The 144,179-nt window shown below is 39.5% G+C and overlaps 2 protein-coding genes across 4 annotated transcripts; one reads left to right on the top strand and one right to left on the bottom strand.

Moving 5' to 3' along the window:
• The first annotated feature begins 3,587 nt into the window (after positions 1-3,587).
• On the top strand, positions 3,588-6,224 carry LOC149267638 (F-box protein At4g35930-like). Its single transcript, XM_089433769.1, has 4 exons — positions 3,588-4,384; positions 4,550-4,624; positions 4,769-4,878; positions 5,518-6,224. Exons 1-4 carry the CDS (start codon positions 3,782-3,784, stop codon positions 5,780-5,782), a joined length of 1,053 nt encoding a protein of 350 aa, XP_089289895.1. The 5' UTR covers positions 3,588-3,781; the 3' UTR covers positions 5,783-6,224.
• Positions 6,225-34,597: 28,373 nt separating this feature from the next.
• On the bottom strand, positions 34,598-140,350 carry LOC149267637 (krueppel-like factor). 3 transcript variants are annotated; one of them, XM_089433767.1, is made up of 2 exons: positions 139,863-140,346; positions 34,598-35,001 (listed from the first exon to the last, which is right to left on the bottom strand). In XM_089433767.1, the coding sequence occupies exons 1-2, from the start codon at positions 140,109-140,111 to the stop codon at positions 34,930-34,932; spliced, it is 321 nt and encodes a 106-aa protein (XP_089289893.1). In that variant the 5' UTR covers positions 140,112-140,346; the 3' UTR covers positions 34,598-34,929. The 3 variants fall into 3 exon arrangements, with proteins under 3 accessions (XP_089289893.1, XP_089289894.1, XP_089289891.1); XM_089433768.1 differs by having other exon boundaries at positions 139,856-140,333; XM_089433765.1 differs by lacking the exon at positions 34,598-35,001 and adding an exon at positions 138,152-138,417 and having other exon boundaries at positions 139,856-140,350.
• Between the last annotated feature and the right edge of the window lie 3,829 nt (positions 140,351-144,179).

Raw genomic sequence — 144,179 nt, 5'->3', positions numbered from 1 at the left:
CTGCTTTCCACGACATTCTGTGGGGTATAGATCCGACTCCCCAAATGTTCAACGATGCCGACAATGAGATGCTGTATAAGCCTGTGACAGAAGAGGAACTTCATGGGATCCTGAAATCTTTCAAGAAAGACAAAAGTCCTGGGCCGGATGGCTGGACAATTGAATTTCTCACTCACTTCTATGAGCTCATCAAACACGACCTCTTAAGCATGGTGGAGGCCTCGAGGATGTCTGGTCATATTCACCATATCACTTCCTCAACGCTGATTGCCCTCATCCCTAAAAAATCTGATCCGGAATCGTTTAACGATTTCAGACCTATCTCTTTGTGTAATATATCTTTCAAGATTATTACAAAGATTATTGCTGAGAGATTAAAAGGGAATCTGGCCACCTTTTTATCAAAGGATCAATATGCGTTTCTGCATGGTCGAAACATCCTGGATGCTGTTGCCAACACACAGGAATGCCTCTCCTCCATGTATGCTCAAAGCTTACCGGCGGCTATCATGAAGATTGATCTGAGGAAAGCTTTCGATTGCTTAGACTGGGGGTTCATGGAGTGCCTCCTTGCAAAGATCGGCCTCAATACAAAAAACATTCGGTGGGTGATGGCATGTATCGAGAATGTTAATTATGCGGTTATTGTAAATGGGTTCCCCTCTCCCTTCTTCCAAGCCGAAAGGGGTCTGCGCCAGGGCTGCCCTCTCTCGCCCCTATTGTTCATACTGGCTATGAATTCGTTAAGTATCCATATTAACAAAGCGGTGGAAGATGGAAATGTTAAGCCCATTAAAATCTGCAGGCACATCTTCACATCCCACAACCTGTTCGTGGACGATGTCCTCTTATTCGCAATGCTTTACCGATCATCATGGAGTTGTCTAAAGGTCATATTGGACAGATTTCAATGTGCTTCTGGCCTCGTTGTTAACAAAGAAAAGTCTGTGCTATATCATAACGATGTAGATTTGGAGACTGTCAATTGGATCTCCCAGCTTTTCGGTATAGAACACTCTCCGCTCAAGCTCGGCCTGAAGTATCTAGGCTACCACCTAAAAGCAAAAGGCTATTCTAAACATGACTGGCTGTGGCTGACAGACAGATTTTTCAAGAAAATTTCATCATGGCAATTCAGAAGTCTCTCCATGGCGGGCAGGGTCACCCTCACTCAATCCGTTTTATTGCAGCTGGCAGTTTATTGGGCACACCTTTTCTTTATACCTGTAAGTATTATCAACAAGATGACCTCCATCTCAGCAAACTTCATTTGGGGCGGTTCTTCGGAACAGAAGAAGTTTCATCTTTCCAAGATGGATAGAATCTCATTGCCAAAAATCATGGGCGGATGGGGCTTAATGAATTTGAGGGATTTCGGCAACGCTCTCCTTTGCAAATCTCTCTGGTGTGGGATCTTCGGCGATGGTCCTTGGTGCAGGACGATCAGACAAAAATACATGAAGGGCATTTGCCTTGAATTCTGGTTTAGAAACGACACTATTGGCATTAAAACAGGATCGGCTATCTGGTTAAGTTTCAGGAAAGTTGAAAAGTTTTTCCTGTCAAGATTAAGATGGAGGATATTTACTGGTAACAGGATCTTTATTGGCCTCGATCCCATTGCTTGTAGACGCGATCTTTCCTTCCCGGATGTTCTTTTATCCGCCTTGCACAGATTGGATATATTCACGTGGGATATACTCATCTCAGACTGGAATGGCCTCTCCCCCACGTGGAAGGTTGCAAGTGACATCGGTCTGCCAATTGATCTCCACCCTTCATGGTTTCTGTTCACAGCCGCATTACAGGATAGTGGGATTATTTGTGCAAGCACTCCTGATCATCTATCCTGGTTCTCCTCAAACAACTCGGCGGTTCCAAGAGTAAAAGACATTTACTTTGTCTTCATTTACTCAAAGTCTTCGATATCTCCTCCTATCTTCCCAGTCGCTCTTTGGAAATCCGGCTGCCCTCCTAGAATGATCCTTTTTGCCTGGCTGGTTTTTAACAACCGTAATCTCTCTTGGGACAATCTTAGAAAGCGGCGCTGGCATGGCCCCAATAGATGCTCAATGTGCGAGTCTAAAGAAGAGACTAACTATCATATGTTCTTTCTGTGCAACTCTTCTCAGAAAATCTTGTATGAACCCGCCATTTATTTTGATTTCCCTCACCATGTTTTTGACTCTGTTCATGCAGCTTTCCTTTGGTGGTGCTCATAGTGTGAGGCAAGGCGTCCCCTTCTAGTTATCACGTTATGGCATGCCTGGAAATGGCGGAATCATAAATTTTTTAGAGATTCCAGGTCCCCTTTCTCTTCCATCCTGCATAGTATTTGCACTAGCTATGCTGCTATCACAGGTTATCAGGCATAATACTATCGTCATATCATGTCTTTTTTGCTCCCTCTATTTGACTTTCTGCTAAAGCATGCTCATCTCCAGCCATCTAACTTTATGTGCAATCATTGTATGTATCCATCTTTCTCAAAGTTTTGCTATATGACATCCTTCCAATATGATCCAGCTCTATCTGACTGTATATCCACTCAAGTCCTTCTCATATGTTTTACATTGTAGCTCTTTATATTGACTTAATATAATCTATATCGCTTTTTCTTCTGGAAAAAAATCAATAATTTTAAAATTACCAAATTCAAAAATAATGTGTAATATCACTTCTTTAAAATTAATTTAAAATACACCCACTCAAATTTTACAACTAAACAATTAATTTAACACCTACAAATTCAAACTTTTTAGGTTTTACATTTTTTCATACAAGCATTTTTTAAACCATATATTATATAAACATTATACAATAATTTTAATTTTTAAAATTAAATAGTATTTATACAATAATTTTAATTTTTAAAATTAAATAGTATTTATTTTCAGATTGGCTGCTTTTGTGATTATTGATATGATGCTTGAGATCTTTAGGTAAATCACTTGGTCGATGTGTTTCAAACTTGATGATGAACCTACATATTCTACTTTTTTCATTTTAACATTATATCAAACCATTTAATTAGCAAAACAAATAATTTTAACATTGCAAAGCTTAGGGAAAAAACAAAAAGAGAAGAGGAGCATAAAATAAGCACTTCAATCCCAACATACTCTCAAACCATTTAACCAGCAAAACAAATAATTTTAACATTGCAAAGGTTAGGGAAAAAACAAAAAGAGAAGAGGAGCATAAAATAAGCACTTCAATCTCCACATATAACTTGATTGAGCCTAATGGTTAAAAACATGTGTTTCCTATTAAGAAGTCATAGGTTTAAAACCAGAGAAATAAAATATATATGCCTTAATAAACTTCACTTCGAAGTCAAATCGCTACAGCTTTTAGAATTTGCTCCCTCAGATAATAAAATAATATATATTTTTATTATTTAAATTAAAATGGTTAATTGTATTTACAAGTGGCGGCAAATAAAGTAAACATAAATTAAAATCGACAGGTAGCCGTTCGATGCGATAGATATGCTCACGGTTTATAGACTTTCAATAAATAAATTAAAAAAACAAAGCGGGCTGCGTTAAGTTATTTGCAGTTTGGACTAGAACGGACGGTTGAGATCCCCTCCTCGAGAGCCGCACCATGCAAGTTTCGTCGTCCGATGTGTTCGAGCGGGAGAATTTTTAAGTTAAAAATGGTTGCGATGGGGTTTCCTTTTGCAAAAATGGCGCCCATTTTGTGGTAGGCACCATTATAATAAGCCGGTTGGTTTGCATTTCGAATTTGCATTTTGTGCTTCAAATTCTGCGTCGACATGCAGCGAGGGAAGAGCAAATGCAGCAGCAGCAAATCCCCGGATCGAAACCAAGCAATGCCATCGGCTTCATCTTGTTCTTTATTCAGGCCGTCGTCCAATGCTCAGAGCGGCGAGGTCGGGAGGTCGAATCCGTCTGCCTTCAGGAGCTTGAATGGTCTGCTGGTGGCCGAAAACAGAAAGCCCAAGAAGGGCTTTTATTCTTCGTGTTCCAAGAGAAGGGAAGGCTCCAGGACGCCTAATAAAAATAGCAACAGGTATCTGAAGCCCGGGGCCCTGGCGCAGCTTCGAGATGCCCGGATTAATACAAGGGCCTCTTCTTCTTGTACTGCTATAGGGCGAAAGAGGGTTCTGGTCATGGATTATGGTGATAAGGGCAACCCAGGGGGAGGAGCAGATGGGGCAGCAGCGGGGCCGCTTCTCGCTCTGTCAAAGGACTCTAAGAACCACGACTTGTCCCCTCAAAAGAAAATTCTTCTAACGCCCAAAACTCCTTCTACTCCTGTAACCCCCAAGACCAACTCCGCACCTCCTTTGTTCGAAGAAGGAGTTCAAGACCCTGAGGTCGAATCTCGGCTCGAATCATTGCCTTTTGACCTCCTGGTAACCTCGTCTGTAATCTTTTGCATTTTCTCTTTTAGGGTTTAGTCTAGTTGGTTTTTCTCTCGTTTTTTTGTTTCTGTATTTTTATTAGGGTTTTACGATAATGACATATACGCATCCATGTCAACGAGAATCTGCTGAGTTGGTTAAATTTATGACTTTCAGATTAGAATTCTTTGTCTTCTTCACCATGATCAACTTAAGACCGTTTTCCATGTCTCACAACGTTTAAGGAAAGTGGTAAGTGCCCTGTCTCGCTCCAATTATTTTAACTGTGTTATACCAAAATGAAAATGAGTATTTACTATTTATATCTGTTTGCTATCAGGACATAGAACGTTTTTCTTCATTCGGTTTTATTTGAATCCTGCAAATTTTATGCAGGCCCTTGTAGCTAGGCAGTGTTATTTCAATTACACAACTCCAGATAGATCTCGGCAAGAAATGCTGAAGATGATGACGCCCCGACCTGACGAGCATTGGCCCTTTGTGGAGTGAGTATACTGAAATGATATTTTTAAAAGTATTCCCAGGAGTTTTGATGACTGTTTTAGTAGCGTTTTTTCCACATAGAATTGAGTCTTTCTCATTCAAAATTCCATATAATTCTTTCTATTTTAGATAAAACATTTGTTTAGTGAATACTGTTACGGTAGCTCTAAATATTGTTATACCGTTGTTGGTGACCCTGCAAGCATCTTCACAACTATCTCTCTTTCTCACACACGTTATATGTTTTTTTATTTCATGTTCTGGAAATTTTGGTTTATAAACCTCTAAAACCCTTCCTGGCTCCTGCTGCGGGTCGCTTGGCTCTTCATGATCTTCAAAATTTTGGAATTAAGAATCAAAGGATTCTCGTCTAGAATTATTTCTGAGGTTGGGAAGTTACCAATATAACCAATAGTTAGACCATAATTAAGAAGTTCGTTTTAGCTGCTTTTAGATTTGCTACAGCTATAAGAAGTTCTGGTACATGGCCGTTTTAGAGAGATCAGTTTACCCATTGCTTTCAGGAAAGTAGTAAATTAATGAACCACGCTTAGACTGGAAAGGATATTGCTGCTTTATGAAGTCCATTAAAGATACAAGTAATCTGCTAATCAGTAACAAAGTGACACTTTTATGTGCAGGGGAGAGTTTAGCAGTGGTCCTTTAATGCGATGTCCAGTGACCCCAAAGGCTCCTAGACATGATCAGCATCGGCCTCCGGCTAGGCTTTCAGTTGCAGAAATGAAACAAATTTCAGCCTCTCTCTTCCAGGGTCCCGCTTCTCGATTATACCGCAATAGGCCACCCGGCTTGCCACGCCCAGGATCAAGGTCGCTGCCCTCTCACAGAGTCTTGTTTTATGAGGATGAGTTGTGCCAAGCCGTAGCTCAAAATACACTCCGCTGAATAGAAACTATTTTGTTTCAAGGGCCTTAGTGCTTCTCACTCCTTGTGAGAGTTTCTTTTGTATATTTACAAGCATAGACAACAAATTCTCTTTGTTAGCATTTTGATACATAGATTGTATTCTACGGTAGGCCGAGATTTTGCTATACTATAGTTTTTTGGCTGCTAAAGTAATAAGACTACTCTCTCTATAGTGGGTACACGTATCTGCAGAGCATGTGAGATGGATGGCTAAAGTGCTTATGTAAATAATGTTTTCACGGACAATAACACTTATGATACAACCCAGTTTTGCCTTATCAGTTGAGTATTCCTCAAATGACCTGGAATGCTAGATAGGTTCTGCCTTGTGCCAAATGTGATGAATTTGCAAGTTAATTTTACAGAAGTCCTGTCTGATTGTAAGGTGGAGGCTATATCTGAGTAATTTCTTCAAATTTTATTTCTGAATTCTTGGAAACGCTTGACACTTCATTATCTTTGTCATTCTATATCTGAGTAATTTCTTCAAATTTTATTTCTGAATTCTTGGAAACGCTTGACACTTCATTATCTTTGTCATTCTATGCGTGCTGCAATGTAATATATGCATTCCTCAGGAGGCTAATCCCATGGCTGATGTTCTCTGTATTGTTTTTGTAAGGTTCATGGATGATGACCTGCAGTTTATTTCACAGCCACTTTTTGATTGTATAAGCCTTTTATACGGATTTGTAGATGTTGGTTCCATGATTGCCTATGGCTATCACGTTCAATGCTGTTTCAGAATCTGGCTAGGTTCTCAACCGATTCCGCTACCTGTCATTTTCTATTTTCATGTTTTCTTAGCTTCTCAATATTTTTGATACAAAAGAAGTAATTTAAATTTAGAGATTGTAGATCAAGTATGCTTTTTTATGTACAATTTCATTTCATATCTTCGTGCTTTTAAATATAGAGATTGTAGATCGATTACTTGTTTAATCTGTTATTCTATGAGTTCAGTGATGCTATGGTATCTTTCGGAATTTATTTGTTATTTTATATGTTCACTGATCCTAGTTCAGTAGTTTTTTTGGGGTTATTAAAAATTAAAAATTTGTAATTTAAAATTGAAGCGAAAACCCAGGAAATAGCCCAGATATTTAAGAGTAAAGGAGTCAGACTTACTCTAATAGGTGCTATTTAGCCTTCTGTTGTGCTTACGTGTGAATGTTTCTCTCAACTCCATGTTGATATGTTTTGACCAACCTTTACTTTACTCCTGCATAAGCTTGTCTTTTTAGGAAGACTTATTTTGGTTTTAAATGGTTCAGAGAATATTTTGGAGTTCCCCACAAGTAATCATATTTACAATGTTTCAAGTAGCATCCTGTATTCCAATCTCACTTACAATGGCATGGAGTATAAGATTCTGGTTGTGTAATCTCAGAACTAAACCAACACAGCTATATGTTCATTGAAGTGCCATTCTATATGCCAAAGTCTTGCAACACCATGAAATTTTTGATACGATGTCTGGAAGCAAACGATAGCTCACAAGTGTAATGGTCATGTTAAATTTAAAATAAATAAATCTAGATCATGCAGTGGATATATACCTAGTTTTAAATTATCTAAAATCATGTAATAGGTTGGTTTGTTTGTTTGGGCTAGAATTTATTATTATTTTATTTTATTAATATTGTTTTTTTTTAAAGTATATTCCCTTAAAAATTTATATAGACTGTTCATTGTATTCACTAAAAAGTAGTGTCATATAGTTTCAGACTTGTTTATTTTATTTTTCCAAACAAAGTCTACCTACAACACTGAAAATAGTATCGTGTGCCAGTCATATAAGACGTGGGAATCAGCACCAGAAAAAAATATACATGTAAACTGCCCATTAGGCTAATTCAAAATAAGTGACATACGGTTTCAGACCTGTTCGTTTTACTTTTGCAAACAGAGCTTACCGACACACCATCCAAAATATTATTCTGTGCCTGTGCAGACTCGGGAATCAAAATATTCTATCAGACAGATACAACATTAACTTGCCTATTAAAAATGAAATACTAGAAAAGGGGGACTTAATGCTGACCATCATAGAACTTATAATATAGTCTATCATAGAACTCATAGTCCGCCCCCCTTCCCATAAATAGTCTCCCCTCCCAAAAAAAACGACATTTCAAAGGTTTTTTGGAGTGGTTAAAAAAATAATTTAATATAATTTAATGGATATTTGTAAAATCAAAAGAACATAGTCATTTGATTTTAAAATATTAATATTATATTATTTAATTGCTTTTTGGAAAATAGGTTTGAAATACTAATATTATATTATTTAATCTTTTGTTGAAAAATGTTAGATTTTACACAATCATATTATTTAATTTTTTTTTCGAAAAATGTTAGATTTTACAATTTTTTTAACATTTGGTTGGAAAATGTTAGATTTTACAAAATTATATTATTTAATTTTTTTGTCAAAAAAATGTTAGATTTTACAATTTTTTTTAGTATGGCCTTGTTAGATTTTACAAAATTATATTATTTAATTTTTTTGTCAAAAAAATGTTAGATTTTACAATTTTTTTAGTATGGCCTTATTTCACATCTGCCTCCATTTAAAGCTTGTGATTGATTCTCTCTTTTATCTTAAGTTTGTGATTGATTCTCTCTTTTATCTCAAGTTTTGGTTTTAAAAAAGAGATTAAATAGAGTAATTGGTAATAAATATATTTGTTTTTAATATTATTAGGTTAAGTTTGAAGTTTTGATTTAAATATTTGTTGTATTGTAATAGCTATATTTGATTTTGGGCTTTGAGTATGTTGTAAAATTGTTTTTATTTGGTTAGAAGCTTATCAAATCAGATATATGAAAATAGTTTAACGGCTCAAGATCTAGAGGCTTGCTTTTTTATGGACCAACAATAGTTAATTATAGGTGGTGGGACCAACAACGGTCGTTGGTTTGACTTATGAGATGATCATGTAACTTTATTGAGATAACATGTGATTTTCCTTATCCATGCTATAGAACATGGATGCTAGTTACCCATTGCAAATTTGTGTTGCAGATGTTCATACCCAAACTCTACTTTGTGTTCATCCTTTAAACTAGGGAAAAATAAAAAATCTTCATCTAGTTTTGGATATGGATGCTAGTTACCCAGTGCTACTTTGTGTTGCAGATGTTCATGCCCAAACCCTACTTTGTGTTTATCCTTTAAACTAGGGAAAAATAAAAAATATTCATCTAGTTTTGCACCATCTTGCATCAAAACATTTTTGTGCACCTTTGCAACACCTATGTCTTCTAACACCTCAATTAAACACTCTAATCACCAAGCACCTCTAAAGCCATATCTCTATAATTGAGCATATTGAATAGGAGCTTAATTGAGTGAACAACAATCTCTGCAACATACCTTGTTGCTCTTCAACACCCTTTGCCATTAATGAAAACTTTGCTAGTAGGAATGAAATGAAGTCTAAATTGGCCTTATTTATAGCAAGGAAATGAAGTTTGATTTGAAGCAAGAATGTTTAGTTGACTTGAAAACATAAAATAGATGAAAATAGATGGAACAAATTAGTGATCAACATTGTGTATTATGCTTAAGGTTAATTTTCTAATATTTATCTTGGGTAATGCATGAGTTTGTTTGTAGTTGTTCTTTTTAGTTTTTGTTTTTTCTTAAAATTTTGAAATATGGAGATCATCCTCTAACCAAGCTTGAGGCCAAGAGTGAAGGTATACAACAATATTTCTCATTATCATGTTATAATAAATTGAAATTGGGTGAAGGAGATTACAACTTGTTGTAGCAGCTATAACCCAAAATTTTACTTGTGCTTCATTTTAGAGCCTCCTTAAATTTTAGCAGCGCATCTCACACTTGCCCAGGTACTTGTGCATTGATTGAGCTTCATTTTTGATTTCATAACTTGTATTTGTTTAACTGTTTTATTGTCTAATCCACAAGCCGATCTCTTGACTTGGTTTACACCTTGTTCCAGGCTTGGCTTAGTGAATTGCACAATCTTTGAGAGCAACCAACTTTGCTCTCGAGAATTGTGCAGTCCAAGTTGACAGTGAACCCTTGGCTCCAAAATTGCGCATGGCCAACTAACAACCAACCTTTAGCTGGGAAATTGCACAGAGCTTGAGAGGCAACCTAGAGACACTTAACTCAAAAATTGCGTAGAGGCTTCTTGCTCAAAAGTTGTTTAGTGCATGCGCTGGTGTTAAAATTGACAACTAGGGCCAAACTCCATGTGGGTCATTTTATTTATGGCAGTTGATATTTTTCTTGGATCCCTCTCATTGAGATGTGTAAGATTGATCTAAAGGTTATCCGATTCGAATAAGTATTCATGGAGTTATGAATTTATTTGTGTTATAAGACAATTCGTCAAAGTCTACAAGCAACCAAATAAATCCCACATGTGCTCAATGTTTTAGTATAAAAGGAGATGACTTGAGAGTCATTTCATACACATTTTTCACTTGATTTTTTTTCACTTGTCTTGGGTTTTAGTGTGAGAGAAATCTAGGAGGAAGAAGCCCTAAACATTGGAGGAAAGGAGGCTGCCCTAGCCGCAACAAAGATGACATGTCAATGAAGCCTTAAGTCATACTTTGTCTAGTCTCTTCCTTCTACATTGAGTCATTATCCCTAGTCAATTATTCACCCCCACCCCCATGCAATGTTAGGGACATCATGCCACATTATATATACTCCCCAATGTCACTTCATGCTAAAGGTAACAAAATATCACTACCTTTATTTCTAGCAGGTTGCCTCTCATTGAATTTGACACCTTATCTAGGGGGTAGCCTAGAAGTTGAGCACCTTAGTGATCATTAGCCTCATTAGTGATCACTTTGCATCTAACAAGGTCAATCACCATTGGGCCTTAATCAAGAAGTCTTGTTAGTTGTTCAACTTCGATACATATTTAATAGCTAGGGAGTTTTGCTTGTACCCTAGGCCCATTAGCCTTATTGGCGGGTTGCTTTGTGCATGGCAGGTGTTTTCCTCATTGACATTTGACCAGGTGGCTATCTCCCATGTGTCAACTTCAACACATCATCAACTGGGAGCATCGTGCATGTTATGTGGTATGGATGAGGCCCCCTTTCAATCGATTAGTTAGTGCTCCATACTTGTTGACTCCATTGCCTAATGGATTGTTACATGGGATTAATGACCATTCTTTAGACGATACTCTTTAGTATACATGCACATATTCTATTCTATAACATTGATGGATACATGGTTACATTCATATAGGTATGCAAAGATAATTGGGTTCTCGATATCCCATAGGGGATTCCACCCCATCCACCCTTGAGTTGCCGTTGTTTACCCATGAATTTTCCCCTTAAAAATTTAGAGCATTAATGACCAACACATTTCATTCATATGGAGGTTCACAAATTGATATTGATATAGGTTGGGGAAGGTTCCTAGGATGATTAGTCACATGATTGATTCAGTGATGATTGAGACATATTTTTTGCACAATATTGATGGAGTTAATATTTACAATAAGTTCCCTACTTTATAGGTGAGGGAGTTCTAGGGATGGTACAACAATATGAATCACATATGCAGAGCCCTTTTGAACAGGATTCCAATGAGTCCTTTTCGAGCGACATGCATGGGATTTACTATTTTTAGCAATTTGTGACTAGAGGCTCACATGTAAGAGATAATGATATATTTAGAATCCTTACGAGATTTTGAGTCTAATGAGTTACTTTTGAGCGACATGCAAACACTTTCCATTTTTGGCAGTGCTTAGTTGATGATTCTAATCATGGATTTGAATTCTTATTAAAAGACGAATCCAATGAGTATACTCACATGTGACTTCAAGTACTTTCTATTTTTACCAATGGTTGCATGTAAGATCTAATTACACATCTAGGTTTCCTATTGTGTTTTGAATCCAATGTTGTTCTCATCCAAATTTAAGAGCTTTCTATTTTTAGTAGTTAGAGCTAGGAACTAGTGATTATATATTTAGACTTCCCACTAAGTTCTAAGTCTAATGGTGGTGGTTTCGTTTGATTATCAGAACTTTCTATTTTTTCGCAGTGTCGACGTGGTAGTGCTCACAACAAATTCAGGTTCCCCATCAAATTACGAGACTAATGAGTATAATATTGTAAACATGCATATTACTATTTTTAGTAGCATAAGGTGGTACTCTGCAGAGTGGACACATGAATACATTTGAAGATGCACATGTGGCTTAAAATTGGATGAGTTTTTAGTCACATGGCACTTGGACAAATTTATTTCCTCTCCTAATATTTTCTCTGTCCTTGTGTGTTTTCCCTTCCATAAAATATCTTGTACTTCCCCACCATTTGTTCCCCTAGTTTTTCTCCTACATATCTCACATTTTCCTAGAAATTCTCCCTATTTTCCCTGACAAGTTTGGCCCTTAACTCAAGCTACCATGCAAGAGAAAAACTAGGCCACTTAGATTTCTTAGTCAAAAGGGGAGGTTAGCTAAATTTTGAAGTTGGAATTAAAAAAAAAGGACAAATAAAATAAGGTGGCTCAAATTGCTATGGAGCACAAATTACCTAAAAAGGAAAAAACACTCAAGTGCCAAGTTTATCAAGAGCGAATGTTACATCGCTATTATGAGTTGGTGAGCACTACAAGCCTAGCAAGAGGCGGCCCTCGATGAAGAGCTACTTGCCTGGGATGCAACCAACACCAAGTCTATAGTCAGGAGGGATGAAGACTCGTTTAGCAAAAAGCTTCAAAAAGGCATGAATTACACTAAATTAAGAAAAAGCATGAGGCAACCTAGTTGGGTAAATATATTATTTCCAACCTTAGTAAATATGTAGCTAATTTTAGTAAATATATTATTTCTAATTTCAGTTATTTTATTCCATTGAGTTGACGAGAATATCTTTGAACATATTAGATAGTGGGTTGTTTATCACTGGCTAAAGCACCTTGAACCTATCTCAGCTTATCGGATTCAACTTAGGGACTCATGGTGATCTTTTACTTGAATCGAATAGCTCTTATTTTGAACACTCCTGCAAAAGTAGAAATATTCCCACTTGTTGAAAATGTAACTAGTTTCAGTCTTCATAATTGTTGTTGTACTCATTTCAATATGTATCCTATGTAACAAACAAAAGAAGAAAATAAAAAGTTATTTTTATAAAGCATGGGTTTCATGTTCATTATTAATAGTATTCTAGGTAAAAGCATGTTCATGCTTCTAGGGTTTTTAAGTATGGGGGTTTTACGCAGTGCATTATATTAGATATCATTTTCGGGATTCAACTACGTTAAGTAAGATCATTCACGTATGACCATTTCCATGAGAGGTAGTCGTAATTGACTAATTTCTCATGATTTTTGAATAGTTCACTTAGCACTCATTGCATCGGGTGATGCTCACAGGGGTGAAGAAGTGGGATTGAAACTAGTGAAATGTGCAGAACGAATCACATAGCATCAATCATCACTTCCGGGGCTTGCACCCGGTAACCAGGACTTCCCAGGAGGTCACCCATCCCATAACTCCTCTGGCTCAAGCGTGCTTAACTGTGGAGTTTTTCCCCACAATCAAGCCCACTTAGCTTGCTACCCCATTTGCAAAACCTTAGCAAGTATTGTGCCTCATGAACCATTCAAGTAGAGATCCCTTGACTCTTTTTGAATTTAAGTATGGGGGTTTTACGCAGTGCATTATATTAGATATCATTTTTGGGATTCAACTGCGTTAAGTAAGATCATTCACGTATGACCATTTCCATGAGAGGTAGTCGTAACTGACTAATTTCTCATGATTTCTGAATAGTTCACTTAGCACTCATTGCATCGGGTGATGCTCACAGGGGTGAAGAAGTGGGATTGAAACTAGTGAAATGTGGAGAACGAATCACATAGCATCAATCATCACTTCCGGGGCTTGCACCCGGTAACCAGGACTTCCCAGGAGGTCACCCATCCCAGAACTCCTCTGGCTCAAGCACGCTTAACTGTGGAGTTTTTCCCCACAATCAAGCCCACTTAGCTTGCTACCCCATTTGCAAAACCTTAGCAAGTATTGTGCCTCATGAACCATTCAAGTAGAGATCCCTTGACTCTTTTTGAATTTAAGTATGGGGGTTTTACGCAGTGCATTATATTAGATATCATTTTGGGATTCAACTGCGTTAAGTAAGATCATTCACGTATGACCATTTCCATGAGAGGTAGTCGTAACTGACTAATTTCTCATGATTTTTGAATAGTTCACTTAGCACTCATTGCATCGGGTGATGCTCACAGGGGCGAAGAAGTGGGATTGAAACTAGTGAAATGTGGAGAACGAATCACATAGCATCAATCATCACTTCCGGGGCTTGCACCCGGTAACCAGGACTTCCCAGGAGGTCACCCATCCCAGAACTCCTCTGGCTCAAGCTCGCTTAACTGTGGAGTTTTTCCCCACAATCAAGCCCACTTAGCTTGCTACCCCATTTGCAAAACCTTAGCAAGTATTGTGCCTCATGAACCATTCAAGTAGAGATCCCTTGACTCTTTTTGAATTTAAGTATGGGGGTTTTACGCAGTGCATTATATTAGATATCATTTTCGGGATTCAACTGCGTTAAGTAAGATCATTCACGTATGACCATTTCCATGATCATTCACGTAGGGTTTGTTAGGTCTTGGGATTTATGGTCATGAGTTAAAGGAGTTAACACCATGTTTATAAGACGCTTCTAGGAAAAACGTAATAAGAAAGAAGAATTATTTTTGAGTTTAGAAAGTCTTGGAAACTCCAAAAGTACAATTCAATCCTAGCACCGTCAAGTCGGCCTAAAGGAAGGAATTCGACCCCTTGGAAAGGCTATATAAAGGAGCAATTCAACATCGTTTGTGACTCACTCACCAAGAAGTCCATCTCAAGGAAAAAATTTGATATATAGTTGGGAATCAAAAGAAGAAGATAATGAAGGTCTAAGAAGAGGAAGAAGGACAAAAAATCTTGTTTTTGGGCTCCATCTCTCTCACAGGTGCAAAGGATTAGGGTTTTTGCATATTCCAAGAAGGCTAAAATTGTAGGTCTCAGTTGCTGTAGGAAAAGTACAATATCTTGTTGCTAGAAGGAAGAAAAATTTGTCTTGACCTCGTTGACCTTGGGATGAGCTATCTTGCTCAAGAAAGGTCTCAAGAAGAGGTTGAGTTAGGGTTTCTGCAACAGCATCAGGGGCGAAGTTGTAGGTCGAGTTGTAGTATTGTAGATGGCAGGTCAAAGTTGCAGTCTGAAGCTGGTTGGTGCAGAATTAAGGACTTGTTAAATTGATGACTTGGTCTAAGATTTAAGTCTTTGTTGTCTCATTTGAAGCTTATTCTATAAGAAGAGGAGAGTTTTTCGGGTTTTCCTCTTGGAGGCGTTTTGCCCTGCCTAAGAGCCTAATTTTTGTGTCCTTTATTGTTGGTTTTTTTCTTCATATTTGTTTAATGAAAATATCTACATTAAGGAACACAAGAAGACTAAGTCCATAAGTAAATATTAAGGTGAAGGAAAATTGGAATTAATAGCTGCCATATTGCATTTTCCAACATGGTATCAGAGCTAAGGTGAACAAGAGAAGGTAGCTGGAAGGACACACAGAAGGGCTTCGTTATTAAGGGGAAGGAACAAGTAGACTTATTAGTCTTGAAGGAGGGTTTCTACATTGAAGAAGAATCAAGACTACAAGAAAGGTTGTCTTTTGAGAGGAGATATATTGAAAGACATATTTGAAGGAAGCATCAAAGGATCTTAGTATCATTCATTACTCTTGAACGCTGTTCTTGAAGGAATCCTAAGAAACATCTTTCAAGAACATTATTGAAGTCTCTACAAAGAACTCAGAGGCATCAATGAAGTTGAAGACATCATCAAGGAAGAGAAGAATTTTGGTTATCAAGTATCATATTATTACTCTATGTCAAAATCTATAGGTCATATGGATTCTTTTTGCAAGGAGAGCAATAAGTTCATTGGAGCATCAAATTTCCTAGCTTGTAAGAATAAGGATTTGCTTGACATACAGAATATGAGGTAATGGAATATGTAACTGGTGAAGTCATTGAACGTAGCAAAGACAAGGCTCAAAATCTAACAAATTACAAGAAAGGAGAAGTAAGGGCACAAAGGATTATAGTTGAATCCATTAAGGATCCTCTTGTTCCATTTGTTTCAAATTTGAAAACTTCTAAGGCTATGTACGACAAGCTAGTGAACTTGTACTCTATGAGTACAACGGGACAAAAGATGTCTTTGAGGAATAAGCTATATAAAATGAAGAAAACAAAGGATGAGGATATGACATCCTTTCTAATGAAGATCTCTCAATTAAGAGATCACTTGCAGGGCCTTGTAGAGACAATTTTTGATTTGGAAATGACCATCTATGTGCTAAATGCATTGCCACCAGAATGGAGTTCTTATGAAACCAACTCACAAAAAGATAGAAAATATAGATCAACAACTTCAAAATTAGCCTCTTCGAGGGGGAAACCTCCTTTACATTACACAAATGAACAATTTTTGGATGATGCCAATGACAAAACCTCATTTCTATATATAGGAGTCTAAGGGGTCACAATGTAATCAAAGCCGACATAACAATAATAACATAAGGGCACAACAATAACAATAGTGTGTTTCTATGGGGCACACTAATAACAATGTGGGGAAAATAGGGGCACAACAATAATAATAAGGGGCTACAATGACAATAGTAATGGGGGAATCACTAGTATTATAGGGACCTAACATGTCCCTCTCCTTAAAAAAAGTGTTGTTCTCAACGCTTAAGTAGTTTTGGATGCTTTTGTATAAGATTTTCATCCTCACATGTGGAATCTTCAACGGGTAAGTTCTTCCACTTGATGAGATACTCTGAAACTGATCAATTTCGTAGTTGCTGAGTTTTTGTTTCTGTGACTGCTTCAGGTTCCAATATGATTTTTCCTTCCTCGTCAACTTCTGGAAATATTTTTTGAACTGGGAGCTTGTCACTTATATCCTTCTTTAAGCATGAAACATGGAAAACTGGGTGCACTCGGGAAGATGCAAGAAGCTCCAATTTGTATGCCATAGTACCAAACTTTTGCAACACTTTGTATGAACCATTATACTTTGGTGATAATTTATTATCCTTCTTAACTTGCTTGAGGGACATTTGTTTGTATGGTTGTAGCCGTAGAAATACCCAGTCACCTACATCAAAACTTATTTCACTGTGATGTCAATTTGCGTGTTGTTTCATTCTATTTTGCGCCAAAGTGAGGTTATCCTTTAAGAGTTGGAGAACCTGTTGTTGATGCTCAATGTGATTTTCCACTGCTTGAACCTCAGAATTTTCTCTTAAAGATGTTGTGATGGACGGTGGATGATATCCATAAAGTGCCATAAATGGGGTCATTTTTGCTGCAATATAGAAGGGAGTGTTAAACCACCATTCAGCCAGAGACAACCACTTGACCCATTGTGTTTGTTTATCAGATGCAAAGCAACGAAGATATCCTTCTAAACATTTGTTCACTATCTTAGTTTGCCCATCAGGTTGAGGATAATAAGATGAAATATGAGTTAACTGAGTACTCAGAAAAGAAAATAATTCAGTCCAAAAGTTTCCATGTAGCTTTTGAATTGTTTCCATAAATGCAGAGCAACTGTATGGGCTTTAAATGGATGAGATAATGCACAAAAGTGTGCATACTTGGTAAGTCTATCACTACCACCATGATGACACTCTTTCCTTCGGACTTGGTTAAACCCGTGATAAAATCCATTGAAACCTCCTCCCAACGTTGACTTGGAATGGATAAAGGTTGTAACAGACCCGGGGTCTTAATTGTCTCAACTTTATTTTGTTGGAAAACCAAACATTCCGCCACAAACCTTTCAATATCATATTTAAGGCCATCCCAAAAAAATTCCTTCTTAACCCTATGGTAAGTTTTTAAAAATCCCGAGTGCCCTTCTAAGGGAGAGGTGTGAAATTCCACAAGAATCTTTTGTTTGGGTTGGGAATTCTTACAGAGGTATAAGCTATCTTTGCACCACAACAAATCATATTTCCAATTCAATGTATCAGATGTACTGGGATCTTGCTGCAACTTTTGTATGAGTGCCCACACTTCTTCATCATTCTTCCATTCATTCCTGCTTTGTTTATCCAATCTGGTTGAATGATAGAGATGGCATAAAGTAATGCTTTCACATCCTCATCCTTTCTTGAGAGTGCACCTGCAACAACATTTTGCTTCCCTTTTTTGTAGATGACATCAAAGTCATAACCCAACATCTTTGTGATCCATTTTTGCTTCTTTTATGAAGATAATCTTTGTTCTAAAAAGTATTTAAGACTATCATGATCCGTTTTTACCTTGAAGTGTCTTCCCATTAAGTAAGGTCGTCATTTCTTAAGTGCATGTAGTATTGCCAACATTTCCTTCTCATAAATAGCTTTGTGTAAATACTTTCCTTTTGATTAGACGAATTTTAAAAGCAATGGGTCTTCCTTCTTGCATTAATACATTGCCAATTCCATTTCCCGAGGCATCACATTCCACAATAAAGGTTTTTGTGTAGTATGGCGTAGCTAAGACTAGTGCTTGGAACATTGGATCTTTAATATATTCAAAGGCTTTTGTTGCTTCTGGAGTCCAAAAAAATGCATCTTTCTTCAGTAATGTTGTTAGAGGTGCTGCTATTTCCCCATAATTATTAACAAACTTGCGATAATACCCTATCAACCCGAGAAATCCTCGCAGATGATTTATGGATGCAGGGATTTTCCATTCCTTAATGGATTTAATTTTTCTAGGGTCTACCTTAACACTTTCATGAGATATAATATGACCCATATACTCCACCTCCTGTACTCCAAAGAAACATTTGGAGGTTTTTGCATATAATTGTTTCTCTTCCAATAGTTTGAGCACCCTGTCAACATGTTGAACATGATCCTTCCAAGACTTGTTGTAGATTATTATATCATCAAAAAATACTAACACAAATTTTCTAAGGAATAGTTTGAAAATGGAATTCATCAAAGCTTGAAATGTAGAAGGTGCATTGGTAAGGCCAAAATGCATGACCAAAAATTCATAATGACCCTCGTGAGTTCTAAATGTTGTTTCGGAATGTCTTCAATCTTCATTATGATTTGATGATATCCTGACCGAAGATCCAACTTGGTGAAGTAAATTTCTCCATGTAATTCATCCAATAATTCATCAATGACATGAATGAGAAATTTATTTTTAATAGTGAGCTTGTTGAGCTCCCTATAATCTGGACACATGCGCCATGATCCATCCTCCTTGTGCACCAATACTACTGGAGCAGAGAAAGAACTTTGACTAGGTTGAATTATCCTAGCCTCTAGCATTTTTGTAACCATACGTTCAATTTCACTCTTTTGGGCATAGGGATATCTGTAAGACCTGATGTTTGGAGAAACACTTCTTGGAATCAAATGAATAGCATGATCATGATCACGAATAGGTGGGGGGCCTTTTGGAGTCTCAAATACCTTGGAATGATTGTCCAAGACTTTTTAGAGATCTAGAGAAATATATGATTTCAATATGGGAACTTCTAGTGAACATAATTGTGCAATTACGCCCTGTTGTTCTTTCTTCAGAAGATTTGTCATGTCGTTAGAGCTTATTATCTTTCCTGGTTTCCCCGCGATACCCCGTAATTCAACTTCCTTTCCTTCCCAAATTTTTTTATGAAAAGTTCTTGAAAATTAAAAGTTATCGTACCCAAAGATTGTATCCCTTGGACTCCTAGTACAACATCAACACAACCCATTGGAATAGAAAGCATAAGACTATTCAATACATATTCTCCCATTGATAGCTCGATATTATGGCACTTTCCAGAGCAATTTACGATTCCTCCATTTGTGACCATCACTTGACACTGTGGTGCTGGATATAGGAAGCAATTCAATTCCTTGGCTATCTTACAATGAATAAAATTATGGGTACTACCCGAATCAATCAACACTATTACCTTTTTCTTCTTGATATGTCATTCCATCTTGAGAGTTCGAGGAATAGTAATTCCTGCCAATGCATTACAAGATATGGTTGGATTCATTTCTTCTTTCTCTATGGTTGATTCTTGATGTATATCTTCTTCTTTTGACATTTCTTGTTTCTTTTCTTCCTCTTCATAATCTATGTAAAATAATTTCTTCTCAGCACACTTATGACCTTTAGTGTATTTTTTATCACAATTGTAACAAATCTCCTTTACTCTTTTTTCTTCCAATTGTTGTGGTGTCAACCTTGTAAGCTGTGGAAAGCCAGGGGTAGCAACACCTCCATCTTTATAATTGTGAGTGGTAGGCTTCCTTGTTGACATAATTTTGCTTTCAATTTTTCTTGCCAACTTGAATGCCTTCTCCAATGAATTAGGTTCCCAAAGACGAACCTCATGTTGGATGTTATCTTTTAAAGTCCCTATGAAAACATCAATCTTATGATCCTCTGGAATATCATTTTCTCTTATATTCAATTTTTGGAAGTCCTCAATGTGCTCCACCATTGAACTCTTTTGTTTGAGATTTATCAATTAGATAAAGAAGGTGTTTCTCTTTGTATCCTCATAATGTGTTGTCATTTCGTTCGTAAAAATTGACTAAGTGAGAATTTGTTTACGAGAACAAAGCCATTGATACCATACAAACTGATTGGGTTTCAAATATAAAGTTGCAATGCGTACATTTTCATCTGTCGTATCCATGTTACAAGATCCTTGTCATCAAACTTCTTCATATCGATCTTTGGAATGTGGTGGGTTTTTATTCCCACGTTAGAGTCTATGAAATCATGATTAACATTTATTTGTTCTCATCATGAGTTTCCTCTACTACCTTTTCGCCATTAGGAAGCCTTTCTTGTAGCAACTTTGTCAAACCTTCCACGTCTTTCTTCAAATCGTTAATGTTGCCATTTTTCAAATCATGATTAACATTTCTTTTGTTCTCATTATGAATTTGCTCTACTACCTTTTCGCCATTAGGAAGCCTTTCTTGTAGCAACTTTGTCAAACCTTTTTTCCACCCTTCCATGTATTTCTTCCAATATTAGATGTTGTCTTTCGTACCATTGATGCCATTATTCAAACCATCCATCTTAGCTTCTGTTAATTTTTGTGAGAGATTAATTTGTTGCACTTGGTTTCGTAATTTTGATATATCATGTTGCATTTCTTCATCTTCTTCATGTGTCATAGTACAACTTTTTGGATGCTTACTAGGTGTTGCCATTTTCTTTCTTCGGGGAATCAACTAATGATAATTATATTCACTATTCCCTTTTAATCACTTCAAACTATTTTTTCAAACAAAACTTATGCAATTTTTTTAGAAAGACTACACAACTTTTTTTATTATTTGTAGGATCTTGATATTGAATATGATGTATCTCTGAAATTTTGAACCTCCAAGGTCTGCACTTGCAAACTGTGGTAGCTCTCTGAGTCCTCTTTTCAACGCCAGATCGAAATTGGATTTTCCAAGAAAGTGTTATGTCAAATCTCCCAAGATGACCTAATTATACACTTTTTCAGTAGAACGAATTTGTATGAAGTGCCACGTGTCACTGTTTCAACCTTCAGACTTGAAAGCGATGCACAAAAAACTACAGTCCGCCCTCTTTCTGTAACTTCTTACGAAATTTCAATTTGATACTTAGAGAGAAAGTTATGAATATTTTCCCACGGTCACCTGTTTGGGATGTAATTTGGGATCCTGCAAAAAAACTAACTTCCTTCGCTCATATCTCCGAAAATATAGTGAGAAAATCTTTAAAATTCGGGCCCGAGGGTCATCAGGATTTCGGCTCAAATGGGTTTTTTTAGCTTCTGAAACGTCGTGTAAGAAAAATTATAGTGAAAATGCCATGATGACATGTTTGGAGCAATGAAACCCTAGAATCCAAAACTCTGATACCAAATGTTATGAAACCAGCTGATAAAAAGATAGGAAATATAGATCAACGACTTCAAAATCAACCTCTTCGAGGAGGCAACCTCCTTTACATTACACAAATGAACAATTCTTGGATGATACAAATGACAAAACCTACTTTCTAAATATAGGAGTCTAAGAGGTCACAATGTAATCAAAGCCAACATAACAATAATAACATAAGGGCACAACAATAACAATAGTGGGCTTCTATGGGGCACAATAATAACAATGTGGGGACAATAGGAGCACAACAATAATAATAAGGGGCTATAATGACAATAGTAATGGGGGAATCACTAGTATTATAGGGACCTAACAGGAGTAGCTTTGCCACAAGCATTTACTTAAAGAAGGAGTCATCTTCTTTTGATGAGTTGTGGGCTCAATGCATTTTGGAATAATCTAGGATCAAGGCAATAGATGACATTGGATTAGCTAAACAATCTCAAGCCCTTTTAATTGGAGTCAATAAGCTGAAGAAGGGAAAGTTCGAGAAGTCCAAGAAGAAAGATATGTCCAAGGTTCAATACTTTAAGTGCAATGAATATAGACACTATAAGAGGGAATGTTCAAGCCAAAAAAACAACAAGAGAAAGAAAAGAAGCGAGGCTCACATCGCTGAGGAAACAAGAGAACCTGAGAAGAAGCCAAAGAAAGAAGAAGTGAAAGATCTTTACTATTAAAAGAAGGCACTCTGGTTGTTAGGTTCTCTAGGAAGATTAATCTTTCCTTTAGGATAATATGCATTGTTTACTATAGAAGAATCTTGTATGGCATCATAAATAAAAGCATGTGATAGTAGCATATCTAGAGTATACTTGGTTAAGAACCATCATTTTGGAGGTTCTTGGGAAAAGCATTATGACAAGGTTAGTATACATTCCATGTAATATGGAAACTATACTTTTGAAGGGATGAAGGAATGAAATATGTCAAATCGCAGGGTCATCATTAGACATATAGCTAGATGATGGAACAAGAAGCATAGGAATGCATATTGAAAATAACCCTTGGATAAGATTCATGTGTGCAGAATCTTGTAACACGCTTAGTATGATTGTATGATGTTTAAAAGGAAAAGTTTGACTTACTTGAGGATAAAGAATTAAGACTTTCTCTAAAATGTGTAAAACAATGATTATCCAATATGATCTCTGGATGAAAATTCTAATTTGGTAATCAAGTTCGATCCTTGGGCACTCTGATGCCTGAAGGAAGATTTGATTGGAGATGGACCATGAGGATGTTGATGGATGAATGAGAATGTCATCATAATGAGGTAAGTCTAATTTTATTTTTATTGATAGTTATTGGTTAATTGTTTTGGTACCTAGAAGGATGTTGCAAGAACATAAGATAAGAGATGAGGCAAGCTCAATTGTACGGATGGAATATTGAGGAAAACTCAATATCCGATATTTGGCAACTCTAAAGTCAAGATGTACTCATCTTGGAATTGGAAGGTTCAATGTGAGAAGATAACCTGAAGGTCAAAGGAGATCACTTTCATGAGGAAGCTATGATCAACTTAAAGTTTGGGAAGGCATAATGTAGTTCCTTCATCTATGATGTCAAAGATGAAAGTGATGAAATGACCCGGATCCTGTCACAAAATTGAAGAGTAAAGATGGCTCCATGATATCTCGAAAGGAAGCAAGCTTGATACAAGAGATGCAAAGGAAAGAGGGAGCAATGTAGCTATGAAGAAAAAGTAGCTGACACTCTTTTAAAACAAGCTATAAGGCTTGTGGTGTTGATTTCCCAATTTGAAAGGAAGTAAAAGATCTCCTTTAGTTTTGAGAGGAAGCAAAAGAAGTATCCTTGAAAGGAGCAACTATATGTTCTCTAATCTAAAGGAGAATAGGATATCCTCTCTAGATTGAGAGGGAGTGATGTTGACATCACATGTGCATTTACTTCTTCAGGTGATGAAGGATGAATGGTGAAGGGTTGGATAAGCATCTGTGGTTTCCTTTAGGATATATAATTCAAAAAAGGAAAGGAACTGACACTCTTTGGAGATGGGATGTGAATCCAAGAGAAGAGTGGTCGAAGATCCAAGATAAAAATAGTCCTAAAAGGACATATCTTGTGAACATTCAGATGAGGTATGTGCCTCCTAACATAATGCTCTTGAATGAAGTAGAGTTTGTCTAGTTAGGCCTTAGGGACAATGTTGGTCATATTGAAGATGCTTACAATTGGTTTATCAATCTGACTCTTCTTATGAGAACTCTTTAGTTTGAGAATGATGTTGTACTGGTTGTACAATTATGAATACCTCCCTAGTTAAGAGGGAGATTTGAAAATGTAACTAGTTTCGGTCTTCATAATTGTTGTTGTACTCAATCCAATATGTATCCTATGTAACAAATACAAGAAGAAAATAAAAAGTTATTTTTATAAAGCATGGGTTTCATGCTCATTACTAATGATTTTTTAGGTAAAACCATGTTCTTCATGCTTCTAGGGTTTGTTAGGTCTTAGCGTTTATTGTCATGAGCCAAAAGAGTCATCATCATGTTTATAAGACCTTTATGGGCAAAATGTAATTGGAAAATTAATTATTTTTTAGTTTAGAAAGTCCTTGAAACTCCACAAGTACAAGTTGGCCTAAAGGAAGGAATTCGACCCCTTGGAAAGGTTATATAAAGGAGTATTTCAACCTCATTTATGATTCATGAAGAAGTTTGATTTCAAGGAAAAATTTAGATCTATGGTTGGGAAGCAGGAGAAGAAGATAGCAAAGGTCTAAGATGAGGAAAAATGACGAAAATTATTGTTTTGGGGTTCTATCTCTCTCATAGATGCAAAGGATTAGGGTTTTTGCAGCTTCCAAGAAGGCTGAAATTGCAGGTTTGAGTTGTCGTAGGACAAAGTGCAATATCTTGTTGTTGAAAGAAAGAAAAATCTGTCTCGACTTCGTTGATCTTGGAAGGCGCTGTCTTGCTCAAGAAAGGTCTCAAAAAAATGCTGAGTTAGGGTTTCCACAACAACATCAGAGCTGAAATTACAAGGTCGAAGTTGCAGGTCGAGTTGCAATATTGTAGTTGGCAGGTCAAAGTTATAGTCTAAAGCTGGTTAGTGTATAATTAAGGAAGGACTTGTTGAAGAACTGACTTGGTACCTGGAGCAGGGCTTGGTCTCGGGTTTGGGTCTTTGTTGTCTCATTTGAAGTTGATTCTATAAGAAGAGAAGAATTTTTCAGGTTTCCCATTGGAGGGTTTTTTTGTTAGTTTTTGTAGCATTGGATGTGTTCTAGCCACGAAAGTTGGTGGAAAGGCTAGAATGCATGTATTTTCCCAAACCCATAAATCATTTTTGAAAATTCCACCTAGAGACGACTTAATTAAAATAATTAATCAGTTTTTTTAATGTTTCCTAAATCTAAACATAGGAAATATGATTAATTAAAGGGTATTCACGGTGAGAATCTTCTAGAAAAAGACATGGGCCATCTTCTAGAAAAATACATGTATCGAGTTCTAGTTAATGTTAGCCATCGGTTAAGTTTTAATCATGGTCGTTGATGTCTCAACAAGAGATTTTAGGAAGAAGCTCGATGGGGCTTGGAGAAAACATACTAGTAGTTCGAATTCACTAGCAGATCGAATTCTAGAGTAGCAGCGTTGAGTTGCCGGGGAGAGAATTAGTGAACTCAAAGCAGTGAGAGAGCAACATAGATAGTAAGGACAGAGGAAGATTTTTCAGCTCTAGTGAGTGCGGTGCAGAGAGGCAGTGAGTGCCACAGAGAGGTAGCGCAAAGCCACTGTTTGGTAATTTAATTAGCCTTAAATTACTTGCATAGATTATCGTTCAACGCTAGTAAGTTGATGAAGTGTAAGTGCACTGTATGTGCTCGAAGTCCTTGGTTATTCACACCAATTCTAAATTAAGTTGAGTTATCGAAATAAATTCTAAATTAAGTTATTAAAATGCACAAGTATAGCAACTATTCTTAGAAAATAAAATGATCACACTCTTTTATTGAAGACTAATTATAGAAAATTTCACACTCTGCTTCAAAAGAAAATCTCACAATTTTAAATAGAATTAAAAAAATCCACACCTATTGTAAATGAAAATTAATTACACTCTTATAAAAATTATATCTAATTATAAATCCCACACAACCAATAGAAATCTCAGACTTATAAATCAATCTCACACTTGTAAAATGAAACTCAATTCATAAAACACACACACATTGCTATATATCTTAAATATGCTTTGTAAGAATCAACTCATTTATCAATATAACACATTCTTGCATAAATTGGATCTCTGCTTAAATATGTTCACACTTGCTCATTTATAAATTCACACTATTGTTAAACTTAATTCATGTGCATCTATAAACAAAAGAGAAGGTTAGTAAAGCCATCATAATTTGAGTATAAAAGAAATTAAAAACACTTCTACTCAATTGAACAAAACGTTCATGAAATTACATAGAAACTCTATCTACTGAAGACAAATAAAAATCCTTACTGCTCGAGGGGCCCCTCCACGAGAAGCAAGTAATCAAGCTATCGATCAAACAATCAACAACATATGGAGATGGAAAGGTTCTTTATAAACTGAATTAAAAACAAAGTTTTAAGTCTTCATTGTGCATACATAAAATCATTGTGTTTATGTTTGCTGCGAGGTCTTTTTATAAAGCCCGTATCATTAAATGTTTAGAGCTCTATGCCTAACCTTGCTAACAAAATGCTAAAATTAACTATGAAAAGATAACATAACAAAATTCGCTCATGATTTGCTATTAAGAAAGAAAATCGCGAGGCGTATATCTCGTTCCCCACTTCCCTATTATCGCTGACAGAGTTGACTTTATCCTTGACCACGTACCTGGAAACTTCGTTTATCAATCTGGTTCATGAAGGTAGGAGGGAATCATTGAGTGCATTGATTGCCATCTTTCCATATATTTCGCTCTCTAGCTGGCACCTTCGAACCTATCAAACCATGGACTTGGCTACAGAATTAGACATTCGCTGCAGAATCATCCTAATTCGGTAGCTAAAGCAAATATTAGACTAATAATAAAGAACATTATCAACTTATGAAATATAAGACAATTATATATTTGCCATGCCATAAATCATGTGATTTGATGTCCATTGAGTGATTATGATGGTCAAAGAAGAATAAGGAGAAAAAGGATGTAAAAAAGAAGCAATTATGAGGCTCAAAAGCCATGCAGAGGCAACACAGTGCTTCAGAGGGGATTCTGTATTTTGCTGGGGAGAAGCAGTGATTCAGTGCCAAAAGTTGGAGAGATTCCAGAAGGAGGATCCATCTTCCAAACAACAGCGAATCAGATAGCGAGATGAAAGCAATTCCGAGTTGTGGGACGCAGTCCTGCGTATACTGACGCAGTGATTGCATAGAGGTAGCATAGTGTAGCTCAACTTGAGCCAAGGTCAGTGTCAGATCACCTGTGGGAGTGAGATTTTTCTCACTAGATTTATTGTCAGTCATTTCTCTGTATGGATTGCTAGATTTGAGCATCCATAGTCTTGTACTCAAATTTACTTCTGCACAATATTAAAACTCTCTGCTGCTGCAATAGTTTTCCCGAGTTGGGTTTTTCCAGGGACTTTAGTCCAAAACAATTGTGTATTTGTGTGTGCATATATTCTTTCAACATTTTTAATTCTTCCACAATATTTATTTTGTGAAGGTTGCAGTGTATATGTTTCGATATTTGTCGTAGGAAACTGCAAATAATTTGTTTAATTAATTTAACAAATAGAAGAAATATTATCAGTTGTTGCAGTAGGATTCAGGGTTAGTCGAATTTTCACATGGTATCAGAGCATAGGTAGAAGTCAGAGATCTCATTTGCAGAAGGGAAGAGGAATTTCAAAGCTATGCGTAGGCATCAGCTCGAAACCCTCAGAGGCAACACAGTTCCTTTGGCCGACAGGGTCAATTTTTGAGGAAATTTTTATTTCTCTGAGAGAGACTACAAAGAATATTTTTTCTAGATCACAGATTACTAGAGGCAAAGAGAGAAGCAATATTTTCCTTGTAGAGCAGATCTTCAGCTAAGATGCAGTTATTTTGTAGCAGTTTAGTAGTGCATAATAGTGTCAGGAGGGAGGAAGAGCACACATTGAGGGAATTCTTTCCTCAAGGAAGACCTAGTCCAGAAGTTCGATTTTTCACTGCAGAGCAGTAGTAGTTGTGGGTTGATTTTCCCACTCTAGCAAGGAGTGCGTAGAGCTAGTCAGCAACTGCGCAGAGGAGAAGAGGAGTTCTTCGAATTTTTGTAGAGATAGCATTAGCAAGGCTGAGAGATCAGGATCGGTTGGAAGGAGCCTCCAACTACGTAACCTGGAAGGAAAGAATTTCTTGTCTTCTAGATGAATACGATCTCAAAAGCTACATCGATAGCGTGGTAGTTGTACTCGCAGATGCAAATCAACTGAAGACCTACAAGAAGGAGATGGTGAAAGCAAAGAGGTTGATTCTTGATGAAGTTCGAGATCACGTAGTGTCTCACATAACCGGCAAAGATACTGCTAGGCAGATGTGGGAAGCTCTTGCTACATTATACGAGGATCTTGCGAGCAGCAGAAAATGTATCTTGAGGAGAAGCTGAGATGTACAAGGATGCAGAAAGGGGAGTGTGAAAATTTGGAGGCCCAAATTTCTATTGCGACAATTGATTAAGTTCCTCATATTTGTTAAATTATTGAAACAAATTATTTACTACACCCTACATCAAATACCAAAACTAATACACTGTCATCTTCACCAATTAAATTAAATGCAGAAACAAGAAACTGAGCAAGAAAGAAATACACAACACATGACACTTATTTTTGGAAAAATGTTCCCGGAAAAACCCAATGTGGGAAAACCAGTGCAACAGCTGAGGGTTTGTATTATTAAATAATAGTTTATTGAATATAATCTTTGGATGCCTTGCTAGCTATCCAATACAAAGAATCTCACTAGTAGAAGATTAGTGAGAAATACCTCACATTATGACTGATGATCCAACATTGATCCAAGCCTTGGATTGCTGGCCCCACGCTGGTTTTGCGTAGCCACTGCGTCAGCCTACACAATTCCGCGTCAACCTCTCTAGGGATCTACGTCACCTCTTCTCGGATCTCCTGTTGTCTGGAGCTTCGTTCCTCTGGCTCTCCGGTCTCACACCCCGACTTCTGGCTTTGGAACTCGACTTCCCAGTTGAATTTCAGACTCCCTCTGAAGCTCTGCGTTGCCTCTGCATGACCTTACGATGCCCAAGGTAGCCTTTGCGCTGCCTCTTCTAGATCTCTATCTTCCTCTTCTGCAATGTATTCCTAGATCAAGAAATCTCCCTCCGGAACTATCCCTACCCCTCATTGCAAGAAATCTCCTTGATTGATTCTCTAACAACCGTTGCGTTGCCCTCTCTGAGAAATTTGATCTCTTGATATCTCTCTGATGTATTTTTCAAATGCCCATCAAAATCCTTCTTATAGTCCTCTAGTTGAGTAATCAACGACCCATATTAGATCCTAATCAATGGCTCAGATCATTTGGACTCTATATCCGTCTTCTTCTAGAAGTTTCACCCTTAGTTTAATTAATACCCTTTAATTATTGATATCAATCTTTCAGATTAATCACATCGCTAGGATTTGGTCTATGTTTTGAACTAACTAATGTGGTTCATCTTTAGGACAAGGTGAGAAATCAATAGATCCAAGGGAACAAATAGCAAGGATGCATCACTACCCAAAGTTCGTTGTTGGAAAATAGTCGTTGGGAAATAACCGTTAAGTAATTTGTTATGTAATAAATAAATATTTAGTTTCGATATTTTAAAATAACTGTTGTGTAATAAATAAATATCAAATTTCAATATTATAAATGGAATATTAGAATTAAATATTATATATATATATTAACTATTGTAATAATATTGTCTAATAATATAGTTGTTATGAAGTAATATTATTTAGAAATCCTAAGTTAAATAGTTAGTTTAAATAGTGTAATGTGTTAGGGTCTAACCCTATCTTATTGATTGGAAAAGTATTTAATTTAATTTATTAATAATTATTATAATGTTAGACTAAGCAACACAAAGCAGAGTTGGAAACAGTGTAGTTGGCACAGTGCAGAGTCAACAACAAGGCAGAGGCTTCAGTGACAACACAAAGTCTAGTAGTAGCTAGGACTCAGGTGACAGATGCATCACACTGAATACAATTGGTTAAATGTGTTGGATATTTCTGAGCTGCAGATGTTGCAGTTGCATCAACAATAGATGAGAAGGAGTTGCAATGCAGATGCAATAGTTGGCAGCAATTCAACAAGGTCAATAGCGACACAGATGCAACACATAAGAGTTGCGCAATAGTTGGTGGGCAGTAGCAGCTAGACATCAGTAGCATGACAGAAGGTGGTGCAGAGACAAGGTGTTGCTTCAATAGGTTGTAGTGCTAGAACACATTCCTCACTAAGAGGGAGTGTTAGTTTTTGTAGCATCGGATGTGTTCTAGTGACAAAAGTTGGTGGAGAGACGACTTAATTAAAATAATTAATCAATTTTTTAATGTTTCCTAGTCTAAACTTATGAAATATGATTAATTAAAGGGTATTAATTAAGTCATGATGAGAATCTTCTAGAAAAAGACATGGATCAAGTTCTATTTAAGCATTGATGTCTCAACGAGATATTATAAGAAGAAACTTGATGGGGCTTGGAGAAAACGCACAAGCAGTTTGAATTCTAGAGTAGTAGCGCCGAGTTGCCGGAGAGAGAGCTAGTGAGCTCGAATTAGTGAAAGAAGGGCAGGGATAGAAAGGTCAGGGGAAGTTTTTCCAGCTTCGGTGAGTGCAGTGTAGAGAGGCAGTAAGTGCCACAGAGAGGCAGAGCAGAGCCGCACAGAGGCAACGCAATGCTTCAGAGGGGATTTCGTATTTTGTTGGGGAGAAGCAGTGATTCAGTGACAGAAGTCGGAGAGAGTCCAAAGGCTAGGAGGATCCATCTTCCAAACAACAACTGATCAAATAGAGAGAGGAAAGTAGTGCCGAGTTGTGGGACGCAGTACTGCGTAGGTTGACATAGTGATTGCGCAGATGCAACAAAGAGCAACTCAACTCGAGCCAAGGTCAATGTCGGATCGCCTATGGGAGTGAGATTTTTCTCACTAGATTTATTGTTAGTCATTTCTCTATATGGATTGCTAGATTTGAGCATCCATAGTCTTGTAATCAGATTTACTACTGTATAGTATTAAAACCCTTAGTTACTACACCAATTTTCCCAAGTTAGGTTTTTCCAGGGACTTTAGTCCAAAAATAACTATGTATTTGTATGTGTGTGCATCTATTCTTTCAGCGTTTTTAATTTTTTCGTGGTATTTATTTTGTGAAGTTTGCAGTGTACATGTTTTGGTATTTGCTGTGAGAAATTGCAAATAATCTGTTTAATTAATTTAACAAATAGAAGAAATATTATCAATTGCTACAGTGGGATTTGGGGTTAGTCGAATTTTTACAGTTTTGCCTAGCTGAGAGCCTAAATTCTGTCTCCTCTATTATTGTTGCTTTTGTTCTTGATATTTGTTTGATGAAAATATCGACATTAAAGAACAGAAAAAGACTAAGTAAGTTCATAAGGAAATATTAAGGTTAAGGAAAATAAATATTAATTGCTGACATATTACATTTTCCAACACCACCCACATCGGAGATTGGGATTAGTATTTCACACTAACTTCCAGAAAGGGTTAGTTAACTCAATTTTCTCTCCACTTGTGAACTAAGACTCAATAATAGCCATTCAACCTCCTAATATTAGGTCGAATTAGTCAAGAAATTATTATTTAAGCAAGTGGAAGGCCATCCTTCCAAGGGGAATTGTCTTTAGCAAGAACAAGTGCCTCACTCTCTTCTCTCCATTATTTCTTCTCTCTCTCTCTTCTTTAGCTCTTGATACTTTCTGTCTCGGTATCATTGTCTCAAGTTCTATAACAATCATCTTGTGTACACCTTTTGGCAATTGCGGAATAAAACTCAGTTTTGATCCACTCACTTTGGTTTGTTTTGATTCAATGTTATCTTGCATAAATTATTAAGAGTTCTTAGCTATTTATTTGGGCAATTGCCACTTAGATACACTTTCTTTCTTACTTTATCTTTCCATATTAGAGGTTGATTTGTGGAGCTATTCCACGTATTTAATTTATGAATTTTCACATGATTGTTTGCCAATATTTTGCTGATCAAACAACCTTTATCTAGCTATTTTGTGAGTCTTCTATTGCATATTTACAGGTTAGAACATGTACAATCATTAGGGACACCTCCCAAGGTTGGCAAGCACCAACACATACAGAGGAGGATTTTCTATTGACACATAGGGTAGATTTTCCCATATGTTCACTGATTTTTGCAGATGATTTTAAAAGTTTATATCAGATTCAGGGGCATAAAATTTAGTGCTAACAAGACCAAAAGTCTCACTCCTTTGTACTTGCATCTATTTCCATTTTTAGAAAAAGAAAGAAAAACAATCTCACCTTACAACTGAGTTTTCTCCTGTAATGGTTTCTCAAATCATATCTTATGTTATCATGGTTGAGTGATCGCATTTTTGCCTACTCTCTATTTTCCACATTTTACATAGTACATGCAAGAAAACAATAACTTAATAAATCCAAAAGTCTAAGGAGAAAATAACCCCCATAATACATATTTCAGATTTTAAATATGATTTTATTAGATTTGTTGTGACAAACTGCCTAGTATAATATCCACGACAGTTTGCAAATCAAGGAAAGAGATAACTAGTCTTCAAAAGAAATCCATAATAGGAAAGCCAAGGTTTACTGGAAAAAAAGGCACAGGTTTATAAAAGTATGATGCAAAAAGGGCACAGGTTGATAAAAGTATGATGGAAAAAGAAAAAATGAATTTGGATAAAGGAGAATGATGAAAATGGGATTAACATAGTTATCGAAGCAAATATATCCACACCACGGGAACGTGTACTAGAGAACGTTAGGTCATATTGCATGCTACCTATTCGTTCCAATTTTTGGTGTCTCCCGTACTTGAGTACATCGATATCTACCTTGTCTATCGGGGGATAGCGAAAATAGATGAGTATTTTTCATGAAGGAAATTCTTCAAAAATAACCTAATCTTTTTCCACTCATATCTAGTGGATCCCACCAACCTTCATACAAACTTGATACCCTAGAAAAAACCATAGATATAAACAGGATGATCATTTTAAAAGCAATTGCTAATGCTCGGCAGTGGAACGGAGCTTGGTAGCTGAAAAACCATAACAGTAGAGAATCTGCATCACTTTTCCGTTTAATTAGATACTGAATGCATTGGAGAGGCATTCTATGTTTCATTTCTACCTTCCCTGTAACCAAACGTAGTGACAGCACTGGATTTTGTTACTTTAAGGTTTATAAAACTTTCATAATTACTACTAGTTTTTACAGTTTATAAATATTGTATTTTTCTTTATTTGGGCAGGATCCCCTATGTCCTGACCCCTGTCATACCCTACAGTCCACTGAAATTTGAGGGGATCTCTCCACAGGTACTGGATACACGTTCCCATGTACCGTAAACTTGAAACAATGGATGACCCCAAGGATTCCAGGGCTTTGAAAAATATTTATCCCAGTGCAAGAGAGTTAAAAAAGCAAGATGAAAACAACATTGGTTAGCTTAGGAGAGAGTAACCGAAGCGGAGAATTTGTAGGCCAAAGACCAAAAGGGCACTCCTTCAATATATGATGTGCCCTGTGGCTGATTTTAGAATTAATCTTGATTATCAAAAGACCATATTAGAGCAAAGGAATGAGAGCCCTTTTCGGAACAAGTGCTGGAAATAATATATCCAGCAGAATCCTAACGTCATCCCCACTGCACATTGTGGCAGGGAAGGATGAATCATGTTTGAAAGATTCTGATGACCAAATTAGCAGGAAGAAAGAGCAATAAGTCCACTTCTTATCTAGTGGCCAAGTCAGTTTTTGTACCCTGGAACGTATAGCATCTCGTATTTCCATGTTTATAATAAATTACGAGTTCTTTAAAGTTTTTGGACTCCAGTCAAAGAGCAGAACCTTGGTTCTGCATCTTTGAAATTTTTACCATTGTGTGTAAAATTTTATAGAATTTTCTTTTTATTAGGAAATAAATGATTATATTCTTTAGGATGAACATGGGAAGGCAAGCTCACTAAGTGATAGAAACCTTAATGCCCCGACCTTAAATACAGTCTGCTGTTGATGCTGAGCTGAAATGTGTGGCACAGCAGGGTCAATTTGTAACACTAGCAGATAAATGCCACCCATTAACGGCTTGAGTCCATGTGATCAACCATCTCTGCATACAGTATAAGTATCCTTGGTAATAAATTGACTTTAACAAAAATAACATGGTCACAAGTATGAAATACTATTTGGTTCCTCTATTTACACATCAATTTTTATTAGATTCAGTTGTCGAAAACTTGACATCTTAATTTCGATACAACTTACAAATACAAATCATCTTTCAAAGAAAATAAATATCAAAGCAAAAGATAACGGAATTGTGGATAAATGTGCTTAGGGCCGTGCTTGGCTATCTCTTCTAGGTTGTGTATGCTTGTAGCTCTCTGCTGTCGGTTTCTGGAAATGAAGTTTTAAATCTGTTTGCATTTCTCCTTGTAATGGAGTGTGATTTGTAATGATGCCAGAGGTGTGCCTCCATGCCACTGACTTTTATTGTAAAGTTATTTTAACTTTTCCTACTTTGTGAAGCAATTTTTCCATTTTAGAATGCGACTGAATACAAAAGTACAAGCATCTATTTATGCACTTATTCCATGCATCAATTAAAGACTAAAAGATGTGATTTTTGTAGCCTGCCCTAAATGTCTAGATCCTCTTTTACAAAAGCCAGTCTATATAGAATTTGTTCAGCTAAAGTCACCCAATAACCATGTTATAAGGTATGATCCTTTGTTTTCCAGGGACCACTTAACATCTTTATCAGTGAACACAGAAGGAAATTTTGATATCCACTAGGGAATAAAGGAGGATTTTATATGTGAAAAAATTTAAACAGATAAATTTACAATGGAAATCCCCTGCGCCGAACAAGTTTGCTGCAGAAATTTAAAATGGTCTTGCAAAATTATTTAACAGAACTTTTGTTACTGGACAAATCCCAAAGGGTCCCTCCATCCTCTGCCATACAAAAAAGCATTTATTAGTAGTGCATATAAGTCTGTAAACTAGTGAGAGCAATATGGACAAATTTTATTTTTAGCTCTGTAGTTCACTATGACATTAATATAGGCAATGGGAATTTACTATATAGAGAGTAATGACTTGAGAAAACATTCTTAAAATAGCCATAGTATTAATGATATAAGGCATCCAGACAAAACGTATTTATTCATTCTAGCAGACGGTACTTAAAGTACAATATGAATCCCAGGCAATGCATTCGTTCAGTGCTTTCTAGTCAGTTAGAGGCTTTGGAGTTCAAGATATTTTCCAATCTGGCATTGTTGCATTTCTTTCACTAGAAGCCAAAAAATTAGCGTCCACAGCAAAGAGTTCCCGGTCCAAGTGTGGATGATATCCTAGAAGGGCTTTGGTGTTTATATTTGATGAGGCATACAGGAGGAATCCTGGAACTTACCTGGGTAGGATCATGTTTCAATCATTCTGCAGGTATTGCGTTTGCAAATAGGCATTGAAGGAACTTGCATGCACTAATACAATTTTGCAGATGGAGCTACTTGAAATAAAATGAAATTTCATTGAATATCCACCAATGATCTGCTGAACAGACACAAAAGTAATAGGCAAATTTGGATAAATGTGTGATGCATATTATTCACAAGCTGTACATATGAATACATTTTTGATTGACCCTTGATTTTCATCTTCCAAGGGGTCTCTTGGACTTTTATGACGGTTGGCCTTCACTTGAGACTTTTTGCCTTCCATTCAAGTGAATGAGCCAAGTTTGCATAACCTAAGAGGATTATGCTTCCAACACCCCCCCCCCCTTAATCTGAAAGGGTGTATATGAGTCCAGGAAGAGAGCTGAAATACAAAAGTTCATGGCAGCAAATGACTGGATGTGCTCTCTGAAATGGTGGTTTAAGGAAGACCACAAACCAAATGAGGTAGCAGAACCCAAAGTTTATACCTGTGGTGGTTTAAGGCTAACTGCCAACTTTGGAACTTGGCTCAAAGTAGTTCCTGGAACAATTCTGAGTTTGGCTAGAAGCTAAAGTCATCTACGAAGTGAACTGCTCCTTGATGATGGTTTAAAGATGACCACAAACTGATGAAGTGAGTAGTACAAACCAAACCAAAGTCTTTTTTCAGTAGTGGTTTAAGGCTGGCCACCAACCAAATCATAATCATGGAGCATGAATCTATCATTGGCTACAACTCTGACTTTGGCATGGGCTGACTCTGGCTCCAGGCTCTGGTAGCTGGCTTTGGTTTACGCTGTTGCTCATGCTCACTTGATATATCTTTGAAGCTAGTAGCTGACCATCAATTCCCCCCCTATTACATACAAGGTGAGAAGATGAAGATATCTCTATTGCAAGACGCGTCAATACTCGAGAATGAATACTGATATATCTTTTTGGCCATTGAAGACCATTGCCAAGATGCGATCCGTCCAAGGTGAATCTTTGCTCGAGTAGGAGTCTTGTGTCTGGAACATCTGTTTAAATAATGAGTATGTTTTCCACAATGCTCACAAGGGTGAAGATCAAAATACTGATCTTTCACATGGCCAACCCGATCAGAATGTTGACATTTGAAACTGGATTGGTTTGGAGTAGTGTGGAGTGGGAAAGGTCACTCCCTTTTCATATCTGAGACCAGTTTTGTCCTTGTTGCTGATAACTTCTTCCCAAGGCCTCATGATGGACTTGAGTAATGGGAAGTGCAAGTAGAACCTCTGCACCTTCATGTGAATATGCTCCTGGAATGGCATCATTGATCTGATCCAGTGTTGGCTGCTGGTGGGAATCAATCTCAAACAACGAATTGTTTTGAAAAAACCAGTTCAGAATGCTGATTCCCTTGATTCAGTTCATCTCACTAGAGTTGAGATTCAAGCTTCAGAAACTCAATTTTGTCTTGTGCATGTTATAGACAGATTTGAGTATCAGTAAGAGAGGCCGTGCTGATTTTCACTGTGTCATCAACAGCAAAGAGTATTAGAGTGTTCAGTAACTCTAATAATCCATCAAGTCTGGCCATTTTCTCAAGCTCGGTAAATGAGGAAAATACAACTACCTCAGCACATCAAGAAGAAGAGAATTAGCTAGGTATATGCTATTGATTTTGCTGAGCAAAAACAATCTTCCAGCTATAATGAATGCTTCAAACAAGGTATATAATAGTCCCTATCTTACTTATGTTTTGAGATAGCAATAGTTAATCCACTCTTGATCATAGGCCCAACCAACTTTCCTTCTGTTGCTTTAACATCACTGGAAGTATTACACTGTACAAGACAACGCTGCACTATACTGTACTATCTGAGACTTGAGGAGGCAGTAGATTCAATGATTTGCTCCTCAATGTAAAATGGGTTATAGTTTGGATAAAGTCAACCCAATCATTTGATTGGATGTTGAAGGATGGGTCACTTTTTCGATATTGCACTATGGCTATAACTAGCTGCTTAAACTCTATTATAGAGGATTCACTCTCACAATAAAAGAAACACTGGCTTGCTGCATATTCTCCTTCTTCACACGGATATCATTAGGCGAAGTCCTTGGAGGTTTACTAGTGAGGAGTCTCAAGCGCACAGAGAAGGTTGTGAAAGAACAAAGTCCCAATTGATTCAATCATTGAATTGTCTTCAACGCAATATAGAGTTTGCTTATAAGAAGTTAATTATCTATGTTCCCAGGAAACATGGGTTTGGGAACAGGGACGGGGACGGGGACACTTATGTCACTTTTTGAAACAGGGCACATGGGTTCGTTGGGGATATATCTATATATATATATATGTATTATTTTATAAATTATAATATATATGGATTTGTATATTTTCCAACTTTAAACAAGAAAAATAAAATATTCATGATTTAAACTTTAAAGATTTAAACATGCACATCATTGAACATTCAACATTCACATTGAAATTTCAAAATTTCTAGTTTGATATCAAGTGCAAATTGGAGTTTACACATTAATAAGAATCATGATATATGTCCATTGTCATACTACATTCAAAATTTGCTGTAAGACATCTCCAAACATGAACTAGGAAATTTCAAAATAGTGAACAATGGCTTCCTCAATCCATCTCATCAACATCACTTAGATCTTCAGTTAGCATGCTCTCCAGCGACATAGCTACAATAGTAATGACCTTAACATAGCTACAATAATAATGACATTCGGCCTACACAATGAATCTACAGTGGCCATCTCTAGGTTGAAACTGCAGAAAGAGAAGTAAAAACGCTGTTAAATTATGGTATGTTCTATGCTTAGAGCAATTTACTTATTTTCCTTCTTATTAGCCACAGATTTACAATCACATATACATTAAGTAAAGTGCAGATAGAACATTTAATGATCAATCGAAAACAAACCAAGGCAAGGGACACAAGATGTGGCGGTTAGCCAGGGACAAACCCCAATTTGGGGAAACCCTTTGATCAAATCTTCTTTTATCTTCAATAGTTCAATAGAGAGAAATAGTACAAAATCTGAATTCTGTAATTTTATATTAGCAACAACAAACCCTAAATCAGCAAAGTCAAACTTGGTCAAACTAGCTGAAATTGACCTCTAAAATACTTGGTCAATTTCTGGTCAACTTGTCTTCAAACAGCCTGAAGAAACAGCCCTAGAACAGCCCCAAAAGTTCAGTCAATGTGCAGATGTCTTAAGTCAACTACAGCCCTAAACTAGGGCAGTCAATACTGGTCAAACCAGAGGTCAGATCACCTCGTTTTTCGTGCCAAAAATTGCGGCCTGCCTAGGAGAGACAACCACACCCAATCCGCACTTCTGGAAGGTCAATGCTGGTCAAAGATGACTTGCTGTCCTTTTTCTGCGTCTTCTTTGCCTTAGGACGTCTTCCTTTTAGCCACACGTGTGAGAGAGAGAGAGACTCTTTTCTGCGCAGGAGAGAGAGAGGTGTGTGAGTGAAGTGTCCAAATGAGGAGAATGCTCCTTGTATTTATATGCAAAACGTTGAGGTTGAATAGACATGACTGTTGGGCTTCTGAGCCTACATAAGTTTGCTGGCCGACCTTGACAATTTGTCCATAATCAAAATAAATTCATATCTTCATAAATACTTATCGGAATTGGATGATCTTTAGATCAATTCTACACCTCCCGACGAGAGGAATCTAGGAAAAATATCAGCAGCCATAAATAAGGTGACCCACATGGATTTTGGCCCTAGTTGCCAATTTTAACACTCCCTCTCAACTAGGGAGAACTTCATCTGCAATCTGTCGGACCGTCACTGCTATCCATCCATCAAATGCACTGTCCTGTACAGCTTGACCCCACTCTGTTCTGCTCTGCTTTGCTCTAAACTATGAAGAAGAAAAAATGATCGAGGATGTATCATACCATCCTCCATGGACCCGAATTCAGTCTCAGAGTGTGTACCACTCTCACTGATCCCAGATCAATGGAGGTCATCCTAACATAGGGAGTACGGTAGATACAATGATGCGTCTATCAATAGAACTACTATGGTCCCTATCCTCATTTCCCTTCTCATTGATCAAATGAGAGGTACTTCCCATGAGTCCCAGACTGCATGGGTAGGATGCCTCGACAGGAGAACTAATCATCCTGTCCACAGGAGAACGAATCATCCTGTCCAGTGAATGCCACGGAGAACTAATCATCCTGTTCCATAGTTGCCACGGAGAATGAATAATCCTGGCCCACAGGAGAACTAATAATCCTGTTCCACAATCGCCATGGGGTGTCACAGGGGAAGGTTGAACCTTTTACCCTGTGCATAGTGCACCACCAGGGGATGGTGAGTCGCCCTGTGGTCACATGTCACTCCAAGAAGTACCCCACGCCCCCTGGAGCTCCCAGAGCTCAATACATCACACTAGACCCTCATAAGAGGGTCTCTGAACGACACCAAGTCGTTCTCGGAAAGTAAGGAATTTGACCTTTCCTAGGAGCTTTGTCAGAATGTCGGCGACCTGTTCATCTGTACCGATATGTTGGAGCCTTATTGCTCCTCGCTGCACCATATCTCGAATATAGTGGTACCTGATATCGATATGCTTGGAGCGATCATGAAATACATGATTTTTTGATAAACGAATCCTGCTCTGGTTGTCACATAGAATCACAGTGGTATCCAATGTAAATCCAAACAGCTCACTGAAGAGCTTTCGCAACCAGACTGCCTCACAAGAGGCCATGCTAGCAGCAATGTACTCTGCCTCGACGGTGGTCAAAGCCACCGACTTTTGCTTCCTGCTCATCTAGGATATCGAGGCAGATCCCACAAAGAAACAACACCCGTAAGTGCTCTTTCGGTCCACCACACTGCCTGCCCAATCAACATCAGTATACCCAAGTAGTCTCACATCTCCGGCACTGTATCTCAACCCATGAGTGATTGTGCCACAAAGATATCTCAGCAGATTCTTGGCACCAATCCAATGTGAGTGGTGAGGCTCAACCATATGTTGACTCAAAGTGTTGACTGCAAAGCATATATCTAGACGGGAGTTCACCAAGAACATTAATGCTCCAACGAGTTGACAATACTCAGTAGCATTTCGTAAAACAGGTCCGGCAACACTACCGCTTAACTTCTTGAAGTCAAGCTCCATCGGGGTAGTTACGGGCTTGCAGTCCACCATGCTGAATCTTTCCAATATCTTCACCACATATTTTCCTTGAGATAGGAAAATCTCCCCTGGTTTCTGCCAGACTTCCAGTCCTAAGAAATAGTGCATGAGTCCTAGGTCTTTCATCTCGAACTCAAAAGCCAACTCCCTCTTACATTCGTGAATGAGAGGGTCTGCACCTGTTAGAAAGAGGTCGTCAACATAAAGCACCAGTATGAGAGGCTTGTCATCTATAACCTTAAAGTAAAGGTTAGGGTCGGCTTCACTTCTAGTGAATCCCAGCTTCATCAAGTAGCTATCGATTCTCTCATACCATGCTCGGGGTGCTTGCTTTAGCCCATAGAGGGCCTTATTCAACCTGCACACATGAGATTCTCGATCATAGATTTCAAATCCTTCGGGTTGCTCCACATAGACCTCCTCTTTGATCGAACCATGTAAGAACACAGTCTTGACATCCATTTGATGTAGGTTCCATCCTTGCGAAGTAGCAAGGGCTATGATTGAGCGGATGGTGGTATATCGGGCAACAAGTGCAAATATCTCGTCATAGTCTATACCCTCCTTTTGGGAGAAGCCACGAGCGACAAAACAAGCCTTATACTTTTACGCACTTCCATCAACTGCATGCTTTATCTTGTAAAGCCATTTTGAAGTGACAACGACTTTGTCCTGGTGTCTGGGAACCACATCCCAGACATCGTTTTTCATAATGGACTCATATTCCTCGGTTATAGCATCCTTCCATACTTGATGCTTGACGGCATCTGTGAATGAGGAAGGCTCATTTTGGATGATCGTGCTCATGATGGTCAGGTATCCCTGATACCTGTTCGGCTTCTTACTTTCACGGAAGGTTCCTCGGGGTGCAATGTGCCCTTCAACATCAAGTGTTCCCCTAAGCCATGAAGGCCTCTTCCTAGAAGAGGAAGGCTCTTGCGGAGGAGGATCAATAGGATCCATAGTTTCTTCCACATCAGGCATCACCTCATCTTCCTTTTCCTTCGGTTCCCTGGTGTTAGCTTCTTTAGATCCTCTTAGAGTAGGAAGATTGTCTACTTTTCTAAGAGCCATATCTTCGTCAAAAGTGACATCATGGCTAATCTCGACTTCTCTTTGACCAGCCACATAGATTCTATAGCCCTTAGTATTTTCGCTATAGCCCACGAAGATTCCTTTCTTTCCAGATGCACCCAATTTATTCCTTTTCTCCTTCGGCACATGAAAATATACAGGGCTTCCAAAAATTCTAAAATGAGATACGTCAGGTTTCTTACCGGTGAACATCTCTTCGGGAGTCTAGGAACGCAATGCTTGATGAGGGCATCGGTTTTGTACATATACGACGATGTTTGTAGCTTCGGCCCATAAAAACTTCGGAAGTCTTTCATCATGGAGCATAGCACGGACAACTTCCACAATCATACGGTTCTTCCTTTCCGCCACACCATTCTGCTCAGGAGTATATGTAGTAGTGTCCCTCTTGATGCCAGCCTCATTGCAAAAGTCATGAAACTCATTGGATTCATATTCAGTCCCATTATCAGTCCTTAAGGTCTTGATCTTCTTCTCGGTTTGATTCTCGATCAAGGCTTTGAAGTGTCGAAACCAGGAGAGCACTTCATCCTTCTTTTTCAAGAAGTATATCCAAGTCTTGCGAGAATAATCATCTATAAAAGTGAGGTAATATGAATATCCTCCCAAGGAGTTCACAGGCATCATACCAAATATGTCTGAGTGAACCAATTGCAATATATCGGAGGTCTTGCTTTGGCTTGAGGGGAATGGTCCCCTTTAGAGCTTTCCTTCAGCACATCCAGGTCATACACCTTGTTCTACTCGGAATTCGGGCATCCTTGTCACCATTTGTCTCACATCGGGTAAAGCTTTATAATGAAGGTGAGCAAACCTTTGATGCCATAGTTCGGATTGAAGAGATGTGTCACAAGACATGACACCTAGCGGACTTCCTCTAACCTGATATAATGAATCAACTTGAAGGCCAAGAGTGAAGGCATCTTTAATATTCTTTTTCCATACACGTACCTTGCCATCGCTGAAGGCCACCTTGGAGCCTTTGTCTTCCATAGCCGAAATGGACACCAAGTTCTTTTTTGAGATCAGGTACATATAATACATCTTGTAAGTGGATTGTATTACCCTGATTCAATTGAAGAGTGACATTTCCTACGCCTTTCACGGGATATTTTGAATTATCTCCAAGAACAATTTCCAGGTTGGTTTCCTTCTCTATCAGATTATAGACAGCTTCTTTGCAACCAGTGACGTGCCTTGAGGCCCCACTATCAATAAGCCAATTTCCCAGCGAGTCTGGGGAAGCAGAGGTAGATAGAGCTGCTGGTAGATAATATTCATCTTGCTTATTGTTAACGGTGTTAGATTCATACTTGGAATTTCTTGCCTTCTTGAATGATTGTCCTCTTCCCTTGATTTCCGACACTTCTTTTGCCTTTGCCATTTGACTTGCCATTCCTTTGATTGCCTTGAGAGGGATTTTGATCATCGTCCTAGTGAGAGTCCCTTTTATCAGGGCACTCCCTTGCATAGTGACCTGTGTTGTTGCAATTGTAACATCATCCTTTTCTTCCACCCTTTGGTCCAACCTTTCCTTTGAATTTAGCCCCGTAATTGTTTCTTCTTTTAGCATGAGAAGAAAAGGCAGTGGGATGACCTTTAAGTATGGGCATTTCTTGCTCTTCCATCCTTGTTTCTTCTTGAATGCATCTCGCCATTAATATCTCAAATCCAGGAATTACATTATTGTTGAGAAGAGTAGTCCTAAATATATACCATTCAGATGGTAGTCCTCCAAGAGTCCTTGCTTTGACTTCTCCCTTGGTCCATTTGTTCCTAGCAGCAGCGGATGCATTTGATGGAGGTTCAACAATTCCGCCTCTCACATGGTCCAATACTTCCTGCTCCTCTAATGTTAGATCGAGAGACATCTTCCATCTGTGGTAGTCAGACTTCTCACGGAGTTTGTCTTCAACAGGGAAGTGTGTTGAGGACCCCATGTTTTAAGACTGTTTGCCAATCTTTCTCTTCAATGATTGCTCTTACTCTTGCTTGGGCTTTGTCTTCACCTCAGCTCTGATACCATGTCAAATTATGGTATGTTCTATGCTTAGAGCAATTTACTTATTTTTCTTCTTATTAGCCACATATTGGAAATCACATATACATTTAAGTAAATTGCAAATAGAACATTAAATGATCAACCGAAAACAAGCCAAGACAAAAGACACAAGATGTGGCGGCTAGCCAGGGACAAACCCCAATTTGGGGAAACCCTTTGATCAAATCTTCTTTTATCTTCAATAGTTCAGCAGAGAGAAATAATACAAAATCTGAATTCTGTAATTTTATATCAGCAACAGCAAACCCCAAATCAGCAAAGTCAAACTTGGTCAAACTAGTTGAAATTGACCTCTAAAATACTTGGTCAGTTTCTGGTCAACTTGTCCTCAAACAGCGTGAAGAAACAACCCTAGAACAGCCCCAAAAGTTCAGTCAATGTGCAGATTTCTGAAGTCAACTGCAGCCCTAAACTAGGGCAGTCAATACCGGTCAAACCAGAGGTCAGATCACCTCAATTTTCGTGCCAAAAATTGAAGCCTGCCTAGGAGAGGCAACCACACCCAATCCACACTTCTGGAAGGTCATCGCTGGTCAACACTGGTCAAAGATGACCTGCTGTCCTTTTTCTGCATCTTCTTTGCTCTAGGACGTCTTCCTTTTAGCCACACGTGTGAGAGAGAGAGAGATGTGTGTGAGTGAAGTGTCCAAATGAGGAGAATGCTCCTTGTATTTATATGCAAAACGTTGAGGTTGAATAGACATGATTGTTGGGCTTCTGAGCCTACATAAGTTTGTCGCCCAACCTTGACAATTTGTCTATAATAAAAATAAATTCATATCTTCATAAATACTTATCGGAATCGGATGATCTTTAGATCAATCCTACACCTCTTGATGAGAGGAATCTAGGAAAACTATCAACAGCCATAAATAAGGTGACCCACATGGAGTTTGGCCCTAGTTGCCAATTTTAACAAAAGCTCTGAGCTTGAAAAAAATTACAACAAAATCAGTAAAAAAATTGACCATAACGTTACCAATTTTGGGGTTCCACGCACCCGTTTTAGGGGGTTGGCGCACCCAATTAGACAAAATAACCATAACACAAGTGAGAGCTTTGGTTATTCCTGAAGGTGCAACACCACACTAACTAGACAATGACATCGTTGAATGCTGCCACCTTGCACCAAACGTTCTACAAGATGGCCAAAAATCGCACTAGTAGCATAACAAATCCTCTTTCTTCACTGATAAAAAAGGCATCGTGCTCATTGAACATAGCCACATTCTAACATTAATATCACAGGAAAACAACAACATGGAAGGGTACCCGTACTACTACAACTATAGCTTTAGCAACGTTTTCTCGAGCAACAAATGCTTTGTCGTCATTGGCTACCACATGTGATCGCTTCTTCAAGCCTAATATAGTCTTTTCTCCGATTTCTATAGATAAGCCCTCACATTTCTCAGGCTAAGTACATGAATGTACCATTCACCACTGAATTTTGGAGGGTTTCTTTAATGACCGAGTGCAGTACACTATTGTGTTTGCAGACTGGCAAGGTTTCCTAGTGGGAGAGTCATTTGGCCTCTGGGCATGTTCTTCAAAGCGCAGAAAAAATGATGAATGATGGCATGATCGTGAAGAGTAGGAGCAGCAAGGTTTAACAACTTTATGACAACAATACCTTAGATCATACTGCGGAGAGTTTATTAAATAGCTTAGCTAGTTAAACATGATATTGCACTATCTCAATTTCACTCAAATGATGCCTTCATTAACACTCAAACATGAGGACAGTATACTCATAAAAATCACTGTTAAATGCTGATAGCCTTACTCAACAAGTTTGCTGACTGGTTATGCATGCTAATTGAAGGATGATGCAAAGAAAATGGTCCAAGGAAGGAGAAAAACACAACTGCATACAGAGAAACAAAACAGAACTGCTTGGAGGAATCTGTGAGCACTACATTCAAATTGTCATCCTTCATGTGCTTGTAGTTGAACTCTTGCACAAAATGATTCACCACCGCCAGAATTCAAACTGATGACTAGATTCGAGACTCAAGACTTTGCAAGTGCTGAACACTGAAAGAAAACATACGGGGATCTTGGCAGAGAGCAGGCCAGGTCTAAGAGTGGAAAACAAGTAGAGGAAATGCTTCTGTTAGACCAAATGATCAAAGGAAATTGTGGACCAAAGGTTGACATTTTAACACATGATGTTTCTTCCCAGCAATCCAACAACTAATGCCAAGCATGTGTGAGTTGATAAAAGTTGTTTTCTCTTCGTTTGGCCTGAATCAATATGCAACAACCAATCCTCTAAAGGTCTAGTAGCCAGCCAAGATGCCATGCTGAAACTTGTAATCACTACAGCTTTTATGGCTGCAAAAGCCACCTGGGATAAATAATTTGGAGGTATTCCTCTAACAAGAGCTCTTGATTGCTGAAGCTTTGTGGTTTATCCATCCATGACTTGTTATTAGGTTTTAAATGAGATCCCCTTGAGGATATCAAGATTAAAAATAGATCCACTTGAGAAACAATAGTGACAGAACTATAATCAAATCAACATGCAAACAGTGAAGAAAGTCGTATATTTGAGAAGTGCCCCTAGGTATGATATTTCATTTACAAAGATGTTTATGTAACTCAATGTTCTATGATGATAATATAAGTAGCACAAGGCTCATATATAATATAATACAAGAAAGCGTTGTAACCTACACATTTCCTTGAGGAACAACAACGACAAGACTTGAAACAAATCAACATGCAAGCAATGAAGCAGAAAGCCATGTCATCCCCTCATATGATATGAGGAAATTGTGATAGCATATCTGGACTTATAGTACGATCACTGCTCTTCCAATGATGTGATTTTCTGGTTCACTCTTGATGTGAGCTCTTCACATTGGTCCTTCAGAGCACATCGTTGATGACATCCTTCACAAAATTTACTACATGATCACCTCCTTCACATAGCTTGATGTCGTCCAAGCATTGGTGGACACGGGGGAAACATACAATTTTATGAAGACAGGTCTAGCGAAGGAAGTTGGGTTGCATATCACCCCTAGGCAAGTGGAGGTCAAGGCAGTGAACTCGAAGGCTAGAGTGTCGGGATTGGCAAGTGATGTGCTGTTTCGAATTGTAGATTGGCAGGGTTGTTTAGACTTCGCGGTGATGGAGATGAATGACTTTGACATCATATTGGGGTAGGACTTTTTTAAGGGAAACAAATCGATTGTGATGTCGTTTTGCGATGAGATTATGTTGATTGGTGGCTCACGGACTTGGGCTTTGCCTACCCATTAGCAGCGAAGGGAGGTAAAGGTGCAACTCTGATACCAACTATCACGGCCCCATGCTGTGGTGCCTTAAGATCATCGTGGTTGCTGCACCGGCGAGATTTCACTCTTTCTTGTTAAACTATTTTCACTCGGACTACGCCTAACACTTCAACGCTTAGCCAATTTATCATTCAAGTGTTCATGACGTTCAATTATGTAGCGCAAATAAACTTTATTCAATTACTTCTTTCAATTATACAATTCAACAATAGCATGATAGAAATGCGATATTGCAAAATAAACAATAAACACAATTATGCGATGGGAGTGGGCAACTCCCCAAAGTAGTTCCCTGCTTCTATTAATTGTTTCAAATAATATACAACAACAATTTACAAATACAATGGCATGGCGGCTAGCTGGCCCAAACCAGCAAACTCGTCCACCCAGTTTAGTAGATCGTGCAGTCTTGCCTTGCACTCTCGACCTGCCCAAAAACCCCAAAATATTCACCCAAAACATAGACCAACAATATCCCATTCGTGCAGGCTTGTTGGGCAAGCCTCACCTTGCCCTGCACTGCACCCTTCCTTGTTGCGTCCTTTTGATGTGCAACCTCTTTGGTTTTCTGCGATATCATAGACTTCGGCTTTGTGCGATCTGTTATGCGATCCGCCCTTGCTTGGTCGACTTGCTTCTACCTTGGTCAAATGCCTCCCCCCTTTATTTATACCCGTCGCACCTTCTTTATTTTCATGGGTAGACATCCCTTCACTTAACTAATCCAACCTTTCACTTGTGCGGGCGCGCCCTTGCTTAGGCGCTTGCCTGCCATAGGCTCCATGCTATACGCTTGTCGCAACGCCTTGTCGTGCACCCACGTCGCGTTGATAAGCTTGTAGACTCTTTGTTTGCTTGATATACTTGATCTCTGCACAACCATCCCACATTTCATCTTGTGGGTTGAAGTGAGCCAACAATGCTTCTTTCATTTCTTCCCAAGTCATAATTTCCTCAGCATCGCCATGGGAAACCTTATCCATCCTTCTTCTCCACCACTTCTTGTCATCCTTTGTTAGGAATTGTTGAACTACCTTCACCTTCGCTTCCTCAAAGGCAAGCTCCAATCTTTCAAGGTACTGCTCTATGTCCCATAGAAAGTTTCAAAAAGTCTTGGTGCTCCTTACTCCATCATACAAATTAGGCTCCTTTATTTTGATGTGGACAGCTCCGCTAATCGAACCTTTCCCAACCGCTTTCTTCAAAATCGCAACCTCGTTGAGAGCTTCGGAAAGGCTCTTTTGCAACTTTGTGATCTCTTCCATTCCTTGATCTCTGGCAGCTTCAAATTCCTTCACTTCGTTCACAGTTTGATCATACCTTGACTCAAGGTATTCATATCGCACCTTAAGTTCCTCGTGACTTGTCCTCCTCAGAGACCTTCTCCTTGAGTTTGGCGTTGTTAGGCCCCTATACTACTAGTGTAACCCCTTATTGTTATTAGTATAACCCACTTATTATATTGATGTACCCATGTAGTGCCCATATTGTTACTATTATACCACATAGAAGCCCACCATTGTTACTGTTGTGCCCTACAATATTATTGTTATGTAGGCTTTGATTGTATTGGGACCACTTAGACTCCTATATATAGAAATGAGGTATTTTCATTTGTATCATCCAAGAATTGTACATTTATGTAATGTAAAGGAGGTTGCCCCCTCGAAGAGGCTGAATTCTAAGGCGTGGATCTCTCTTTTCTATCTTTTTGTGAGCTGGTTTCATAACATTTGGTATCAGAGCTTTGGATTCTAGGGTTTCGCTGCTCCAAACAGGTCATCGTGGCATTTTCGCTATAACTTTTTTTTTCTGTGACGTTTCAGAAGTCGCAAAAAAAACCCATTTGAGAAGAATTGGCGCTGAACCTTGGGTCTAAATTTCAGATCTTTTCGCGCGATATTTTCGGAGATAAGATTTGCGGAATTTGGTCTTTTTGCAGACTCCTGAATTACACTCAAAATAGGTGACCTGGGGAAAATCGTCATAACTTTCTTTCTGAGCATCGGATTGAAATTTCGTAAGAAGGTACAGAAAGAGGACGGACTGTAGTTTCTGTTTATATATTTTTTAGAGTCAAAGGTTGAAACAGTGACACGTGGCACTTCATACAAGTTCGCTCTACTGAACTAGTCTATAATCAGGTCACTGCGGGAGATTGTGCATAACTTTTTCTTGGAGAATCCAATTTGGATCAGACTTGTGGCATTGGAAAGAGGACACAGAGGGCTACTACAGGTCACAAGTTCAGAACTTAAAGATCCGAAAGTACAGAGTTACAGTCGTTTCAAGGTAGAGCTCCTAAAATCAAGAAAAAGCAAGATGAGGAAGTTTGATGGCAAGGATCCGGTAAATTGGATACTTCAGATGGAGCAATATTTTGATATGCATGGTGTACAACTGTTACAAAAGGTATGTATTGCATCTTCATATTTAGAGCCAGATCAATTTTTATGGTACAAGGGGCTTTGTTCTCGTAAAAAACTTGTTACGTGGTCAATTTTCACGGAGGAAATGATAGCACATTATGAGGATATAAAGAGCAACACCTTCTTTAGAGCAACACCACAACAATTGGAAAGAGTAAAAGGGATTTGTGACATAATGGAAAGCAGAATTATGGAAACCAGGAAGCATACCCCTCACAACTATAAAGATGGAAGTGTTGTTTCTCCCAGCCTTCCACAACCTACAAGGGTTACACCACAACAATTGGAAGAAAAAAGAGAAAAAGGGCTTTGTTACAATTGTGATAGCAAATGCACTAAAGGTCATAGGTGTGCTGAGAAGAAATTATTTTACATAGAATATGAAGAGGAGGAAGAAAAGGATCAAGAAACATCAAAAGAAGAGGATATACGTCAGGACACCACCCCAGAGAAAGAAGAAATGAATCAGACCATATCTTGTAAAGCATTGACAAGAATTACCACTCCTCAAACTCTCAAGATAGAAAGACATATCAAGAAGAAAAAGGTGCAAGAAGTGAAAGATCACATCGAGAAAGAAGAAATGAATCCAACCATATCTTGTAATTCAATGGATGAAATTACCACTCCTCAAACTATCAAGATAGAAGGACACATCAAGAAGAAAAATGTTCAAGAAGTGAAAGATCACATCGAGCATCAAGAAATGAATCTGACCATATCTTGTAAAGGACTGGAAGAAATTACCACTCCTCAAAAGATAGAAGGACATATCAAGAAGAAAAAGGTTCAAGTAGAGAAAGATCATATCGAGCATCAACAGCAAGTTCTCCAGCTTTTAAAGGATAACGCCACTTCGGTGCAAAATCAAATGAAACAACAGGTAGATCAACATCGTAGTGAAAAATGTTTTGATGTGAATGATTGGGTATTTTTACTGCTACATCTCAAGCAAGCTATTTATGATAAGGAAATGTTGGCAATACTACATGCACTTAAAAAATGGCGACCTTACCGAATGGGAAGACGCTTCAAGGATGAGGATGTGAAAGCATTGTTTTGTGCTATTTATATTATCCAACCAAATTGGATAAACGAAGCAACGGATGAATGGAAGAAGAACGAAGAAGTATGGCCACTTATTCAAAAGTTGCAAAAGATCCCAATTCAAGCAATATTGCCAGAAATTGAAGAGGAAGGAAAAACCATATTGGAACCTGGAGCAGTCACAGAAACAAGAACCCGACAGCTACGAAATCGATCAATTTCAGAGTATCTCATCAAGTGGAAGAACTTACCCGCTGAATATTCCACATGGGAGGACAAGAATTTTATATAGAAGCATCAAGAACTACTCAAGCGTTGAGGACAACGCTTTTTGAAGGAGAGGGGCATGTTAGGCCCCTATACTACTAGTGTAACCCCTTATTGTTATTAGTATAACCCACTTATTATATTGATGTACCCATGTAGTGCCCATATTGTTACTATTATACCACATAGAAGCCCACCATTGTTACTGTTGTGCCCTACAATATTATTGTTATGTAGGCTTTGATTGTATTGGGACCACTTAGACTCCTATATATAGAAAGGAGGTATTTTCATTTGTATCATCCAAGAATTGTTCATTTATGTAATGTAAAGGAGGTTGCCCCCTCGAAGAGGCTGAATTCTAAGGCGTGGATCTCTCTTTTCTATCTTTTTCTGAGCTGGTTTCATAACAGGCGTTCTCTGCTAAGTTCAGTCACCATTGTTCCCATTTCATCCATTCGATCCAACACCTTGTTCAACAAAATCATCTCTGTGGTCATGTTGGACTCACCTATCACTTGAGGTTCTTCACCAGCGTCTGCCATGAGTCGACTTTGTGACAGAGTTATGACCATAAACAACCTTGTCGTACTGCGTTCAACTTGGCCCTGACTTGGTTTGTCTCTACGCCTAGTAAACCAGACTTCAACACAGTTTTGCTAATGCCCACTTTCGCAAAACGGGTTTTGATACCATTTGTCACAGCCCCACGTTGGTCGCATCGCCGTGCGCATGCGGCACCAGCAAGGTTCATCACAGTGTTAAGAACAACTTACGATTACTTGACTTTCAAACTACACCTACACTCACTATTATCTTATTTACAACTTCTTCATTATATTTGTTTAGTGTTATGTGCGGAAACCATAACATAACTATAACTATGTCATAGTGCGATGTCATCCACAAAGAAACCAAACAAGTGCCAACAAATTTCAAGAAACTTCTCTTTTATTATTTCTGAACTTTTACATCAATGAGAGGTTGGGCTAACACGATTGTGACACTTTGTTCATAATACAGAAACCAAGTTCTTTAAAACTGCAACATGGGTGCTCACCTGATGCCCATTGCAAAAATAACCAAACAAAAGTTACCCAACCTGCTCGCCCAAGGTGAACGCATCGCCCCTTGTCCGTTGCTTTCTGCTCGCCCAGGGTGAACGCATCGCCCCTTGTCCGCACTTGTCTTCTCGCCTGTCGCAGCACCCAGCCTTGGTGCGGGTGTGCCCGTGGGAACAAGTCCACTAAGTCATGCGCGCTCTTGCCAAGTTAAGTGGATGCCCTTCACTATAGAGTGCCCGCACCCCCACGTCGGTCGCCCTCATGCAACTTGGGCGCGTGTGGTCCTAACTCATTAAAAAGTGTCATGGGTGCCTGGTTGGGCACTCGACTCGCCTTGGGGTGACGATGCCAACTCGAGGTCTTCACAACCTCCCCCACCTTGAGTCATTATCGTCCTCGGCAATCCTATTGACCAAGCTAACTCTGCAATCTCCTTCTTCCATCTCCACAGCGAATCCTTCGTTTCCCAACCACTTTCCTCCGACGCATTCTTCCATCGCACGAAGTACTCCCTCTTCATGCCGCTCCTGACTCTAGTAGTTCTAAGGTCCAAGATCCTGTCCAAAACTAAGTCTGGTTGGTCTACGATCAAGGCTGGTCCTCTCGGTGGTGTTGCTCTCTCAGGATGATCTGCATCAAGTCTTCCCTTCTTCAATTGACTCACATGGAACACAGGATGTTTGGAACGCATATGGTTCGGTAGCTCAAGCTCATAAGCAACCTCTCCAATCCTTTGCTTCACTCTAAATGGTCCTTCGTACTTCCTTGTCAAAGACTTCGTTGTCCCCTTTGGTGGTGGAAACTAATCTCTCGACATCTTCAGAAAAACCATATCTCCAACTTCGAAGTGTGCGTCCCTCCTATCCTTATCTGCCCATTTCTTCATTATGTTTGTTGCATCTGTCAAGTGCACTCGTGCTAACTCCAAGGACTCCTCCGATGCTGTCAAGAACCCCTTCACATGTGGACTCTTCACATATCCCCTTGGTAACACGGTGTGTGGTCCAATCGACATCTTCCCATTGACCAATTCAAATGGATAATACCCTGTTGCTGAACTTTTCTGCACATTATAGCTAAACTGCGCTATGTCCAACAACTCAAGCTAGTTTTTCTGATCAACCCTCACATAATGTATCAAAAGAGTCCTCCAACAATGAGTTGATGTGTTCGGTTTGCCCATCTGTCTACGGATGGTAACTCGAACTATACAACAACTTCGTCCCGACTAACTTGAACAACGTGGTCCAAAACTTGCCTATGAACCTCATATCTTTGTCAGACACAATACTCAACGACACTCCCCAATACTTCACAACATTTTTGAAGAACAACTTAGTTGTCTTCTCTGCTCCACATGGCATCTTTGTCAGAATGAAGACAACATACTTGGAAAAATGATCAACAATGACCATGATCCCATTATACCCCTGTACCTGTGGCAACTAAGTAATGAAGTCCATCGAAACACTCATCCAAGGTCTCTCCGAAATTGGAAAAGGTTGCAACAACCCTCCCTATCTCTTGGTGTCTGATTTGTCCTGCTGACAAATGATGCAAGTCTGCACATACTCCTCTACATCCTCTCTCATCTTCTCCCAAAAGTACCCTCTCTCCAATAATGCCAAAGTGCGACGCTGCCTTGGGTGGCCAGACCAAGGAGAATCATGGCACTCCTTCAAGAGGTGCCTCTTAGGTCCAGAAGATTTCAAAATGTAAAGACGGTCACCATAGAACAAAGTCCATCTTGCATGAAAAACTTCCTCGTCTTTCCTTCCTTCACCTGCTTCACAATGCTTTTCACTTGAGTATCGGTCTCTAGACTTGCACGAAGTCTACTCTGCAACTCCTCACTCATACAAACTTGACTCTCACTTTGTTCAACACGGTCTTCTTCCTCCTCAATCGCAACCAACTTTGCCTTCTTGCTGAGGGAATCTGCTACAACATTGAGTTTATCTGACCATTACTCAATAGTCATGTCAAATTATGCCAAGAAGTCTTGCCAACGAGCCTGCTTCATTGAAAACTTCGGTTGTGATGCAAAGTAACTCGCTACAACGTTGTTAGTCTTGACAACAAATGGCTTCATAATCAAATAGTGTCGCTATACCTGCAAAAAATGGATGATCGCAATCATCTCCTTCTCATGAACCGGCTACTAACGCTCTCTATCCTACAACTTTTGACTCTCACATGCCACCGGATGTCCATCTTGAATGAGCACTCCCCCAATCACAAAATCAGAAGCATTTGTGTGCACCTCAAATGGTTCTCAAAGTCAAGCAGCTTAAGTATCGACGTTGTAAACATCCTTTTCTTTAAGTCTTCAAACGCTTCACAACATCTTTCGATCCAATTCCAATGCTTGCCCTTCAACACAAGTTTTTCAGCGGCATAGTTACCTTGGAATAACTCTCTACAAACATTCATTGGTAGTTCGCCATCCCCAAGAAAACTCTCATCTCATGGACACTCTTCGGTTCCTCCCAATCCTCTATCACACGAACCTTACCAGGGTCCATCTATATGTATCCTTAACCTATCAAGTGTCCAAGGAATGGAATCTTAGGTTGAGCAAACATGCACTTTGACTTCTTCAAGAACAACCAATTCTTCCCTAATGCCTCAAAAACCAACGCCAAGTGCCTCTTATGATCCTCCATGTTGTCGCTATAAACTACGATGTCGTCCAAGTATACTACTATGAACGAATCCAAGTATGGGCGCAAGACATTGTTCGTCAAAGTACAGAACGTCGCAGGAGTGTTACACAATCCAAACAACATGACAAGGAACTCAAAGCTTCCATACCTTGTCAATATCGTTATCTTCTTCCCATCACCCTATGTTATCTACACTTGATAACACTGATGCCTCAAATCGAGCTTCGAAAACACTTGTGCCTTCGCAAGCTTATCAAAGCAATTCGCTGCAAGTGGAAGTGAATATCTGTTCTTTATCATTTGCTTGTTCAACACACAATAATCACAACACATCCGCAACTCACTTGCTTCTTTCTTCTTTTGGAACTGTTGTTGCCACCTTTCACACACACCTAAGTTAGTGAGAAAAGCCCTTAACCCCACAAGGTGTGGTTGGTGGCAAAATCAAGAGATGAGGTTGTCACCTATTCCCAAATCTCTCTGTTTAAGCCCCCTCCAAGGTAAGCTAAGGGGGTTGGTCCCTAAATCAAAAGCTAAGTGAAAAATGATGTGAGGTTTCTAGGAGATGTTAAAGTCAATTGGATTACTTTGAGATTATGAGCAAGTTTCAACAAATATGATGAGCAATATGAAATGAAATATATTATCAATAACCATCAACACATAAATCAAAGTTGAACATATAAAACCAGTGCTTTCAATATTGCTTCAAAATAAATAACACTTGCTCTCAAAAAAATGAAATATTTCAAAATGAAACACCAAGTAACCCTGCAAATCAAATGAAAATTAGAAATGATGATACCAACTTGCAAGATATCAAATTGCTCTTAAAGAGATGCTTTTTCAAAGTCAAAATATAACCATTCATAATTCTAAAGCATGTAAAATAGCAATGTAAAATAACTTGCAAATATGAGATGAAAATAAACTAAAGCTTTACTTGCACAAAAGGATAGTACACTTGCTTAATGAGATACTTCAATAAAATGATTACTTCAATAAATGTTCATCATGACAAGCATATGAATAAATTGCAAGTAAAATACTTTGAAAGTGAACTGAGTTAAGATAAGATGCACTTAACTAAGGTTAGATGCAATTATCTTGATTAATTTTAGACTAAATGCCTATTCTAAGTGAGAGATTTTCTTTTTAAACTCTTGCGAAAGGGTAAAAATTGGGGTGACTGTAAAGAAGAGGGGCTAAGGGCACGTAGGTGTTGTTAACGATACCTTTCCCCTTAGCCTTACAAGCCAATGTGTGCCTTCGTCCCTACAAGGGGGCAAGCTATTGAGAAGTGCAACTAGGTTCGGTCTTCATAATGACATGTAAATATGATTTAATGTAATGAGATGTAAATAAGAAAAAAAAAATATTGACTTGCTTCATGGGTTTCATGAGCAACGGATTTTGTTTTTGAGTCAAGACTCCCATTGAGAGTCTTTAGGATTTATTTGTCATCTAGTCATAAAATGTTAGTCATTGTCATGTAATGAAGTCATGTTACACTTTGTAAAGAGTTAATTTTGTCTATGTAAAGTATCCTCCAAGAACTTGTCACCTGTCCTCTTGAGTCGGCCTACAATGATGAAGGAACATATTAGAAGAAGTCGGCCTAAACTCCAATAGTCATGTCGGCCTAAACGACATAGGAAGAAGTGTATATATAGCCCAACTCGAACTCGCTTGAAGATACACATTCGACAAGCAACTCGACTTGAATTCGGTGTAGGAAAAGTGCGAAATAAAGGAGAAGAGAAGTGCAAAGAAAGGGTAGTGAAAGGGTTTCTTCTAGGCCAACAAAAGACATTCTTCTAGGCAGCGAAGAAGGGTTCTTTTGGATCATTGAAGGAGACATTCCTCTGGGGCAGCGAAGAAGGGTTCTTTTGGATCATTGAAGGAGACATTCCTCTGGGGCAGCGAAGAAGGTATGCTTCTGGGCAAGTGAAGAAGAGGTTTCTTATGGGCAAGCGAAGCAAAGGTTTCTTTTGGGGCAGCGAAGGAAGGATTCTTCTGGGAGACCGAGATAGAAGATCTAGAGACTGAGATTCTCTAGAAGAAGCCAATGATAACATAGAGACCAAATTTTTCTAGAAGATGTCGAGAAGAAGCAGTGTGAAGTATAGAGATCGAGTTTCTCTACAAGGAGCTGAGGAGAGCAGCTTGAGATCAAGCGAAAGGAAGAGGCAGAGCATCAAGGTTAGTGACAAGGTTCTTGGGAAGATACTAGAGTCAAGGGTCTGTGTCATGGTACCCTACAAGAAATGAGAGATCATGGCAAAGTCTTCCTCCTCCAACCTTCTGGTGAGAGCATCTATCTCAGTAGAAGTGGCAACACCGACGACTTGCTTCCCTTTCTTCTTCTCGACATCTCCAGTCTTCTTCTTTATTGGACATCTCAATGAAAAATGACCCATATCGCCACAGTTGAAACACTTGATCTTACTCAAGTCCTTTTTATGCTTACCCTTCATTCGTCTTGCAAGTGCCACATCATCATCATAAGCCTTCTTCCTCAAATGAAGATCCTCGTCTCACAACTCTTCCTGAATGAAGTCATCCCACCGCCTATTCCAGCCTAGTAACTTCTCTCTAGCAACGATCCGCTTGATGAAGGGCTTCCATTCTTCGGTGAACCATTTCAAATCAATCCTCTCCATATCAGAATCTGAAATTGTTACACCAACGGCAACAAGCTCATCTTTGACTTGAGACAATCTCGTCAGCTACGAAGTTACTCCTTCACCATGTATCATCTTGGTGGACTTCAACTTATCATCCAATACCAGTACTCGGTTCTCGTTCTTATTCTGGAACAAATTCTGAAGAGCCACCCACATCTCATGTGCAGTGTTCTTCCCGGACAAATGAGGTATTAGGGAATCCTTCACACCATCAAGGATGATCAATCTCGCCCTTATATCCAATTCCTTGTACACTTCCAGCTTCGTAGGGTCAATTGGCTTCTTGATCTCTTTCTCGACAAACAACCAGATCCTGTTGACTTGCAATACCAACTTGAACCTTTCCTTCCAAGGACTATAGTTGGACATCCCTTTCAACCTGTCCTCATACCGGAGAACAACCTGCAACTTCGACAATGTAGTGAGTCGTACAATGTGACCAACACCCTCTTAATTTGTACTTCGTTGTGCAATCTTTCATTCACTGTCTTCCAAAGTAGCTCAGACACACTTTGATATCATGTTGAATTTCCACGACCCTGGTGTCTAGGATAGAATCTTAAATCTCCGAAACTACCAAAACAAAAATCTCAACAAAGCTACTTTGCACAGCGGAATATAAACGGCAGTAAATCACATATGCACAAATATAGACAACTTTTTACAATTTTTTCAACCCAACTTCATTATATTAATCAACATATAATACAATTGTCTAGGGTTCCCGTACCAGGGATTCTGGCCCTCAAATATCCAATGGTACAAGAATACAAGATACAATGACAATCTCACTGCTCTAGTGCACAATCATAGCCTCTATGTCATATCTCGTCCTGTCGGTCCTTCGCTCCCGATCTGCAGCAACACAACTCTGCCTCTATCAATGAAGCAAGTCCGTCTGCCCACTGAACACGGCTACACTTGCTCTCACGCTGATCGTAAGTCCATCTACACATCGAGACTTTGTTTGTGAACAACTCCCTTTGCCCATGGTTTCTCCTCAACTACTCAGGGTCTTCTTCCCAATATAGCCTTCCACTACTGCTATATGAAGGCTAACATAGGGTAGGAGGGTTGCCACCTATCACTGTTGGATGTCACTTTTGGTACAATGAACATGGATTGATTGTCATTTGCTCATCTAGGTTGGCTAATCCTTGAACTCTCAAACTACCTCCTTCTAGTAGCTTCTTTTGTCCATCAAAGAGCTACACATAGGTTCAACTCTTCACCCAACACATAGTTGTCCAAGTCTGTTGCTTCTAGGGCTACTCTTGGGTCACCTACACATTGCCCTGCACCAATCCAAAGGTATCCAATACTTCTGCCCACACTAGGATTCCATCCCTAGCATCAAAAACAAGCTCAAAATCATCAATACATACCTTTAATTTAGGTCTGAATCATTTTTGTAGGTTTTGGTCCTGGTTAGGGCTAATAGCAGTCTACTTCAACTCCTCCTCCTCCAAAACCCTTCGTAACAATTGCAGCATACCTCTGTCTTCTTCCTGCTCCTCAACACTGCCTGACTAGGGTGAAATCAACCCAGGCTTAGGCCTTCTAGCCCCCTCCAACTTAATTGGCCTATTTCTGAACCTCAGATCAAGTTTGCAACTCCTTGTTTTGCTGCTCAAGCAAGTGTTTCGGCCTCCTGAAATGAATAGACTTTTGCGGCTAAGCAAAACAGAGGCTACCCACACAAATTTCACCTCAAAAAAGACCTACGATCACTCTCCAGCAATGCGGTCTTCCCTGCAATCTATTCGGACTTGCAATGAAGGAAAAATATGCCCAAAACAGTCCTCCTTTGCCCGCAACCAATTTCAGAGATGTATTGATGTGTTTTTGATGCACTTGGATGGTGAGGAATGACCTCCAACGTCAATCCTATATATACAATATCATGTGGTGTTAAGACATGACTTGTGGCACTCCAAAATGTCAAGCCAACCTCCATTAACCCACATCTCCATTAAAAAATTCATAACTCATTGTAGACAACTCGAAATTTGACAATTTTTCGTTGTGTTGGATTCTCCTCAATGTCTTCTATCATTTCCATCCATCACATGTCTAAAATGCCTCACGGCTTTGGCCCAAATATCAATGGGTGCAAAACCCCAACCTTGGGTTCCAAGCCACAAATGAATTTTGTGGTTGCTCCAACCTCCAAACCCTGAACCCTAGGGCTTGGAGTACCTCCCAAGCTATCAAAAATCAATAAATTGCAAGACCAATTACAAGGTCAAATTTCAAAGATTATTGCAGGTTTGACCAACATTGACCAGGGGTGCTTTGACCTCCTTTGACTCAGTTTTTGTGCCTGAATTTCGTATTTTGTAGGCCGCATCTATTGGCACAGGAACCGAGGCATTTTGTTGACTTTGACTGCAGACATATCATAGGGTTGACCGAAGCCTTGCCGCAAAGTTGATTACAGAGTTTGACCAGGTTTGACCATTGGTTTAGAACTATTTTGGGTTGACTTTGACCACCTTATCAGGCCGAGTTTGATAGTGTATGACCGAGCTGCTTTTAGGACATTTTGTCACTGCTTTGACCAAAGTTGACTTTCTCGTTAGGGATGTTGAATCGCTGCATAAAGTTTTAGATTTGACAGGGTTGCTTTAATCATCATTTGGCAAGTCAATTTTGACTTTATTGTACTCTCTCTCTCTATTGAACATTTGATATAATAATAAGAAGAATTGATCAAAGGGTTTTCCCCATCTTGGGGTTTTTCCTTGGCATTCGCCAAATCTAGTGTCCTTTTGTCTTGGCTTGTCTTTTGCATTGTTCATGTTCTATCAAAAGTTACTGTCAATGTGATTTATGGTTAATGTGATTGTTATTGGAAACTAAATTGGAAATTGTCATTGGGTTGCTAAAAGGGCATTGAAGTAATCGTGCTAAGCATAGAACATACCATTGTTAACTAAAATTAACATGGTATTAGAGCCTAGGTGAAGATAAAGCCTAAGCAACTGAGAAAAAAGCAATCATTAAGAGAGATTTGTTGGACAAGACTATTAGACAAGTCTCCATGGCTTCTACATCCTACTTCAAGACCGAGAACAAGCTCAATGACGAATCTGACTATCATGAATGGAAAATAACTTTGGAGGAACATGATGCAATGGACTATGTGCATGGAAAAGTGGTGGACCCTCGTTCAAATGCATCGGTTGCTGCTAAGACAAAGTACAAGAAAGGTGAGGTCAAAGCTAAGAAAAATACCATTGACTCCATTCAAAAGCATTTGGTTGCCTATTTATGATTTGGGAACTGTTGACCCTGCCGCCTACACCTACCTACAAGTCAGTGAGAAAAGCCTTCAACCCCACAAGGTGTGGTTGGTGGCAGGGAACTCAGAGAAGGGGTTGTCACATTAATCCCGACTCTCTCCGTTTGAGCTATCTCCTAAGTTAGCTAGCGGGGTGGTCCCTAATGAAAAGTTAAGTTAAAAGATGTGAGTTTCTAGGAGAGTGTTATAGTGAAAATGGATTACTTTTAAGGATTTATGAGCAAATATGAAGTGAACAACTTGAAATAACAATGCCAATCATTAATATGATTAAAAACCATAAAACCAGTGCCTTATGAGGAATTTGTTCAACAATTTAAAGATATATTTGCTCAAAGTAAAATGCAATGCTCTCAAAAGAGAAAACAAAGTAACCCTGAAATGTAAATAAAAATTATTAGCACAAGATATGTAAGATACAAAATGCTTTTGAGATAATCAACTTTATAAATCAAAACATGTGAAACATATCTTGCCAAAACCCAAAAATTAGTAATTAACTTGGAAATGTAAAAGAAAGAAAGTGTTAAACCAAGACATCAATATGTAACTAGACTTGAAACATGAAAAGAAAAAACTTGTTTGAAATGATTACAATACTTGCTTTTGGAATAGACTTTGCATACAAAAACTCAAACCATCAAGAGACAAGTAAAGTAAATGTAATGAAAAGTGCTCTTAGTTAATTTTATTAATTAGCTTTACAACAAGATTACAATTTAACTCTTCAATCTTCAGACCTCACCCTCGCCCAATGATATGGATCTCACAATGAAAAGTCAATAGAGGAGTAAAGGATCCCTAAGATGTCTACTTCAACCAACTTATGTTGGAGGTAAAATTTTAACGAGGCTTGGGGTCTTCCTACACTAAAATGCCTAAGATGAAATGCAAATTGTGTTAATTCCCCAAATTAAAATAGTGACACATGCAAATGCCTCAAAGAGATTGATTTGCAATGCTTAGGAATGAAATAGTGTTCAACATAAGTTGCAATTATAATTTCAACTGGAGGAATAAAATTAGCTTACAAGTGTTGCATGTGTTTCATCAATGAATGAAAATGATACAAGTAATTTGCTTGAAAGTAAAATTTGTTTTAAATAGACAATGACAATAAATTGCTCCAATATTCAAGATAACAATGTAGCATAAAATTGAAGCATGTATTCAAGTGCTCATGAAACAATTTAGGAAGGTAAATGGAAACGAATCAAAGTTTGTTAAGAATATAAAATGCTTGCATGTAAAAAATGAATTGCCCAAAGTAAAGTGTAAGCTTGTAGCTTCAAGCAACAATGAGATAGATAATGCAAAGCTCAAATGAAATTGTAACAAACTTTAACTTAATGAAATGTCATAGTGAGGTTGTGTTAATTTCCAAGTAAACCATGCATGTAAATGAATGAAGTATGAAAGGTTAAACCATGCAAATGTCAATCCACCCAAGAGAAGCCTCCCTCTAAATGGGGAGATAGGATACCATGGGAGAAATCCCAAGCTCCCACAAGCAAGTTAGATCTTTTATTAATATTACAATGAGAAGAGGGCCCTTCAAAGTTCTCAACTATACTTCAAGGAGAGTCCTCACAATAATTGCTTGAAACTTGGACACTAGACCTCCTTTCTTGAGAAAGTAGTGACAAGATCTCACAAAACTTATGCAAGGGAAACAAGGTGTGAGTTTCCTCCAAATGCCCACAGCTTAAAGAGGAAAATGGGAAACCCTCTAGTGAACTCGACTTGGCCAAAATAAGCCTCAAAAGGGCTCAGAACATCCTTGGAAATCGAACCCCCAACACTTGACAAAGGTCTTGCAAACACTTGTTAGATGTTACGGGAAGTTGCTTTTCAAAATCTGCCACACAAGAGTTAGCAAACAATCCAAACAATGGCTGCAAAATAAGTTAAGTATTAATGGAAAAATCAGAAAGATAAAATGTCTATGTACAATTATAATTTACAAAAGGCTAAGCTAAAGAGTGAGAGTAAACTCTCGTCTTTGCTTAGCCATCTTCAAGCTCTTAGATAGCAAATAAAAGAAATGAAGTACAATGTTTTTTTTAAAAGACATTTAAATTTAGAATTTCTCAGCTTGTGTACAAGCAATGTGCCGAAATCCCTGCAAAACCACTTTGTAAGATAAGACTATGAAGGTTCAAAGAACAAATGAGAACTCCTTTAAGAATGTATCAAAAGTGGGTTGGTCTCACCAAAGACTTCCCCTCACGCTTGATTTTGTAATCCCAACAAAATGTTCCCTCTACAAAACTTCAATAAAAAATTAGTTCCATATAGATTTAGCAATAAACAATGATAAGAAACTCCAGAGATTTATTTAAAACCAACTAGAGCATTCTATACCTAAAGCATACTTCTAAATCAAATGTCAATGCAAGATAGCTCTACATTAGCAAATCTACAAGAGCATATGGAAGCAAATTTGATCAAAGCACGAGTAAAAGGAATTATACGAATGCTCAACAATTCATCACACTCGAAAAGGAGGAACACCTCATGAATGAAACCCAAAGTCTTTATTGATATTTCTGAAACTGCAAGCACAATAGCTAGTAACAATATTATTACAATATGAGAGCCCATGGCTCTATTATATAGATAGTTGGGAGAAAATCCCAATGAAGAATGACAATGACAAATGGCATTGGAGCCAATCCCAATGTAGAAGTGATTAAACAAGTGGCATGAGGTGACAATCCCAAAGAGAAATTCGAATTTGTTGAATGGAGCTCCAATGCTAAGTGTAAAAATTGAATTCTCGCAAGTGGACATCATTTTCTTCTTCCCTTATGTGCCAAATTCGAATTTTATGGTGGAATGACAAGTGTATATGGGTGGTAACCCATGTGGGGACAATTTCCCACAAAAATATCCACCAAATATTCTCCCAAATCCTCCCAAATGTGTATTAACTTCACAAATTCGAATTTCCAAGTAGTTTTTCATTTAATGCCAGAAATTCGATTTTATTTGAGCACATGTCATTCCTTGATTTTAGGAGTCCACATCACCTTGGGACTTCACTTTAACTCCCCCATAATTTTCCACAACATTTAGCACGTGTGGATATTTATTTCTCTCCATTTATTTAATTTTTGGCTTAATTAATTCCCAGATTTCCCACTAAACTTAGGAAAAGTGGGTTTGGAGGGTCCAAAACACATTATTAACCCCTCAAAATGTGTCATAGTAGAAAGCTGAGGGTGAAAGGTGTAAATTTGATTACTCATACCCCATACAACTTCTATAGACTACACTTATTACAATTTAAATACAATTTTATTCGCAATCTTTGACCTGTGGGAAATCTAAAAAATTAAAAAATGACTACCTAAACTTAACCAAATTCCACGAATTTTTTGTGTGATCTAGTATGGTAATATACATCGATTCTAGACACTAATATGTGTCAAGGGCTCAACCTTCAAACCATCACCCCGGCTTTGGGGTAAAACGTGAGTGAAAAAAACCTAGAAAATTATCCGCCTCTAAAAAAGAAGGGATAATTAACCAAATTAAAAAAAAACACTCCAAGGTGTACTCGTTTGCTGATCGAGTCCCAACATCTTAGGCCTATTACAGACTCAAAACTCATCATTGCTAGTATCGCTTATTACAATTCCGCGTAGGGGGTACAAGAAAGATGATGAGAAGATAGAAGTAGAGTTAAAAAACTCCGTTGACTGATGATATTTGATGTTACAAGTGTCCTCTGGATCATCCTTGGGCATGGAGTCTTCATATAATCATCAAGTGCCGCTCTAGTGGTCAACGAGAACATATAAGGAGATGTAATGATAAGTTTGTTCGGATGTTCAAAGTGAACAATGTAAATCAAATCGTCTTTCTCAAAGACAAGTTGAATGATATCAAGATGGATAAAAGGGAGTCTGTCCAATCCTACTTCATGAGAATAACTCAAATCAAGAATGACTTGCTATCTATTGGAGAAGTGTTTTATGACAGTGAGCTCTCTCTCATTGCTCTTAGAGGTCTTCAAAGGCCATGGGATGTATTTGTCACCACTATTCTCAACAATGACATGATACCTAGTTTTGATGAGTTATTGGCCAGATGCACTCAAGAGGAGACTAGGATGATGGAGAGAGACAAGCTTTCAAATAGAAATGAACCTACTGCTTTCTCCACTCATGCAAAAAGGAAGAATAATGTTGATTCGAGGAGACAGGGCCAAGGATCCAAGAAAGGAAGAAAAGAAGGAAGAAAAGGAAGGTGCTACAATTGCGACAAGTTCGGCCACTATGCTAAAGAGTGTCTTCAAAATAAGAATTCTCCAAGGGATGACGACAACAACAACCACAACAATTTTAAAGGCAATGGCAATCAAAGGAACAACAGGTTCAACAACAAAGGAAAGAGGAATGCTCCTACTGCTCGAAATGGATATGGTCAACCTTCCCAAAAGGTCAAAAAATGCCAGGTATGATGAAAGTATTGTTGTAGAAAAACAAGATGAATTCTATCTTATTTCTGCTCTATCTACTGCCTCTCCTCCGGATACTTTGGATCATTGGTTGATTGATAGTGGAGCCTCAAGGCACTTCATTGTGTACAAGGAGGCCCTCTCAAATTTGGTTGAAAAGAATATTAATTTGAAGATCATACTTAGAGATAATGCCACCTACCCCGTGAAAGGGAAAGGTATTGTCACTCTTCACTTGAATGAAGGTCAAACCATCCATCTACAAGAAGTATTGTATGTGCCCAATTTAAAGAAGAACCTAGTGTCTATTTCCACGAATGAAGATAAAGGCTTCAAGGTAGCATTCATTGATGAAAAGGTACGTATTTGGAAAAGAAACCCTAAGATGCATTTACTTTTGGATTTAGGGTTTATGGTCTCTATCAAGTTGGAGGAAGTCCATTGGGAGCTTTGGCAAGCGATACTTCTCTTCAATCTGAGCTATGGCACTGGAGGTTCACCCACTTACATTACAAAGCCTTACCTGGGGTAAGGAAGACGGTCACAAGTATGTCCGAGTTCAATATGAACCATGAAGGTGTTTGTCATGGTTGTGCAGCTGAGAAACTTACAAAGGGACCATTCCCTTCTAGTGAAAGCAAGACACCCGATATTCTCCAAGTGGTCCATTCTGACCTATCTGGTATGTTGCCTGTAACATCATTGTGAGGATACTTACATTATGCAATCTTTTTGGATGACTACTGTTAGGGTCGCACCCTAACCCCCTTATTTATGTAATGGGATCGAGTCATAGTCAAGAGTCAATAAAGCCCATATTAATAATTGTAAGTGGTTAACCCGCAATTAATGACGGGACCACAGTTCGTTGCAAATGGGTCGTAGTATTAGATAGATGGTATTAATAGAACCCATGGTATTGATCCTTGATATTGCATGTATGAGTCATATATAAAGGATAGAGACTCCCTGCGAGGAGCATCGTGTCTTATTTTTGTATCGAGCTCTGCTCTATTGAAAGTTGCCCCCTCGAAGAGGCCCGTGAACATTGCTTTCTGAATAATAAAATATTTGTTGTTGTCTCTCACTATTCTATGTGCGGGGTATCTTTCTTCGCATATTCTGTATTTGGGTATCTTTTTGCAAGTTAAGAGCATAACAAGTGGTATCAGAGCACTTTCCAGGGCCATTGGAATCTCCATTTCTTAGCAAAATTTTTTTTTGGCTAGAGACGTGTTCCGGCATCTTTAAACCACGGGATCTATCATTGAGCGCATAAACCTGCGTATTTGGGGAGGCATGCACGCAAGGAATACAAGAGGTGGTCACGCTTGTTGGACTCCCTTGTAACCCCTGTGGGTACCCCTTCGAGTAGTAGCACATTAGACAGAACCGCGTACGGACTGTCTTCCAAGTACCTTCTGGGTATATCGGAAGCCCCTTAGCTCCTCTGCAACCTCGCCATAGATAAACCGTCGGCCGTCTTGCTGCTACAGTACACCGAGAACAACACTCGGAGAGATTACTCGCCCGTACGATAAGGTAGTCGGGTTGTACAGCTAAAGGTACGGTTGATCCTCCTTAGTTAGAGCCCTGAAACATTGGGCCGAGTACTACTGTCAGACCCTTATGTATATTGCGATCTGTAGCACCTGACACTCCTCGAGACCATAGTTCCCTTTTCTATCTGGGGATCACACATCATCTCTGCCAGATCAACGCGCAAAGAGGTGCAGCAGCAGCAGACATCAGTCCCGCAGTTCCGAGTTAGCAGACCAGCCATTCCGATCTATTAGATCCATCAGATCCGCAGCAGCAGTCTGTTCCGCCGCCCAGAGCTATCCAATCCGCCATTCAGATCTCTCAGATCCACCAGATCTGAGTAGTTGTGTGGGGTTCCTATACCGGGGTATAATTTTCGCAGGACTTTTGGCAGCATTGACATTTTGAGGATTTGGCAACTGCAGTCTGAGATCTCCCGGGGCGCTTATTGGTGATCTAGCCCATCAGAATCAGGACGACGAGTTGAGCACTGTGGTACCATTCAATTCTTAGTGAAAAAAAAAAATTTAGGCGGTCCCAATTTTCAAGAACATCAAGTTGGTGCATGGTAGAAACTAGAGCTCAAGCTATGGCCAATGAAAGGATGGACAAACTTGAAGAATCCTTGCAATCCCTCCAAATTCAGCTTGACCGACTAAATAGCATAATCCCGAAGGGCAAGGAGGAAGCCCATGAGGAGGCGTATATTGGCAATGGACACAGTGAGGGTGAGTCTAGCCACTCTCTTCACCTCGGGGGCCCCCACCAACAATCCCGTCCGCGACCTCCCAAGTTGGATATGCATAAATTTGATGGTTCTCACCCGGCAGCATGGATAGCACAAATGGAGCAGTATTTCAATCTGAATAACATCTTAGATAATGAGACTGAGCTTATGGTGGGGAGCATGTACTTGGACAATGAAAGGTGGCAATGGTGGGAATGGCATCAACGTTGCAATGGACCTTTTAGGACTTGGAACTCCTTCAAAAAAGCTCTTACAGAACGCTTTGACCAGGAATCTTCTTTTTTGGGTCGTCTTACTAAGCTCCGACAGACTGGCACAGTGGATGAATATATTACAGCCTTTGAAGCCTTAGCCTTCCGCACTAGGGGTCTCTCAGATGTGTTCTACACGGAATGTTTTATCAGCGGTCTTAAAGAAGCCATAAAAGCCCACGTCTTACTGCACCACCCTCCCACATGGACGGAGGCTTGTAAGGTAGCTCGTAACGTGGAACGTGCATTAGCAGCCCAGTACAGTCGCCCAAATTTCACCGCTAAGGGTCACCCCCCACAGGCTCACAGCACGACTCAAACACTTAAGGTTCAAAAGGTGTCACCTGCAGAAATGGCCGAAAGAAGAAAGCAAGGATTATGTTACTACTGTGATGAAAAATACTCCCCAGGTCATAAATGCAAGGAGCCCAAATTTTTTCAAATTGATGCCACTGATTACAGCTCATCGGAGGAAGATCCACCACTGGAGGAACATGAGGCAGTAGAAGAGGACAACCAAAAAGACAATGTCCTTGACGAACCAGTTATTTCACTGCATGCTTTGGCAGGGATTTCTTCACCTCAAACTCTCAAAATCAGAGGTTTTATTAAACATCGCCCAATAGTAGTCTTGATTGACAGTGGAAGTACACATAATTTCATCCATCAAAAAGTCGCGGAAGCAGTGCATTGTTTAGTACGAGCAGTTTCTAACTTCCAAGTCCAAATTGCGGATGGGGGCATAATGAAATGTGAATGCCGCTGTGAAAATGTCAAACTTCAAATGGGGGATTATCAGTTGAAGACCCACATGTTTGCCATACACATCGGAGGGTGCGACATTGTCCTCGGTGCTGAATGGCTTCGCACTCTTGGGCCAATCACAATGGATTTCCAGGAGTTATATATGAGTTTTAAGCAGAATAACTCCACACATACCCTCCGTGGACTCCAGGCGGGAGCTCCCTCTATCATCAGCTCGCATAGGATGGAAAAATTGCTAAAAAGGGCCATCATGGAGTTATAGCTCAATTTAATGCCATCCAGGCAGTCGAAACCAAGTCTCTGTCGATTCATCCTGAGATGCAACAGATTTTAAATAATCGTCTGCCGGTCTTTGACAAGCCTCATGACCTTCCACCCTCGAGAGGGGAACATGATCATAGCATCACCTTGGTTCCAGGGGCCCAACCCCCAAATGTGCGCCCATACAGATATCCGTTCACTCAAAAGAATGAAATAGAAAAAATAATCAAGGAACTTTTGGAAGCGGGTGTCATTCGTCCTTATTCATCACCGGTGGTCATGGTGCTCAAGAAAGATGGGGAGTGGCAGATGTGTCCAGACTTCAGGGCCCTCAATAAGTTGACAGTCAAAGATAAATTTCCCATCCCGGTGGTTGACGATTTGCTGGATGAACTCAATGGGGCTCAATTCTTCACTAAGTTGGATCTTCGCTCGGGCTACCACCAAATTCGCATGAAGGAAGTCGACATTCCAAAGACTGCTTTCAGAACTCATGAAGGCCATTATGAGTTCCTGGTCATGCCATTCGGTCTTTGTAATGCCCCCTCTACTTTTCAGAGCCTTATGAACCACCTTCTCAAACCATATCTTAGGAAATTTGTCCTTGTCTTCTTCGATGACATCCTCATCTATAATTGCACTTGGGCCGCACATCTTCAGCATGTAGATCTACTCTTGCAACTGCTCCGCAAGCATAGATTATTTGTCAAGATGTCCAAGTGTTCGTTTGGCATGGAAGAAGTTGAGTATTTGGGCCACATTGTGGGGCGTGAAGGTGTCAAGGTGGACCCCAAAAAGATCCAGGCAATGCAGGATTGGCCTCAACCTAAGACCTTGAAGAGCTTGAGAGGATTTTTGGGTCTCACAGGCTATTATCGTAAATTTGTCCGCAACTATGTTCGCATAGCAAAGCCCCTCACTCAACTCTCGAAGAAAAATTCATTCTTCTGGAATGAGGACGCACAACAGGCATTTACAGCTCTCAAAAATGCCATGTGTTCCACTCCAGTCTTAGCACTACCTGACTTCACCAAATCTTTTGTCATTGAATGTGATGCTTCGGGTACGGGTATTAGGGCGGTCTTAATGCAGGAAGGGCGACCTTTGGCCTTCACAAGCCAACAACTAAGTGGGAAGAATCTGCGCCAATCTACCTACGAGAAGGAAATGATGGCCATCTTACATGCAGTAGAGACCTGGCGACCTTACTTATTGGGGCTACGTTTCCAAATCCGCACAGACCATCATAGTCTTAAATATTTTTTGGAGCAACGCCTATCCTCCCCACAACAAAATAAATGGCTCGCCAAAATGCTGGGATATGATTATGAGATCATTTACAAGAAAGGGAAAGACAATAGTATAGCAGATGCATTATCTCGCCAATTTGAGGAGGAAAGTACTCTGCTAGCAATTTCCCTCCCCATTCCAGAATGGATTGAAGAGGCTCGCCGGGAATGGTTTTCACATCGCGGGCTCTCCCAACTCATTTCTCAATTGCAGGTGGATCCAAATTCCACCAAGGGCTACTCATGGCAGGATGAGATTCTTCGCTAGAGGGACATAGTCGTAATATCACCAACATCCACCCTCAAAAGTCGCATTTTGGCAGAATTGCACTCATCCCCCATTCCAGGACATTCAGGCTTTCAGAAGACGTATGCTCGCACGAGAAGATCGTTTTTTTGGACAGGCATGAAAAAGGACATCCTTACTTTCGTAGCAGAATGCGATGTCTGTCAACGCCATAAAGGGGAGACCGTCAACACACCAGGCACATTACAACCGTTGCCCATCCCGGCATCAATATAGACGGAGGTTTCTATGGATTTCATTACAGGTCTTCCAAAGTCAGGAAACAAGTCAGTCATCATGGTGGTTGTGGACAGACTTTTGAAGTATGCTCATTTCTACGCCCTACCCCACCCGTTTACACCGACTTTGGTCGCTCAATCTTTCATGGATCAGATCTTCAAATTGCATGGCATGCCCACTTCTATTGTGTCCGATTGCGACCCGATCTTCACCAGTAATTTTTGGCAGGCACTCTTCAGGCTACAAGGCACTCAACCAAAACTGAGTACTTCCTATCATCCGCAAACGGATGGTCAAACTGAAGCCGTCAACAAATGTCTTGAAACCTACCTTAGGTGTTTCACTTCAGAAAAGCAACATATTTGGGTACAGTGGTTATCTCTGGCTGAATGGTGGTATAGCACCAACTATCATGCCACCACCAAAATGACTCCCTATGAAGCAGTATATGGTCAACTCCCTCCTTCCCCTACTTCTTATATCAAGGGGTGCTCAAAGGTACAAGCAGTGGATCAACTCCGGAATTTACAGGGTGAGTTCCTCAGAAAGAATACCAAAAGGACACCGCTCACAACCAGATCTCAAATCAATACACCAGTATTTTTGACGTGGTTAAAACCCTCAAAGTGCAAGGAGGGAAACAGTCCACGGCCTGTCCCAACGTGGGTACTACAGGCAATTTATTAATCAAAGAATGAAAATTTACATAAGCTTCTCTCATGCACGGATTACCCGAACAATGACCCTCCATGCGCTTTAAATAGAACTCATGGACCAATCGGGTGTCAAGCCACGGATCAAGTGTCGGTAATACCGAGGTGAGAGTGAACCGTCGGATCACTACATATCGTGACCGTCGGATTGTAAGTTACAAAATGTACAACGGTAAAGAAACACACTTTACCTAACTCTAACCTAACTCTATACTAGACCAAGTTGAACTTAACTATATCCTATGTGTCGGAATATCCTAACATCCCCCCTTAAGAACAACTTGGGATAAGATTGAAGGATTTACAAATATGACACAATAGGAGAAGGAAGGAGGCACTAGAGCCTATCCCCCCTTAGTGACAACTTCCTGAACTCCAAGCATATATCGAAGTTTAGTGAACTTCGCCTCTGTGAGAGCCTTTGTGAAGATGTCTGCAACCTGATCATCTGTTGGACAATATTGCACTTCAAGAACATGGTCATGAATGAGCTTTCTGATGAAGTGCATGTGTAGTTCAATGTGTTTGCTGCGCTGATGCTGGACTGGATCTTTGCATAGCTGAATGGCACTTTGATTATCACACCAAAGTGTGGTTGGATGCTGCTGCTCAAAGCCAAACTCTGATAGGATCTGACGAAGCCACAAGGCTTCCTTACTAGCTTCCACGGCACCACGATACTCTGCTTCTGCTGACGAAAGAGAAATGGCAGCATGTTTCTTACAAGCCCATGTAATAGGTCCTGAACCAAGAGTGAAGACATAACTGGCAGTAGACTTCCGATCATCAGGGTCACCAGCCCAATCAGAATCAGTGAAGCCAACTAACAGAGGAGCTGCTTTGGCACTGTAATGAATCCCAAACTGTACTGTACCTCGAACATAACGAAGTATTCTTTTAGCTGCTTTCCAATGACTTTCACGGGGGTTTTGCATAAAACGAGCAACAAGGCCAACAACAAAGGAAAGATCAGAATGAGTATGGGTTAAATACAAGAGTTTTCCGACAATTTGACGGTATAAGGTAGCATCAACTTCAGGAGAAGTACAAGAGACTGAAAGTTTGACTCCAGACTAAAAGGGAGAAGGGGCTGGCTTACAGTCTTCCATGTGAAAATGACGAAGAATATCACAAGCATACTTGGACTGGGAAAGGAAAATACCCTCTTGGGATTGCAAGACTTGAAGACCGAGAAAATAGTGTAAGTGTCCTAAGTCTGTCATTTCAAATTTCTTTTTAAGGCTGGACTTCACATGGTTTATAAGGTTGGGATCACTACCAGTAAGAATAAGATCATCAACATAAAGAACAAGGATGATAAGAGAGTTGTCCACTTTCTTGGTGTAGACAGTATTGTCAGAATGACACCTAGAAAAGCCAGATTCTAAAAGAAAGCTATCCATTTTGGCATACCAAGCCCGAGGAGCTTGCTTGAGGCCATAAAGGGATTTCTTAAGTCGACAAACAAGGCTGGAGTCTGTTTGTATGAAGCCAATGGGTTGTTCCATATAGATTTCTTCCTGCAAGTCCCCATGCAAGAAGGCAGATTTAACATCCATCTGATGGACTTCCCATTTTAAAGAGGCAGCAAGGGAAAGAACAAGGCAGATAGAGTTCATTTTGGCAACAGGGGAGAAGGTTTCAGTGTAGTCAATGCCTTCAACCTGTGAAAAGCCCTTAGCAACGAGACGAGCTTTATGTTTATCAACTTTCCCATCTGGTCCATACTTGGTTCTGTAAACCCATTTACATCTAACAAGTTTGCGTCCCTTTGGTAGAGGAACAAGATCCCATGTATCATTTGTCATCAATGAATGATATTCTTCATTCATAGCTGCTTCCCAATGTGGATGGCCTGAAGCTTCTGCAAAAGTGTCAGGATCATGATTTACTGGAGCTTGAGCCAGTAAAGAAGAGGCTCTTTCAAACTGAGAACGTGTACGTCGCTAATCTGTAGGATCACCGGCAAGATCACCTGCTGCATCCGGAGTAGCACGGACCCATCTTGGAAGTTGAGGATCCTAAGAAGGTGGGGGAGGATTATCATCCTCGCTTTCATCATCTGAAGAAGAAATGTTTTCAAAAGTAGAAGAGATAGGAAGAGGTGGCACATCCGCCGGGCTAAGCTCGCAGGCCGATTTATTTTCATCAAATTTTACATCTCTTCTAATGATAACATTTTTGGACTTAAATGGAATCAGTCTATAACCTTTTACATCTTCAGAATATCCAACAAAAGTACATTTCTCACTCTTAGGTTCTAAAGCTTTATGCTTTTCATCTGGAATATGGGCCCATGCTTCACTTCCAAACACACGAAAGTGACTTACATCTGGTTTAATGGAACTCCAAGCTTCTTCTAGAGTGATATTCTCTAGAACCTTAGTAGGAGTGCGATTGATTATATAATTTGCACAATTAATTGCTTCGGCCCAAAAACTAAGACTGAGTCCTTTAGATTGCAGCATACAATTAGCCATTTCCTTTAAGGTGTGATTTTTCCTTTCAGCTACACCATTTTGTTGTGGAGTGTATGGAACAGTATGTTGCACTTGAATTCCATTTTCGGTGCAAAAGTTGATGAATGTGTTTTTAACATATTCTCCACCATTATCAGTTCTTAGCTTAAGAATTTGATGTCCAGATTGTTTTTCAACAAAGGCTTTGAAGGCCAAAAAGGTGTTAAATACTTCGCTCTTGAGTTTTAAGAAGTATACCCAAGTGCGTCTGGAGAAATCATCAATGAAAGTTAAGAAGTACTTGCAGCCAGAGAATGAAGCAACAGGAAGAGGACCACATAAATCACTGTGCACAAGTGTAAAGGGGCTGAGGCGTGCCAAGAGGCACGTTTGTCAAAACTGTCCCGATGATGTTTTCCGAGTACACATCCGGAACAAACACCATCTCTGCAAGATACCATAGGAAGACCTGTCACCATATTTTCTTTACATAGATGCTGAAGGGAGCGATAGTTTAAGTGACCAAATCGCTCATGCCAAAGTTTGCTCACTTCATCATTATGAGCAACAAACACTGAGGGAAGATTTGATGACCCAAAGTTGTGAAACTTATACAACCTTTTGGAATCATCAGCAAGACCAGTAGCTAGAATCTGTTTAGGATCTTTTAGATCCTTGATTACAACATCATGAGGTGAAAATTCAACAATTTTACCTTCACCTGAATGAGTTATCTGATAGACAGATAGAAGGTTGCAGGATAAGGTTGGAACACATAATACATCATTAAACTGACCATTGTCTAGATGAACAGTTCTAGTCCCTACAACATTAAGAGATCTATCATCACCAATATATATATTTTTGGTGTTACAATCATTTAAAGAAGAAAACATGGCTTGGTTTTTGGCCATGTGACAAGAGGCTCCAGAATCAATGAGCCACTCATGAGAATGAGAAGAAGAAGAAGATACATTTAATGCATAACCACACTGAGATGATTGACAATGACAAGCAGAAAGTGTCATTCCGGAAGTTGAAGTTGAAGTAGGCTCCACATGGATGTTATGTTTCTTCATTGCGGCTTCCAAGGCTTCCATCTTCTTAAAGCATTTAGATTCTAAGTGGCCATCTCGATTACAAAAGTTACAATGTCTATCAGTCTTCTTCCATTTGTTTTTATTGGTCTTATCATTTTGCTGAAATGATCTTTCATTTTGAGGCTGAGATGGTTTAGGACCATTCTTTTGAGGATATGACTTCTTAGGATTCTTTGAATTTGGTTGCTGCTGGGCGGCTAACGCTTTCGTGGAAGAGTTTCCAAGATTAAGAAGACCAAGGTGTAAGAGTTTTTCTTGTTCTCTTATTAAGGAATCACAAAAGGAGTCAAAAGAAGGGGCCTTGTACTCTTGTCCTTGACAAATGAAAGCTTCCCTTGTAGAATGGAAAGTGGAAACAAATACAGAGTAGGCTGGTCCCAACTTAGTAAGGATGGAATAAATAAGGTTACCATCTTCTTTCTTAACTTTAACACCTTCCAAGAGATATCTAAGGGTCTTGAATTTGGACAAGAAATCTTCAATGCAAGAAAAATTATTAGGATCCAAAGTAAGCAACTCATTTTCAAGTTGATGGGCTTTAATTTCATTTTTAATCCCAAAAACTTTAGCGAGTTATTCTAATGTTTCATGAGGAGTTTCAAGGTCTGCAATGTGGAATCTAAGATCAGGAGAAATAGACATCTCTATCAAACCACGTGCTTGATCTTGTCTATTTTCCCATTTTGCAGCCTTGTCTTCATCTTTTGGTTTCTTCTCTTGGTCTGTGGCTATTTTGAAGAGACCTTTACTTCTAAGTAAATCTTCCATGTAGGCTACCCATTGGAAGTAGTTAGTGCTGTCAAGAATGACTTGGCATGGACTTTCCATTTTTAAAAAAAATTGAAGCTGAAGATGCTGAAAGTAAGTGTTCCAATGGATAGATCTCGAAAAAATAGGCGGTTTTAAAAAAAACGGCTCTGAAAAAGGCTTCCGGATGAAGAAGTTATGGCTTTTTGAAAAAAATTGTTGACGTTGCCGGCAAAGTGCGCGAATGTGCGGGAATGAAAAAAATCCGCCCCCACAAAATGGAGACTTGAACCCAAGACCTCTACTCTCTTAAAATAGCTTTGAACCAATTGATCTATACAAAAAATTTGAGAGAGAGAGAGAGAGAGAGAGGGGGGGGGGGCTTTGGTTTGCGTGCTTGCCTTGAGAAAGCTCTTTTTCCCTACAAAACACAAAACACAAAACCCAACACGAATATGCAAAGAAAAACGAACCTTGCGGCTCGAAGTTAGCTTTAGCCAAAAAACTAGAATTTTTAAAAAAAAAATCTCAAGGTTAGCTTTAGCCGAAAAACTAAATACTTTTCTCAATGTTTCTGATTTTCCGAGATCACACTAAGGTGCAGGGAAAAGAGCATACGCATGAGAAAAATCCTTCCTTTCTGTTTCTGATTTGCCCAGATTGCACAGAGTCGCAGGGCAAAGAGCATACGCAGAAATGAGAGGTATAGATCCGGTTAAAAAAAAGGCTAAATAAACTGAGACCGAAATAAGCAGAGAGAAAATAACAGTAAACTGCAAAAAAACACTGTATACCTCCCGATCTGAAAAATGACGCAGCTAGGGCTACCGGAAACCTTTTCGCGTGAAACGAAAAGGGTTCCTCATTGGAACAGATGCTCCGAACGCAACAGAGCAGTCCTCTCGGCTCGAAAGCAGTCAGAAACAGCAGATCTAGGAAACGACAGCCGCATGCAGTTTTACCGGCTTCAGATTTGGATCACCAACGGACGCGGCCCTCAAATAGCTCTGATACCATGTAGGAATTTACAGGGTAAGTTCCTCAGAAAGAATACCAAAAGGACACCGCTCACAACCAGATCTCAAATCAATACACCAGTATTTTTGACGTGGTTAAAACCCTCAAAGTGCAAGGAGGGAAACAGTCCACGGCCTGTCCCAACGTGGGTACTACAGGCAATTTATTAATCAAAGAATGAAAATTTACATAAGCTTCTCTCATGCACGGATTACCTGAACAATGACCCTCCATGCGCTTTAAATAGAACTCATGGACCAATCGGGTGTCAAGCCACGGATCAAGTGTCGGTAATACCGAGGTGAGAGTGAACCGTCGGATCACTACAAATCGTGACCGTCGGATTGTAAGTTACAAAATGTACAACGGTAAAGAAACACACTTTACCTAACTCTAACCTAACTCTATACTAGACCAAGTTGAACTTAACTATATCCTATGTGTCGGAATATCCTAACAATGCCCACTTCTATTGTGTCCGATCGCGACCCGATCTTCACCAGTAATTTTTGGCAGGCACTCTTCAGGCTACAAGGCACTCAACCAAAACTGAGTACTTCCTATCATCCGCAAACGGATGGTCAAACTGAAGCCGTCAACAAATGTCTTGAAACCTACCTTAGGTGTTTCACTTCAGAAAAGCAACATCTTTGGGTACAGTGGTTATCTCTGGCTGAATGGTGGTATAGCACCAACTATCATGCCACCACCAAAATGACTCCCTATGAAGCAGTATATGGTCAACTCCCTCCTTCCCCTACTTCTTATATCAAGGGGTGCTCAAAGGTACAAGCAGTGGATCAACTCCTACAACACCGCGCAACCATGCTCACCCATCTTAGAGAGAATCTTCATCAAGCTCAAAACCGCATGAAGCAACAGGTAAACCAGCATTGCTCAGAGCGCCAATTTCAAGAAGGGGATCAGGTCTTTTTGAGGTTGCAACCATATAAGCAAACATCACTCAAAGACAAGGGTTGTCAAAAACTATCTCTAAAATTCTACGGACCATATCAAGTACTTCAGCGCATTGGAGAAGTGGCTTACAAGTTGGCTTTGCCACCTACTGCAAAAATCCATCCAGTTTTCCATGTCTCATGCCTCAAGAAAGTGATTGGGAACAATTGCAGAATTCAAACCAGTCTACCTGAATTGGACGAAGAAGGGTCAATCTGGCTCCAACCTGAACAAGTCCTAGACACACGAGACAGGCACTTGCGGGGCCACATGATTAGGGAAGTCCTCGTCAAGTGGAAAGACACCTCTCCGGAAGATGCAACTTGGGAACCAGCCACTATTCTTCAGCAGTTTCCGCAGCTTCAGCCTTGAGGACAAGGCTAGTCTTAAGGGGGAGGGCATGTTAGGGTCCCACCCTAACCCCCTTATTTATGTAATGGGATCGAGTCATAGTCAAGAGTCAATAAAGCCCATATTAATAATTGTAAGTGGTTAACCCGCAATTAATGACGAGACCACAGTTAGTTGCAAATGGGCCGTAGTATTAGATAGATGGTATTAATAAAACCCATGGTATTGATCCTTGGTATTGCATGTATGAGTCATATATAAAGGATAGAGACTCCCTGCGAGGAGCATCGTGTCTTATTTTTGTATCGAGCTCTGCTCTATTGGAGGTTGCCCCCTCGAAGAGGCCCGTGAACATTGCTTTCTGAATAATAGAATATTTGCTATTGTCTCTCACTATTCTATGTTCTGAGTATCTTTCTTCGCCTATTCTGTATTTGGGTATCTTTTTGCAGGTTAAGAGCATAACAACTACTCTCGCAAAACATGGATCTATTTCTTGAAGAAGAAGGATGAAGTGTTCAAATAGTTTCGTTCTTTCAAAGCATTGGTGGAAAATTAAACAAGAAGATCAAGATATTAAGGACCGACAATGGAACCAAGTATGAATCAAATGAATTCAATGACTTTTGCAGAGAGGCTGGCATTAAGAGGTGTTGAAGAATCAATGGCTAGTATGTATATTAGGATTCTTCTTGACTTGATAACAATTTGTGAAGCACTTTTACAATTATCTTAGTTGGATCTTCTTCTTATTATTAGAGTGTGTGTTTCATCAAACTGTTACCAAAAACATAAAGACAATAAAACCCTTTGGTAAGTTTATGTTATTGAAGCTTCTTTGTTGATCAATGCCAAACCCTAGACCCTTAACTAGGATGTCCTCCAAGCACAAGTCAAGTCCTTCCTCCTTTCTGCACTTTGTTCTCCAACACTTAGTCTTCCTTCTTTCGAAACTTTGCTCCCCAACACTTTGACCTTCTTCTTTGTTCCTTGTCTAGAGATAGACCTTGCTTGTGTGAGTTTCTAGATGAGATGTTCCTTCTTCAATTCTTGATGATGTCCTTTGCTTATGGAGACGCCCTTTTCTTGCTCCAACAAAATACTTCTTGAGATATATATGCAAATTGATATGACTATACAACGGCCCTAAATTCTCGCACGTGTTGATAGGTTAGCCTGCAGTTTAGGCTCTTTTTACTTCGCTTGAGAGAGGGACTTCTTCGCTTGGGTGAGAGGCCTTATAGGCCTAAGATCTAGCCCAAACAAAGATGGATACTTGATTGTTATGTTACTGTTGTTATACCCACATACAATCCTCCTTTTTCTTCGCACGTGTGACTGTTTCTAGCCCTAGAAACAATCCAAAACTTTGCTCTTCTTCCCATCTTCGATGCACTTGGAGACCCTTAGACTTTCCTTTCTGGTACCCTTAACTCGTCCTCTATCTTGCTGATTTCAGAGATGATTATCTTCTTCGTTGAGGAGGTCTAATGGCTCCTTATATAGGAGTTTGTCTCCTTTTGAGCTGGCTTGAGGCTGAGTTGTCTATTTCTTCACCATTTTGCTGCTTGAAGGCTTTCGTTGCAAGGAGATGACTTTGAATTTGCTTGGAGGTATTCCTTTTGACTCTAATACAATTATATACATGGTGTAACATGCCCTTAAGGTCTTCAATCATTTTCTTTTGACTCCTTAACTCACCTATAGCACTTAACATGTGCTAGACCTATTTCAATGAGTAAGAAACTCATTGACATATATTAAAAAATAATATTTCTTTTCTTGAATAAGTACAAATATCAAAAGTACATTTCCTTCAACACTCCCTCTTAACTAGGGAGGTATTCATACAACATTACAAGCTGGTTGGCTATGTTTCAATCTTGAAGAATTCATATAAGAGAAACCAGATTTGCAATCCATCTGTTATAGCATCATAATAACCAACATTGTTTCCATAGCAAGGCCTTGACTGACAACTCTATCTCTCATTAGATCAGAGCACAATGTTGGCGAGACCAATGACTTATAGACACCTTAGTCATTGTCTCTCAAGGTACATACCCACCCAGGTGTTCACTAAGTATGACCTTCTAGGACTATTCTTATCTTGGGTTCCCAGCCCTCAAAGAATATCAGTCCTCTTGCATACTCTTGTCTTGGTTGCCCTACACATCCTCAAAGAGTATCGGATGCCAGATGATTACCCAATCCTCCCATTCTTTCTTCCCAAGTGAAGACAAGAATGTTGTGTCTATAACTTCCTCTCAATTGAGGAAGACATGCCCAAGTATCCTCTGACAAGGTACTTGTCCAAGTTCCTTTGTAATTGGGAACTTGTTATAACTCCCTCTTAGGTAGGGACTTGTCCATTCATTAGCAACTTCTTCTTCGTGGGTCCTCCAGCTACTTGATCTCCTTCCTTTTATGTCATGAAGTCTTTGTTTGAAGTTCTTCTTGGTAGGGCACCATCCATCGATCACTTTCCTTCTTTCTTTGTCATGTCATTGCTTCCTTCGTGGAAAGTGGCCTTCTTGTCATCTGGTTATTTCTTGTCATCTTGTCTATGCTTTGGACTACTCTTCAAATAGATGCTTTTTTGTACTTGTTTGTTTCCATGCTTTGATCTAGTAGCCCTTCATGACTTCATCCTAATATTTCTTCAACATTAAATGGTACTTTTGTTGGATGGCTTCTTCATCATGACATCTTCGTAGAGTAGAATTAATTATATGCCCCTTTCATATCTCCAAGGCCTTCACATGTGTCAAGGGTCTTTTGATCTTTTTCTTCCTTTGTCAAAGTTGTCATGCCTTCTTTTGGGAGATGTCTTCAAAGTATCTTGTTAGATAGTGATTCTTAGTGATCATGGTGTTCTTCACATGCTTGATCTCTTTCTTCAATTACTTCTTGGATAGATTGGTCAACCACCTTATGCTCCTTGTGAGAGCACTTCTTCATTGCTTGCTTCTAGGGCTAGTCAGCATTCTTTCTTCACTTGCTTCTTAGTCAACAATCTTATACTCCTTATGTGAGTATTTCTTTTGTTGACCTTCATCGCATTGTAGTACATGCCTTCGAGCATGTCATTGGTGAAAGAGATTCTTTCCTACTTTATCATGTCATAGAACTATTCCCATGACTCAAGAATATACAAATGATAACATGACTAAACTTTGATGCATACATACCTCATCTTGATTCTCCTTTGATCATCTTAGCTTCATTTGGTTGTCCTTGGTGTGACCCTTCTTGCGTCATCTTAGCTTGCATGCATATCATCCTTTTCTTGAATCCCATGAATGGGATTCCCAATGAGACATCTGCTTTTGTTTATGAATCTTCTTTTGAAGATTCCATCATAGGATCTTGAAGACCCTTACCCTGCAAATGTTTCTTTCCTTTGATGATGGAGGTCTTCTAAGATTCTTAATCATGATCAATTTTCTTTCATTGTGGATGAAGTCCTATTCTAGGTATGCTCCTTCTACATGAATATCTTGAGCTATATCTACCATGCTCCTATATTCTAGAAGATATTTCTAACCATGCATTTTGTTCTATTATAAATGCTCCTTCTACATGAGTATTTTGAACTCTATGTACATCATGCTTCTAGATTCTAGAAGATGTTTCTAGCCATGCAATTTTATTTTATTCCTACATGCTTCTATCCTACTCAAAACCTTGAAAGAAGACCTTAAGTAAAGAAGTAGACTTAGTCATAGTAGAGATCTGGAGGATCTTCCTTCTTTTGCTTCTTGTCTTCTTCTTTCATTTCTTGAGTCACATGAGCTTCTTCCCTTTTTCTTTTGTTGTTGTTGTCCTTCTTTAGTTTAGGACAATTCCTCTTGTAGTGTCCATATTCTTGGCATCCATAGCATTGGATTTTGGACATATCTTTGTTGTTTGTTCTTCGTGGACCAAATTTGCCAAATTTTCCCTTTTTCTTGGCCATGGTAGCAAATGCTTACTCTGATCCCACATTTTCCTTTGCTTTAAGTCTTGTTTCCTCTATCTTGCATAGAGACCACATTTCACTTAGTGGGGTGGCTTCCTTCTTGGCATATATGCTTGATGTGAAGTTGCCCCAATCCTCAGGTAGAGCATTGAGTACTTCTCCGGCTGTGGTTACTGAGAATAGCTCTATTAGTTTGTCATAGATTTCTTTGGATGTCTCCAACTTGGAGACATAAGGAATGAGAGAGTCTTTGATGGACTCTATTAGAATCCTTTGAGATCTTTTCTCATCCTTATTGTACTTGGCTAAGGCTTGAGTTTGTTCCTTAGCAGGGATAGTGATATTCCCTTTGATGTGTTCTAGAAGTTCATTCTCCTTGAGAAGTAAATCAGTCCTCTTCTTCCATGCAAGGAAGTTATTGGTACCTACCAATTTTTTGCTTTCCTTGCAAAAAGAAATTGATGTATATTCAGAAGGCGACATATACTTACTTGATAGATTTTGAGATGTAGTAGACTTGCTTTCTCCTTGAAGACTTGATGGCTTGCCTTCCTTAGATCTTGATTTTCTTCAAGTTGCTTTCTCCAAGTGGACTTGCTTGGCGATGAGATTTGCTTGATGACTTGTAGCTTGATGTAGATCCTTCTTTGATTTGCTCTTCTTGTAGGTGCCTTTATGTAAGGCTCTTCTTGCTTTGTAGTTTTCCTTGATGAAAGATAGATGGTAGATCTCCTTATCCTTGAAGTGATTGAGACTTCTTGGCTAGATGCTTCAACTTTTGTAGATGTCCTTCCTTGATGAGTGTTCTTGAGATGCCATTTCCTTGATGTGTCACCTTACCTCTGATACCATGTTGAAGAATCAAGGGCTAGTATGTATATTAGGATTCTTCTTGACTTGATAACAATTTGTGAAGCACTTTTACAATTATCTTAGCTGGATCTTCTTCTTATTATTAGAGTGTGTGTTTCATCAAACTGCTACAAAAAACATAAAGACAAGAACACAAATGTTGGCTCTCTGCCAGGGCCAAAACCTCTCTCTCTTAGAGAGGAAAACCCTTTGGTAAGTTTCTCTTATTGAAGCTTCTTTATTGATCAATGCCAAACCCTAGACCCTTGACTAGGATGTCCTCCAAGCACAAGTCAAGTCCTTCCTCCTTTCTGCACTTTGTTCTCCGGCACTTAGTCTTCCTTCTTCCAGCACTTTGCTCCCCAACACTTTGACCTTCTTCTTCGTTCCTTGTCTAGAGATAGACCTTGCTTATGTGAGCTTCTAGATGAGATGTTCCTTCTTCAATTCTTGGTGATGTCCTTTGCTTATGGAGACACCCTTTTCTTGCTCCAACAAAATACTTCTTGAGATATATATGCAAACTGATATGACTATACAACAACCCTAAATTCTTGCACGTGTGATAGGTTAGCTTGTAGTTTAGGCTCTTTTTATCTTCGCTTGAGAGAGGGACTTCTTCGCTTGAGTGAGAGGCCTTGTAGGCCTAAGATCTAGCCCAAACAAAGATGGATACTTGATTGTTATGTTACTGTTGTTATACCCGCATACAGTCCTTTTTCTTCGCACGTGTGACTGTTTCTAGCCCTAGAAACAGTCCAAAACTTCGCTCTTCTTCCCTTCTTCTTTGCTACACTTGGAGACCCTTAGACTTTCCTTTTTGGTACCCTTTACTCGTCCTCTATCTCGCTGATTTCAGAGATGATTATCTTCTTCGTTGAGCAGGTCTAATGGCTCTTTATATAGGAGTTTATCTCCTTTTGAGACGACTTGAGGACAACATGAAGACTTGAGGCCGACTTGTCTATTTCTTCACCATTTCACTGCTTCAAGGCTTTCGTTGCAAGGAGATGACTTTGACTTTGCTTGGAGGTATTCCTTTTGACTCTAATACAATTATATACATGGTGTAACATGCCCTTAAGGTCTTCAATCATTTTCTTTTGACTCCTTGACTCACCTATAGCACTTAACATGTGCTAGACCTATTTCAATGAGCAAGAAACTCATTGACATATATTATAAAAATAATATTTCTTTTCTTGAATAAGTACAAATATCAAAAGTACATTTATGAAGACTGAACCTAGTTCAATTTCCTTCAACAAGAGGGAGACAATTGTTCCATACACTTCTGAGCAAAATGGCGTTGCTGAAAGGAAGAATCAAACAATCATGGAAGCCACTCGTGCCATGCTCCATGATCAAGGCCTCCCTAAGTTCTTATGGGGAGAAGCTGCCAACACTATCGTATATGTTCAAAATAGGAGCTTGCAACAAGCCTTGGATTTCAAGACACCCGAGGAAGTCTTCACTAGTAAGAAACCTGATGTTTGACGTTTTCAAATATTTGGGTGTCCCGTGTATTTTCACGTGCCTAAAGAGAAATGGAATAAGTTGGAAGCTTCTGAGAAGAAAGGAATATTTGTCAGCTACAGTGAAAATTCAAAGGCATGTAGAATCTATGTGCCTGGTCAAAGAGAGGTGGAAGTAAGTCGTGATACCACCTTTGGTGAAGACACTACCCTTGGGAAAGCCAGAGATCTCCCTGTCACAAGGAAGGATGATGATGACGCTACTGAAAAACAGGATGAACCTCAGCGGATGAGCCTATGCCCGATGTTGAAGGCCTGATGGATTCTATCCATCCACCTCCTAGTGATACCTCTACCTCAAGGAAACATCCACTATGGCTCAAAGATACTCTCGAAGATGTTGAAAGACATATTGCTCCAAGAGGGACATTCTGTGAAAGTAAGAAGTCGAACAGTTATCAAGGTTATTTCGCTGCTATGAGTGTTGAGAATTAAATAGGTCAATGAATATGTTAATTCTCTTCAACTTGATAACTGTTTGTGTTACCTTTTTACTTATTAGCTTTGTTCCTTCTTATTATAATGTGAGAAACATCAAACAACTACCAAAACAAGAAAGAACAGTGACACAGTATATAGGCTACAAGCTAGGGCCAAAACCCGTCTAGGGGAAAACCCTTAAATCTCTTCTCTTCTTATGGATCTTTCAATTGACGAATACCAAGACCTTATGACTTAGACCAATACCCTCCAAGATCAAGATCAACCACTTGAGATGATGTGCAAACCTTGTACTAGCCAAACCCAGTTAAATCTCTTCCTATTGCACCAACTCAGCCTCCTGCTGCAAGAACTTCGACCTCCTACTGCATATCTGAAATTTCGACTTCCCTGCAACTGTTGCTGCCACACATGGGAACTTCGATCTTCTTCCTAGAGCCTTCTTTTGCCCTTCTCTTGCCTTTCGTTGTGACTTAGGGCTTGAGAGATACCCTTAGTAACCTTCGCTTGCCTTCTTTCTTTCCTTCCTTCCAAGATCGAACTAGATGAAACCTTTGCGCAAAAACCCTAGCTTTCTCTAGCACGTGAGAGAGAGAGAACTAGCCCAAAACACTTCATCCTTCTTCGACCTATTCTTCGTCTTTCTTTTCGTCCTCTTCTTCGCATTGAATGAGAGATGAGTGTCTCTTTGGAGGACGAGTTCCTCTCCTTATATAGGCTTCTTCAAGGGGTAGACTGTTGAAGAATCTAGGGCAATTAGTATTAGTAGGATTCTTCTAGGCTTGATAACAATTTGTGAAGTGCTTCTACAACTTATCTTAGTTTGATCTTCTTCTTATTATTAGTGTGTGTGTTTACTTTATCAAACTGCTACCAAAAACAAAGAGACAGAACACAAGATATTTGGCTTTCTGCCAAGGCCAAAACCTCTCCCTCTTGGAGAGGAAAACCCGCACAAAATTCTTCTTATAGAGATTCCAATTGACAAACACCAAGACCATAACCCTTGACCTACTAGGTCACTCCAAGACCAAGTCACCAAACCTTCTTCTTAATGTTGATATTATCATCAAAATTGTTGCTTAACCAAGTTCATCATTCATGCACCTTTACTGATATATTCATCACAATAAGGAGAACATAGTTGTTGCACCATATCTCCATCTTCTCTTAGATCATTACCATGGAGGCCCTAGAACTTGATAATATTTACTTGTCATGACTATGCCGAGAATACATCATTGTGGGATTACTGAGCTCCTTCTTAACCGAGACTGTGAGAGTATGTTGAGAGTGTGTACCCTTGTAATGCTTGTCCGAAACCACAGGGATCCTTCTCCTAACCGAAAACACTGTACTTCTTCATCCGAGATTTTTGTGCCTCTTAACTTGACCGAGATTTCAGAGAGATATATGCGAAGTTGCAAAGGCTTATGCAAAGTTCTTTGCACTCCTGTAATGCAGATTTCAGACCCTGTAACTGACCTCCGAAAATCTCAGACAAACCGAGTTCTTCACTGAGTTTTTGCGGATACCCCAGCTGGGTATAAATAGTGGTTATGTCTCCATTTTTTAGCCGACTTTAACAAGTGAACTGTTGTGTCTTTTATATGAGCCGACATGACATTTGTATATATATTTTGAGGCCGACATGATGTTCTCCTTATCGTTTTTCTTGCAGAATTCTTTGTGCTTGTTTTGGAGGATTGTACTTAGTCTTGGAGGGCTGCTCTAGGCTTGTATACATTTTACATAGGCTCATGAAGAGCTCCTTATTCATGACTTTGACTCTTTGACCTTAAATGTAAATCCTAAGGTTCTCAATGGGAACCATCTATAAAAATTCTTGCTCATGAAACCCATGCAGCAAGGAATAATAAATCTATTTTCTTGTTTTACAAAAAATCATTATTAAAATGTCATGAAAACCAAACCTAGTTGCATTTTCTTGATGTGGCTCTCCAATTAGGCTAAATTGACAGCTTCTAGATCAACTTGATCTTGGAGGGTATTCAGACACTTTAAAGACAGAAATAATTTTTCTTTACAAGTTACAATGTGCCCATTGGGGTCTTCAATATATGACAAAGACTCTATTGACTTCTAGACCTACAACAAACCCTAGAAGCACTCAATGGGTGTTTGACCTATAAAATAAAAGAACTTGAGCATGAAACCCATGCTCCAATAATAATAATTTCTTTTCATTTTATAATTTACAAAAAATACAATTCATACTTATGAAGACAGAACCTAGTTAAACATTTTTCAACACTCCCTCTTAACTAGGGAAGTATTCATAAGAGGTACATGGTCATTCTCAATCTAAAGAGATCTCATAAAAAATAGTTGGATTGGTAACCCATCTGTCTAGTATCATGTTAACCAGCATTGTCACATAGTAAGGCCTTGACTAACAGTGCTATCTCTCCACAAGATTAGAGCACAATGCTGGTGAGACCAATGATTTATAGACACCATCATCAGTGTCTCTCAAGGTACATACTCCACCCGGGTGTTCACCGACTATGACCTTGTTTGGACTATTCTTTTCTTCGATAACCATTCCTCAAAGAATATTAGTCCACGACTACTCTTGTCTTGGATGCGCTACCACATCCTCAAAGAGTATCGAATGCCAGATCGTTACCCAATCCTCCATTTGTTCTTCCCAAGTGAAGATAAGAATGCAGTATCTATCTCTCCCTCTCAATTAGGGAGGATACATCAACCAAGCCAAGTTTGTCTCTCAAGCACACAAGCTTCTTGTTCAGAAGAGATTTCGTCAATATGTCAACTACCTGCCCATCAGTGGAGATATATTGTCGCTGCAGCACACCATTTTGTACTAGCTCTCAAATATAGTGATACTTGTTGTTTATATGCTTTCTCTTTCCATGAAACACTGGGTCTTTAGACCAATGTATACAACTGGGTTTATCACAAAGTATCATTGTAGGGTTCATTGGTCCTTCAAACAGGTTGGATAGCAACTTCCTCAATCAGACCGCTTCTCTGCTTACTTCACAGGGCGCAACATATTCAGCGTCAGCACTACTTAATGCAATTGTCTTGTTTCCGGCTCATCCATGAGATCATGGAGGATCCTAAACTAAAACATCCTCCAGTAGTGCTTCTACCGTCTTGTTCACTACATCCCCACTCGGAATCTATATATCCTATCAAGTGGACATTATTTCTTTTGTCATACTTCAAGCAGTATGCAACGAGCAAAGTTCGTCCTTCAAGTTAAATACTCGAGAAGACTTGGAATATAAAGATCTCCATCGAGATACAATAATGTATGAATAAGAATGATGTTCCAATTGGAAATGAGAGTCCTGTATATATAGTCAGGTAAGTAACCTTTCACGAACAGGGATGTCTGTAGAAACATGCCTCTTTGTTTAACTAATTACTATTTAATAACATATTATTACGATTATTATTTATTATTTATTTTTATTATTTTTACATAAATTATATTCATAACATTGCCTCCCCCTTCAAAAAGCTTTGTCCTCAAAGCTTGTTGATGAAAGGGCTTGATCTCTTATTCTACTACGAATGTCTTCTCGTCTTGAAATAATCATCTTTGTCGATACAAGTTGATACGATCTTCTAAGTGACAAACAAAACTGTCACACTGGGAGGGGATCAGACCATCCTAAATTAATCTTTTGTCGAATCTTGCAGTGACGGGAAACTTGTGATGGACTATTATCACTAGACTGAGTTGTGCACACTTCAGTATTTTTCGGAACATAAGTTTGTTGTTTATGTTCCGAGTGATACAAATTCGTAAATTGATTGAAATTTATGTTCTTGTGATTCGGATGTAGATAATGAGTTATTTTGGTTTCCCTTATCATGTGTGTCGCAAGATTCTGATTTACTTCAGGTTCTGATGTCATCGAGTTGGTTACAAAATCTTCACTTGGAATTTCCTTCGTTTGAACTGCAACATTTGAATATGTTTTAACTTCTGTCGGTTTCTCATCTTATCGGATTGTGATATTGACTGAGTCGGTATTCGTTCCTCTTTCTTCCACTTGCACTGACGACTTCGACACTTCTTTCGTGATAAGTTCTTGTAATTTTTTTTTCAATAATTTCTTATCATCGTTAAGTTTCTTAATTTGAGTGAGTAAACTTTGTTTATGGCTTCTAAGAAGTAAAAGTTCCTCCTTTCCTGAGTCAACTTCATTTTGGCATTCAAGCTTCTCATCCTTTAAACAATTGATTTGTTCTAATAATGTTTGATTAAGGTTCTTTAAACGTAAATTTTCATCTTCTTGTTCGAACAAGTACTTCTTGAGTTCCTTCTTTATGGCCTTAACTTTCTTAACTTGTTCGAGTAATTTTTCATTGTGTTCTCTGAGGCGCGAAATTTCTGTCTTTACTGGAGATGACTTCTTCAAGCTCTTTTAGCTTCTTTGGTATAGTTTTTTTATTACCTTGAAACATTAATTCCAAAATATCCTTAACGCCTTCTGATGAAGGCCTTATCGGTTTCGACTTCATTGTCACATCTTCCTCTTGTAAGGAAACATTAAGAATTTGTTTTCTGTGTTTAGAATGAACGTACTTAATTCCTTGAACCAAGGTTGACCGAGAATTATGTCAACCTCTTTGTCAAGCATAGTTACGACACGAAATTGAGATATCTACTCGTAATGATCAATTGTCACTTGTAAATCACTAAATTTCATATTTTTTTTGCCAAAAATATTTGTTCTTTCTTCCAGTGTCTTAAAAGTTGGCCGGCGCGGAACCGACTTGACTGAGTTGGTCCGAGTCGGTAAAAAAATTTGCGACTCGGCAGAAGATCCAGTTCGGTCGACTGGGTCAGCCTTAACTCATTCGACTCGGCCGGATCTGTATCTATTCAGCTAGGTCACTTCATGCAGCCAGTAAACCCCAAAAACAATGTTTTTTAATTTTATTTTTTAATTTTTAAGATTTTGCTGAGTGTTGGGGACTCCAAGTTGTTTTAAAAATTGGTTAAGTGCTATTTGGGGTCCATTCCCCTCTCCCAAACCCTATTTAACCCACTCAAATGCTCTCACTCTCACAGCCATCTCATGCATTTGAGTGAGAACTTCAGTGAGAGTTTGTGAGCAGTTGTTGAGTTTGTTTTTGGAGCAGCAGTGAGAAGTCTTGGGCAAGCATTGTAGCTTGAGTGAGGAGCTTCTTGGGCAGCCATTTGGAGCAGCATTGAGGATTTGATTTATTGGATCAAGCTTGAGGAGGCAATTTGTGCCTGGAGGTATTTTTTTTCACTTGTACAAATCTGTTTTTGCTTATTAAATTTTAGGTGCATATCTAGAAATCCTAAAGAGTGTTTTTTGTGAAAGAAATGAACATTGAATCAATGTTTGTTTTTTTTTTTTTGGTCAGATTGTTTGCTTTCATTTCCTAGTCAAAAAATGGCACCTAGAGTGAAAGATGCTGCTTGGGCATATGTTGAAATGGTTGATAGTCAAATGCATTGCAAATTTTGCCAAAGGAAAATTAAGGAAGGTCCTGGGGGCATTAATACGTTGAAACAACACTTGGCAGGGATTAGAGGCCAAATTACTCCATGTACCTCACCAAAAATTGGGGAGATTAGGAAGGAATTGTTAGCCAGCTTTGAGAAGTTTAAAAAAGATAAGGCTAGGCAAAAAGAGTTAGAGGCTAAAATTGGGAGGAAGAGGGAGATACAAAAAATGATGGCTACCAACCCCCATTATGAATTTGAGGGTTCTTCCTCTATCCCTCATACTGATGCATCTAACCCTTTCCAATATGTTCCTCCCTCTTTTGGTTCTATTCAAGATAAGGGAAAGGGTAGAATGAAAAAGGGTGATATGACTATCAAAAGTTATTTCACTCCCTCCTCTTCGTCAGATGCACATGGTCCTCACGCTAGTAAAAGTCAAATGTAGCCCACTTTAGATGATCATTGGAAGAAAGAATTAAGGGAGACTGCTTGTGATTACATAGCTAGATGGTGGTATGATGCTAATATCCCCTTCAATGCTTCCTGTTCACCATATTATGAGCCTATGTTTGATGCCATACATGCTACTGGAAAAAGGCTTCAAAGGCCCTACTATGCATGAGCTAAGGGGGTATCGTTTGCAGAAAGAAATTGACTCCATTAATGAGTATTTGAAAGATTTCAAGGAGGCATGGGCAAGAACAGGGTGTACCATCATGTTAGATGGATGGACTGATCAAAGAAACCGTACCATCATAAACTTTCTTATCTTCTACCCACGGGGAACCATGTTTTTAAAATCAGTTGATGCATCTAATAAGGTAAAAGATGGGCAATTGTTGTTTCAGGTATTGGATCAGGTTGTTGAGGAGGTGGGGGTGGCTAATGTTGTTCAAGTCATCACAGATAATGCCTCTAACTATGTTCTTGTTGGTAAACTGTTAGAGGAAAAACACAAGACCATCTTTTGGACCCCATGTGTTGCACATTGCGTAGACCTCATGCTTGAAGATATTGGAAAATTAGATTGTGTCAAAAACATTGTAGATCATGCCAAAAGCATAACAAAATCTATCTACAATCATTCATGGATTTTGAGCCTCATGAGGAAACACACTGGGGGCAGGGATATTATTAGGCCTGCCATCACTAGATTCGCTACTCATTTTTTGACATTGCAATCTATGCTTTCCCAAAATAGAAACTTGCAAAAGATGTTTTCCAGTGATGAATGGAATCAAAGCAATTGGTCTCACAAACTGGAAGGCAAAGAATTGAAAAATTGGAGAAAGGGAACAGAAATTGTGAAGCTCACTGAGCCACTGGTTAAGGTATTGCAGTTGGTGGATGGGGAAAGATTGGCTATGGGCTTCATTTATGAGGCTATGGATCAAGCAAAGGAGCAAATAAAGAGGGCATACAGAGATAGAGTGGCTAAGTATGGGCCCATTTGGCAATCATTGATGAAAGATGGAACAATCAACTCCATCGCCATGTACATGCAGCTGGGTATTTTTTGAACCCACGGTATATCATTATAAAGCTAAGGAGTCAGGAGCTTTGAGGGGGGAGGTCGAAGATGGACTGATTGACTGCATTGATCGCATGATCCCATTGGAGTCTGATTAGCTGGAGACACACTGACAGGTCACGACCTTCAACAATGCCTCGAGTACCTTTGGGAAGAACCTAGCAAAGATTGCAAGAGAAGCAGATGAGCCAGGTAAACAAAAATTTCAATTTTCAAATTCTTAATAGTTTTAATTTTTTTAAATTTTGTTAAATCGTTTATATTTTGAAAGTTGGATATAATTTGTAATTTTGTTGAGCTAACTCATTACACTCCTATGTTTTTTGCAGCACAATGGTGAGAGGCTTTTAGTGGCCATTGTCCTGAATTGCAGAAGTTTGCAATTCATATTTTGAGTCAAACTTGCAGTGCTACTATGTGTGAACGCAATTGGTCTGTCTTTGAGAGGATTCACACAAAGAAGAGAAACCGTTTGGATCAAAAACTGTTAAATGATCTAGTTTATGTCCAATACAACCTCCGACTCAGACAAAACCAATTGCTGAACAAAAGACCTGATTCAGATCCCATTGTGTTGAAAGACATTGATCCAACATCAGATTGGGTAGTGGAGAGTCATCCAGCAGAGTTTGATCCTGATGAGGATCTTGATTTAGATTTAGATAGGGAGGCATCACTCGAACATGATGTTCAGTTGAATGCAAATCCCGATCCACCTGTACTACCAGCCTTAGTCTCACAGCCAGCAAGGACTCCAGTTGCAGGCGCTTCCTCTGATCAACCACGACAGAAGCGCAACCGCATATCTTCTCTATCTCAGCTTGCATCTACTGCACAGCCTGCTAGTGCTACCACTTTTATAGTTGCAATTGGAGATGATGATGAGGAGGAGGAGCCATGGGGCCCCCTGTCTGACTCTAATGATGATCCAAAGATTGATCTACATGATCTTGGCTCCTCTGGCAATAGCTACTAGCCAGTAGTACTGGTCACAGTTTACTTTTGTTGTAGAGGCCATTTCTAGCCTCCTTAGTTATGTGTTTTTTGTTTTGAATCTTTGATCATGTATGTATTTCCATTGGACAGTGCACTAGGTGCACCGTGCCATTTTGATATAATGGATATATTCATGAGCCTACTTTGATCATATGTTGTCTTCCATCTATATTATAATGTTGTGTGTTTGGAAACATGAATGAAAATCTTTAAAATTATGTTTTTTATAATAATAATAAAAATATTTAATGTATTTTTTATAATGACCGAGTCATTGAAATCGAGCCGGCCGAGTTGATACCGAGTCAAAGTCAGAGTCGGTGTCGACCCTCGGCCGAGTCGGAGTCCGAGTTTTAAAACATTGCTTTCTCCTATGTTTGACTCTGGAATTAATAGTTGATTTGTGAGATTAACATTGATGTAATTTTCCTCGCAACTTGTACTGATAATGATATTAATCTCCTATGTAATTTTCCTCGCAACTTGTATTGATAATGATATTAATCTCCTTACCTTGGGTATTCCCTTTTAATGTAATTAATCTACAATCTGCAATTGGATACTTTTGTAAGAAAATCGACCTTCCTTCATTTATGAATTAGACTCCTTTTTTTCTTCTTTTTCAATGGTTGTTCTATTACTGTAGAATTTGCCTCTAATATTTTATTATATAGGTATTATTTTTATAATAAACCTTTCTCCCTTTTATACTTTGGTCCTTCTTAAAATCAATCTTATATAAACCACTTTATGATCCACCATAAAAACACTTAAATAATTCTTCCTTTATATATAACTATCCAACACTTTCCTCATTTTTTTAATAAGTATTTTAATTTTAATATTTTAATGTTTTTCCTTTTTTTAAATTTTTTTAATGGCCAAAGGCTTAAATGGTGATATGGACAATCTCCAAATTTTGCAAGTAAAACGCTTCAACGACAATGATGTTGACGAATTTGAGCATCAAAGACCTGGATTAGAGAACGTAGCTCTGTGCAGTGGCTAAGAAATCAGAGGATCGAACAACTTTGATACCAATGCAATGAACAAAGTTCACCCTTCAAGTTAAATACTCCAGAAGACTTGGAATATAAAGATCTCCATCGAGATACTAGTGTATTCCCCCATTATTATTATCATTGCATCCCCTTATTGTTATTGTTGTGTCAATGTTGTCCCCATATTGTTATTATTGTGCCCCATAGAAGCCCACTATTGTTATTGTTGTGCCCTTTACATTATTATTATTATGTCAACTCTGACTATATTGTGACCCTTTAAACTCCTATATATAGAAATGAGGTTTTGTCATTTGTATCATCCAAGAATTATTCATTTGTGTAATGTAAAGGAGGTTGCCCCCTCGAGGAGACTTATTTTGAAGTCGTTGATCTATATCTTCTTCTATTTTGTGAGTTGGTTGCACAACATTCGGTATCAGAGGTTTGGATTCTAGGGTTTCGCTGCTTCAAACAGGTCATCATGGCATTTTCGCTATAATTTTTTTCTACGAAGCTTCAGAAGCTGGAAAAAACCCATTTGAGACGAAATCGTGATGAACATCGTCTCTGAATTTCAGACCGTTTCTCGCTATATTTTCATAAATATGAACCAAGGAAGTTGGGCTTTTTGCAAGCTACCGAATTCCATCTCAAACAGGTGACCTTGGGAAAATCGTCATAACTTTCTCTCTGAGCATCGGATTCAAATTTTGTAATAAGTGACAGAAAGAGGACGGACTATAGTTTTTTGGGTATCGTTTCCAAATCCAAAGGTCGAAACAGTGACACGTGGAACGTCGTAAAAGTTCGCTCTACTGAACCAATCTATAATCAGATCATTGTGGGAGATTGGAAATAACTCTTTTTTGAAAACTCCAATCTTGATTAGACTTGTGGGGTTGGAAAGAGGACTCAAAGGGCTACCACAAGATGAAATTTCAGACCTTGGAGATCCGAAATTACAGAGATACAACATATTCAATATCGAGCTCCTACAAAGCGAATAAAGGTGTGTAGTCTTTTTAAAAATTTGCACGAGTTTTGTTTGAAAAATTAGTTTGAAGTGATTAAAAAGCATAGTGAAGAAAATTATCATTAGTGGATGTGGAAGCATTGCTTTGTGCCATTTCTATTATCCAACCAGATTGGATAAACAAAGCAAGGGATGAATGGAAGAATGACGAAGAAGTGTGGGCACTCATTCAAAAGTTGCAGCAAGATCCCAATACATCTGATACATTTAACAGTTTAACTAGAAAAACGATTCGTTACGATTCGTTATTGTACAAATATCGATTATACCTTTGTAAGAATTCTCAACTCAAAAAAAATATTCTTTTGGAATTGCACACCTCTCCCTTAGGAGGGCACTTCGGATTTTTTAAAACTTACCACAGGGTTAAGAAGGATTTTTTTTGGATGGCCTTAAATCTGATATTCAAAAGTTTGTGGCAGAATGTTTGGTTTGACAACAAAATAAGGTTGAGACAATTAAGACCCCGGGCCTATTACAACCTTTATCCATTCCAAGTCAATGTTGGGAGGAAGTTTCAATGGATTTTATCACAGGTTTACCTAAAAGGAAAGAGTGTCATCATGGTGGTAGTGACAGACTTACCAAGTATGCACACTTTTGTGCATTATCTCATCCATTTAAGCCAGTACAATTGCTACTGCATTTATGGGAACAATTCAAAAGCTACATGGAAACCCAAAGATTATTTTAAGCGACAGAGATCCCATTTTCACTGGAAATTTTTTGACAGAATTATATTCTTGTCTGGGTACTTAGTTAGCTCATAGCTCACCTTATCATCCTCAATCTGATGGGCAAACTGAGATAGTGAACAAATGTTTGGAAGGATATCTTCATTGCTTTATATCTGATAAACAGACACAATGGGTCAAGTGGTTGCCTCTGGCTGAATGGTGGTATAACACTTCCATATTGCAGCAAAAATGACCCCATTTATGGCACTTTATGGATATCATCCATCGTCCATCGCATCATCTTTAAGAGAAAATTCTAAGGTTCAAGCAGTGGAAGATCACATTGAGCATCAACAACAAGTTCTCCGACTCTTAAAAGATAACCTCAATTTGGCACAGAATAGAATGAAACAACAGGCAGATGAACATCGTAGCGAAAGAAGTTTTGATGTAGGTGACTGGATATTTTTACTACAACCATACAAACAAATGTCCCTCAAGCAAGCTAAGAAGGATAATAAATTATCACCAAAGTATTATGGTTTGTACAAGGTGTTGCAAAAGATTGGTTCTATGGCATACAAATTGGAGCTTCCTGCATCTTCCCGAGTGCACCCAGTTTTCCATGTTTCATGCTTAAAAAAAGTTATAGATGTCCTTGCCAGACTTCTAGTCCCAAATAGTAATGCATTAGCCCTAGATCCTTCATGTCAAATTCTGTTGTTAGTTGCTTCTTACATTCTTCAATTTGACCTTCTACACCTGTCAAGAGAAGATCATCTATAGACAGAGGAATGATTACAAGTTCTCCATCTACAACCTTGATATAAAGGTTCGGATCAACAGAACTTTTTGTGAAGCCTATTCTTTGTAGGTATGCATCCATTCTGGCATACCATGCCCTTAGTGCTTGCTTGAGGCCATATAATTCTTTCTTCAATCTACAAACATATGCCTTCATGTCTTTAACTTCAAATCCCAAGGGTTGCTCTATATAGACTTCCTCATCTGATGTCCCATTCAGAAATACAGCCTTGACATCCATTTGATGGATGTTCCATCCCATCGATGCTGCTAGAGAGACTAATGAATGAATCGTCATATATCTTGTTGTTGGAGCAAATGTCTCTTCGTAGTCGATGCCTTCTTGTTGAGAGAAACCCTTAGCCACAAATAATGCCTTATACTTATCTATACTTCCATCTGTCGCATGTTTGATTTTATAGATCCACTTGGAAGTTACCACATATTTATCTTGGGTCCTAGGTACGACCTCCCATGCTCCATTCTTCATTATAGATTGGTACTCTTCATTCATGGCATCTTTCCATTCTTGATGATTGATAGCCTCTTCAAAACTGGATGGTTCTGCTTCTACGAGTTTTGTCATGTATGCAACATACCCATAATATCTTTTGGGTTTCTTGCTTTCTCTAAATGAGCCTTTCGCTGCCCCATGACCTTCTGCATCAAGTAGTGTAGATTTCAACCAATTAGGTATTTTCCTTGTTTCTGGGATGACCATGGGTTGAATAGGTTCACTAGGACCTTCTTCTTCATGGTGAGATTCTTCTTCTTCCCTGTCAACTTATTCCTCAAATACCAGAAGTTCTTCATCATCGGAGTCTATGGGAAGTTCCTTTGATTTCTTGAATGTTATACTTTCATCAAATATGACATCTCGACTGACTTCTATGTGATGTCCTTCTTTTATGTAGATCATATAGACCTTCGATGAGTTGTTGCACCCAACAAACGTTCCCTTCATGCCCGATGGATCTAGCTTCTTTATTTTGTCCTTCGATATATGGATATATACAAGACACCCAAAGATCCGGAGATGATCTACAAATGGATTCTTTCCAGTGAATACCTCCACTGGAGTTTTGTTGTCTAGGGACTTGTGGGGACTTCGATTTTGAATGTAAACAACTTTCTTCATGGCTTCTCCCCGCAGAAATTTTGGCAGGTCTTGATCGGGCAACATAGCTTTTACACTTTCTTCAATGGATCTATTCTTTCATTTTGCAACTCCATTTTGTTTGGGATTATATGGGACTATCAACTCCTTTTTAATCCCAGACTCCTTATATAATGCTATAATCTCCTTGGATGTATATTCTCCTCCATTATCAAATCTTAATATCTTGATTCTTCTTTCTGTAAGGTTCTCCACTTCAGCTTTGAATTCTTGAAATTTTGTAAATACTTCATCCTTGGTTTTCATTAAGTAAACCCAGGTCTTTCTTGAATGATCATCTATAAATGTGACATAATATAGATGACCTCCAAGTGATTTAGGAGTCATAGGGCCACATACATCAGAGTGAATGAGATCCAAGATTTCTTTTGATCGTGAAGCACTGCTTCCAAATGGTCTCTTGGTATTCTTACCCAATGCACATCCCTTACATACTCCATGATCTTATTTCAGTTCAGGTATTCCATCTACTATGGAACTTAGAGTTGAAAGGATTTTGAAATGTAGATGACCAAATCTTCTATGCCAGATTTCACATGGGCTAATTTCAACGTGAACTAGGGTTTGGGCTAAAGGAGATATCAATCTGTAAAGTCTTCCTTCTCGAATGCTAATGACTTTATCTTTTTCTATACTTGAGTCTTTACTCCATAGAACAACCTTTCCGTAAATGAAGGTTACTCTATCACCCTTATCTTCTAAGCTTGAAATGGAAAGTAAGTTCTTATGCAACCCTAAAACAAATATAATGTTGTTGAGGTGGATGTTGCTTCCATTCTCCAGCTTTATAGAGGTCGATCTAATACCCCTTACGGGATAGCTCTTGTTATCTCCAAGTTCCCTTGAATAAGTGGATTTACCTTTTGATGAGATCTTCAATTGTTTGGGATGGCCAGTCATGTGTCTTGATGCACCGCTATCAATTACCCAAATGTTTTCATCTTGGAATGTGCCAGAGAGATCCGAGAAGAGACCTTCTGTTGAAGAATCTAGGGCATTCATATTAAGGTGATTCTTCTTTAACATGATAACAATTTGTGAAGTATTTATACAATTTATCTTAGCTTGATGTTCCATTCATTATCAGTATGTGTGTTTACTTCATCAAACAGCTACCAGAAACAAAAGAGACAACAACACAAATATTTGGCTTTCTTCCAGGGCCAAAACCTCTCCCTCTTGGAGAGGAAAACCCACGGCAAATTATTCTTATAGAGATTCAATTGACAATTACCAAGACCGGGACCTTTGACACAATCTGCCTCTCCAAGACCAAGACATCAATCCTCTTCCTCGAACATTGTTGAGATCATCATTACAGATTGATATCTCCTTTAGCCCAAACCCTAGTTCACGCTAAAATTAGCCCGTGTGAAATCTGGCATAGAAGATTTGGTCATCTACATTTCAAAATCCTTTCAACTCTAAGTTCCATAGTAGATGGAATACCTGAACTGAAATAAGATCATGGAGTATGTAAGGGATGTGGATTGGGTAAGAATATCAAGAGACCATTTGGAAGCAGTGCTTCACGGTCAAAAGAAATCTTGGATCTCATTCACTCTGACGTATGTGGCCCTATGACTCCTAAATCACTTGGAGGTCATCTATATTATGTCACATTGAAGCTCTCACTGAGATCTTTATTACTGCTTCTAACATTTTCTCCATAATTGTTCCTTGAAGTTGCCACCGAGGTGATCTCTGCACCCTTCATCAAGAATATGATTTTCAATAACTAGATCATGATTTGTGATGACACCTTACTGTAGCTTGGGACAATGTGTGAGATCATGATCCTTGTCGAGACTGTTCACCCTTGTCATCATTGTCACAACTCCCTTCATTATCGTTGCTTACTGCTCCTTTTAGCATATCGAGACTGCAGCTCTAAAATTGATTATCACCGCTCTTTATTATGCTTAGACTGCAGTAGACACAGTCATCACCGAAATATTCTTCAACATAATTACATCGATGCTGAGACTAAGATAGCAACTTCAAGATTACTGTGATCTTCATTAGACCGAGACAGTGAGGACAGTAAGGGCACAAAAACACTTATATATATGCCGAGATTAATAGCACAGACTTCATGCCAATGCTTTGACCTTATCCGTTGTCCTTTCTCCTTCATCCATCCGAGATCTACTAAGTATGCGATCTGAGATCCATCTAGACTACAACAATAGGTATGCCAAGATTGACAGTTATGCTATGAAGTTGGGATTTACAAGATGCTATGCTGATCCAAACTTATACTTCAAGGTTGAAAAGGACATGCCTCTCATTTTAATCCTTTATGTTGATGATCTCTTTTTGACAGGTGCCAACCCTCTCATTTATCAAAGCAAGAGGAAGTTGACTTCCAAGTTCGAGATGAAGGACCTAGGATTGATGCACTACTTCCTAGGCCTGGAGGTCTGGCAAAAGCTAGGTGAGATTTTCCTTTCTCAAGGAAAATACATTGTGAAGTTGCTAGAGAGATGTGGGATGGTGGATTGCAAGTTTGTGTCTACTCCGATGGAACTCAACTTCAAGAAGCTATGTGGAAGTGTTGTTGGGCCCGAATTAGCAAACCCTTCTGAGTATCAACAACTTGTGGGGGCCTTGATGTTCTTGGTAAACTCCCGACCAGACATATGTTTCACTGTGAATACGTTGAGTCAATTTATGGTTGAGCCTCATCACATACATTGGATTGTTGCTAAGAATCTCTTAAGATATCTTTGTGGCACAATCAACTATGGGCTGAGATACACTGTCGGGAATTTGAGGCTACATGGATATATTGATGTTGATTGGGTTGGCAGTGTGGTGGATAGAAAGAGCACACCAAGGTGTTGCTGCTCATTGGGATCTGCTTTGATTTCTTGGATGAGCGGGAAGTAGAAATCAGTTGTTTTACGCACCGTCGAGGCTGAATATATTGCAGCTAGTATGGCATGTTGTGAAGCTATATGGTTGAGGAAGCTCTTCAGTGAGTTGTTTGAGCATGTGCTGGATACGACGGTGATCTATTGCGACAACCAAAGTGGCATTTGCCTTTCAGAGAATCCCGTGTTCCACAACCGCTCCAAGCACATAGATATCAGGTACCACTTTATTCGGGATATGTTACAACGAGGAGCAATAAGGCTCCAACATCAAGATTGATGAGCAGGTTGCAGACATTCTCACAAAGCCCTTGGGGAAGGTCAAATTCTTAGCCTTCCGAGAGAGACTTGGAATCGTGGAAGGACCCTCCCATGAGGGTCCCGCTTGAGTTGGACACTGAGCTCTGGGAGCTCCTAGGGGCTTGGGGTACTTCTTGGAGCTATGAGAAACCATAAGGTGAGTGGTTCACCTTCCCCTATAGGCGCGTTGTGTACAGGGTGAGTGGTTCACCTTCCCCTATGATACCCCATGATGGTTGACATGTGTGTAGAGTGAGTGGTTCACCTTCCCCTACGATTGATGACACGTGTATATGCATAGGATGAGTGGTTCACCTTCTCTTATGGCATATGAGCAAGATGAGTGGTTCACCTTCTCCTATGGATGCCCCAACATACATCCTACCCATGTAGTCTGAGACTCACGGGAAGTACCTCTCAACTGGCCAATAAGTTGGTAAAAGTGGATAGGGACCATAACACTTCAGATTGACACATCATGTATTGTCATACTCCCTATGTCTAGGATGCATGGTGTTCAAGAACTTGAACTGGGATCAAGTCCGATTAGGGAGCAAGATGAGTGGTTCACCTTCTCCTGCGGATGCCCCAGCATACATCCTACCCATGTAGTCTGAGACTCACGAAAAGTACCTATCAACTGGCCAATAAGTTGGGAAAAGTGGATAGGGACCATAGCACTACAGATTGACGCATCATGTACTGTCGTACTCCCTATGTCTAGGATGCATGGTGTTCAACAACTTGAATTGGGATCAAGTCTGATTAGGGTTCTACCCCTAGTTATGTGCACTGGCTTTGGTCAGTTGAGAATGACAAGGTCTTGTGACTCACTCTCGATCGATTCTTCTTCATTATCTATATCAATGTTCAGTAGAGTAGAGACGAGATGTAGAGATGGTACAGGATGGCATGATGATGGATTGGCGGGTGGAAATCTTTGTAGTTGAGAGGGAGTGTTATAATTGGCAACTAAGGCCAAATTCCACTTTGGACAACTCATTTGATGGAGATGATGATTATATTGAATTCCTCTTTTCACGAAGACCAAAATCAACCTAAAGATCATCAAATTTGGACAAGCAGAAATGTGTCTTTGATTTTATGCCCACATGTGTAAATTGTCAAGGTCGGCCACATCATCATGTAGGCTCATGAAGCCCAATGGATGTGTCTCTTGACCCTCAACGATTTGTGTAAATATAAAAGACCTCCATCCTCATTTGGCACCTCACACTCACACATTCTTCTCTCTCATCATTTGATTGGTTTGTACAACTTATTGGGCATCTCTTTTCCTCACACGTGTGCCAGCAGAAGGGTAAATTGCAGGGCAAATTACAGGGCTGAAATTTCAAAGACTGTTGCAAGTTTGACCAATGTTGACCAAGGGTGGTTTGACCTCCTTTGATGGTGGTTTTTGTACCTGAATTTCATTTTTGGAAGGCCGCATTTATTGGCACAAGAACCGAGGCATTTTGTTGAGTTTGATTACAGACATATCATAGGGTTGACCACAGAGTTTGACCAAGTTTGACCATTGATTTTAGGACTGTTTTGGGGTTACTTTGACCACCTTATCAGGCCGAGTTTGACTAGGTATGACCGAGCTGCTTTGAGGATATTTTACTGTTGCTTTGACCAACGTTGACTTTCTAGTTAGGCTTGTTTAATTGCTGCAGAAAGTTTCAAATTTAACAGGGCTGCTTTAATCATCCTTTGGCAAGTCAATTTTGACTTTATTGTACTCTTTCTCTCTGTTGAACATTTGATATAATAATAAGAAGAATTAATCAAAGGGTTTTCCCCGTCTTGGGGTTTTACCCTGGCATTCTCCAAATCTAGTGTCCTCTTGTCTTGGCTTGTCTTCTGCATTGTTCATGTTCTATCTACAGTTACTGTTAATGTGATTTATGGTTAATGTGATTGCTATTGGAAACTACATTGGAAATTGTCATTGGGCTGCTAAAAAAACATTGAAGTAATTTTGTTGAGCATAAAACATACCATTGTTAACTAAAATTAACATCCAAAGAGGTACTATGAGATTGCAGTACATAATAGAGGGGAGCATATTGCAAATATTCTCACAAGCCTCTAGTGAAGAGGAAGTTTGTGTTTTACAAAGGCAAGTTGGGGGTGATGGGGAATCCCTTCCTAGTTAAGAGGGAGTGTTTATTTATGTAGCTATGGAAGGTCTTCTTCTAGCTTTTTGTCTTAGCATCAAGAAGACATCAATTTCCCTCTTTGGGAGCTTGCATGAGGGAGTGTTTATTTATGTAGCTATGGAAGGTCTTCTTCTAGCTTTTTGTCTTAGCATCGAGAAGACATCGATTTCCCTCTTTGGGAGTTTGCATGCGAGGTGTAAGTAATTTTTTATTTATAGTTAATTATTGAGAGCTAATAGGCTTAAGTCAAATGATAAGTAAGTTAGTTAAAATGTTTACTTAGACAATATAATCTCAATTGTTGATCTCAAGTGATATTAGGATTTAATCCTAGCCATTGATCACTTAGGAAATTAGGTTCGGGATTTGCCTTAATGATGAGGTGAAAGACACATTTTATTGTTGAGTGCTTTAGAAAGAAAATTTTTCAAGAGAGAGGCTCGATTTGACTAAGGAGGAAGAGGAGAAATTTGTTGAGGATATTTTAGGAGAAATTCAAAGGAGCTGAGTTAGAGAGAGAGAGTCGAGTATAGCAAGAGAAGGCAAGCGGGTTTGTTGAGAGGAGGCCAAGTACATCAAGTCGATTACCCACATGCGACAATAGCATGTCGAGGACACGTGCAGCAGCAAGGGTGTCTATTATGAATAAAATATATTAAATATAAATATTGATGATAATTTTTATAACGATTAGTTAATTGGTAATTAGTGTTGAAAAGCCATGTCTAAATAGGACATGACTTTCCATGAAGAGGCACCTACCTAGTATATAAGCAGTCCCCTCACTCTCATTTGTAACATCATTCTCATTCATAAATTTTATATATATTATTGTATCTTCAATGGAGATCTTCATATTCTAAGTCTTCTGGATTATTTAACTTAAGTATGAACTTTATTCGCTACATTTGGTGTCAGATTCCAGAGCCACGTTGGTTGATCCTAGCCTTTGGCCATCAACTCATCGTCAACTTGATTGTCGTCGTAATCGAAGTGTTTTGCTACATAGTGGGAGATTCTGCATTTATCGCCAAACCTTTGGCCATTTAAAAATAATAATAATTATATATATGAAAGGTTAAAAAAAATTATGTCTATTTAAAAAATTAAAAATAAAAATAAAAAATATTTATCGAAAAGAAAAATAATAATATATATATATATAAAAAGGGAAAAAAAAGATTCAAAAAAAGTTGGGAAAAAATATAATAAATAAAATTATTAAAAAAAAAATCATTCAAAAAAAAACTAATAAAAAACTAGTAAAGATTAAAAAAAAAACAAAAAACAAAAAAATTAGTTATAAAAAAAACACAATTATACAAATTAAAAAAGGAAACAAACACAAATCCCATTAATCTCACAATTTAGACAAATCTAAACCCAACTGAAGTAAGGACGTACTTAGAAGTTGCAGTTCAAACGATGGAAAACCCAAGTGAAGATTTTGCAACCAACTCGATGACATCAAAACCTGAAGTAAGTATCAATCTTGCCACACACATGATAAGGGAAAGACAAACTCCTTATCTACATCTGAACCAAAACGCAGACATTCTAATCAGTCTGCATATCTGTATCTCTCAAAACAAAAACAAAAAGCTTATGTTCAAAAGGATACTGAAGTGCACACAATTCAATGCAGTGATAACGATTCATCACAAGTTTCTAGTAATCAAAAGATTCCACAAAAGATTAATTTATGATGGCCAGATCCTTTCTCCGTGCAACAATTTTATATATCACTCCAAGGATCATATCAACTTGTATCAACGAAAATGACAATTATGAGACGAGAAGATATTCGAAACATAAAAAAGAGATCAAGCCTTTTCATCAGCAAGCTTTGAGGACAAAGCTTTTTGAAGAGGAAGACAATGTTAAGAATAAAATATATTAAATATAAATAATGATGATAATTTTTATAATGATTAGTTAATTAGTAATTAGTGTTGAGGAGGCATGTCTAAATAGGACATGACTTCCCATGAAAAGGCACCTGCCTAGTATATAAGCAGGCCCCTCACTCTCATTTGTAACATCATTCTCATTCATACATTTTATATATATTATTGTATCCTCAATGGAGAACTTTATATTCCAAGTCTTTTGGAGTATTTAACTTAAGTACGTACTTTGTTTGCTACATATACAGCTTGCAGGTTGATTTCTTCTAGTTGACAATGAATTTCTAAGGTCGATTTCAGAAGGCCGAGTAACAGGTTTCCTTGCAGCAGTAAAATTTCTGTGTAAAATTTTCTCTGTGGATCTAAACAACATTTTCCAGATTTTAATAAAAGTGACGGAGAATTGTTTGGGTGAAGTTTTTGTTATTGCATCTCTGATTTCTTGCAATTATTTTCCACTGCAAATTATTTTCTAGTCAATATACCATCATATTTATATTATCAGAAATTTTGAAATTTATTTGAGATAAATATTTTCTGGGTTTTGTTTAAATTGTTGAAATAAAATAGATCAGAACTAGTATAAAAAAATTAACAAAAGTCTAATCGATTTGCTAGCAAAAGCTTTGATTCCATCATTAAAAGAGCGTTCGGTAAAATTAACTCAAATCTGGATTTCTAAAACCTAAGGATAAATTCATTGTTTCAAGAAAAGCACAGTTATTGAATTATTGTGCATAAGTCTAAATCAACTTCGATTTTGTGCCTTGCCTTATATCGATTTGCAACTTAAATCTGATTTAAGTCTGAAATCTAAACTATTAATCACAAACACTAAATTAGATAATGAAACAAAGCTGCATTCCCTCTCAAAATCTACATGATCTATGACTCTAATCTTAGTTAACCATATGGAAGCCCCGCTTGGCTAGGAGCATCCTTAGTCTAATAATGTGAGAAAGACAAAGTCACTAAGGTGATAGTGATGGCTTGCCTAAGTTTCCCTTGGGATCTCATCACTTATGCTTAGGGCACTTTTCCACCAAATGAGAACCTGGGAGATAATCCATATATTTAAGAAGTGCCCCTAAGCATATAAACCATTTATAAAGATGTTTATGTAACTCTATGTTCTGTGATGATAACACAATGGGCACAAGACTCATATATTATATAATACAAGAAAGGGTTCTGACCGAAAGGTCACATCCCAAGTGTTTTATCAACATTTTAAATAATAATAATAATAAATGTTAGTGATAATAGAAACCTAAATCATCAAGGATCTTAGCTTAAGTGGTTTGGTGAACAATTTGTTTCCCTAACTACATGGATTCAAGTCTCCAGAGACATGTTGTAACTGGCCTGTTGTGGCATTTATGAAATAGTTGTATCTAGTGTAATCTTGGCAGCTGATGTTTTAAAGTTACCGATTCTCCAGATAATTCTCATTCCTCAACACAATAAAATCTTAGTATTTCATCTGCTATGAGAGTAATAATGTTGTGTATACTTCCCCTGCAGTATCACACATTGAATTTAGCTCTGTCATGTCTTCCAATGGGGGATTATCTTTGGTTGTGTACATCCATAACACTGGACTCTTGAGGAACACCTCCAATAGGATTTTCCAAGAGCTGTGATATTACCAAGTAAAATGTTGACATCCCTCCTTTATCATGCACTTTAGCAAGATGGGGTACATAAGATTGGCCAAAATGACAATGATCCCCCCCTTGAAAGGTCGGTAGGGATTACAAATGGTAAATTTTTACAATAACCACTTGATCATGACAAGGTGCAAAATAAGGCACAAGGTCAAGTATCAAGAGGTTGCCAATGAACAATCCTCAAAAGTTAATATCAAAGACAGTAATGTTGAAGATGCAGGGATCTATGCAGAAGCACAAGATGGAAAAACACTAACAATGAATGTGATACAAGGTACTCCATGAAAAAGAAGCAAACACACATTGTGAAGATCAACGAATATCCTAAAGTTGGATAAGCGAATGCCCAAGTGCACAGGCTTAAGAATGTATTGATGCTTTTGACTTGCACAAAACTAAGAAGATGGTTGTCGTTAGCAATACATACAAGGGCAGCAGGGAGTTGATAAACAATATTTGATTCCAACGAACAGAGTAAATGAGCAATCACTGTGGATATGGAGCAACGATTAAACAAAGGAGAACCCAAATTGTAGCATATGGTGACATAGAACACAAACAAATAACTCTTGAACAGTGCAGTTTTTGAGCTATTGTTTGTGATTAACACAACACTCAAGCATCTATTGTCATCCAACGATCAATCAACTGAAAATTAGCACCATGACTACCAACCAATGATTCTAGCAAACATTTCAGGTAATCAACAAGCACAAGAATGTTGCTCATGTATATGGTTTCCACCAACCAGTTTGCTAAAGAAAAACGCTTTGATTAGAAGCATTAGGCAAAGCTAGGAACCAAATAATTCCAATTAATGATTCTAGAAATTTGGGAATAGTGTTATAAGTGTAAACCTGCTATTCCAACAATCAATTAAGATGTTGTGAAGGATTTGTTGTGTGATGGGAATCACGGTCGCATTAACTGATTGATTTAAGGTAGAATTCATGTAAATGGTAGTGTGTATGACCTCCCAGCAAGGGGACACATACAGGAACACACTAGATCAAAAATAGTTAACCAACTCAATACAATCACACTGTGAAAAACAACAATTACCCTAGAAACCAAATGGGAAAACTAACAGTTAATGGCTTTTATCTATGCTTAGGAATTACTACAAATTGTGGCTATACACTCTCCACCAGAGATTTTCACAAATTGATGTTTTGGCTTAGAGGCAATCTTTCTTCATTGTTAACAGGCTCAAAATCCTCTTTGTCCTTTGATCAATGAATATATTTCTTCATCTCAAGCCCTCAGTCATTTCTTTCACTAACCAATTCTTCAAAAGCTTCATTTTTTGCCATCTCTTGGGTTGTTTTTCCATCTAGCAAGCATCCTCTATTATACTGTCGCCTTGGAATGCCAATCAACAAGTGGTAAGTTTCATCTTCTTGTGACCAAAATGAAACCTTTGGCCTTCAGTCTTCAAATTAATTAACAACAGAACATTGATTTCAAACTTTGCTAAGAAGCATCTTTTTATGGAGCTTGGAGAAGTGGTTATTTTGGATTCATTTTGGAATACACCTCCTCTTATGCAAGGTTTTGACCCCCAAAAGCTTCAGCTCAAGGTCACCATGCTATTTTCTTCTCCAACAAACTCTTTATTCCTGGAATGTGAAAATTCCTTGAAATGCAGCAACTGGAAATTTATTCTTCTAATTGATTAATTATGCAGTTTATTTGTTATGACAAACAACAAATAAATCACACTACAATTCTTCACAAATAAAATACGATGCCGAAAAATAAAAACTGGAACTGAGAAAATGATAGCGCACACACAATAAAATTGACACAGTTATTTTTGGACAAATGTCCCCGAAAAACCCAATGTGGAAAAATCAGTTATTTTTGGATTTGTACTCAGAATTTTTGTTGTAGCCAGATTGGCATCTAGATCTTAAATATATGGATTACCTCCCAGGTCCTCATTTGGTGGAAAAGTGCCCTAAGCACAAGCGATGAGATCCCAAGGGCAACTTAGGCAAGCCATCACTATCACCGTAGTGACTTTGTCTTTCTCACATTATTAAACTAAGGATGCTCCTAGCCAAGCAGGGCTTCCATATGGTTAACTAAGATTAGATCATGTAGATTTTGAGAGGGAATGTAGCTTAGTTTCATTATCTAATTTAGTGTTTGTGATTAATAGTTTAGATTTCAAACTTAAATCATTATAATAAAAAACCTCACCTGCAGCAAAAATTCTGAGTACAAATCTAGATGCCAATCTGGCTATCCTCCAGCAAAATATATTGCCAAAATTATTTGGATGAAATTCCTCCCTTCTACAACCAAACTCGACCCCTCTGGCCCTGCTCACACTTCCTCCCGGCTATTGAGGAATCTAGGGCATTTAGGTTAGGATGAGATTCTTTTGACGATGATAACCATTTGTGAGGTACTTTTTACTTTTTCTTATTACCACAATCTTCTCTTATTATTATTAGTGTGTGTTCTCTTACTTCATCAAACAGTTACCAAAACAAAAGAAACAAGAACACAAGATATTGGCTCTCAACCATGGCAAAACCTCTCTCTTAGAGAGGAAAACCCTTCTACAAATTTCTCTTATTGAGGCTTCAATTGACAAATGCCAAAACCTAGACCCATGACAAGTAGATCCTCCAAGCACAAGACACAGTGTCTCTTCCTTTTGTCCTTCAATTGATGCCTCCTTCTGCGCTACACCTTGATTTCTTCCTTAGCTCTTCTTCTGGCAACTAATAGCACGACTGCAGAGACCCTAGGTCTTCTTAGAGATCTCTACTATAAAGTATTTCTTCTTTTCTCTTCCTCGCTTGGCAACCTTCCTTTTGCTTGATGCTTAGGTTAGAAGATGGAACTTTTTTTGAGGTATCTTTCTGTTGGGTCCCTATAATACTAGTGATTACCCCATTACTATTGTAGTTATACCCTTTATTTATATTGTTGTGCCCCTATTACCCCATGTTGTTATTTCTGTGCCCCATAGAATCCCTCTATTGTTATTTTTGTGGCTTTATATTATTATTGTTAGGTCGGCTGGATTATATTGTAACTCATTAGACTCCTATATATAGAAAGGAGGTTTTGTCATTTGTATCATCCAAGAATTGTTCATTTATGTAATGTAAAGGAGGTTGCCCCCTTGAAGAGGCCGAATTCTAAGGCGTTGATCTATCTTTTCTATCTTTTCTTGAGCTGGTTTCATAACATATGGTATCGGAGCTTTGGATTCTAGGGTTTCGCTGCTCCAAACAGATCATCGTGGCATTTTCGCTATAACTTTTTTCTGTGATGTTTCAGAAGTCGCAAAAAAACCCATTTGAGAATAAATCGTGCTGAACCTCGGGTTCGAATTTCAGAGCTTTTCGCACGATATTTGCAGAGATATGATCTGAGGAAGTTGGTCTTTTTGCAGACTCCTGAATTACATTCAAAACAGGTGACCTGGGGAAAATCGTCATAACTTTCTCTCTGGGGATTGGATTGAAATTTCGTAAGAAGGTACAAAAAGAGGACGGACTGTAGTTTCGTGTATGGGTGTTTCAGGTCCAAAGGTTGAAACAATGACTCGTGACACGTCGTACAAGTTCGCTCTACTGAACTAGTCTAAAAGCAAGTCATTGTGGGAGATTTCACATAACTCTTCCTTGGAGAATCCAATTTGGGTCAGACTTGTGGCATTGGAAAGAGGACGCAGAAGGCTACTACAGGTCGCAACTTCAGAACTGGATGATCCGAAATTACAGAGATACATCAGATTCAATATCAGGCTTCTATAAAGTGAAAAAAAGTGTGTAGTTTTTTTTAAATTTTTGTGTAAGCTTGGTTTAACGGAATTCAAAGGGCATTGTAAAGCATTATTATCGGTAACTAATGCCCCGAGGAAAGAAAATGCAAACACCTAGTAAGGAACCTGAAAGCTCTAGCATGACTCATGAAGAAGAGGAAGAAATGCTACATGATATATCAAAATTACAAGAACAAGTGCAACAAATGTCACGCTCACAAAAGCTAACAGAAGCTAAGATAAATGACGTGGAATCTAAGATAAATGGTGTGGAATCTAAGATAAAGGGCATGGAAGCTAAGATGGATGATTCGAAGATAGATTTGAAGAGAGACATGGCAGATTTGAAGACAGATTTGAAGACAGACATGGCAGATTTGAAGACAGATTTGACAAATCTTCTACAAGAAATACTTACTAATGGTGAAAAGGTTGTAAAGGAAACTCATGATGTGAACAAAAGTAATGTTAATCATGATTCCATAGACTCTAATGTTGGATCGAAGACCCACCGTATTCCAAAAATCGATATGAGGAAGTTTGATGGCAAGGATCCTGCCACATGGATATTACAGATGGAGCAGTTCTTCGATCTCAATAATGTGCAAAACACACAAAAGGTACGTATGGAAACTGTATATTTGGAACCAAATCAATTTGTATGGTATCAATGGCTTTGCTCTCGTAAACAATTTATCACTTGGGCAATTTTTACGAAAGAATTGATAGCACTGTTGGACACCTAATCCTAAATGGGTTAGTGTGGAAGTCGAATGGACAAAAGCAGTCCAAGAGACCTTGGGATCCGAAATCCAAGAGTCACATAATGTACTATAAATGTATATCTCTTGTTAATAAAAAAAAGGTACTCACATGATTTATCTTTCCTATTCTATGTTTCCCATGTGTGTTTAACATGGTATCAGAGCAGGCGTATTCCTGCCCTGCATAAGTAATTTGAGCCATTTGTTTATGGCCTTTCTGTGCAGTGTATTTCTGCCATATTCCTTTATACAGACCTGTGCATTGTCTGCCATATTCACTTGAACGTATGAAACGTTCCTCTCTCTGCCTCTGCCAGCGCTCTGTCCTCAAACGGCTATGTCAATCTGCCACACCTGCTCTAATACAGTCCGGCCTGCGCCTTGCTCTTCTGTTGCGCTGACCTGATTTGAAACTTTTTCCTTGTACCTGCGCTCTGGGCCTGACACTGTATCTCTGCGCTTGTCAGCTATGCGTTTTATATATTCTCCCATGCAAAAATGAAAAAACGCTTCTGCCATTATTAATGTAACAGCCACTTGCAATTTCAAACCCGCCAATTCGAGTTAGTTGAGGAATATGAACCAGTGACGGTATGACCGCTTGTATGTCTCTCTAAGAGGTGAGGAGTGAATCATGTAATTTTATGGTGGATTTGCCAATTAGTGATCCAACTTCCGCAGAATATGCTTCAATATATATGCTAGATCCATTTCTTGTCCGTCTTTTATCTCTTGGTAATGAGAAGAATGTTCCTTGGGAGCGATCCATGTCTCAAAGGGAAGTGAATCTACATAAGGAACAAATGCAATGAAATGTGTGGATTCTTCTATAAATCAGCACCTGGAATGTATCTCCCTGCTCAAACATTCATAGAGGTTGTATTTTCCTGTCTTGGTAAAGTACTCCCTTGCATTATTAAGCCTGCATTCTACATTAGTTGGGACAATGGGAAGACCAATGATCTTACTGTGAGAATGCCGCATTGATGATCCTGCTATGACTCCATGATTTTTCAAAACTTGGATGTATTTAATAATCTCTTCCCAGGTTTCTTTCATTTCCTACTACACTTCCTGCTCTTGGAAATATTCCTCTGCCACCTCTCGGCACCTATCCATCCTCTGGTTTCATAATGGTTCCGAAGTAAACTTGGTCGACCGTGTGGCTTGCCGACGGTGTTCAAGTATCAGTTCCATTTGCCGAGCGTTGGTGTTTCGAACCATATCTCCCATATGTCATTTCTAGCTTAATATGCAGAGATTCCTTCACGCCTGTTATCGTCGCAAGTTTCAGAAGACTCTCCTCCCTGGTGATGTGAGTGGCTTATGCCCTTGAGCCAGTGTAGCTCCATGTCTAGTCTTAGCGATAGAGCCGTGTATTTAACATCTCCTCAGAAGTATGTTTTCTGTCCCTAATGTAATTGTACTTCTTCTCGGTAGAACGCATTAAACGTTAATCTTGAGGCTCTGATGGATACAAGGCGGAGGTGCACCAAGTTCCCAGTTGTCATTTCCTTTTCAGAGGTGGGCGTATGTATATCAGCATCTTAGCGTGTGGAGGCGTATCAGTGTGTAGAGGCGTATCAATCTATGGAGTATGTTTCTGTTTCGTTGAATAAGATAAGGACCAGCGTACAACGCAAATACCGATATACGTGTGGAGTCTCGCCCTGAAGTCTTGCCCGATCGGAAGATGAGCGGTCAATCACTCGGCCGTCGTGGTTTCAGAAGGTGAAGCGATTGATCTTTTGCTGGAAGTTGATGGAGCGTTGGTTATTTGGCAAGAATACCGATTAGACTCAAGCCCGAATTGAGTCTTCCAAAGCCTCTCTCAACGTTCATAGATAGGAACGATCGCGGAGTCCTACAATCAGATATATAAGGCTGTTACGCTTTATAGCTTGGCTGAATAAACATTAGATTTGTGTGAAAGATTGATATCGGCGGAGTTTCTGTTATATCTTATAAGAAATTTCTGCATTTTCTCTAGGTTTTCAGGCATCTGAAAGTCTTGAATATTTGTCTGGTTCCCTGTTATATTCTATTTTGGTTTGTTGCAATTTCAATTTCGATGGCAGACGTGAACATGGTAGCTGGACGGGTGTCTTGAGAACCCACTCATTTTTTGTTGCTGCCTGAGTTATCTCCTACCCGAGTTGATTTTCTGCCACCTGAAGACAAGTTCACACCTGAGTCCTTGAATTCGAAGTACTGAGTTTGCTGAGAATGCATAAGACCGAGTGCATCAGTTGAACGTGGCCAGATTTATTTCCTATGACTGAATCTCCAGTTCTGAGCTAGCCACGAGTTCTAAAAGTGACAGCAAGGGAGTCGTACACCACTTGACAACTACTTCTGGACCGAGTTTGCTTTCTTGGGGCTGTGTGTTACATCAAAGATAAATTCTGGGCAGATTGCTAGTGTAAAGAAGCCGAGTTTGAAGAGATATAGGGGCTGCAAATTAAGCTAAGCAACCAGGTTCCAATATTTTATTCACCTTGTTTATTTGGCCACTATTAGGAAGCAAACGACCTCTGTACTTCTATTTGTTGACTGTGTATTCAGATTAAAAAGAAAAAAGTTTATTTATGGGTGCCACTGCTATATATATCAGTATTCTTATATAACCTCTGCACCGAATTGATTATCTGGCTTCTTCCTCTACATAATTTACACACAAGAAACCAAATGACAATGCAATGGTAACTGAATCTCCATCTCTAAAGGCTTCTCTGAACTCCCGTTTCCGATTCAAAACTACAGCTCGCCTCGCTGAGTTCATCTTCCTGATCTGATCCGAATTATAAAGTGTTTGTACTTGGAGGAGCTCAAACACAGTTATCTAGTTACTTAATATATTGCTGCTGGTTGTTGGTATTCTGGGTCAATTTCTACCATACCAGAATGAGTTTGTCACAATTTGGATGCCATTTAGAGACTATTTGTGTGGTTGTATATTCTTCTCATTAGCTCATACTGAAGTGTTGATATACGTTGAAGAGTGAAGGAGTATTTAAAGGATCCAAACAAGTTTGCAGTTGCTGCTGCCCCAATTGTGGCATTGTATTTAAAACTCATTATAGTGCATTGATTCCTTGATTCCACTGTTGCATAAAGATTTTGGTGAACTGATTGTAATCTTTTATATTGCACACTGATCATTTGCTGACATTTATAAAGGATATTGCTGTGTACTGTGAGTAGATATTACTTTTCTGCATTGAGTAGTAGTTGTGATCAGTTTTTTAAGGTGTAAATCAGACATTGAAGAAAAAATGGCCAGAATCAGTGAAGTATTACAGTTCCTTAAAACTCTAATATTATCTACTGTTGATGACACATTACAAATCAGCATAGGATCTCTCTCAGAAATTCAGACATGTCTACAAAATGCACAGGAAAAGATCGATTTTTTGCAGCTTGAATCACAGCTACAGCAAGAAGAGCTACATCAAAATAGACATCATTCTGAACCTGTTCAGAACATTAAGACAAGCACCCATCAGCAGCAAGTCAATAATGTTACAGTTCATTCAGATAAAGCAGCAAGGTTACATGCAAATGCAGAAGTTCAGTCTGCACTTCCCAAGCCCATAATCAGACCTTGGGAACAGCTTGTCCACAACAAGCACAAAACTGGTCTTCGATATGACAAGGACTTGTCCTTTCATATTCCAGACTATGCCAAGCCCATTCAGTTTCAGAGTGCTAGATTCATTCATAACAGTTCACTTGCTCCTCATGACAGTTCACCTCCAGCTGTTCCAGATTCTGCCCCTCTTCCACAGCAACAACAGATTGAAAAATGCCAACACTGTGATCGAGTTGGCCATCTGAAAGATCACTGTTTTGATCTTCATCCATGTAAGCACTGTCATAAAACCAGCCATTCTTCACACAGATGCTTCAGAAATAAACATCCTACAAGAACAAAGATTCATCTTGGATGGATCGCTTCTTGGCAATGGGCATCAACAGCCAAGAAGATATTCCAAACATGTCAGAACTTGTTCCAGAATATTGAACAGTCTTGCAGTTGAGTTTTCTCCATCTTCTCACCTTGTATCTGACAGGGGGGGAACTGATGGTCATCTACAAGCTTCAAAGTCACATCAAGCGAGCCTGAGCCACAACCTGCCACACCAGTTTCAGAGTTGTAGCCAGAGACAAAGATGCCCGTGAACATGCCTTCAGTTGGCAATTTGGGACACTTCCTCTAGCAGAAGACTTCAGCTTCTTGCCAGTTTTGGAAGAATTCCAGGAACACAATTGAGAACACTTCCTCTAGCAGAAGACTCCAGCTTCTTGCCAGTTTTGGAAGAGTTCCAGGAATTGCATTAAGCATTCCAAAGTTGTTGGTTATCCTTAAACCATCACAGGTTGAGACTTCCCTTTTCAGGTTGAAGTTTTACCATTTATGTGGGGTGAGACCTCCCTTTTATGGTTGAAAGTTTCCCTCTTTAAAACAATAGGATCACTTCCTCTAGCAGAAAACTTCAGTTTCTTGCCAGTTTTGGAAGAGTTCCGGGAACTGCACTAAGCGTTCCAGTGTTGGTGGTCATCCTTAAACCACCGCCCTTTTTACCAACATTTCATAGAGCACATTCAGCCTAGTGCTGCCATGCATTTTTTGCACATTTTGTATTACTGCTCTTTTCTTGGACTCATACATAACCCTTCGGATTAAGGGGGGGAATGTTGGACACCTAATCCTAAATAGGTTAGTGTGGAAGTCGAATGGACAAAAGCAGTCCAAGAGACCTTGGGATCCGAAACCCAAGAGTCACATAATGTACTATAAATGTATATCTCCTGTTAATAAAAAAAAGGTACTCACATGATTTATCTTTCCTATTCTATGTTTCCCATGTGTGTTTAACAAGCACATTATGAAGATAAAAAAAGCAACACTTTTTTTAGCCAATTGATAAGTCTCAAACAAAAGGGTTCAGTAATGGAGCACATTGAGGAGTTCCAAAAATTGAACATAAGGGTAAAAGATATTCCAGAGGAGCATAGGATTGATGTGTTCATAGGGTCTTTAAAGGATAATATCCAACATGATGTTCGCCTTTGGGAACCTGATTCATTAGAGAAGGCATTCAGGTTAGCAAGAAAAATGGAAAGCAAAATTATGGCAACCAGGAAGCATACCACTCACAACTATAAAGACGGAAGTGTTGTTGTCCATAGTCTTCCACAACCTATAAGGTTGACACCACAACAATTGGAAGAAAAAAGAGCAAAAGGGCTTTGTTACAGTTGTGATAGCAAATACACTAAAGGTCATAAGTGTGCTGAGAAGAAATTATTCTACATAGATTGTGAAGAGGAAGAAGAAAAGGAGCAAGAAAGGTCAAAAGAAGAAGATATACTCCAGGAACAAAGCCTAGATGAAGAACAAATAAATCCGACCATATCTTGTAATGCATTGGCGGGAATTACCACTCCTCAAACCATCAAGATAGAAGGACAAATCAAGAAGAAAAAGGTAATAGTGTTGATTGATTCAAGAAGCACCCACAATTTTATTCGTTGTAGGGTAGCAAAAGAATTGAATTGCTTCCTATATCCAGCACCAGAGTGTCAAGTGACGATTGCAAATGGAGGAACAATAAATTGCTCTGGAAGGTGCCATAATATCAAGCTATCCATGGGAGAATATGTATTGACTAGCCCAATGCTTTCCATTCCAATGGGAGGTGTTGATGTTGTACTAGGAGTCCAATGGCTACAATCCTTGGGTACAATAGCTTTTAATTTTCAAAAAAAATTCATCAAATTTTCTACGGAAGGAAAGGAAGTTGAATTAAGGGGTATTGCAGGGAAACCAGGAAAGATAATCAGCTCTAATGGTATGACAAAGCTTCTAAAAAAGGAGCAAAGAGGTGTAATTGCACAATTATGTTTGCTAGATGTTTCCACATCGGAATCATCTATTTCCCAAGATCTCCAAAAAGTCTTGGACAATCATTCCAAGGTATTTGAGACTCCCAAAGGTCTCCCACCTATGCGTGATCATGATCATGCTATTCATCTGATTCCAGGAAGTGTTCCTCCAAACATCAGGCCGTACAGATATCCCTATGTCCAAAAAAGTGAAATTGAACGTATGGTTGCAGAAATGCTAGAGGCTGGTATAATTCAACCAAGTCAAAGTTCTTTCTCTGCTCCAATAGTATTGGTGCACAAGAAGGATGGATCATGGCGCATGTGTCTGGATTATAGGGAGCTCAACAAGCTCACTATTAAAGATAAGTTCCCCATTCCTGTCATTGATGAATTACTGGATGAATTGCATGGATCAATTTACTTCACCAAGTTGGATCTTCGTTCAGGATATCATCAAATCAGAATGAAGATTGAAGACATTCCGAAAATAGCATTTAGAACTCACAAGGGTCATTATGAATTTTTAGTCATGCCTTTTGGCCTTACTAATGCACCTTCAACATTTCAAGGTTTGATGAATTCAATTTTCAAACCATTCCTTAGAAAATTTGTGTTAGTATTTTTTGATGATATACTAATCTACAATAAGTCTTGGAAGGATCATGTTGAACATGTTGACAGGGTGCTACAACTATTGGAGGAGAAACAATTATATGCAAAAAGATCCAAATGTTTCTTTGGAGTCCAGGAGGTGGAATATTTGGGTCATATTGTATCTCATGAAGGAGTTAAGGTAGACCCTAGCAAAATTAAAGCCATTAAGGAATGGAAAATCCCCACATCCATAAAGCATCTGCGAGGATTTCTTGGGTTGACAGGGTATTATCGTAAGTTTGTTAAGGATTATGGGAGAATAGCAGCACCTCTAACAACATTATTGAAGAAAGATGCATTTTCATGGACTCCAGAAGCAACAAAGGCCTTTGAACATCTTAAAGAGGCAATGTGCCAAGCACCGGTCTTAGCTACACCGGACTTCACAAAAACCTTTATTGTGGAATGTGATGCTTCAAGAAATGGAATTGGTGTTGTTCTAATGCAAGATGAAAGACCCATTGCTTTTGAAAGTCGTCCAATCAAGGGAAAGTTTTTAAGCAAAGCTATTTATGAGAAGGAAATGTTGGCAATACTCCATGCACTTAAGAAATGGTGACCCTACCTAATGTGGAAGACACTTCAAGGTAAAAACGGATCATGATAGCCTTAAATACTTTTTAGAACAAAGATTATCCTCTGAAGAGCAACAAAAGTGGGTCACAAAGATGTTGGGTTATGACTTTGAAATCATCTACAAAAAAGGGAAGCAAAATGTGGCGGCAGATGCACTCTCAAGAAAGGATGAGGATGTGGAAGCATTGTTGTGCGCCATTTCTATTATCCAACCAGATTGGATAAACGAAGCAAGGGAGGAATGGAAGAATGATGAAGAAGTGTGGGCACTTATTCGAAAGCTACAACAAGATTCCAGTACGTCTGATACATTTAGCTGGCAAAATGATTCGTTATGGTACAAAGATCGCTTATACCTCTGTAAGAATTCCCAGCTAAAACAAAAGATTCTTATGGAATTGCACACTTCTCCCTTAGGAGGGCACTCAGGATTTTTAAAAACTTACCACAGGGTTAAGAAGGAATTTTTTTGGGATGGCCTTAAATCAGATATCAAAAGTTTGTGGCGGAATGTTTGGTTTGCCAACAAAATAAAGTTGAAACAATTAAGACACCAGGTCTATTACAACCTTTATCCATTCCAAGCCAATGTTGGGAGGAGGTTTCAATGGATTTTATCACAGGTTTACCCAAGTCTGAGGGAAAGAGTGTCATCATGGTGGTAGTTGAGAAACTTACCAAGTATGCACACTTTTGTGCATTATCACATCCATTTAAAGCCAGTACAGTTTCTACTGCATTTATGGAAACAATTCAAAAGCTACATGGAAACCCAAAGATTATTGTAAGTGACAGAGATCCCATTTTCACTGGAAATTTTTGGATAGAATTATTTTCTTGTCTGGGTACTCAGTTAGCTCATAGCTCATCTTATCATCCTCAATCTGATGGGCAAACTGAGATAGTAAACAAATGTTTGGAAGGATATCTTCGTTGCTTTGTATCTGATAAACAGACACAATGGGTCAAATGGTTGCCTCTGGCTGAATGGTGCTATAACACTTCCTTCCATACAGCAACAAAAATGACCCCATTTATGGCACTTTATGGGTATCAACCACCATCCATCACATCATATTTAAGAGAAAATTCTAAGGTTCAGGCAGTGGAACATCACATCGAACATCAACAACAAGTCCTCCAACTCTTAAAGGATAACCTCGTGTTGGCACAAAATAGAATGAAACAACAGGCAGATCAACATCGCAGTGAAAGAAGTTTTGATGTAGGTGATTGGGTATTCCTACGGCTACAACCATATAAGCAAATGTCCCTAAAGCAAGCTAAGAAGGATAATAAATTATCACCAAAGTATTATGGTCCGTACAAGGTGTTGCAAAAGATTGGTACTATGGCATACAAATTGGAGCTTCCTGCAGCTTCTCGATTGCACCAAGGTTTCCATGTTTCATGTTTAAAGAAGGTTATAGGCGACAAGCTCCCAGTTCAAACAATATTGCCAGAACTTGACGAGGAAGGAAAAATTATATTGGAACCGGAAGCGGTCACAGAAACAAGAACTCGACAGCTACGAAATCGATCAATTTCAGAGTATCTTATCAAGTGGAAGAACTTATCCGCTGAAGATTCCACATGGGAGGATGAGAATTTTATGCAGAAGTATCCAGAACTACTCAAGCGTTGAGGACAACACTTTTTTGAAGGAGAGGGGCATGTTGGGTCCCTATAATACTAGTGATTACCCCATTACTATTGTAGTTATACCCCTTATTTATATTGTTGTGCCCCTATTACCCCCATGTTGTTATTTCTGTGCCCCATAGAATCCCTCTATTGTTACTTTTGTGGCTTTATATTATTATTGTTAGGTCGGCTGGATTATATTGTGACTCCTTAGACTCCTATATATAGAAAGGAGGTTTTGTCATTTGTATCATCCAAGAATTGTTCATTTATGTAATGTAAAGGAGGTTGCCCCCTCGAAGAGGCTGAATTCTAAGGCGTTGATCTATCTTTTCTATCTTTTCTTGAGCTGGTTTCATAACACTTTCTGAGTTGACAGGTTGATCCTCCTAACCCTACTACGGGTCTGATTTCTTGCACGTGTGGTTTATATGCTTAGGGGCACACTTCTTAAATATATGGATTACCTCCCAGGTTCTCATTCAGTGGAAAAGTGCCCTAAGCACAGGTGATGAGATCCCAAGGGCAACGTAGGCAAGCCATCATTATCACCTTAGTGACTTTGTCTTTCTCACATTATTAGACTAAGGATGCTCCTAGCCAAGCGGGCCTTCCATATGGTTAACTAAGATTAGATCATGTAGATTTTGAGAGGGAATGTAGCTTAGTTTCATTATCTAATTTAGTGTTTCTGATTAATAGTTTAGATTTCAAACTTAAATCATTATAATAAAAAACTTCACCTACAACAAAAATTCTGAGTACAAATCTAAATGCCAATCTGGCTATCCTCCAGCAAAATATATTGCCAAAATTATTTGGAGGAAATTCCTCCCTTCTACAACCAAACTCAACCCCTTTGGCCCTGCTCGCACTTCCTCCCGGCTGTTCAAGAATCTAGGGCATTTAGGTTAGAATGAGATTCTTCTGACGATGATAACTATTTGTGAGGTACTTTTTACTTTTTCTTATTACCACAATCTTCTCTTATTATTATTAGTGTGTGTTCTCTTACTTCATCAAACAATTACCAAAACAAAAGAGACAAGAACACAAGATATTGGCTCTCAGCCAGGGAAAAACCTCTCTCTTAGAGAGGAAAACCCTTCTGCAAATTTCTCTTATTGAAGCTTCAATTGACAAATGCCAAAACCTAGACCCTTGACAAGTAGATCCTCCAAGCACAAGACACAGTCTCTCTTCCTTTTGTCCTTCAATTGATGCCTCCTTCTGCACTGCACCTTGATTTCTTCCTTAGCTCTTCTTCTAGCAACTGATAGCACGACTGTAGAAACCCTAGGTCTCCTTAGAGACCTCTACTATAGAGTATTTCTTCTTTTCTCTTCCTCGCTTGGCAACCTTCCTTTTGCTTGATGCTTAGGCTAGAAGATGGGACTTTTCTTGAGGTATATTTCTGAGTTGAGAGGTTGATCCTCCTAACCCTACTGCAAGTCTGATTTCTTGCACGTGTGGCTGATCTAGGCTTAAAATTGACCCTTTTGCTTGCTCCCTTCCTTCGCTTTAGGTGTCTCTTTCTTCGCTTGATGAGGAGGCTTAATTAGTGATCTTTTCTAGCCCAACCGAGCTTCTTCTTATCACTGTAATAGCTGATCCGATATGGCAACAGAATGAGCCCTTTCACCTTCGCATGTGTGACTATAATTAGCCCCAAAACAGTCCTCCCAAACTCGATTTCCTTTTCCTTCTTCTTTGATGGCCTAGAAGCACTTTTCTGCTCTTTTTCGCACCTCCTTTTGACTCTCTTCTTTGCTGATTTCAGAGATTACTTGATGCTTCTTTTGTGAGGTCGAATTGCCCTATATATAGGAGTTTGTCCCTCCTATTTGAGCTGACTTGAGCTATTGAGGCTGACTTGTCCTTAAGTGCATAAAAATTCATTTTTGAGCCGACATGAAGAGGAGACTTGTCTTTGCTTTGGAGGATCATCTTTGACATATTTACATAGTGTAACTTGCCCTTAAATAGGTCTTTAACAATTACATTAACTCTTTGACTTTCCTAGAAGCACTTAAACATGTGCTTGACCTATCAAATGGGCAAGAAACCCATTCTTGATAATGACAAAAATAATAATTCTTTTCTTTTACAAGTACAGAGATCAAAATTACATTTATCAAGACCGAACCTAGTTGCACTTTCTTCAAAACTGGCAACTAGCACTGGCAAGAAATGCACACTACTTGGCCCAAATAATTCGCACTACCTGTGAGCTAGCTCTAGATGAGTCGTCCTGCCTCCCTAGAAGTGACTTGCTCTACCTTCTGAGTGATCTCCCGACCCCCAACAATTGAAACAGTCACTTTTCGACACTTCGAACTGGAGTTTCTGGTTGCTTGCACTAGCTGCTCAGCCTCTCTACAAAAATTATTTGACCTCCCAACTACTATTGCTTTGCTGTTGAGAAACCCTATTGAATATGACTTTGTTGCTCCCTCAGTCAGTGCCACTCGATCACTGGCTCGAATTTTTCTCTAGTTGGACTCTAATCTCTGAGAAACTTGATCTGCCTTGATCATTGGTGTGTTCTCCATCCTACCCATTGAGTTGATCCTATAATCTCTCATTGGAAAACCAACGGCCATGATTAGATCCTCATCAACGATTAAGATCATCTCCAACTCGATCCATGTGAGTGTCTAGAGAATTCTCACATTTCTCAATTAATTACTATTAATTGATCACTTTTCCTAAGTTAGACTTAGGAAATATTTAATTATTGCTCAACTAGCTTAATTGAGCAATCTCTAGGTGTTTTCTCTAGAAACTTTTTTTGGTTTTGGAGTTCTAGTGTTTCTTAGCCTCTTTGACCAAAGTCGAGACTAGAACACCTATCCGATGCTACAAAACTAACACTCCCTCTAGCGAGGAAGGTGTTCTCTCTATCTCATAACATCTCCTCCCATACACGTTGTTGATGTCTAACAACTGTGACAATTTGCCACTTCCCACCAACTACTGCGCAACTCTGATTCATAGCACAACTGTAGCTGAGCCACCTGCATTTGCGCTACTGCTGACACTACACTGTGCATCCTGCACTGCTCCTAACTCACTTTGCACTGCAAATGATCTCATGTTGTTGTTGTTGCTGCAATTATTGCAACTGAGAACTTTGAATCAATTGTGTCTCCTTGATGACTCTGGAACCACCTACTGAGTCTGCCTTTGCATTGTCCATTGAGTAACTGTCTGCGTTGCAACTACATTGCACCCATCAAGCTCTGACTACAACTAGTACTACAATTGTCCCTTGAGAACTAACTGCTACTATCTAACACGGATCCATCTGTTATTGAATACTGTAGGCCCCTATAGCAAGGGTAAGGATCCTTGAGGAAACACCTCTCTGATGCTATCCTCCTTGGACCCCGCCCAAACCTCCGCAACTCTAGTGACTAAAGTTCAATGTCAACCCACCTCTCTCTTGGAGGTATAGCTGCATATAGTGTGAATTCATCCTCCAATCTGGAAGACACATTGTTGATCTCTGTAGAAGTTATTACCTACTCATGCTTCTCCATCTTGTCGTTCTTCCTCTAAGGACACTGATTGTTGTAGTGACCGAACTCACCACACCTGAAACATTTGATAGTCGACAAATCCTTTTTCTTCTTCTCTCCTCCCTGTGAGCCTTGTCCCTGATTGGGACGTTTCTTTGCCTTTCCCTTTGACGCAAGAGCTACATTCTCATCATCCTTAACACTTTTCAGTCCTTTGCTACTGTTGCCACTGAGATTACTCTTTCCTAGAGCAAGTCTCATCTTCTCCTACGTGAAATCTGCCCATAATTGATTCCACCCTGGTAGATAATCTCGTCTAGTGATGCCTTGGACGAAAGTAGCCCACTCCTCGGTGAAACCGTTAATAGCTACACACCAATTCATTGGCTAGAGGTGATGGTCCAACCGCGGCAAGCTCATTTCAGACGTCCTGAATCCTGGTAAGGTAAGGAGTAACCCCTTCACCCTTTTGCATCCTAGTGGTCCTCAGCTTCTCCTTCAGGAACATCTTTCGCTTCTCGAAAGAATTCTGATAGAGTGATGCGAGAGCATCCCACATTTCTTTGGCCATATTCTTGACCACTATGTGTGAGACTACATGATCCCAAACTCCACCAAGGATCAACTGCTTCCCCTTCGCCATCTCCTTACTATAGTTCGTTAGCGGATCTGCATCTGTAGGTACTGCAACAACTCTCTCCACGTACGTCTTCAGACCACATTCTCTAGCAAGAAGGACATTTTGGTCTTCCAGACTGGGTTGCGAGGGAGCGCCTCCCCACTTACGATCCCGCTCCCAATCCGCGCTCCGGTCGGGAGCGACTAAGGGAATGCCCACCCCCTATGATCCCGCTCCCAATCCGCGCTCTGTTCGGGAGCAACTAGCACTCCCTATCAAAAAAAATCCCTCCATGGTTTTTTTTGGGAGCGTCGCTCCGGGAACGAATTTTCCAACCGAGGAGCGATCCTCCCAACTGATGAAAAGTGACGCCCGCGCGACCAAGAGGGAGGCAACAACGGCTTAGGAGAGGGGGAAAGGGAGGAAAAAAGGGAGAGAAGGAAGGGGAGGGCGGGAATAAATAGACCCTCTCCCCTCCCATTATTCACTTCATCCCATTGAGAGAGCAAGAGAGTTTGGAGAGAGTTTAAAGCAAGGAAAGTAGATTGGAGGAGTTTGAAGAGTTTGCAAGGCGAGATTGAAGCTTGGGATTGGAGGCCAAAGAGGTAAGATCTACACTCTAATCTAGCATTTTTTTTATGTTCATTGCTAAATAAATAAATAACTAAAATTCTCTATTTCCCATTCCAGTTTTTGCAGATTCAAAACTTCAAATTTCAAACATCATGGTTATATGGCTTGGCATTTTCTTCTTCTTGGTTCCCTTTTTGGTTATTATGGTGTTGGAGAGTACAAGGAGGGTTGAACATGAAGAAGAGGATGAAGAAGTGGGTTATAGTGGAATTGATGAAAACCTCGGAGAGGAGTACCTTGGTGAGGAGGAGAGTGAACATGATTCAGCGCAAAAAAAATAAACAAGACCAAACCCCATTGTGGAAATATGTTACTAGGCCTGAAGCAGGGAAACAGGGTGGAACCACTATTCACTGCCCCCATTGTAACAATAATTACACAGGTTCATACACCCATGCCAGAAGGCACCTTTGTGGGAAAAGGCCATGGGATGGAGATAAACAAATAGGAATCAAAACTTGTGCAAGTGTGTCAGCAGCAGAAAGAGCCAAATACATAAGGCAAGAGGGGAAAGCCCAATACAAATCTAAAAAATCAAAGGGTTTCTTTGAAACAATCTCACAATCACATGCACAAAGAACTCCTTCAGCATCCTCCCATGGTAGTGGATATGGAGGCATAGGGTCACCAAACATCTCTTTAAGGCGTAGAACCATATCAGATTTCCTTGATGAAGGGTGTAGGAATGATGTGGATTCAAAAGTTTACCAGTTTCTCCATGCATGTAGGATACCATTCAATGTTCTCCGCTCACCTTATTAGCATGAAATGGTTTCTGCCATTAATGATGCCCCTAAAGGATACAAGAGCCCTGGGTATAACATTCTTTGAATAGAATGACAAATTCTTGGACTAAGCATGGGGTGTCCATTGTATCTAATGGATGGACAAATGTAAAAGGCAAGCCATTGATAAGTGTTCTTGTTGTGTCTGTTAGTGGTGCCATCTTTCTTTCAGCATATGATTACACAGACAAGTTCAAGACCGACATCGACATTGCAGAACCATTACTTGAAACAATTGAACGTATTGGGCCATACAATGTCATCCAAGTCATCATTGATAATGTTGCTAATTGTAAGGCAGCGGGAGCAATTATTGAGGATAAATACTCCAACATATATTGGTCTGGGCGTTTGGTTCACACAATGAACCTTTTGATGCATGATATTATTAAGAACAAAAACCAACAACACAAATGGATTGGTGATTTGTACAAGAGAGGCAAACAAATGATCAAATTTATTACGAATCATAGCAATACCCATGGGCTTTTCCACAGTCACTCAAGATTGGAGTTGCTGAAGATTGCCAAGACTAGAATTGCTAGCTATTACCTCACCTTTAGGCGCCTTTTGAAGGTAAGAGAGTCATTGGCTAACATGGTATCAAGTCCACACTGGCAGGTAGCTATTAAAAGAAAGGGCTACAAATGCAGCTGACAAGCAAGGTTTCGAACAAGTGGAGGAGACCGCTTTTGATGGTCAGTTTTGGGCATATGTGAGGCAAGTATTGGAATGCACCAAGCCCATTTATCACATGATTCATTTTGCAGAAACAGATAAACCAGTGATTGGGGAGGTGTATGAGCAAATGGATACCATGTTGGGGCAAATAAAAGATATTGTTCAAAAAGAAGATCCCAACTTGTATAGACTGATTCATAATTGTGTGTGTACACAGTGGAATAAACTTAATGTTCCACTACATACCTTGGCATATATCCTTGTGCCAAAATACTACTCTCCAACTTGGTTGGGCCAACCTACACCTAGGGGTGGGGTTAGGGTCAAACCCCATACAGATCCAGAGGTATCTACAGGATATATGGAAGCATTAGACAAGTTGGTACCTGACAGGGAGGAGTGTGCTAATCTGCATCTTGAATTAGGCAGATGCTTCAGTTGCACTGGTTTGTTTGGTTCTTTGCATGCAATGGAAGATAGAGACGGAGTTGATGCTCTCACATGGTGGGAAGCACATGGCGGCATGGGACTTTTGCCAAAATTGGCAAAAAAAGTTCTCTCACAAGTTGTAAATACTTCTTCTGCAGAGAGGTGTTGGAGCACCTACAGCTTCATACATAATGTGAGAAAAAACAAACTCAATGAAAACCAGGCAGAAAGATTGGTCTATGTGCACTACAACTTGAGGTTGTTGAGTCATTACTGTGATCGGGCTTATGAGGATCCAACATATAAAATTTGGGACAACCACCTAGAGGTCGATAATTTGGAGGATGGCACTATACATCTTGAAGAACTGGAAGTAGAACTTATGAGAAAGGAAGATGAAGCAACAACCATGCCACCCCCACCATCCAGTAGCAGTGCTCGAGTTCCAAGTCTTGTTCCTTTGTTGTCGCCGCCTCCATGTACATCCACACGTGGAGGGCATTTGCCTTCTGGTTCTGGTCATGGAACTGTGCGGGAGGAGACTCCTAGAAGACCACCTCGACCTACTCAGAAATTAGACATTATTCGTGGTTGCAAGAGGAAGATGTAGATGATAGATTTACTTATCTTTTCTAGTTTCTAGTAGTTTTTATAATTGTTGACTCTTTCATATTTATTATGATATTTTTTGTAAACAATATATGACAATTTAAGTTTGAAGTTTGAAGTTGGCAATTATAACTCATTGGTAATGAATTATGAATATGATGCTTCGTGAAAGTTGAAAGTTGTTTCATTTCATTTCATTTTATAACATTTCATGTTAGCTATTATTTGTTGTAATGGTTACACTTAGCTTACAAGTACAGCTTTGGTGATCAATGATGATAAATGTTATATATTGAATTTTGAAAGCTTGAAACTTTAAGATTGATAAATCATGATTCATGAGACTCAATATGTTGTATGTTACTAACTTGTGGACGTGGTTGATGAAGATTATAACTTCTAGATGATTGTTGTTATATGGTTCAATCTATGTTTTTTTTTATGTTTTTTTATATCTAATTCATCATTCTACATGTTTTTGTCGACATATATGCATCAAATATAAAAAAAATATAAAAAAGTATATATATTATATAAAAAAACGCTCATGGATTCGCTCCCAAACCGAGAGCTTCTAAAAATGTCGCTCCCGCTCCTGCTGCCAAGTAACCTTGCTTCCAGATACAATAGTTGGATGCCCCATCTAACCTGTCTTGATCTTTGAATCCTGTTGAAGCCATTTTTTGCAAAACTCACAACTGGGAAATAAACATGAATTTCCTCCTTCTCTTGCTCAACTACATTCACTTCCTTCTGGAAATGCGTAGATTTGCTCTGCTGTTGACCTCTGCTACTGGAAATTTCGGATTTCCTTCAAGAATGAAACTGGAAACCCTCTAAGAAAGAATCCCTCAGATGTGCTTTTCTCTTCCACCCGAAACAGATTTGCTATTGCAGAAACTGTTGCAAACCAACGGTGCCCAAATTTGCCCTGCGAATTCACTGATCTGCTTACCGCAACTGCTTCCCGGCTTCACCACTACTTGCTAGAACTGCTACTGAGTTATTCGAACTTTTCCTGCCCTTGCAACTAGAAATCAAACCATGCCCAGCAATTCGCACTACCTGGACGGATCTCTACGCAGACCTGGAAATTTTGCTCAGAGACTCCCTTTGAAGCTGCAAAATTTCTCCTCTCTTCTGAGCTTCTGATTTGTCATCAAAATTGCTCTGATACCATGTGAAAATTCTTTGAAATGCAGCAACTGGAAATTTATTCTTCTAATTCACTAATTATGCAGTTTATTTGTTACGGCAAACAACGAATAAATCACACTGCAATTCTTCACAAATAAAATACACTGTGAAAAAATAAAAACTGGAACTGAGAAAATGATAGCACGCACACAATAAAATTAACACAGTTATTTTTGGACAAATGTCCCCGGAAAAACCCAACGTGGAAAACCAGTGCAACAGATGAGGGTTTTTATTATAATGCAACAACAAAAATTTTGAGTACAAATCTAGATGCCAATCTGGCTATCCTCCAGCAAAATATACTGCCAAAATTATTTGGAGGCAATTCCTCCCTTCTGCAACCAAACTCAGCCCTCTAGCCCTGCTCGCACTTCCTCCTGGCAACTCGCACTAGCCAAAAATACGCATTGTTTGGCTCAAATAGTTCTCACTACCTGTGAGCCGTCTTGCCTCCCTAGAAGTGACTCACTCTGCCTTTCGGGTGATCTCCCCCAGCCTCCAACAACTGAAACAATCACTTTCTGGCACTTCAAACTGGGGTTTTTGGCTACTCGCACTAGTTACTCGACCTCTATGCAGAAATAATTCGACCTCCCAACTACTACTACTCCATTGCTGAGAAACTATGCTAAATATGACTTTGCTTCTCCCTCAGTCACTGCCACTCGATCACTGGAGTCTGGCTCAAATTCTTTTCTAGCTAAACTCTGCTCTCTAAGAAATTCGACCTGCCTTGATCACAATGTATTTTCCATCTACCCATCGAGTTGCTCTTATAATCTATCGTTGGAAAACCAACGGCCATGATTAGATCCTCATCAACGGCTAAGATCATCTCCAACTTGATCCGTGTGAGTTTCTAGAGAATTCTCACCTCTCTCAATTTATTACTGTTAATTAATCACTTTTCCTAAGTTAGACTTTAGGAAATATTTAATTATTGATCAATTAAGTTAATTGAGCCATTTCTAGGTGTTTTCTCCTAAAACTTTTTTTGGGTTCTAGAGTTCTAGTGTTTCTTAACCTCTCTGACCAAAGTCGAGACTAGAACACCTATCTGATGCTACAAACTAACATGGAAGCCTTATAGAAATTCCATCCAAGATTGAAGATATGTCTTCCATAGCAAATTTCCTCGAGGCTTGAACAATTGCTTCTCCTTGGATGTGTGGTTCCTAGGATGAAGTTTTGGATGAAGCCTCCAACAATTGGCTTCTAGATGTCCAGCTAATTTTCAGTGTTGGTAAAAATCCCTGGGCCTGGATGGGTTACATAGCATTCTCTTTTTGTTCATGTTCTTGTTGAGGAAGCTAGTTGTATAACTCTCTCCCAATTACAAGTGTTGAACTTTGCTCTTGTCCCAATTTGGCATAACAGTGGTGAGAGAGTCCTAGTATTTAGTTAGCAGTTCCTTCAACGAAATTAACAATTTTCTAGTAGCCTCAACGTGCCCTTCCAATTCAGCTATCCTCTTGCCAAACCTCTGTATTTTCTCCTTCTCTTCTTGGATCTTCACATTGACAGCCCTTAGGTTTTCCAACCTTTCCATTCTCAATGATTTATCCATACTAGGCCTATTTCCTCCCAAAAGTGTTGGTAGCTTCTTCAAGGTCGTGATTCAACTGCTCTGACACCAATATGATCCATAAACAATAGGCATACAACCCATTTGTCTCATCAACACAGATCTTCTACAGATTTAAAGAATTTGATGTTTTAGCAATTCCATATTAAGCTGAGTTAAGGCTTCTCTGCTTGCTATTCACCAATGGGCATGAATTTGTCTCATCAACGCAGATCATCTGCAAATTTAAAGAATTTGATATTTTAGCAATTCTCTATTAAGCTGAGTTAAAGCTTCTCTGCTTGCTATTCACCAATGGGCATGAATGGGCTCTATTACGAACCTAGTTCCAAGCTTCGTTTACTTGGTTATAGTGCCAAGGCCAATGCCTGACAACAGAGTCAGGTACACTGCAATTTTGTTATGCCAGCAGAAAAACACACACTGTTATTTAAATGTCAAATCCAACAGTATATCAACGACAACAACACATCCAATTAAAAAATTCATATACAAGAAATATACATTTATATGTTTACAAATATGGATAACTATAGGTTAGCACTACACCATCATTACATATTGCAGCACTGTCGCCTTTGGATCTGTTTTGGACAGATCAAAGAGCTATAGCTCATAAGTAGACACACTATACTTGCAAAGAATATTTTTATATTGATGTGTTGACAGTTGTTGATGAATGCCCAAGTACACGGGCTTGAGGATGTATCGATGCCTTTGACTTGCCCAACACTGGGAGGATGGCCGTAGCTAATGATCCACGGAAGGACTATAGGAAGTTGCTAAACAATATTTCATTTTATGTAATATTTCTAATTAGCCATGGGTAATTGGAATATTCGATTTTGCTCAATTTTGCCTTCTATAGCTATTTATAAATAAAAAGATGAGGAGAGGGGGACATACTCACTTCATGAATAAAGACACTCCCTATTAGCACAACGTTGTAACTTAAAAGGTGAGCAAAGGGGGGCCAAAGAACCACGTAGATGAGGGGCCCACGTAGACACTAGGAGTGACTGCGCAGATGGTGAGAAACACGTGCCAAGAGGAAAGCTGCGTTGGAGGAGGTTAGCCTTGGGATTGAGAGAGGCCAACGCTACAAAGGAAAGAGGAGCCTCCTCATTTTGGCATTCGATTATGTGCATTGGAGCTAGTCACTTCGACTTAGAGCACGCTAGCTATTTAGCTAGTCTGCAGCACTGTTTAGTGCATTGAGTGTCTCCGTTCGAAGATCTCACCCTTAGCCTCGAGGGACTTTGAGTGCCTGCTCGGGCAAGGTATTTCCATCAGTATTTTTGCAGTAGTTTCATCAACATTTTGGCAAGAGGATTGAGCATCTTGGATCACTGCGCAGTCTTGAGAGGGATGACGCAGTTCTTTCTGGCAGGAGTTCTGGATTGAGGTTTTGCAGGGGGGTTTGTGCTGGGAGGTTAAGCAGGGGATTAGCCCTTGCATATTGAAGGATTTTGGCTGAGTTTTCAGGCAGAGTTGTGGTGGGTTTATTTCAGTGGCAGCGCAGAGCCTTGAGGGATTGCGTGGGTCCTCAAGGGGGCGATTTTTGGGGGTCGGCCATTTCAGAAAAGCTTTCTGGGTTTTTCTGGGTTTCTTGAGTAGAATCTGATTCCATAGTTTCAGCATTTTCTGAGGAGGGGAACAGCCCCAAATCCTCATTTGATTTCCACCAGCAACAGTAGCACGGCAGTTCTCCAGCAGCTTGGACGCAGTTCAGAGAGAGGCCATTCCTTTGCTATTCTGAGTGTATTTCTTCACTTGCCTTGTGCAAGTCGAGGTGCCATCTTTCTGATCACCTCCTGTACTCATTCTATTACTCAATATAATAAAATGGCTTAGCATTTTTCTCTGCATTTCTTGAGTATCTGCTTATATCTCATGGTTATATTGTTATATGTTGCACCATTGTTATTTTCATCACTTTGAGCTTCCCGGTTATTATATCATTTATACGTATTTGGTTGGAGTTTACTGGGGTTTGGGGAATATCTCGAAAACGGGATATTACAGTGGTATCAAAGCATAGATCTGGCTCAGCCTGTGGAGCTAGCAATCTATGACACCGGGGGAAAAACTCTACATTTGTTACAGAGGTAGGAGATATAGAGACACTGGGCGTAGGTTGGAGAACACTTACGGAGAGGGAGACTGTGTTCCGGTGGTGGACGCAAAACAGGAGAAGCCTGTGGTGGACGCAAAACAGAAGGAGCCTGTGGTGGACGCAGAGCAGGAAGATCCGATGGCAGATGAGGACGGGAAGAGATTTGCGGACATGCTCCTCAAATCAGTACAGGATCTGTCGAGGCAGATTGAGGTGATGGGGCAGAGATTCACGGCAATAGAGGCTAGACAGCGTGAGAGCCCACGGGTTTTCCAGGTTGGTGAGGGATCGGGTGCATCCCACCATTTGCCAGAGCAGCGTGATACTACTCAGCAGGTGGCCTCACATGCCCCTACACGCTCTACCATGCCCACTTTCTTAGGAGCAGACACGGGGGCCGGAGCCCAGCAGGAGGCAGAGCCCGGTCATATGGGCGATTATTTTGCAGAATACCAGGCCTATGGGCAGGAGTTCAGGGAGGCTCTCTCATTCAGAGACTTTGTTCAGCTCCAACGGGATAGTAGACCCCGCGACCATCATAGAGGGTACCGGCATTATCATGATGGTGACACCCACCGTGCAGCTAGTAGATTCCACTTGCCTACGTTTGATGGTTCATCAAACAGTTCGGCAAAGTCTTGGGTGGAGAAGCTAGACATTTACTTCCAGCTTAACCAGATGTCAGAGACGGAGGCCATCAAGGTGGCGACATTACATTTGGATGGTGAGGCCCAGGATTGGTGGTTCCATGGGATGGTTACACTCGGACACTCCACAGTGACGACATATGCCGAGTTCACCAGGAGATTGATGGAGAGGTTTGACCGGAGGGATCCAGAATAGCACTTTGTGGAGCTAACGAGGCTCAAACAGACTGGGAGCCCAGAGACCTACATTTCAGATTTCTTGAGAGTTTCAGTGATGGTGCCAGATCTATCCGTAGCACGGAGGATCTACATGTATGTTGAGGGGTTAGCAGAGCCACTTCGGGGTCTAGTCAAATCCGCTAGACCAACCACCCTTCAGGATGCTATTAGCAGGACCCAGGACTTACAGGATGTCTTACCCAGGACCTGGACACCTTACCCCCAGCGACAGGCTTTTCAGCCTAAGGGGAAGGATGTGAGGATTCTGCCTCCGAAGGGGAATCCAGGACGAGTGCAGATTGATGATGATGCCAGGAGGGAGTTGAAGAAGAAGCGGTTGTGCTTCACCTGTCAAGAGCCGTGGGCACCGGGACATAGATGTGCTGCTGGCAAAACATATTTTATTGAGGTCTTCTCCAAGAGCAGCGGGGAAGAGGATGAGGAGGATGATGTGGAGGCAGAAGGTAGTCATGCCGCACAAGATCGTTTGCCACCTCCACCACCACCAGCGGGTGGTGCAGCTTTTCCACCTACCGGAGGGGCCCTTGCAGCATTGCGAGGAGTTCCCAATTATTTGACGTTGCGCGTACGGGGGGCAGTACGTGGCCAGCGGGTATCAGTTTTGGTTGACAGTGGGGCAACCCACAACTTCATCGATGCATAGATGGTTGAGCGAAGAGGTATACAGACAGAGAGCTTCGATGGCTTTTCAGTTTTGGTCCGAGGAGATCAGACCATGGTGTGCGCTCGTTATGTTCCATAGTTATCAGTGACGATGGGCTGACGATGGGCACCTACACACTGACTGACCACTTTTTCGTGGTCGATATTCCGGACACCAACATGATATTGGGTATTCAGTGGCTTATCACTCTAGGGAAGGTCACGACAGATTGGAAGACCCTAGAGATGGAGTGGGATGATGAGAAGACAGGGAGGCATGAGAAGATACGGGGACAGCACACATATCCGCCTCAGACTGTTTCGGCTCATCGGATGGAGGCAGTCTTCCGAAAGGGAGACGTAGAGTGGGCAGTGGAGCTACGTGCATCAGAGGCAGGGACTTCAGGGCAGGCAGTGCACCCAGAGATACAGTCCATCCTTGACCGATATGCCATAGTATTTGGGGAGATTCCGCCAGGACAGCCACCGAACCAGGGGTTTGAGCACACCATTGAGCTTGAGCAGGGCATACAGGCAGTGATTACTACCCCCTATAGGCATCCCAAGGCCTATCGGGATGAGATTGAGCGGGCCATTCAGGAGTTGCTGGCTCTTGGGCACATTCAGCCGAGCACGAGTCCTTTTGCTTCTTCCGTGGTGTTGGTGAAGAAGAAGGACGGCACATTGAGGATGTGCATTGACTATAGGGCCTTGAACAAGAAGACCCTGAAGAACAGGTACCCCATACCCATGATCGATGAGTTGATGGATGAGTTGAGAGGAGCCTAGTTCTTCTCAAAGATTGATTTGAGATCTGGGTACCATCAAATTCGCGTGAGGGAACAGGACATTCCCAGGACTGCCTTTAGGTGTCACTATGGGTACTTTGAGTTTTTGGTGATGCCTTTCTGGCTAACCCGCCCCAGCTACATTCCAGTCTTGCATGAATCACATCTTCCACAGTCACTTGAGGAAGTTTGTGTTGGTGTTCTTTGATGATATACTCATTTACAGCAAGACTTGGGAGGAGCATCTCCAGCACATTGAGACAGTGTTGCGCATCTTGGAGGAGCAGCAGTTCTATGCCAAGCTCTCCAAGTGTGAGTTTGGATTGACGGAGATGTTGTACTTGGGACACATCATAGGGGTGGACGGAGTGAGAGTCCACAAGGAGAAGATTAGGGCCATCAGAGATTGGCCGGAGCCGAGGAACGTGACGAAACTTCGAGGATTCATTGATATTTGTACTTACTACCGAAAGTTCGTCAAGAGTTTCTCACAGCTTGCTGCACCCCTGACGGATTTGACGAGGAAGGGGGCATTCAGTTGGTCGGATACAGCGCAGCGAGCCTTTGACAGGCTCAAGGAGGTGATGAGCAGCTGCCCAGTGCTTGTATTGCCAAATTTTTCGCAGCCATTTGTTTTGGAGTGTGATGCGTCGGGAGAGGGGATCGGCGCAATATTGATGCAGGGAGGTCACCTTATAGCCTTTGAGAGCCAGAAGCTCCTTCCACATGAGAGGTTGTATGCTATATACGACAAGGAGAAGTTGGCCATCATGCATGCATTGGCCAAGTTCCGGCAGTATCTAGTGGGTAATAGGTTCAGGGTGAGGACTGATCACAACAGCCTCAGGTTCTTTTTGGAGCAGAAACAGCTACAGGAGAAGCAGCAAAAGTGGATCAGTAAGATCCAAGCATATGACTTTGACATTGAGTATGTCAAGGGTAAGAACAACGTGGTAGCAGATGCCCTTTCACGTAGACCAGCCACGTTGTCTCTTATGAGCTTGGACGCAGAATGGAGGGCTCAACTCTTAGTAGAGTACTCCAAGGATAGATTTGCATGTGAGGTTCTGGATGGGCAAGTGGCGGATGACAGGTACAGGGTGGTCGATGAAATCATCTACTACAGGGACCGGATCTTCTTGACTGAGAGATCTCAGCTCAAGAAGAAGATACTTCAAGCATCCCATGATTCACCATTGGCAGGCCATCAGGGGTTTACCAAAACCTACAGGGCCATTAGAGAGAGGTTCTCATGGAAGGGCCTCAAGGAGGACATACTCCAGCATGTCCGAGAGTGCGACGTTTGCCAGAGGAACAAGGGGGAGATGAGCCATCCCGCAGGATTATTGCAGCCTCTTCCCATTCCGGAGGGGAAATGGGAGAGTATTTCGATGGACTTCATCATAGGGTTGCCCATGGTGCAGGGCAAGGATTGTATCTTTGTCGTCGTTGATCGACTGACAAAGTATGCACATTTTTTCGCCATATCCGCACACTACACAACAACACAGGTGGTCGAGCTGTTCTTCAGAGAGGTCTTCAAGCTACATGGTCTTCCTAAGACCATCATCAATGACAGGGACAGCCGTTTCATGGGCGGGTTTTGGCAGGAGCTTTTCCGGTTGGTGGGGACGGAGTTGACACCGAGTACCAATTATCACCCACAAACGGACGGGCAGACAGAGATAGTTAACAAGTGGCTGGAGGGCTACTTGCGTAACTATGTCAGTGGGCAGCAGAGGGCATGGTTGAAGTTGCTGCATCTGGGGGAGTACTGCTACAACACTACACATCACATGTCCATCAGTATGTCACCATTCTATGCTTTGTATGGATATCATCCTTTATCTTTTGTTGACGTGATGTTTGGTGATAGCAAGGCTCCGAGAGCCAAGATTTGGGTCCAAGAGAGTCGGGATATTCTCCGAGCTCTCAAGGATAATATGGCTACAGCACAGAACCAGCAGAAGCTGTATGCTGACAGGGGTTGAGTGGAGAGACAATTTGAGGTAGGGAACCTCGTCTACCTACAATTACAGCCATACCGACAGTCGTCACTGAAGCAAAAGGGGGCTGAGAAGCTCAAGCCCCGCTTTTATGGGCCATACAAGGTGATACGCAGGATTGGACAAGTTGTATATGAGTTGGAGCTGCCCCAAGGCAACAAGATTCATAACATTTTCATGCCTGAAGAAGGCATTGGGGCAGCATGTGACAGTGACAGATGAGCTACCACCCACGGATGATGAGGGGCATTTGGTGTTGCAGCCAGAAGCTATTATTGATACCAGGGAGAGGCCACTGCGGAGCAGGACAGTCCGGGAATTCTTGGTGAGGTGGAAGAATTTACCGGATGAGGATGCCACTTGGGAGAGTGAGAAGATCTTGCAGCATCCATCACTTCAGTTGCTTGAGGACAAGCAACATTTTGTCGGGGGAGACTGTAATATTCCTAATTAGCCATGGCTAATTGGAATATTCGATTTTGCTCAATTTTGCCTTCTATAGCTATTTATAAATAAAAAGGTGAGGAGAGGGGGACATACTCACTTCATGAATAAAGACACTCCCTAGTAGCACAACGTTGTAACTTAAAAGGTGAGCCAAGGGGGGCCAAAGAACCACATAGAGGAGGGGCCCACGTAGACACTTGGAGTGACTACGCAGATGGTGAGAAACATGTGGCAAGAGGAAAGCTACGTTGGAGGAGGTGAGCCTTGGGATTGAGAGAGGCCAACGCTATAAAGGAGAGAGGAGCCTCCTCATTTTGGCATTTGATTGTGTGAATTTGAGCTAGTCCCTTCGACTTAGAGCACGCTGGTTGTTTAGCTAGTCTGCAGCACTGTTTAGTGCATTGAGTGTCTCCGTTCAGAGATCTCACCCTTAGCCCCGAGGGACTTCGAGTGCCTGCTCGGGCAAGGTATTTCCATCAGTATTTTTGCAGTAGTTTCATCAGCATTTTGGCAAGAGGATTGAGCATCTTGGATGACTGCACAGTCTTGAGAGGGATGACGCAGTTCTTTCTGGCAGGAGTTCTGGATTGAGGTTTTGCAGGGGGATTTGTGCTGAGAGGTTGGGCAGGGGATCAGCCCTTGCATATTGGAGGATTTTGGTTGAGTTTCAAGCAGAGTTGTGGTGGGTTTATTTCAGTGGCAGCGCAGAGCCTTGAGGGATTGTGTGGGTCCTCAAGGGGGCGATTTTCGGGGGTCGGCCATTTCAGAAAATCTTTCTGAGTTTTTCTTGGTTTCTTGAGTAGAATCCGATTCCATAGTTTCAGCATTTTCTGAAGAGGGGAACAGCCCCAAATCCTCATTTGATTTCCAACAGCAGTAGCAGCACAGCAGTTCTCCAGCAGCTTGGACACAGTTCAGAGAGAGGCCATTCCTTTGCTATTCTGAGTGTATTTCTTCACTTGCCTTGTGCAAGTCAAGGTGCCATCTTTCTAATCACCTCTTGTACTCATTCTATTGCTCAGTATAATAAAATGGCTTAACATTTCTCTCTGTATTTCGTGAGTATCTGCTTATATCTCATGGTTATATTGTTATATGTTGCACCATTGTTATTTTCATTACTTTGAGTTTCCCGGTTATTATATCATTTATACGTATTTGGTTGGAGTTTATTGGGGTTTGGGGAATATCTCGGAAACAGGATATTACATTTTAGCAAACAAAGAAAATGAGCAATTGCGGTGGGTACAAATTAGCAATTCAATTAAGGAAAACTCAAGCTGTAGCATACAGTGACATAGCACACAAGCACGTAACTCTTAAACAATGCAATTTCTGGGCTGTTACTTGTCTATGTTTTAAAACTACTCAGATTTGAAATCAGCCAAGGGTCAACTCAGACTCGGAGTTGGATTGACTCAGACTGATCTGATTTCAATGACTCGATTTACTAAAAAAGACATAAAATGTTTAAATTTTCATTAAAACATTTTAAAGGCTCCAGACCAGTAGAGACAAAATATGCAGTGTCTGCTCATGGCACATATATATACAATGGTAAAGGTGAATATATCAAAAAAGTTACAAAATGGCACCAAGTGCAATACATATTTACTATTTAGCAACAAAATATAATCAATGAGGCTCTAAATGGCCTCTAGGCTTTAGACTCTGAAAAACATGCTACAATCATCTCCTTTTGCTTAGCCTTGTCTTCTTCAAATTTTGCAAGCTGATTTTGCAATTCCAATCTAATCTGTCCAATATCCTCTAATGGGGCCATGCATGGGGCAACTTGGCCTCTTATACCAGCCAAGTGTTCTTTCAACCTACGAATTCCCCTCCCATTTATGCATTTCTTCCAATATTTGCAATAAATCTCCTCGTCAACCAGATCAGCATGGATACATGCAGAGTATTTGTGACACTTGCAGTGGCAGCCACGGTAAAATTCCAATCTGCAAATTCAAATATGCAACATTGCAAGAAGCAAACCCCATCTTAAATGCTTAATATGAAAAGTCCATAATTCAAACTTCAAAGTTCAAGCCAATCTGCAAATTCAAATATGCAACATTGCAAGAAGCAAACCCCATCTTAAATGCTTAATATGAAAAGTCCATAATTCAAACTTCAAAGTTCAAGCTGGTAGAATGCTGAAAGTACAAAACTTTAAAATTTGATCTCAGATCTCAGATCTGCATTTTAATGAGGAAAACATACGGACATATTTATCATCTACATACGGTATAACTTGCTGGGATAGATCACTGTTCTTCAATGCTGCTCCAAAAGTCCAAATGTTCAATGAGAGTGGTGTGAGATAAATAGGGTTGGGGGCTCTCTTTATAGGTTTTTCTAGGGTTTAGGATGCTTAAAATTAGGTTTTAGGCAAAAAAAAATTAATTGACTTAATCACCTGCAGGCCGTGGCAGTGGGGTACAGGGATTGACTAGGTCAAGTAAAGACAGACTCAGCCGAGTTGTACTGGTTTGGTACCAGAGCCAATTCACAGGCAGAAGCGATACAGACAGAGGTTGATTTGGCTGAGTTGACCAAGTATGACTCCAGGGTAAGTTCAGTTCGAGTATGAAAACTATGCTTGTGATTCATAAGTGCTGAAGCAACTAGTGCCATCCAGTGTTGAATCAAGTCGAAATTAGAGCTATGTCTACCAATCAAAAATTCCAGCAAACGTTTTAGTGAACCGACAAGCATGAGAACGTTGCCCATGTATGTGTATTTTTCAGCAAACAGTTTGTTAAGAACAAATGCTTTAATCATAATCGTTAGTCAGAGCTGAGAATTTAGGAATTCCAAACGGGCGATTCCGCCAAATCAGGAATAGTGCCGTAGGTATAACCCCACGATTCCGACAATCAATTACGATGCTATGGAGGATTGGTTGTGCGATGGGAATCGTGATAGCATCAAATTATTAATATGTCAATTTAGGGCAGTATTCATGTAAATGGTAGTTCCTATGGCCACTTGGCAAGGCAACACATACAGGAACGCACCACGACAAAAACAATTAACCAGCTCAACGCAATCACACAGCAATTAACCACGCCATGAACACCAGAGATTACATCTGAAACCCAAATGAAAAAAACGGCAATCAAAAAGGCTTTATCCATAAAATAAAGAGGAGCCCTAGAATTTAACAGTATTTCTATTAGGCTACCAGAATCAATGCTCGAGATTTTAACCGTGATGACAAATTTTACAACGGATGCCAAGAATCTGCCATCTTACTTTTACGCCTTCTATATAAATTATTCTAAACATTTGACTTGAAAAATCACATATTTTAGGAGAACATCTATCAACTGTATTCTTATAAAATGCTCTAAAAGAAATAAATAATGGGAATTAATGCGAATAGTGATGCACCTGCGACCTTCTTTTCAATCCATTTTCCCACCAGCATTCCAGCTCCAATGCCTGCAACGACGAATGCTCCATAGAATGCAAGAGCGGATGGAAGGGATCTGCGTGGTAGAAAATAGGTATCAGGGATTTGTCTGATCTTTCCGCGCCTCTTTCTGGGATATTGCGGTTCAGAGGAAAGAGTCTGGAGCTTCTTCCAGTCTACCACATCCTCTGTTGCTTCAGGTTTAGCACTTCCGTCTCCTCCCGCTGCTGCCATGATCAATTGCAGGATAAGATTAGATTCAAATGGCCATTTACCGGGTTTCAGGGCTTAAGGGGTTTAGCGGGGTTTAAGCTGACAGTTTTAAATTTTCATTTTCAGCGTAAACCAGAACGAAATTCCTGCGTATGGTTTTCTGGGAAGTGACTGTGAGGGACTGGCCACGATGAAGCAAATGTATGTGTGTTGATCACACTCAATATTTTTTGAAAACAATTATATCTCTTATATATCTGTGTGGAGAAGCTAGATAATAGTTTATTTTGAAATTATGCCAGCCTGCATCCTCTATTGCATTTCTATTTGAAAAAAATTCCCAAAGTTATGTACTTCATTTGATTTATAAAAATCAACTGTAAAGTTAGATAATCTAAGAAATACACCTTAAATCAAGCATAATGAGCACTTAAAGGTTTACGTGTTGGATGCCATGTAATAGTTGTGCATAATGGATTACATGTAATAAGAACAAACACTACTTGCATAGCAATGTAATAAAACTAATTTTAAAACTCTACGTGGGATAATGGATATTAAAAATATCTCTTCTTCTAACGTTGTTTTAGGCATGATTTTGCTAAGAATCTATATAGTTGCAATCTCAATAACTCAAATTCGCAATTATGCAATCCCTTTATCTTTTATACTTGCATCTAACATAATTTGTTTTTCATCTTTATGTTTTTCTAGTCCCTACCAGTGGGTGGAGTGTCCACTTGAAACGTTGAGCATTTCAAACCTAGATACACTATTTATTCCAAAATATGGAATTATGCCTAGCTCCAAAAATCTTTCCACTCAAACTATAGACTAATTTTTAAGGGTTGTGTGTAGTCTTTGAATTAACCTAGTTTATTAAAATTTCAATCTAAGTAATGGATCAATCATTTTGAAAATAAAATAATTTACTAAATTCCAATGAAATCACCAAAAATGAGGCAATTTAGTGCCCTTCTAAAGCACTTGTCACTAATGGTTGAAATAGGTTGGTGCATTGATGGGAGTCATGTTTTTAGTCTAAGGTTATGAAACCCTAAGTTTCTCACAAGCCACAAGTGTTTCCATCACTTGTTTTCAAGATTACTAGTTCCTTGCCCTTTTTCAAGCTTCCCGCCAACAAAGAGGGTCCTCCTTGGCCACCTAACAATGATGTTTGAGGATGATCAAATCAATTACTCGACAAATCCCTGGGAGGAGTTTCCTATAATACACATAATACCTAATGTCATATTAGGGTTGTGGGGCATAACTTAACTCAACCTTCAAGGTTTATTATGAAGTTGGAGTTATCAAATTTCCTCTTTCTTTCGTCACCTCGAATCACATTTTTTTTTATCTTTCCATCATCCTTTACTTGTTAAGAACTTTCGAACGATATAAATTTCATCTCATTCAAAGTTTTGAGCATAAAATTATGCCCATTTAAATATCTACCCCTTAAGGGCCACATCACCATTTGCATAGGGCAGTTGGTCAACATGTGGAAACCCTTGGCCACATGTTACTCCTCCACTAGTCCACATATGTTGATAGGCCATCATATCGGGGCCCTGCCATACTAGGATTTCTATAAAGAGTGCATTGTCAATTCTTCCAGTATTTTGGTATCCTAATATGTTGGTATGGCAACTCAACATGTCACCTCATTCTTTTCCACTAAGTCATTATATGACATGTGGTGGATACTGACATGTTCTCTGACATGTGGCAATTGCTAACATGTCTACTATGACATGGCACTTGTTTACGTAAATTTTGTGATCTTAAAATGCCATATGTGGTTGACACATGTCCTCCACCTAGCACAACCACGTCATCATATCTTATGTCACCATGACAACATTTTTCAAAGAATATTGGTTCTCTGGTATGTGGTGTTATTAGTTAATGTGCTCAATAAACAAGGATTTGTTGTCAAGTGAAGTCTATTAAAAACACCATATAGGATTTTTCTCTAAAAGACATTACTTTCATTCTCCAGGGGTTCCAGTATTCCAGTAAGGCCCCTTCTAATTGGCTCTAGATCACAACCCTTTTGTCAATCATGACTAAGGATGAAGGCCAAGGCCTTCCAATCAATAAATTCCCATAGAATTCTATACTAAGGGACTATGTCCCCATAATTCCTTTGAGCCTGAAATGAAGGATCAAATCCCAAATTCTCTATCGAGCAAGGCTTGATTGCAGACAAATTCCTTAGCTTGTCCCAAAAGCTAAAGAGAGTGATTTTTGACAAGAAATTGATCAGATGTTCCTTCCCAGAAGCCAAAGAGGGCTTTGTACCCAACTTACTCCTTCCAAGGTCTCCAAGCCTCTCCTTCCCTCTAAGGAAAACCTTCCTACTGATAAGCCATCTATACTAGTGTGCATCATGGTTGTTTTAAACCTTCAAAGAGCCTAGAGCTTCTCCATTCTATCCAATATCAATCCAAGAACACTAGCCATGACTAGGAATAGAAGTCCTTCATTCTCATGATTAGTATGTTATTTACTTCATGTCCATAACATGAAAGACACAACACATAAGTAAATTAAAGATTGATTGTGGGGTACATGAATTTTATAAAGCAATTTCAACCATATCTACTACTTTTTATCATAAATAAACATCATATAAACCATATTTACCACTAAGCAAACAGGAAAATAAATAAAATACATTTCAACCATGACCATTTATTATCATTAATATGGTTTACCTTATAGAGATGAAGTCCATGAGGGTATTTATCTGATCAAGATCCTATGTTGTTTGCAATTGACAAAGGGTAAGCCATGTTCCACCCCACTATAGGTTCAGTTGTATTACAATATTTCCTGCAGTTGGCCACCCCCAAGCTAGACCAAGAAGCCATGAGGGAAGTTCTACTTAACATTATAGGGTGAATTCATGAAGGTCATTCTCCTTCATCAAATTAACTCATGATGTCCCTCAAGATCACACCAAGCCTAGAGTTATACCCCATTGTTATGAGTGGTTTCTCAATTGTTCTACATAGTAAGCACCCTAGGGGCAACATCTCCCAAGCTACTGTTAAAAAATTATATATTACAGAGCAATGGAACACATAAAATATTGCAGAAATATAAACACAGAAAACACATAAAACAAGACAGACACAGATATACGTGGTTCACCCAGTTTGGGCTACGTCCATGGAGAAATAGTCAGTCCTTCTTTTATTATATTATCCAGCAAATTGAAGAGATACAACCTACAGCAGATCCACTGTAACACCCTCTTCACTCTCAATCTCCTCTGTCTTCCTCACTCAGAATACAGATCTACATAGGCGCAATACAACTTCCTCATATATAGTGAGGGGTTGCCTTCTAGGGCAAAAAACCATAAATTAAACATAACTTCTACCGTCAGATCATCCGCCTAATGAACGGCCCAGATTGACTAGAAATTACTAGACTTTTACAAGGCAATTTTACATCTATTTTTAGCTTTAGGGGCGCTGCCTTCGGACCCCCCAGTCGGGGGGGATTTACCCCGCGGGGGGGGGACAATTCCCCCCCTGCGTGGAGGGGTGTACAGGCTTTCGAGGGGTATACATCCGGCTGAAACCTTTGAATACAGAAGATAATCATGCTCCACACCCAACAATCTCCCACTTGGAGACTGATTATAGCAACTCCACTGCTGCTTCATTTGCTAGACAATGACTCCACTTTGGACTTGGCAGTTTCTCATCTTCTTCATCATACTTGAAGACCAATTGAAACTGAGCAGATTCTCAGTTTCTCCCTGGTTACAACTTTTGTTAGCATATCTGCAGGATTTTGGCTAGTGTGTATCTTTTTTAGCTTCAACTATCCATCTTCCAATGTTGACAGTATGAAATGGTACTTGAGTTGTATATGTTTAGTCTTGGAATGAAATGCAGAGTTCTTTGCAAGATGTATGGCACTCTAGCTGTCACTGTGTAACCTGCCCAACTCCTGCTTCTTGCCCAATTCATCCAGAAACCTTTGTAACCAAATCATTTCTTTACTAGCCTCTGTAGTAGAAACATACTCTGCTTCTGTTATTGAAAGTACAACAAAACTTTGGATTTT

Source organism: Pinus tabuliformis, chromosome 6 (assembly GCF_031772625.1).
Source record: "Pinus tabuliformis cultivar Carrire ecotype Pingquan chromosome 6, CPIR1, whole genome shotgun sequence".
NCBI lineage: Eukaryota > Viridiplantae > Streptophyta > Pinopsida > Pinales > Pinaceae > Pinus > Pinus tabuliformis.
This window is presented reverse-complemented; position numbering and strand designations above follow the sequence as displayed.

What these genes read in the sequence shown, in the direction of transcription:
- LOC149267637 (XM_089433765.1), bottom strand. Translation starts at nt 140,111, where the DNA reads ATGGCAGCAGCGGGAGGAGACGGAAGTGCTAAACCTGAAGCAACAGAG. An exon ending in GATTGAAAAGAAGGTCGCAG is followed by an intron (nt 138,418 to 139,855) that starts GTGCATCACTAT and finishes TTGAATTTGCAG; the next exon opens with ATTGGAATTTTACCGTGGCT.
- LOC149267638 (XM_089433769.1), top strand. Translation starts at nt 3,782, where the DNA reads ATGCAGCGAGGGAAGAGCAAATGCAGCAGCAGCAAATCCCCGGATCGA. An exon ending in CATTGCCTTTTGACCTCCTG is followed by an intron (nt 4,385 to 4,549) that starts GTAACCTCGTCT and finishes TATGACTTTCAG; the next exon opens with ATTAGAATTCTTTGTCTTCT. An exon ending in CACAACGTTTAAGGAAAGTG is followed by an intron (nt 4,625 to 4,768) that starts GTAAGTGCCCTG and finishes AATTTTATGCAG; the next exon opens with GCCCTTGTAGCTAGGCAGTG.